The following is a 133,399-nucleotide window of genomic DNA, read 5'->3' as shown; positions in this document are numbered from 1 at the left end:
TCAGCTATTTTTTTCCTGGAAAAGCAAAAAGCTGGATTTGCCTAACGTTTTGTTTGCTGGAGCCTAGTAGATAGAACTTACAACCTAACACTTCTATGTAAGGATAGCATATAATAGGCCAGAGGTTGCTGATCATATCATTCATTATAGGGGATATTCAACTGTATTTTATTGTGATGCTCTTCCAACCCTTTTTCCCCCTCTTCCCCCCAAAAAAATAAAGAGGGCCCTAGGCCAGAACAGCTTTTAAGCACAGCTGTAAGGCACCATCCCTTGGGCTGCAGTCTGAAGCTACTGTTCCACTTTAACTTTGAGCAGCTGCTGCAAGAAGGGACAGATTTGCCTTCATCCAAGCTGTGCACAGGTGTCAACCCCCCTGCCCCCAAACTGAAAATCAGCCTGAAAAGAAACCCAGCACTAGTGGTTAGTGAGGAAAGGCAGCTGAGCGTGAGGAGGAAGTTGGTAAGACCTCCCTTTTCAGCAGCAACCTGTGCTTATGCCCACCCAATTACTAACAGATGGTAAGCTCCAGTGCTGATAAATACAAGCATGTTGAAAATTCTGCAATTAATAAAAACCATACAACTGCATTAATTTCATCAGATTAATTAGCAACAAAGATCTAACTACAGTCTTTAAACTGGTGCTACAGTGGTAGCCTATGCACAGTGAACTATATCTTATCCAGTCTTTCATCTAGGAAAGATCATCCCATGACATGTGAAAAATAAAAATATGGGAACAGGAGGATGTAATGAGATAATTTCTTTCACTTCCTCACAGTGTTCACTCCCAAGAGATAAAACTGTAATTAAAAAAAAATAAAATAATAATAATAAAAAAACTCCAGTGGTGCAGCCACACAACATCTCTAGGTAACCTACTCCAACATCTTATGGTAAGAAAAAAAATTATATATTTTTTAAGAAAAATATCCTAAAATACAGGTTAAATCATGCACTCCTTCAAAACAATAAAAACTTTTTCTTCTGTGGACACAAAAATCACCAACCCTTCTTTAAGTTTTCAAATATGCTAAAAGTTGTTATAATGCTCCTTTTTCAGCTCTCACCTCTCACTCCAGAGCCTTTTCAGTCTGAACAAACCCAGTTCTTCCAATGTTCCAAAAGAGTTTTGCTCTTAGACACTGAATTCGTGTTCATTCTTTGCAGCTTGTTATATCACTTTCACAGCATCAAATCAGTAAAGTAAAACAGTGGTTAAGGAAGCCAAGCATGTTCAAAATTTAATTAATTTGTATTGAAAACCAGTGGTTTTATTCAAGGTCTTTTTAATTTTTATCCTGTTCTCCACACCATCTTTTGTTCTTTGTTGAGAAAGTTAACAATCAAAAAGTAAAACAAATTTATAGCAATTTTAAATGATAACAAACAACTACTAACCTTAAAAGGAACATTTGATCTTTAAACTGGCTTCCATTTGTATATTACCATATGGCTTTTGCTATTTTGTCAAAATATGTGAATTGATACAAAGCAAATTACAGAAGACCGTGCACTAATAACTCTACCATAGAAAGGCTAAACAAAAAAAAAGGAAAATCTGAATTCAAATTGAATGGATAAACATTTACTTTATTTATTTACATCAAATCAATAAGACAGTAGTTATTTTACAAATTTCTTACCCCGAAAAGTTTGCAGGCTAAAGCCTCATCTAACTGCATACATACGTAAATACATGAATACCTAGTTAATTGTGATATGTTATGGTAAAAAAAATGAGAAACAAGAGTCTAAAAAGAATGATGAGTCTGTAATATAATAAGTACACTAATGACTACTAAAATGGAATAATTTGGGAGGAGCTATGCATCTTACTCAAACCACTACATTGATTTCTGTAACTTGTTTTAACCCCAAATGCTCCAAACATTGTCATAGTTCGGCCTGAGGTTCTTAAAGGACCAATTATTTCCGCACCTTGAAACTAAACAGAATTTTTAAAGAAATATCCAGTTGAATAGAGAACTGCAGATTTAAAAACTGAATAACAGTTAACTGTTCCAAAATGTCCATAATAAATTTGTCAAAAATAAAATGATAGAATCGGTAAGGTTTGAAGGGACTTCTGGAGATCATCTAATCCAACCGTCAAACAAGTGGCCCATATGGGGATCGAACCCACAACCTTGGCATTATTAGCACCATGCGCTAACCAACTGAGCTAAACCTAACCCCTAAAATATGGACACTTTTCCAGTTTTGGAATTACTGAATTCCCTCCTGATGTTGTATGGGAAAAAAAAACAGAAAAAAGAAACCCTAAGAAATCCTAAATTCTGAATGGAAATGAAGGCTTTTGACACTGTCTCCCATAACATCCTCATAGGTAAGCTCAGGAAGTGCAGGATAGATTAGTGGACAGTGAGATATATCAAAAACTGGCTGAAAGGCAGAGCTCAGAGGGTGTCATCAGAGGTGCAGAGTCTAGTTGGAGGCCTGTAGCTAGCAGTGCCCCCAGGGGTCAGTACTGTGTCCAGTCTTGCTCAGCTTAGTCATCAGTGACCTGGATGAGGGGACAGAGTGCCTCCTCAGCAAGTTTGCCAATGATACCAAGCTGGGAGGAGTGGCTGACACAGCAGAGGGCTGTGCTGCCCTTCAGAGAGACCTGGACAGGCTGGGGAGTTGGATGGAGAGGAACCTCATGAGGTTCAGCAAGGGCAAGTGCAGAGTCCTGCACCTAGGGAGGAATAACCCTGGGTACCAGTACAAACTGGGGGCTGACCTGCTGGAGAGCAGCTCTGTGGAGAAGGACCTAGGCGTCCTTGTAGACAACAAGTTGACCATGAGCCAGCAACGTGCCCTTGTGGCAAAGAAGGTATCCTGGGGTGCATTAAGAAGAGTTTCATCAGCAGGTCGAGGGAGGCGATCCTGCCCCTCCACTCAGCCCTGGGGAGACCTCATCTTGAGTACTGTGTCCAGTTCTGGGCTCCCCAGTACAAGAGAGACATGGAGCTACTGGAGAGAGTCCAGTGTAGGGCTACGAAGATGATCAGAGGGCTGGAGCACCTGCCCTGTGAGGAACGGCTGCGAGAGCTGGGCCTGTTCAGCCTGGGGAAGAGCAGACTGAGGGGGGATCTTATCAATGTGTACAAGTACCTGAAGGGAGGGTGTCAAGGGGACGGGGCCAGACTCTTTTTAGTGGTACCAAGGGATAGGAGACGAGGCAGCGGGCACACCTGAAACACAGGAAGATCTGCCTGAATAAAACCTTTTTTACTGTGATGGTGACAAAGCACTGGAACAGGTTGCCCAGAGAGTGTTGTGGATTCTCCTTCTGTGGAGATACTCAAAACCTTCCTGGACATGATCCTGAGCAACGTGCTGTAGGTGATCCTGCTTGAGCAGGGGGGTTGGACTAGATGATCTCCAGAGGTCCCTTCCTACCTCAACCATTCTGTGATTTCAAATTATTTAAATTTTGTAAACAATCAGAAACCAGATTGGAAAAGCTAAGGCCTAAAACCAAAAAAAAAAAAACCCCACAAACCTTTAATCAAATTTATGCTACTTACTGTGCTTCCTGTGATCAAGCTGTATTACTCACAGCATTTGCTTTGATAGTAGGAAGGATATGCAAAAGTACCTAAGCAACTTAGGAACACAAGTTCAATTAAAAATTTTAAAACGCTTTCTAACTAGTTTAGCACAATTTAATTTTTTTAAATTTGAAAAGAGATTAGTGATCTTCTCATTCTAACTGATCTCTCACTGTTATCTTCTGCAGTTGCACTGACAAGAATTCTTAGTTTTCTAAGTTGGATTGTACCTTAATAGCAGTTTTCCAGTGCCTTTATCTGCATACCTGCATTCTAGCAATTAATAACAAATGACCCTGAAGTCAGATGGGCTATTGATTTTTATAAACACTTGGACACTTGCTGTGTTTTTTTATGCCATTTCTAATTTTAGTTATTTTTTATGACATATTCAGCTTAGGCACTGCCAGGTGCAATGTTCATAAGGAGATCGTATTTTATAGATGTCTGTCGTTAATATAAATGCTCTGTGACATTCAAGGTGTTTTAAGGAAACACAACAGGATTCCTGTACATGTTTCTATTGATTATTATGGGGTAGAGACAACAGCTCTTAGTTAACTGTTACAGAAGTTTCAGTGTAAAATCTAAAAAAGTACAGTGCAGTATCAGGACATTCTTTAAAAAAAGAATCGTAACACCCAAACATAACTCCAGCTACATAACCAACCTGTAGCTGCAATGTATGGCACAGAGGAAGAAGGCAGAGAATGAGTGGGTGAGCTGGGGGACATACAGGTGTTAAATGTGATCATTTATACAAGATACATCAGCAGTGGCATCATCAAAGTTGCGTGTGATAGTGCCACAGTATCTGTAGAAACTGACTTTCCAGCAGAGGGTCTAAAGTGCCACTTTGAAACCTGGATCATCTTTTTTTTTTTTCAGAATACTATGCATCTAATACCAGGGGACCTCATAACAGGCTCCCAGGCTACATCATAGTTCAAGTTTTTATTAGATACACATAAAACTAAGGGGAAAAGCCACCTTTATTAGAAGGGATACACAAAGCTGAAAGATAATGAACTATATACTGAGCATGTAATAACCTTATCTGCTCCAATAAAAGTGTTTAATACACTGGTTGAGAGTGAATCTACAGTAAGAGTTTTTTCTAAAAATTATTGTGGAAATCCTACTATCGGCAAAGTCCTAATGGCATCCAGTATTTTCATCCTCGAGTTATTTAAGCATGATATTTCATTTTTCTTCTTGTTTTAACAGGCACTCTGGTAGAAATACTGGAAGCTGCTTAATCTTCTACCCTTGCACTTGGTAAGTAATCCAAGGAAAACTTTCTCTCAGTGTAGACTGGCCCTACATCTATTCATTCATATCCTTCTCAAATGCAGTACTGTGGATTGCAGTTTTACACTTGCATAATTTTATCTGCCTCAGTCCAGAGAAGAGAGAATCAATATTCCTGAAAGCATTATGTAATACAACCTGAAGAGAGCCAGACTTAGCCATCTTGATCTGTTTTCTTAAACAGGCTGGAGACCTAAGGGAATCATTTGTACTCCTATAAAAATCTGGTGAAATGGTATTATAATAACAATTTCCATATGGGAAAATAAATCTTACATATTTCAGAAAACTTAATTAGCAGTTATATTTGTATTGCTTGCAATTCAGGCTTATATTCTCAAAACAGACACTCTTGCTGGTCCTTTCTAAACTGCATACCTGAACTGTGGATCATTACATCAGCCAAACAAGTAGCAAAAGATACAGTGTATTCATAGCAATCATGTTTTGCTGTCTACACAGTCCAGATACACTGACCTCTGATATCCAGCATAGCTCCATGAAACATGGATTTCTAGAAAAATAGTGTATACCTTTCTACAGAAAACACAAAGTAGAAGGCAAAACACAAACTCTTGTAGTATCTCAAGAATATCCTTTTGGTCACACATAGTCAGTGGTATTTCCTACTTTTCTACTTAAAAAAAAAAAAAAAAAAAAAACAGCCATCAGGTAGGATAAACCAATGGAGAACAAAAATTTAGCAGGAGGTGCCAGCTGTTACTTAAAACGTTACTACAGTCCAAGGCTTGACATGTGCAGCAAAACAAGCTGCCACTACTTGTTAGTACATCATTCTTTATACTTTCTTTCACATGCAAATGAAGTTTGTAACACCACTACCTTTGGCTCTTTCAAATCCATCAAGATTACTCCTACACTGACTCTATGCGATACTGCCAACTATTAAATAGATGAGTAGTACAAAGTTTTGGTAATCTTACCTGGTTTGTTCCCTTTAACATATTACTGATATTTCCCTTATTCTCCCCTCCTTGTTTTTCTAATATTGTTTAAATACACTGAACCTTTATTAAATAACAAACTGTTTGGGAAAAATTTATTTCATTCAGGATTAGGCACACAACACAGTAACACAGCAAAAACATCTTTTTTTATTCTAGCATATGTTAAAAGATAATTCAAGGAAACAAGTATTTGGTATTATATACTGCTAGGAAAAATAAATCTTTCACAGTACATTCCTTTTATACTGTTGCTTCACAGAAGGAAAAGAAGAGGAAGAAATATGAGTAAGGACAAACACCATTAACTCCAAGCACTGGTTAATTCTTAGCTTCTGAAGCATTTCCCATACAACAGCAACGGACACCTTGATAGGTAAGAATAAAGCATAAGTTTAGCACACAAATCACTAAATGCATGAGATGAAAGCACTGATTTTGCTTTTATGCTCTGCTCTCCCTTTTTTAAGGTGCATGCACCAGCTGAAATCAAGATAATTAAAACTACATTTCTTCAGGAAGTCTAGTACGTAAGTATCAATTAGGTGAGAGCTGTTTTTCACTAAATAATCCTGTAGAAAGTAGTTTAAGTAACTGTATGAAAAAATAAGATCAGAGTAAAAGCATACTAGCTTATTAGAACAATGCTTTTTTCTGTTGTGCTATGGGAAGCAACTAGACCTAAAACTAGAATTTGTAAAGATACAGCCATTTCAGACACATACACAGAATCTTCACTGAGAATATTAAATACCAGTATTTTAATTCAAAGACATACTGCTAGCTGTTACCAAAATTTCCTTTGAACAGGATGTGGAAAAATACAAGTAGTTAAACGATAACTTTCTGAAGTGATCCATTGACCTAAGTTGTCTGGTTAAGCTAGAGCATGAGGTTAAGCCAGATGAGTCAGGCTTTTCCCTTGGTGTGCCACAGTAACAGCTGTACACAGAACTCTCTTTATTTTCCATAAATAAAGGCTACAGTTTACCAGACATTTAGCTTACCTGGACAGAAATAAAATAATGAGATTGGAAAGGTGATCATGAAAACCTTGTCCTGTCAAGAACAAGAAAGTACCTGACAAATTTCTCATTTTTCTTTCAAAACAAACAAAAAATTGTCATATGCTGTTAGTGGAGCTCACTGCTACAGAAATTTACTGAAACAAAGATGAATCTGCCAATATTCAAAGTTAGAAGAGGTAGTTTTGTACATAGTTACAGGATTCAGAATTCTAATTATCATTTTTTCCAAAATGTATTAAGCTTTATGCTTTAGAACTTCAACAAATCTTTAGAAGATCAAGAATAGGCTTCTTGCCAAAAGACAATGCAGATTATGGTGTCTGCCCCAAACTGAGTTCCCTTGGAGCCTTTGCCACTAGTCATTTGTCAGAATCAAAGTACTGAACAGAACAGACATCAGTTCTTGGATCAGCTAACCTACAGTGCAGCAGACTGCTGTAATAATCTTGTTTCAAAATACTGTTTTTAATAGAGTGCCAAGTCCTAACATTCTCAGCTTCATTCAACATATCAGCCACCACTACTCCACAACACAGCGCAAGTCTCCAATTTCTGCAAAGGTTTCAAAAGAGTAAGATTTCATCAGCTCGCAGCGGGTATTTAAACATAGATATGTGTTTACAATTGCTCAAGTTCTTTGACTTTTCAAAGAAATAGTAACTTATTCTTGGACAATGGAGAAAATCATGTTGCAGACTGCTTTTGTACAAGCTGAAGCTCATGATTAGGTTACTCTGCTAAATAAACTCTGAAAGAATTCTGTCCGAAGAAGTAGCTTTTGAAGCCTGTAACAGAAACGTAGCACTTCAAAAGAAAAAAAAATCTAGAATCTCAGTTGGAAGATAATAACAATTCAGTCAGCTAATTTTTTACTACTGTTGTATTTCAGTAACAAATTAGAGAACAAAAATTAATTTCTGCACTGTTTACTGATTTCTGCCTTAATAAAACATTAATATCAGAATTCATAAATATTAAAGTGCCCAGTTTGAGACTGATGGCCTAATTTTCCAAAGCTGTAGAAAAACCATGACTTCCATGATCTTCCACTAAAACATAGAGGAAAATTCAAGAATGTGTCACATGTAACACTGCAACCACTACCATTCTGAAATAACTAATAAATCCTATCTTGTCCACTCTAAGTCTCCCACTCAGCATCCAGCACACTGAGCTGTGTTTAATATAAAAGAAACATAGTACTCTACTGATGATACCTACATGTTTTCCAGTAAAGCAATGAGTAGACTCCAAACAGTATAATTTATCTGAAATTACCTGGATTCCAGGCATGCTTTTTCTGATTTGTTTATGAAGACAAAGGGCATAGTTTTCTTATGAAACATTCATACTGGAGGCAATTATAAATCTTCACATTAAAGCACAAGCTTCCAGGCTGAACATTGCCAAAAGGGTTCATGGTCATTCCATTTTATACAACACACTTCATACATCCATAAATTTTCTGAAGAAGCATAAATTAATTCTACCTGTTTCAAGAGATGTAAAAAACCACATATTTTAAACTGTGTAAAGTGACATTCCCAAGCTATGGAACTGACAAGATGCTCCTTCGAAAACCCAAAAGAGCATAAAATTGTGACCATGAGATAAAAAGACTAAATATGTGATCTGTAGTATTTTAGATGTGCCAGAAATTCATAGATAAGATGAATACAGCATTTAAAAAAAGGCACGAGTAGCTACTTAGTGTTTTAAGAAATTATTTTGTTCTTAATAAAAAGTCTTTGCTTTGAGCTCACCACTCACTAGTAAATGTAGTCATTGCCCCTCACTGGGAGGTAATGATAATGAATTCAGGAGCCCACAGCCTAAGAGCCTGATCTTAAGTAACGAATCCCCAGAGTCTGTTCTAAAAAAGATGATTTCAAGAGGCCTCAAATCTACGTGGAGCAACCTCAGAAGCCATATGGGTTAGAAGTTTGGTTAACTCAGGCAGTGAAAGCAGATTCCCTTTTCTATTTCTACTAAAGCCTTTTCAGCAATTCTGTTAAAAGACAAAAGCAATTTCTTCACCTTCTTTGTCTGCAGCCTCTCTTCATTCCTTAATTCTCTTCCTCCCTGTTGCAAGCCATTGTTCATTCTTGTAGTGACTCCCTCCTGTTCAACCAACCTTTCCCCTCCAACCTATACTTTTTGGATGCAAGTTTTAAAAAATGCTTAAGCTCCAAAATTCAAAAATTATCAGGCATGCAAAAAGAAGCTTCACACTGTATAAATACCAATAATTTGAACTTCTAATTTTTCTGTTTCGGGAGAGGCCAAGAAGAGGAAAGCAGGCCTGAGTCATACTTTCTGAATGCTCCAGTTCAATTACATTGCTGTCCTCTATGGCCTAAGTTTAGAAACAAAATTAAAACTATAATTAATCCTGTATTTCCTTAACTGTACTTTTCCTTATACATCTATTTCCTTATATATACTTTCTACAGCAAATGAAGGACCAGTCTCATAAGTAACATCTACTTTAGCGCACACTGTGTAATCCAGGAGCACCTGGATACTGAATGTGACAGAGAACCTACAGGAAAAAAAAAAAAAAAAAAAAGAGAGAGAGAGAGAGAAAGAAAGACTTCCATACAGTTAAAAGCACATTCTAAGGCTAGGTATTCTTAAGCTAGACAACTTTAAGATTGCATGGGAAAAATCTTACTACACGCATTTGCTAACTTTAGGTGCTTGACTTAGTGCATCTATGCTCTTTTAACGTAACCTTTTGAAAATGTAATTGGAACAGTAGCCCTGTGAATAACAAACTAAAAGAGGCAAGCTCATAATGCAGTCCTCTTCCGAAGTGTATTGACAGGGAATCTTTCTTTCTTTCAGATGCTTACCTTCACAAGGCTCGTTAACAGCGTGGTATTCCCAAGAGCAATATTACTCTATTAAAATTTTCAGTGGCTTTATCAGTTAATAGTGGACAGACCTATGCAATCATAACGCTACATGTATGCTCAAATTTTGCATCCTTAGAAAAACAAACTTTTTTTTTAAAAAAAAAAAAAAAAAAAAAAAGCTGCAGACAGTTAGCTCAGAGAGCACCAACAAAGCCAAACTTCCTGCAAGTTTTCTTATTTTGTCTAAAAAGTGCAAACTCTTGTTGGAGATTTTTCTGTGGTTATGGTAAGTGCACTCTCTTCCATAAATTCTCTGGTGTCTGTCATAAAGATGCAAGGTCATGTTGCAGCTTTTTCCTTACTTGCAGAAGCACCTTACAGGGAGTCAGCTACCTTCACAAAGCTTGTAGGAACTTAGTTATCTTTCAGGTCTCTACCTCTTTGTTACATTTGGTGAAACAAGTAAACAAATTAAAAGATTTCTGGGATGAGAAGGGAATCACACAAGCATACAAGGTGAGATCACAAATCTTCCACAAGAAACTAGTCTTAAAGAAAAAAGATCACATCTTGAATCATCAGCAAAATTCAATCCTTAAACCCACAGTACAGGCCTTTCTTAAGTTAGTTTTTCCCCTTGGTAATAACTGGCTCTTCCACATAATGAAAAATACCTAAAGAGTGACGAGGCAAATGTTTTTTCCCCATGTTTGTGTTTCTGCAGCCTCTTCTCCATATTCTTTACCTGCACAGTTCTGCAGGGGCTTCCTGCGTGGCCTTACTACTCCTTCCTGCCCACTCTTCCGGAGAGAGGGCAGCAAGCGTACAAGAGTCGGTGCTTGTGTTCTCTCATTTTGATGCTCAGCTCCTAAAAGCAGTCAGAAAACAGTTCTTTGAAGATGAGAATATTCTTAGTGCAGAAAGAATGGGGAAGATACTTTTTTTTTGCCATATTCTAACAATCACATGTAACCTAGAGTTTTTCCAAATTTTAGAAATTGATTATATTGACAAGTGTCAGAAGACAGTTCCCTGCAAATGTGACAATCCACGTCCGATTTCAGCCCTGCCATGAAGCACTAGGGACACTTAAGTAGTCATTCTTCTTTAATCTGTCAGAAGACAGCTGTACCCTTCTAGCTAAAATTGTTAATAAACAAAAGAAAGACATCTCAAACTGGGGCAGATAGCCACCAGGACAAGTTCAGTAAGAATAGCTGTACTGTGACGAAGTCAAGTCAACTAGGTTTTGTCAGATACTTAGAACACGACACTTAACTACAACACATACACAGCAATACTAGCTTTAATAGCTATCTTTATGCTTTCTTCCCCCCACTTCAGGAAACCAGTCATCTATCATCACAAATACCTCTCAGCCTCTCTTTAAAGCACAACATCACTGCATGCATCGGTGCAGTAACAAAACCAGGCTACCGCATTTCCAGGTGACATGAGTATCACCGCGGCAGTAGCTCAACCTCTTATCTGGGGCCTACCTCAGCATTTCATCGCGAAACGTGGGTATTTTGACAGGAAACGGGTGGGTACACCTGAGCGCACAGGAATACAAACGAGTTAGTTTTTATATATATATTTTTTTTATATATATATATATATATTCATATATGCATGTATGTACGTAGTTTCAAACAGCAGAAGCAGCAGCAGCAATTCACACACGACTCCAGCCTCTCCAACCGGCCGCAGAGCCGCCACCGCCGCCACCAGCCAGTCTGTGCCGCCGGGGCCACCCCACCCCCGCCCCCTGCCGGGATCCCTGCGCGGGGGGGGGGGGGGGGGGAAGGGAAATAGTCCCCGCGCGCCTCGGGACCGCCCGCCGCGATTCGCCCTCCCGCGCGCGGGCGGGCGGGATCCTCCCGCCGGCGGCATCCCCGCCTCCTCGGGTAGATCCGGCCGGGCCGGCGCGGAGGGATCCCCGTGGGCCGCACCGCGCCGTGCCGGGGTGGGGGGAGGGGGGGAGCGGGGGGCGGGTGCGAAGGGGGAGGAGGGAGGAGGTGCTGGCGGCCGGAGGGGGGGGCGGGGAGGGGGCAACATGGCGGCTCCATATTAACTCCCCCCCCCCCCCCCCCCGGGCAGCCCGCGCCGCCGGCGCGCTCCCCCTGCCCCCACCCCCGCCATGCCGGGCATGATGGAGAAGGGAGCGGAGTTCCTGGGGGGCAAGGGCCGGGCAGCGCCCGGCGGCGCCAAGAGCAGCAGCCCCTCCAACGGGCACTACTCGGAGCCGGAGAGCGGCGGCGGCGACAGTGGCGACGAGCACGGTGCGAGCCTGGGGCCGGCCCCGGGCAGCCCCGCCAGCGGCGGGGGCGGACAGCGGAGCGGAGCGGAGGGGAGGGGGCAGCCGGCTCCCCTCCCCCGCCGGCGGGGAGGGGGCGCCGCCGCCGCCGCCGCCGCCGCGCGTGTGTGTGTACTGCGGCGGCCGGGCCGCGGCGCGGCGCGGGGGGTGGGGAGGGGGCGGGGAGCGCGCGGCGCGGCCCCGCGGCTGCCGGCGGCCCGCGGTGCCCGGCGATGGGGAGTGTCTGCCGGGAGCCGCCGCCGCTGCCGCCGCCCGCATTGTTCTGCCCGAGCGGGCCGCCCCCTGCCCCCCCGCGCCGCCGCCGCCGCCCGCCGCCGGCTTAGTCCGCGGCGGCGGGGAGGCGGCGGCGCGCTCGGCGGCGGCGGCGGCGGGGCTGGCGCGGGGCGCGGCGGAGCCGGGGCCGCGGGGCCGCGCCGCAGCGCGCCGGGGCCGCTAATCGCCGCCTGCCTTCTCCCCCCTCGGCGGCGTGTGCTGCAGATGTAGGAATGAGGGTCGGGGCGGAATACCAAGCGCGCATTCCTGACTTCGAGCCCGGTAAGTCGCTCCTCGGCCGCGACCCGACGCCCGGTCGCCGCCGGGCGCGAGGCGGGGTGCGCGGGATGCTCCTTTGTGGGGGGCGGCGGGGCTGAGCGCTGCCGGAGCCTGGCGCTCGCCGCGGCTGAAGCGGATTTTTTCTTTTTCCCTCTTATTTCCTTCCGATTTCCTTTTATTTCTATTTTTTTAATTTCTTTTTTTCCTCCCCTTCTCATTCCCTTTCCTCCCCCCACCTCCCCCGGAGCCTTTGTGTTCGCGGTTTGATGCCGGTCGCTGGAGGCTTGCAGGGGCAGCATCTGCTCTGTGTGAACTCACGGGGGGGCAGGGGCAGGCGGGAGCATCGCATCGCAGTGGGGAATCTCAATTACCAGCCCTGGTGTGCGTGACCGGCGGGAGGCGGCGAGGCAGAGAGGTTGGATCCTTTGGGTTAACGTTGCTGTGTCTCTTTCCTTTTTCTTTTCTTTTTTTTTTTTTTTCCCTCCCTTTTCTTCTCCCCCCTGTTTTCCCGTAACGCATGTCAAAGGTAGCAAGGTGATTTACAAATATTTTTGTATGGGGTGATGGCTGTTCTCAGGAAAGGGTGTGAAGTGATGCGTCCCTCCAGGAGCAGCGCAGACCTGACTGCATGCTAGAGGTGCTCCGTGAAAAACGTGCCTGGTTGGAAACTCGAGCACCTCATTTTGTCTGGTGTAGTAGCCTCGGCAGCCCGACTGTTGCAGAGGGAGCTGCTCTCCTCCTCCTCCTTCCTCCCCCCCTGCTGCCCCGAGGAATACTGGGTATACTTGCATAGCCTCAGTTCTAGTAAGTTAATTGCTAGGATGCTATTTGGTGTTACTACACCGAGCAGTAAGATTTTTTTTTTTTTTTTTTGGATCACTTATCCGTATCATTATAGTGGTCAGATGAAGCCTATCTACTTCCCTGTTCTCCAAACAGGCTCCATTGGTGTCAGATGATTTCCTACCGGAAGAGGATTGGGCCAGACAGAGCTCCTCACATAGTGCCTCCTAAAGCTGGAGTCCCTGTTGATGGGCGCAAGTCCCCACAAGCCAAATAAAAGGCCAAGGGAAAAGAAAGGGGGAGGGTGGGATTAAATGGGCGCATAGCCTTGCAGTTTTAGCATAAGGGAATGCCTCTACCCTAGAAAGAAGTATGTAGTTCAGGTAATAATACAAACCATTTCCATATCTTATTTTTTACATTGCATAGATAAAAATAAATAAAAATGATAACTTCCAGGATGCAACCTGGGCTTGATTTTCCTAAAGGCCAGTTAGATTAGAAAAATGCTTAGAATTTATTTTTTCTTTTGATTAAAAGAACACTTTTCAGCCCTTGTAGGCCAACAGAGCTTTCACAGTCTCAAATTTTTAAGCTAGGTATGCATCAATGTCATTGTACTTGTAACTACAGAGAATTTTATGGACTTGTATTTAGAGAGACTTTCAGAGCTTGTAAGGTACTCTGGGGAGGAGAAAAAACTGTTGATGCTCCCCTCTTTCTCTAGTTACTGAGATTAACACATACTCCTATGCCATATCAGAACAGTTCCTTAATAATGGAAGTCTTACTACATTGTATTGTCCTTTACTACTGTGCATATTTTTGCTTACTAAGAGACAGCAATATTTGCTTTTATAACAGTTAAATCTTAAAATATGGGTTGTAAAGTATAAAAGTACGTACTTATGTTATTGGTTTGGTTATCTAAGAAGATCTTGGCAAGTAAATGCCAGGATCCATTTTCTTTCTGATGAACCTTGAGGCATCATCTCTTAGGTACAATGTTGGATGTAAAGTGGTTCTCCTGTGGTCTTACCACAGACACACTTGAGTGTGTTTTTTTTTTTTTTTTTTTTGTAATAAATTATGTAATGGACATTCCATCATGCTTCTGAGTTTACATACATGCTATCTGTAATGCATGAACTCTAATGTTGCATGTTGCTTCTTGGAATTGTTCTAGTGCCCCTTTTTAAGGGCTTACCAGGTATATTAGAATGGGTGTTTAATTACAGTACTACAAATACTTGCAATGAATACTTCTAAAGCCCCCTTAAAACAAGCAGGCGGGAGAAGAGAATTGGTAATGGATGAAACTAGATAGAAGTCTATGATACTGAATCTTTTCTCTGGTACACATGGAATAATAAAATGAGTAGAATAAATACTTGTAGGACAAGCCTTTGGTCTCACTTGGCCAGCGCTTATTGCGGTGAGCAAGGCTCTGCAGTGATACATTGACGAATAAAATGCTCATAATTTAAGTTGTTACAGGAGTAAACTTTTTTTTTGAACTTGTCTATAAAATAAATTGTTTAAAGAAAAGCCAATTGACTTTGTGTCTATTGGGGGAGGGGGAAATGAATTTGGGGCAACTAAGCAGTTGGGGGAACTAAGCAGCAATAAAGCAGCAACTAGGGGAAGTAAGTTTAAACATTTTTCTCCCCACCATATCTTCCACCTTGAACTCCTTAACAGACAGCTCTTAAGGTAGAGCTTAGTGGAGATAGAATTCTAACTTCATCTTATAACTATGAAGTAAATGTTTACTGTGAAAATGTTTTTAATAAAATTGAAGTCCTAAATCTTCTTAAGTAATTTACCAAGTTAATAGACTCTCTCCTGTCTTTTATCTTCTGCTTTCTGGCTGTTTGAGCTACTTACAGATGTAGCAAGATACTACCAAATCTGCACCATATTTCTGTGATGCATACAAGATTACTGCTAGAGAAGTTTTACTGTACTTGGAGTAAAGGAAGAATACTCTGGCAGGTTATGTTATATTTGGAGCTTCCGAAGGCTTTAATGTGAATTAGGCCTGCTTAAATGCTTGTTTTCCATCCGCTCACCCCTTGGAATGAGTGGTCAAGAAGAACGTGTTACACTGTTTAAGGTCACTTACGGATTCCATTTCTTTGTGTCCCTTTATTTTTTTTCTTCTCCCTTTAACCTTTCTATATAAAAATAGGCTTTCATATACTGAAGTTATTAAATGGTAAAGAGTTTATAATTTTCCTTTTTCTTTCCCACCATGCCATCTGTCCTCATACTCCCTGATTATTTTTTCCCCCCCTTCTCCTTCCATTATCCTAAAGACTTCCAATCCTATATTTTCAAAGTTCAGTCCTTTTCCTGTTATTTTCTGTGTTTCTATACCTATTCTGACAGATCTGGACAGTACTTTGACTTTGCAGAGGACAGTACTTTGTATGTGGGCAACCAACATATTCTTAAATTGCTGTTTTCCCCTTTTAAATCTTGTATGCTTGCTGGTTTTCATTTTATTCTCAGTACTTTTTATATTTGTGTACAGAACAGTGTCTGCCTGGCCTGCTGAACTTCTAATATGGAGCCAAAATTTAAAAAGTGTCAATTTGTCTCTGCAATTATTCCAGTATGGAAGCAGTTGAGAATGCTTCTAGATTATGGGTCATCTTAAGTTAGTCCCATTTTCTGAGAAATATTGGTAGAGGAGTGAGTGCTGCACCTGAAGTATGGAAACCCTTTCCTAAATAGTTTGAAGGTGTACAGTGGGGTGGTGGAGGGAGTCTTGTTACATTTGAGATTCAATTAATGGTCTTCCTCTTCTCTCCCAGCTTACTGGTCTGCTCTTTTCACATACTTCAGTTAACATATTGCCTAATATTTCCAACCACTGGCTCCTATCTGCTGTTCATACTGAGAATGGATCTTGCAGATAAAGATCACGTTGACTTTGACGGATGGGAGTTTTGTTTGTTTGGGAGGGGGGATGGAGTAGGCTGGCTGCCTCCTTGAATACTTGGGGCAGGGAGGACAAAAAACAGTTCTCATAAGGATATATCACAACCCTACATATGGAGATGAAGGGATCCCTGTAGCTATGGATGCTCTGTGTTGAGGATAGGATGTCTTGCAAGCACACCCTTGCCTGTCTGCATCCCATCCTTCCTTTGTCACCCTTACTTTCCTTTTAGCCATATGGAGATCCAACGTGAAACGTAATAGCTGTCTGATTCCCGCTGGAAAAAAAGCACTGCCTTCTAAAGGGCTCTTCTGATGAGAGTTGCTTGCATTAGTAACGCAAACATGGCACACCATAGAAGAGCCTCACCACATATGTGGCCTTAGCCATCAGTTAATGTTTACAGAATGTGGAGGATTTGGATGTTTGTTTCATCATCTGTTACCCATGCACCACTTTTTACCCTAATTTCTATTTGCTTTGCTGGGGACCGCTTTGAAGAAGCATCGTGAACAGGGCACAATGGAATTAACAGCCACTCGGCGTTCCCCTCAGAGGCTGATACCCAGCCTGTACAGCCATCAGTGTTACCTCTGTAGAGGTCTGGAAGATGCTGACTTGTGGTAGAACGTGGAAAGCTGTTGACAGGAAGGATGTCTCATTTTCACTCTCAGAGTTTTCTTGTTCTTCATTGTCTCCCCACTACCCCATCACATTAGGTCCTTGGGAGGGAACTTGAAAGCTAGGTTGAGGGGACTTAGGCTCCTTCTTGCCCAGAATTGTCTCTGTCTTTGTCCTCTTCAGTGAGGATAGAACAAAGTGTGAATATGTGCTGTGCGGTGTCAAAAATGTGCTGTGTATGTATATGCACACAGTACTCACAGCTTGCAAATTTAGACAGCTGACAGAAGTTGACTGTCAGCAACCTATAGCTTCTCCTTTAAGCAAATAAAGAAAATTAAATGGCCCTATTGTTAGGGTTGAAAGATCTAGGTTACGATTCTGACTGATTTACAATGAGAAGTTACTTAGTATTCTTATATCTAAAACCTTTATGTAGCATTATAAAAATCTCGTTACTGATATCTCATGAGACTGTGATTCTTGACCAGAATTTGAACAAAAGATCTTTCTTTGTGCAGAATAAATTATTTAAATGCTCCTTTCTTACATGTTCAGGAAATGATCATTTGGTAGACTTTGCACTGTTTACTATATGTAATTGAACAACTCGGTCTTTATATTTTTTCCTTAAATGACTGGTCTTTATGTCTGAAATTACCAGTATTTAAGTCTGAAATTTTTTAAGTTCTTCATTCTGAAGATGGGGGGCAGCAGCGCTAGAGGGTTGATATGATCTTAAAATCTTAAAATAAAAAGATTTCCTCAATGAGTTTAAAAATTTCACTGGATGAGCCACTTTCCTGACTTAGGTGTACTTTTTGTTTGTGTGTGCACTTTTAAGTGAGATTCAAGCCTAAGGTAAGTAATTTCCCCATGGAGCAGAATCCATGTGAAGTTGAGCATTCTTTTAAAGTAAGTCATTTTTCAGATAAGAAGAAAAAGTTGGTTTTCCTTGGGTTTTTAATCTTATAAAATATCCCTAGCTCTAAACTGTAACATTGCACTCTTCACGTGGTGATCTGAAAGCTTTGTGAAATACTCTTTTAAGTGCTAGTAATATGCCTCTGAAACTAAGTTCTTTAGTACTTGAACTTTTCATAGTTAATATTACCCACAATGTAAACTGTATAAATTACAGGGTGTAAAAATGAAGATATAATTATGTTAGATTTGGACATTTCTTACTTACAACTTGAAATTTTGATGTATTCTCCAGTGATCATCCTGTTTTTTTCCTTGTCTCTTAGCTAATCAGTGAAACACAGGATAGCTGTCATGTACTTCAGTTAAAAACTGGGCAGCAGAGAATTGATCTGCTTATTAACATGTTTGCATCACTCTACAAGAAAATCCTGCATTCCTAATAATTAAAATGGCACTCTCTCTGTTTCTAAAATAGAAAGTTGTATTTAGGATTTTGCTCTTGTACTAAGCACTGAAAGATTTTTGTTGTATCTTTTTTTTTTTGTGCTGCTTATGTTTTGTAACTAGTGCTTTATGGCCTGTATGCACCTTCTAAAACTCGTTACAGAGCTTATGATGCGTTTATACCAGTTACATCTTGTAAATCTTACTTCAGAAGAAACATGAGTTCTTTAAATTTTTCTAATTAACTGGTTTGCAAGTTGGCAATCACAATGCATCTACAGACTGCAGAGATGATAGTAAGTACAAAACAATGCTAACCTGAAGAGTGAAGAGCAACAAACCATAGTGCATAATTAGAAAGTGATAAGTATTCCTTTTCTCCAAAGTGCTATTTTTTTGTTTTGTTTCCTTCAACAAGTTCTGTAACCTCAGTATACAGGGTGGAAACTTAAAATGACATGAAAACAAGTTATTTATTTCAGTGAAATAAATAGCTCTAGCAGTTAGTAAGGGGAGGGAGGAAAGCCCTACTTTATTCCAGAAAGCTAGGTTTCTCTGAGGGAACAGCCTCCAAGAACTTATACTGACACAAGTGTATGTGCTCTAATTGTTGAGCAGTGTCTTAGCAAGATAGGTGGTTGTAAACGAATACCCTGTAAGAGGTTTAATGTACTAGCATATATTTGTAAAATATTCATGAAAAGTAGCTATTCACACTTTTTAAGTGTTAGAGAGTTTCCTTTTCTTTTGCAATGCTTTTTCAGCGATTAGAATCTCCGCGGTCTGCAGTACGTTATACAAAGTTGCCTCAGTTCTGCGAGAATTGTTCTCTGTCTTCCTGCTAGGTCAGGTAATTCGGATCGTTTCCCTCTGCTACATCGAGGGGAGTGGAAAACAAAAATGGGATGACTTCTACATCCAAATACTTTCCATGGCTGCACAATTTGGTTTGCTATGAATATGGGTGCAGATACATATGTGAGAGATGCATAATGAACAAAACAGTTCCTGGAATAGTTGTTAATGTAGTTTCCTTGTTGCTGAAAGGATCAGAGATTAGTCACCTGTATTCTACCCTCTATCTCGTAATTTTGTTATGCTAAGGAAGCCTAACTAAACATAGTAGATCCAGATACACCTACAATAGTCATAATAGTGTTAGAGTACTAATAGACTCTCGTAACTGTCTAAGAACTGTTCTAACTCAAATACACAAATACCTGTAATTTGGTGTCCATGCCAACTTTAGAAATAAACTTTAATGCTCAAATTACAGTAGCTAGGATCCTATTTAAGATCAGGTTGTGGTTGTCCCTCATGAGACATTGAATGACTAAACATGAACACTGCTCTTCCAGAACTATGTATTTATTTATTTATTTATTTTTCCCCTCCCTCACCCTACTGATTGGGCTGATCTTCTCAGTGTGACTGACCTTTACTTACTGTCCTGTGAATAGCTGTTCTTTAGGTCATCTTATATAAATACTAAGACTTAACTTTTCTTATAGGTGCTACAAAATACACTGATAAAGATAATGGAGGGATGCTTGTATGGTCACCGTATCATAGTATTCCAGATGCCAAGTGTAAGTCTGCTTAAGAATTTGAATGCTTAAATATAACTATGAATAATTGCTTCTGATATCTTTTAACTGTTTATTTTACATACAGAGAAGTTGCAAATTAGTAAATTAAACAACAAAGCTTTTCTTGCATTTATTTTTCATTTAGAGACTCTTATTTTGTAGTTGAAATGTTTGTTTCAAATCACATAGGCCATGTTGTAGATTACCAGTATCTATGAAATCTTTTGGTATTAATAGGAGAACAAAACATTTAAAACGCGAACACTGTTTAAACACTATTTTTTTTTTGTTTTTTTGTTTTTAATAATTGAACCTCTGTGGCTTTGATGTAATAAAAATTTGGAAGAAAACATTTTTCACTGAGAATTAACTTGTGTATAAAGTTCATAGGTTTGAACATTGTGTTTAAGTAATTTGGCTTATTTACTATGAATATAGCTATGAATATGTTGAATGTTTGGGGGTCCTAGACCTATGCAATATATTAAGAGATTGGAAAGACCATGTCTTCCCAATGTTAAATGGCTAATTCTGTGTGACCTTACAGCAGAGCTAAGAGTACTAAACAATAATTCTGACATTGCTGTGTTACAGTGGATGAATATATTGCAATAGCAAAGGAAAAACATGGATACAATGTGGAGCAGGTAAGTGCTGTGAAACAAGAGTGCTGATTTAAAGGATTTTCTTTAATGTAAAAGTATAACAACTCTTATTTTTTTTCTCCCTTGGTTACCATTAATTAACGCTGTTTCTCTTCAGGCACGGCAGCAAACACTGCAATTAAGTGGATCTGCATACAGTTGTGGTCTGGATTCTCTGCAAAAGATTGAGCTCTTTGTTTTCATGACATGCTCAGCTTGTAATGTGCACTTTTGAAAGGTTTGGTATGTTTCTTGGTACACTGGGCATGTCATGCAATTGTGTGTGTATACTTAGCTAAACAATTTCTCAGGCAAGAAGCTTACAAATTTAATATTTAGTACTGGAATTCAAATATGGAACAACATTGAACCATTAAGTGCAATAAGGGACGGCATTGGAAAGGTCTCTTGCATATTAAAAAAAAATCGAAAAACTTTAATTGACTTTTTCCCAAAGACAGGAAAACATCATCAGGAGTCTAGGTTTGAAAGTGATAAAAAATCAGAAGTTAACAATTTGTTTTGTAACCTTAGTCACTATTCCATAAAGAGCAAAGAGTAAAACTGTACTGGTCTACACTGACTTAGTTCTGTTGCAATCATCTTCATAATTTAACCAATTTATGTAAAAGTGAGGTTACCTATTCCAAACAAATATTTAGTGTATTAGTAGAAATACGTTGTATGATCTTATTTGGGAGGATGAAAGCTCGTATCAAAGACTTACTAGTCAGGTTCTGTCAGAGGTAGAAGCTGCCAACATTGACATCTGGAATGCCTGCAGTTTGGTGAGGTTTGTTAGTGGCTTGGCTTCTGTTATGGGAGAGAGGGAAATGAGAGATCTCCCACTAAAAAGTCTACAAAGTAAAGACTTAAATTTCAAAGCAACTTGTAGTAGAAAATTGTTCACAGTTCACAGTGGAATAGAAAATATCTTTGCAAGAAGTGCTGCTTGTTTCTTGCCTTTCTAACAAGAGAATAGGTTTGCTGTGTCCAGATTATTAGAAGATTTGTAATCAGTGGTCTGGAGAGCTGATGAACAACTGGTGATCATGTCTGCACTGCATGGTTGAAACTGAGTGGATTACATTTCCCAATTCCCATGCCAGACTTGGCATCAAATCTGTCATTGATTCTCTGGCAGTAAGTCTAATTAGTCTAAAATTTTTTAAGAATATTGAGAAATGAAATGATGTAAGAAAATATACTTAAATTTCCATTCCTTATTAGGTACACATGACATGGAAGTGACCGTGATGTTATTTGTGGATTGGAGAGTTGTAGAAAGACCACTCTCACTTTGAACTTTCAAACTTGCATTTTGGATGACCCCCTGGCTGCTGAAAAGTATTTTGTTTTCTCTTTTTTTGAGTGGGCTGATAGTATAGGCATGAAGGCCTGTAAGGAACTGTATAGACAATGTATATTTGTAAAGGAAGAAAACAGGTCAGATTTGTACCTACCAACCTAGTTTATGCTAGTTCAGAAATGCTGCTGCCATGCCAACCTTACTGCCTAGATATCATAGTTCTAATAGAGTACAAATGTGCCCGCTCTTCATACAGTCTCCAAAGAGAATTTTGTATCCTATAGTACATAGAGACAATGGAAGAAGTCTAAAATTGTAAATACTTTTTGAGAAGGGGTTCTGATAGTCAATCATAAAAAAAAAAACTCTTAAGAATGGAACTTGTTTCAGCATTTTAGAAAACTGACTAAAAACAAAAAGGGATTATTTCTTTTTAAAGGCTCTCGGCATGTTGTTCTGGCATAAACACAATATTGAGAAGTCCCTTGCGGATCTCCCTAACTTCACTCCTTTCCCTGATGAGTGGACAGTTGAAGACAAGGTCCTATTTGAACAAGCATTTAGCTTCCATGGAAAGAGCTTTCACAGGATCCAGCAAATGGTAAAGTAATACTTTGTTTCAAAGCATTAAGCAGTTCAGATGTATGTGGGCCAAAGGTTCCTGTTGGGCTAAAGTTTCAGTGTTGATTTCTGTGTAAAAGCTTCATGAAAAACCTAGAATGTAAGACTTAAGTTCATTTCTTCGTTTCCTGCAGCTATAGCTTTTTCCCTCTAATGAAAAAGCTTCTCCTGCCCGTTTTTTTCCCCTTTTAAATGTGTGTGTAATGCATGCTTTTCTCCTTTCTCAGTTATCCACACATTTAAGATATTTGGGTAAGAGTGACTGTAAATAGAGCAGAATTATCATATTGGATAGATTTTTTTAAAAAAAGTTAAATTAATATGTTAATGAATTGTTCTAGCTTCCAGACAAGACTATTGCAAGCCTTGTTAAGTATTACTATTCTTGGAAAAAAACTCGCTCTAGGACAAGTTTGATGGATCGTCAGGCTCGAAAACTAGCTAATAGAAATAATCAAGGTGACAGGTAAGGTTTATGTTCTTAAGCAGCTATCTCTACCAGAGACTGAAGTCTTTCTACGTAGAAATGTTTGAGTAATTTCCAGCCCTTATGCTTCAGCATGAGCTATGCTTTTAGATTTGCGCATCTGTGATGTTGTCTTTGCCTTCAGCAGGTCATGTCTAATACATCTGCTTTAGGAAGTATGTTACTCTGGTCAGTATCAGCTATAATAACGCACCAGGCTTTAGTGGATAATTCCAAAAACAAGGGTTTTAAAAAACTGCTGTTTGGGGATGTGACTTAGAAATAATGTTTTATTTAGGAAGTGTAATCCTATATGATTGTGATGAGTTAGAATGGAGTGTTACATATTCTCCTAAGAGAAACTAATGGGTAGGGTGTGGGGAGGAGCATGTTTTTGTTATTAGAATAGAACTAAATAAATAGATAAAATAAATAGAACTAACTAAAAGGTCAACCAATATGAAAAGCCATAGCAATTAAAATGCCAAAATACTGCTTTTTAGAGAAACTTTAAGGCATATCTTTTATGTAAATTTTATTTTGAGCATATTTAGAACTAATATCTATCAAAGAGAATTAGAGCTTACAGTAGTGCTAAATTGTCCTGGATAGAAGGAAATGAAGCTTTCCCCTAATTACTGTGAAACTAAAATTATACTGCAGTTAGTATACTAGAATATTACCTTAAGTGGTTGAATGTTTTGAATGAATAAGAAGCATATTCTTGATTATATGAGCAGATGTGATCTATTTCACATCTACAGAAAACTTCCTAGCCGGAGGAAAAGGATCTATTTAATTATATGCTACTAAAAAGACAAACTCCAGTAGTTTAAAATTTATGTGCTTATTTAGTGACTCTATAACTGAAAAACTATGGAAGAAAGTCACTTTGCTTCTAATACAGCTTGTTGTTTTTTTGTAATAACTAGAACTTCTTGCCTTCTTTTTTAACTTTACTGTTAGTCAGAAATTACATTGTATGAATGATTAGATTAGACTAGGCTAAATTAGTTCTTCTCTCTTTCATCTTTTCATCTGACTTAGTTCAGCAGATGATTTCCCTTCGTGCTCCCCCCTTCCCAAGGCTGTAGTTCTTCAGCACCCTAAACTGTTAAAAAAAAAAAAAAAAAAAAAAAAAAAAAAAAAAGCAGTCCTGAATTTTCCCATCTCATGTCTCCTTCTGCTTACTGCAGACTGACACAAGGGGTTATTCATACACCTGGTGCAGTAGCTGAGAATTAGTCTGTTAAAAAAACTAACCTGGCAAATGAAAGCTTAATTCTGGTCCTGATCTAGTTGACCGTGTAAATACTCATGCTGCTACAAGTGGCTGAATTAAAAAAAGGCGAAAATTTTTTCCAATAACAGTACCAGCTATACTGGATTCAAGTGTTTTTAAGGTTTAGCTTAGGACTGTTGACTTATCATAGTAATTTTAAGAATTTAATAAAGGAAACAAGCTTTTTGCAGCTTTCAAGACAGAGCTGCTATAAAAATAGGAGATGTCATATAGTATAACCATAAAACTTAACTACTTAGAATAGCTACTTTAGATAAATATCTGTGTCCTGTCTAGATACATTTATATTTGGTATTTAAAAAAATAGAATGACAAAGTAAAATGACCAGCTTATTGTCTTTTGTCCTTAGTGATGATGATGTAGAAGAAGCTCATCCGATGGATGGAAATGATAGTGATTATGATCCCAAAAAAGAAGCCAAAAAGGAGGTAACAGATACTTTAATGGTGAATGTCAGTTTGTTTGTTTTCCATGAGTAATACAATTTGTAGTAGAAGAGACTTAAAATGCACCTATTTGCAACCTGCTGAAATCATTCTTAGTTGATCAAGATTTTGACAACTTTTGAATTAAACTAAATTTTACCCTTTATTTTTGCCATTTGGTGTGCATAAATGCATCTCTCATTAGTTCTGCTATCTCATGAAAGATCTTAATGCTTTCTAAGAGATATATGCTATCTCTGCCTGGTATAAATAACATTCCCCCCACCCCTGTTTTGCTAATAACCTGTTTTCAGTTTTAGTGATTGGGAGTTATTAGAAACTGTATTCTTTATACATTTAAAAATTAAGTGTCATTTTTTCTAAGTATAACTTATTTTATTCTTTCAAAGCTATATTGAGGTTTTTAACTCATTTGTGGCTTTATTCAGATGCTTTCTAGTAATAACAGTGTGCAGAAAAACACTTTGCTGTCCTTAGTAGAGTATTTACTGTTAGTTTTACAGATAAGTGCTATGTTTCAGGTACATTCAGAGTTTGAGATTGTTCTTTTGTTTTCTGTTTGTCTTTTGGTGAACATTAAGTTATTTATGATCAACACTAGAAGGACACAGTTTAATGTCCAAATGTTTCATTATTTTCTTAATCGACTTGATACATTTGGATTTTTCCTGAAATGGAATAGTTAATGCTCCTTGAAAATGTGAGCAATGGTGTAGTTTCAGTATCTCTTTAGAATCATGAAGTGGTATCTGAGATTATTAATACAACTTTGGACCTCTGCCAAAAATGATGCTGAGTAAGAGATTGAAAGTATTAGATTCCATTTGCAATTTTGCAATGACTTTCAGCATATCACATTAACTGCCTTAGGAGAGAAAAAAGGACCCCTATTTTACAAAGTCTGAGATTTTTATTGTTGGGATATGTTATTTAGAAGTTGAAATGGCACAAACCCTAATATGAACCCTTTACCCCGCCTCCCAGTTCCACAACTACAACAGTCTTCTTGCAATCTGTTGGTTTGATTTGGTGCCTAAACCATTTCTAAGTCATGGCTATCTTTTTCAACTTACTTTCATTAGTTACTGTGTGATTCATATACACACAATCCAGAATTAAAGTAGCATGTTCGTAGACTTCTAGGAACAGGACAAATAGGTTTGCAGTTCCTGACAAGCTATTTGGATCCACGTAATACTGTTTTGCGGTCTGTTATTTCTGGTAGGTTTTGCATACTTTCACTTCCTAAGCAAAATATAAACGGACTAGGTTACTTGAATGTGTAGCACAATGGGAACTTTCTCTTATCAGAGGAGACTAAAACAAGCCAAACACTAGCCTGGCAAGCTCAAAGCTTGAGAGGGTGAATTCTCTTTAAATCCAGATTGAACAGACAGGAACTGCAGTTTCACATTAGAGAATGATGCTGGCCCAAAATACAAATGGTGTACATTAGAGAATAATGCTGGCCCAAAATACAAATGGTGTACATGGGCCAGAAGTAAACTTAACCTTGGGATTTTTGGATGTCAGAGATGTAAAGCTCTATACCAACTTCCCACACAGGAGCAGTAGGTGCAAGTGCCCTAAATGGTTTCAAGATAGCCTCCATTACGTCTATGAACTGGATTAAGTTGTAACATTAGCTGAGAAGAGGATGTGGCAAAAGGTCAAGTTTAGTAGATGAAAGTACAGTTTGCTAATCTGTACTAATACTACAAAACATTATAGTAATAGATGCTGCAATTTGTTTCTCTTCACTATGATCAGTTGACCACCTCCTCTTAACCTGCGCGGGTGCCAGGCAGGGAGGAGCAGTAGGGGGAGGCTGCTTGAATAGCAGAGCGCCTGAATCTCATCTCTGTTCTGGTACTTAGCAGTGCATTGAACTGAAAAATCCTATAGGGAAAATCTTCTGCTTCTCTACTGTTAGTCTGTAGGTAACCTTCCCAGTTGCTCTACCAGAATCGTGTGCGTGCACTGTAACTGTTGCGCAGTAATGCCCGCTGAAGACAAAGCTGAAACTTTGAGCAAAGATCTGTTAGGTGTCTAAGTATATCAAAAGAGCGGTTATAATGATTTTCTCTCCTCTTTGCTATCCTTTTCCATTTCAAAAAAGCAAACAACAAAGACTTGACCTGGCTAAATTAAATTAATTTTTATAGGGACTGCAAAAGTAAATCTGCAATTTTTTCTAAATCTCCAGTCCCCTCCCAAAGCAAATGGCAGTTAGCTTTTCAAGGTAGAATGCTTGCAGCAGGGGAAGGTGTAATTTTGTGCTCTTCTCAGTCATAGTTGACTTTCTCTGCTTTTTCTCTCTCTCTTTTTTTTCCCTTCCTCTGACCTTTGCCTGCCCTCTTCATATTTGACCTGAAGTAAATGTGTTAGTTCAAAGTACCTTAAAATGTTATTAGTGGTAACACTGCCAAATCAAGTTATTACTTGATTTAAAGATGCTGTGTATGTATATTCTTTACCCTCTCAATACCTCAGAGGTTACTAGTTTTCTGCCATCTTTCATAGTATTCAGACTGTGATTTCTGTACCATTTATTGTATATTCAGCTATGTTCAAGAAAAAAATATTTTGAAGTTTGGCAAATTTACCTTCCTAAGACTAATGCAGGCCTACCCAAAGTTGTGTGCTACATCACATCTTGGTTTGGATTCTGCATGGAGAGAAGGGTATTAGCTTAGGTTTTCTTGGTTGTAAAAATGACATTACAATACAATGTGGTACTTTAATAAAGTTGTATGTAAGATAGTGTTATTCTTTAACGATTTATTTCTTGTGAATTAAAGGGCAGTAATGAGCAGCCTGTTCAGACCAGCAAAATAGGGCTGGGTAGAAGAGATTATCAGAGCTTACAGCATCGCCACCATTCTCAGCGTTCCAAATGCCGTCCACCAAAAGGCATGTACCTGACCCAGGAAGATGTGATAGCAGTTTCCTGTAGTCCCAATGCAGCCAACACAATTCTTAGACAGCTGGATATGGAACTAATCTCATTAAAGCGACAGGTACCATGGGTTATTGGTCTTGTTTTGTTTTCATCTCAGATTGCTCTTGTAAAGTTTTTGAAGCTTTTCTGTGAAGATTCGGAAAATTCTTTGATGTGAGTCCTGCTAATTTTGTTCCACAGTGATCACCAAAAATGCTGGACATTAGCTATTCTTCAGTTTTATTGTTACATTTGCTTTCACCTCTTCATCACTCAAGATGAATTCCTTTAAAAAAAATGTTGAAGAGAGTGTATGACATGGAAACAATGTTGACTTGGGGACAGGGGAAAACTGAGGTCATTTGATTTAGTAGTGGTTTTTTGGGTTTTTTTGGTTTTTTTTTTTAAACTTTGTGAAAGCATTTGTGTGAAAAGTGAGAGTGAGACCAATCAAGCAGTGGAAGTTTATATATATACACATATATATTTATATATGTTTCATATACATATATATATATATATATATGTATATGAAACATATTTTTTAATGCTTACAAGTATAGCTGCTTTTAGAATGGGACATCCTATACTGTGGGATAGGACATCCAGGAAAGCCTGGGGACTGGGGGAAATATGGACCGAGTTATTTCTCTATTTAAAATGCTGAGTGTTCTTACTACATTTAGGAAAACTGCTTTGTAGTCCTCACCATTAAGAGGACTGCTTAACCTGTTTCTTTTGCATAAAGAAGTTAACTTGCAGCACTTAAAGTTGGAGCATAAAATCTGTTCAGCTTTTCAGGACATGGCAGTATGTGTATGTTTGCTTTCTAGGAGAGATGTGGCAACAAATTCAAGGCTCATCTGCTGGAATTTCTGCCTCATTATAGACTAAGAGCTGCTGTGTTGCAAAATCATGGAGTGCCCAAAAAGTTTCGTGGGGTTTTTGCTCCCTTATATTCTTTTGCAGGAGAAATACACTTCTTTCTATCACAGCAGGACTTTGGGGCTAAATAGCATAGGTGGTTTTTCACTCTTTAGCCTAAGTGTAGGTGAGTTACATCCTTGAGGGTGTGGGAGTGGGCTTTTGTTTTTCCTCCCCTCTCTCTCTTTTCAGTGATCTCAAGAGATGCAGCCTGTGGAATCTCCCATTGAATTGTCTGCTTTTATGCCCATACTTAAAGAACATTTGTAATAGCTGTGCACAACAGTACGCCAAATTATTTTTTTTACCTATATAAAATATACATTACATATTAAAATATACATTATATACATTACTCAGCTTTAAATGCTTAATAACTATGTTTATGTGTGAGTTAAAAGTTCTCTCCTTGTAGATTAAAAGATTTTATCTATGTATTTTAAACTATTTCAAGGAAAACCTTCACAGAAATTGTGATGATCTAAGGTGAATAAAAAGTGGTCTGTCAGAAGAAGCTAACTGGAAATAGCTCATAAATCTTCTTCCCCCTCCTCCCCCCCCCCAAGTACTTTTTGGAGAAAGAATAATTTTATTTATACAGTACATATCACTTGGAAATCTAAGAACCAAGCGTTTGCCTAGAATATTCTGCAGTCTTCTTCCAGAATATAGGTAACATTGTCAAAACTTGCTTTGTATGTTCTTTTAATATTCCTGCAGACAAACTGTTCTTTTGAAAGGCTGACTTAAATACTTTTTTTCTCTCTATAGTAAACTGTGTCTCATTTAAAATTTTTTTAAAACAGTTGAAAGTAGAGAAGCCTTAAACCATAATGTTTCTCTTTCTAACTTAGGAGGTACACTTGTGGCAATCCTAGTGAAGATATATGTGTAAAGTGACCAACTTTCTTTGTGGAGCTGATTAACTTTGTTGTTTTTGACCAAGGTTCAAAATGCTAAGCAAGTAAACAGTGCACTTAAACAGAAAATGGAAGGCGGGATTGAAGAATTCAAACCTCCTGAGGTAAATCAGAATAAATATTAGAACTTGTGGCCTTGCACTTACATTAGTGGGAACTACAGAAATGTCTTTTGCTGCTGCATAGTGCTTGCATTTCAGCAGCAACTTAAACAGGATTCTTTGAAATGTATACAGTGGCGAGTCTGGCCTCTTTATAAGAAATTAGTAGTAGGTTTTTGTTTTGTCTAATGTTAACTGGCTGAATAAATAAATGAAGGAAACTATTTGTTTTAAAGGATTGGATATGAAACAACAAAAATGCAAAGCATTCTAAATATCTAGTTCTAACAGTTTAGATAAATTTAACTATAAATTCTGTCTGTATAAAGATCATTAGCTTGTGCATAAGTTAGGATATAGGTGAAACTGAAGAACTGTAATAAAGTAGAGGGAAAAATATCACTTCATTTCTAAACTGAAATGCTCTAATACTACTTCTTCCTCATGAAAGTGGCTTTAAACTTTATGAATTTATGGTTTATTGAGCAAAAGGTTTTTATCTATGTTACAAACTGTAGTGCAACTAAAACACATTCTGATGCTCAGATATTACAATTTTTGAAACATTTTAATGATCTTTGTGCCATTTTTCTGATTTTAATAGTCTAATCAGAAAATCAATGCCCGTTGGACCACAGAAGAGCAGCTTCTTGCAGTACAAGGTATGTTAATAGTAGTAGTGACTTGAAACCTGGTGCAAAGGATTTTGAGAGGTGTTCAGGACACTTTCCTATAAAACAAAAGTTAAACTTCATCTGGTCTTACAAGAAAGTCACTGGGAAGGCAACAACAAAAAAAGTGGTGAGAATATGTAGCATATAATTTCAAGCAAAATGATATTAGTCTTTCAATTACTCCTATTAAATCTTAAATAGCGAAGTTAAGCTGGGTTTAACAGCTCTATATAGTACCAAGAAGTCCCTTTATTCATCTTCTAAATGACATTACAAGAATTTCTCTGAAGTGGAATTCAGAAGTAATTGTCAAAATAATAAAAATTTCAGCACTTGTTAAGACATCTCTGTGTATCCTTAAAGTAGGAAAAAGCAGAAGTACCTGTTTTACAGTTATTTTCTCTGTTCATGAGGGAATGATAGAGCAGATATCTAACCAGTGGAGGCTTTTGAGTCTGAAGCCAGATATGGATACTGTACTAATGATATTATTGGATAAAAATAAAAATTTCCAGGTTATTGATACAGCAAACTTGCAGTTATTCATTTATTTGAAGGAAAACTGACTTTGGTCTTGCTTTAACATGTGCTAGCTAATCGAGGAAAGAGTAAGCGAAATATTTATGAGCCCGTTATTATCTTGAAGTCACTGTATGTTGATTTGTTTTTATGGATTAGCTTCTCCAAGATAATATAAATTGCCTCTAATACTATTCATTCATATCTTTATTTTCTTCTATTCTTCACCTACTTTAAAATTGAAAACTGAATTTTAGTACAAAACCTTCGGTTGGATCAGAGTATCAGTGCAAAACTGTCAAGTATCATACCTGGTAATTATTAACCAAGTGACGTATACTGAACCTAAAGTTAGGTTTATTTTGAAGTTTGAATGGAGATGCTGAAAGAACGTTTCTCCAAAATCATGCCTCTTGAACTTGCATGCCTCTTGAGACTGAAATTCACATCTCCAAACTGTTTGCAGTCTTTCTCTCAGTATGACTAATTCTTTTTCAAATGCATCTGAAAGAGATCTCTACCTTTAGTATCTAGTCTAGTGGATAGACTGCTTGCTGGAGAAGTGGGAAAACCCAGGATCATTGTGGCTGCCTTAGGATCGAAGGATTCAGACTCTCTTGCGTTTCCCTAGTTTGATTATCAGAGCTCTAACCAAGGATCAGGTTGGGAGGTGATAAGAATGCATTGAGCTCTCGTTAAACTTGTTGAGCTTGTTATGTACTTGTTAAACTTGTTGTATAATCAACAAGGTAAATAACAAAACTGGAGAATGGGCAGAAGAGAATGAGGACTGGTAACAACTCTGGCAGGGAGTTCCAGGCTCCTGGTCCCTCCTCTAGGGAATGCGTTCCAGTTTGTGTAGGTAGTCAGCTTCAGCTTTTAAGGGGGAGATGGGAAGTGAAAGACTACTGTTTTCACTGAATTACGTGCAATTCTTATATGGGTCTTTTGGCTTTTTTTGTTTTTTTGTTTTTCAGTCCCTTTCCTTTGCCACTATATAAAAGGAGAAAAGCCTTAATACAAGGGACAAAGTATTCTTATTATTCCTCTCTTACCTGTTGCCTGGTGATGGAGTCGTGGTGAAGTCTCTCTCCTGGAATGTGAGAATTACAGATTTAAGCCTCTTGTGCCTCTGGCTAAGGAACACCCTGGGCTTGGATCTCTCGCTTCCAAATATTGCTTGAGCTACTAGGATAATATATGAAAAGTCCATAGTGCTTTTTCCTTTTTTTTTTCCTTTTCTTTTTTGCCCTGACTGCTTTTAAAGTAGCCATGGTTGCTATACTAAAGGTTACATAGTTTTTGTTGGGCTTGAACATCTCAATTAACTTACTCATGGGGACATTTAGTTTGTACATTTAAAGTAGGTTTAGTACATCAAAAATACTGATAAAACCTGGCACGTACTTTTAGATACTTGACAATTTTACTGAAATCATAAGCATTAAGCAGGTAGGTTGCGCTGCCATGATTTGTTCGCTTAAATACAAGCATTATATCTTGCTGGGGAATCACAAAAATAGTCTGCAGTAAAATGATTTTGGTATTCTTTTTTCTAAAATGAAATAATTCTTGTAGTTTCTACTTGGGTTAATGTGGTCTCAGGAGTTTAGTAACTAAAGAGGAGATAATGAACAAAAATATTAAAATGAAGATGAGCATGTCAGAATTAGTGTGGCTGCCTGCAACAGGGTTATGGATTCAGACTTGATAAAAATCACTAGGCCAATCTTCTGCAGTATATTTCACCAGGTTACTGTTAAACTGTATGCCTGAATAGTTACAGAATGTAATGGGCCAGTGTGTCATGTGAGGTGTTTTAGTTGTGTGTAGAAATGTGTATGCATGATCATCTTTTCAAACTAAGATCTAAGCCACATCAAAATTGCAATTGCAAAAGTGTTTTAAGGCTTGTTCAAAACAGCCAAATTCAAATTGAAAAGCAGTGTATTGCTTTCAGTTAATTCATTGCAGTGGAAAACAGTTGTGAAATCCAGAGTCTAACACTGTGTGAGCTAGTTGCCAGGAGCACTGTAATAACATCACAGTGGAGCTGCAGTCTTAATCCAGAGGTTGGGTTAACTAACTGTTTCTGTGTCATTGTGGTGCTGCATTATATTGCTTTGTGAACCAGGCTGAAGTTTTGTGTGTGTGTGTGTCTGTGTGTCTGTCACTGTTAGCTGTGCTGCACAGCATTAGACAGAGTACGCAGTACCAAACTTGCATTTATGATTTTCAGCATTAGACATCTAAGATGAAAGACTGTAATATTGAGCAGGCCTGTGTTCAAGTGCACCTCTTACCTGGGCAGTGTTTTGAAGAGCTTGAAGAATCCCTATGATCAGAGGGATCTTCTTCAAACAAGTTGGGGGAAGCCTTCATATGTATGAAGTGAAGTTGTGCAGTCGTCTTTTGAACTTCTCTGTCAACAACCTAGTAAAATTATTCTTACCAGTTAGCAGATTAAACACTTTAGAAATAATTTGGGTAATAATTAGCACAAGATTTATGTCAGGTTGTGTAATGTGCACCAATTTGAGTTAAGGGAATGATGTGTCCTCTTGCAGATGTGGCAGCACGTTATGTGTAAAACTTTCATAGACATGTATTGAAATATTTCTGTGTTTTCAGTGCAGGTTAAAAGTGTTTTGCTACAGTATTGTGTGGAAGTTATTGCGATGATGCTATAGCCACACTAACTCCTCTGAAGAGAGTCCAAAATGAGGAGTGCTGTGTGTAGCTGAACTAATGAAGTTTGGTTTTGTCTAGGTGTTTCTCATGGTTGCGTTCTCAGTGAAGGCCTGATATTCTCTGTGTTCAACCTTTCTGCCTGGAAATAGGCTTAAGACCTTGTCTCTATCAACTTTAGGTGGATTTAGCCTACAGCTTCAGTTGTTTTGCAGGTTATGGGGAAGAGAGGGGTATAGGCAGAATAATAACAGAAAAGATTGAAATCACTAAAAATCTGAACTAAATTTTATGTTTTAAAACTGCTTTGTTTTGTTGGGCATTTTGTTCATTTTATGAATTCTGCAAGATGGTAGATATGTTGAAGTGGACATTTAATGATCATTATAAATTAGTGAGGGTGGTAATGATGTGACAATCGAAGGATATTAAAATACTGGGGGGAGTATTCTCTGGGTGCATGCTTTTAAAGAGTACAGCTAACACTTTGCATGACTGATGATGCATAGCGCTAAACCCCTGTCTCTGTTCTCCTTAGGTGTGCTCCCTCCCTCGTAGCACTGTTAGGTCCCTCTGTTCTCTTTCCAAGGTTTTTGCAGTCAGAATAGTTGAATGCCTTTATAGGTGCTAGGAAAAGAGCTGAAGTAATGTTGCCAGCCATATTTAAGCTCTTGATGGTTGTAATACTAACTTCAGCTACAAAAAGTGTTATCCTAGAGCTGAACTTTTTTTTTTTTCTTAAATTGCATTTGTACATACCACATCATAAGTACTTATTAATGAAGAAAGTAAAAAAGGGCAGAACAAGATGAAGGCCATACTCTTTACAATTCAGTTGAAAAGAAACATACCTTTCAGATTTGGAACAGCTTTCACCTTCTGAATCCTTTGCTTCACTTTCTTGAAATGAGGGATGAAATCAGATATAAATTCCTGCTCCTGTAATGAAATGGAATGCTTGTCCTCTAAGCACTGTAATATGTCCTGAATTGGTTTAGTTGTCAGGAGCTTCATGTAAGAAGTCAAATTTTAGTTCGCCCAAGCATAGTTCAGAGCAAAAATGAGCCTTCTGTTTAGGGAATCTGGAGCGTGTCTTATAGTGCTGTAAAATAAATTCATTTAATAATCTATTTCTTTCAAGCTCCAAACTTTTGGACTTTTGTGGTGAAAAATGTCTTTAGCATAGCTAAAAGCTGTGTTGTAGGATGCTGGAGAAGAGAATATGAGAATTATTTTCCTCTAAACAGGAGAGGAAGAACTAGACATATACCCTAAATAAAGCTGAGAGAGAACTGTTAAATCTAAGGTTGGACTTACAAACTAAAGTTTAATATTACAGAATTCTATTCTCATTTTTTTCAGTGTTATTATACACAGAGTTCATTTTGGAATTCCACAAAGCCCACATTGAGATTTTTGTAAAGGGCCAGCAGCATTTCCTTGTGAAGTGCTTGTAAACAACTGACCTACTGATATCAACATGAAAGTGGACAAAGAGAATCATGTGAAGATCCTCTGTCATGCAATTTCTTGCTGGAGAATTTAATTCCTGGAGGCTTGTGCTGGGAACTGTGTTGTAAACAGACACCAGTAGCTTATGTTTATTTTCCCCAGGCAGTTGTCCCCAAAACCGAGTTTCATCTGCCAAATTTGAATGGTGAATGAAAGCTTTAAAAAGACTTTGTCCCGTGAATGTCTGGTAGTTATCCTTTGTAGCCTCAGTCTTGCATGTCATAAACAGAGGAAGGAGCAGTACACAGTGACACATGAACCGTCCCCCTTGTTCTGCGCTTGCTTAGTCCAGTAGCTACTGAACCCTACTGGTCCCACTGACCAGCTGTCGTACAGGCTGTTGGCAAAGAAACTGTCTCAGCTGCACACAGCTGGCACAGCGGGAACCTGTAGAAAGCTGTCAACATCTGTCACTTGACACTTCTAGCATTAGACCCCGCTACACCTATACACACGTGCTCACTGACTTTCCCACTCCCTTCTTGAACTTGTCTCAGGCTTCTGCCCTTTTTCCAAACACACTGAAGGATTTTATTTTATGCATTATAGGCCAAATCTGTGTGGTTTTTGGTTGGGAGGCTTGGCGAGTAAGCCAAAATCTTTAAGAAGAGTGGGTAATGACCTTTTAATAAAGTTCTTAATTTATATGTTGATGGCTATGCAATAAAAAATTATTTTACTTTAAGGGTTTTTGAGGCCTTCTCCTAATTGAGAAGTCCTCCTAATTAGCGAGTCCTTGGTTTACAGGTCCCGTAGGTTCTCTCTATAAATACATCACACGTAGCTGTGTCTGACTGATTCTTCACAGCTATGTTATTTACTTTGCCTTCCAGGTGTCCGCAAATATGGTAAAGATTTTCAAGCTATTGCAGATGTAATTGGCAACAAGACTGTTGGCCAAGTGAAGAACTTCTTTGTAAACTACAGGCGTCGGTTTAACTTAGAGGAGGTATTGCAGGAATGGGAAGCGGAACAAGGAACCCTGGCTTCTAATGGTGATGCTTCTGCTTTAGGGGAGGACACAAAAAATACTTCTAATGTGCCATCAGGAAAGAGCACTGATGAAGAAGATGAGGTGTGTTTTTGTGTACCAGATATAAGTAAGCATGGATTGAGGAATAGCATTGTATTTAGTGATTATAATGTAAGGTTAACAACTGGTGTGGAGTGGCAAAGCACATTCTAAAGAATGATGATGAGCTTGCATAGAGCTTCAGCCAATGTCATTAATCAAGTGGAAACAGGACTGCACCTTTCATAGTGAATATCTTGTTACTGTTTTATTGTTAAAATACAGTTCTTACTCTAGAAAGAAGACTCTTGCTTCATAAATATTTTTAGTTCTGCTGTCTATAATATTTTGGTTGGTGATTTTCTTTTCAGTAACTTTTCAGGGGTTTTTTGTTTTTTTGTTTTTGTTTTTAAATACTGTTTCCTGCATAGTGGACAATGGCAACCCAACTGCATTGCGTTCTGGCTAGGACCGCTGTTCATGCAATCTTGTCTTTGTCCTTTGCGCAGGCACAAAGCACTCCGGCCACTCAGTGTTTAGGCCCTTCACCTCCAGCACAGGCATCTGCTCCAGCACCTACCGCTCCCATGGCAACTTTAAACCAGCCGCCCCCGTTACTTCGTCCAGCGCTTCCTGCTGCTCCTGCTCTCCATCGTCAGCCCCCACCACTGCAACAGCAGGCTCGGTTTATCCAACCAAGGCCAACTCTAAACCAACCCCCCCCACCTCTCATCCGCCCAGCTAATTCCATGCCTCCTCGTCTAAATCCAAGGCCAGTGTTAACCACAGTTAGCGGCCAGCAGCCACCCTCACTTATTGGAATTCAGACAGAATCACAGTCCACTCTGCACTGAAGAAAGAAAGCAGAATTATGCTAACTCCTGCATTTTAAAAATTGTATCAATGTCTACTTTTTTTTTTTTCCAAATAATGAAGGGGAGAAAAGAGCAAGCCTTCACAGGTATCAGACCAGTCTTACAGAGGAGCAAGCTAATAACTAGAAATGGAACCACATCAATGACCATCTGTATAAAAATATTTTTGTGTAGAAGACTTGTACAGCACAACAATGCCTACAATACAGCCCTCCTCTATATGAGTAACTGTTGAAGGAAGCTAACTTCTTAAGCGAATAAATGTTCAACACACCAAGATTTTGTTTAACTGATTTTTACTCTATTTATTTTACTACAGTTCTTCGTAGTCAAGTATCTAACTACAGGAAAGTAGTTTGGCAAATCTAGGATTAGATAGTACTGTAGGAGACCTAAATGTAGGGTTGTTTTTTGTTTGGTTGTTTTTTTTGTTGTTTTACTTTCTAGTGCAAAAAACCTAATGGCCTTAGGTTCAGAATTTTGGCCCTGTTTAGATAACAGTAGAAGCATTTCATGCACTTGTAAAATGTAGGTGTTTTTTTCATGTGTTTTCCCAGGACACTTCTTCTTTTTTAGAAAGGTACTTTCTTATTAAATACTCCTCTGAAAGAGTATTCTGAAGACATGATGAGCTATTGTACCAAACGTTAAATATCTCACATGTGTTCTAATCATGTAAGTTAATTGAAAACAGGAGTCCAGTTTCCTACCACAAAATCTCTTACAGGCTGAGGTGGAGAGAGGGGCAGCAACTTGTGGCTCCTAGGGGATGACAGGAGAGGAACAGTAGCGAGAACCATTATTAAGTACACTAGAATTTTATTTCTCTGCGAATGGCTGTCTACAGTTCATATAGATATTGACAGATCATTGATATCTTGCCTAAGAAGTCATGATAAAAACATAGAGGCTGGTGGTGGTAGTAGAATATTGTGGCAATAGGAGCTATCTGCTGCCAACCTAATTTTAGTGTGTTAAATGAGTGTCTGATTTCTGCTATTTCTAGGTGAGTTGATTAGCTGGGTTGAGGTTTTCTGGGCTTTTACTTTTTTTTAATTTACTAAGTTAAATCTACATTTGGGTATTAATCATTGCTTCCAATTTTAGGAAATTAAAAGGTATTTTCACTGTGTTCATTAAACTGTTCTTATCTGAAACCTTAATTATAAAAAAAGTGTGATCTGGATCAAAGTATTGAAAAATGCTGCATTTTCAACTGTGTAATAACATTTGGGTTAACTGCCATGCTATTCTTAAAAGTTACATTATTTATACCTGAAAGTGTTTGAAAATCATTTTAAATACATTCTGTTGTTAACTGGATTTGCCCTTGACTAAAACGAGTCCTTATTTGAAGAAAATGTGCTATTTCTAGTTATTTTTCACAGATAAATTGACCAGTCTAATGTTCAGTTTAACAGTTGGTTAACATACTTCATCTGTGCAAAGGGAAGATTTTGTACCTTCAGATGTTATTTCGTTTGTAAATCTGAAGTTTGATACTCATGGCCTAAATTGCAATTAAGGTTTTGATACTGTAGTTTAGTTTTCATTTGGACACATCTTCAGAATCATAAACCTGAGATATTTTCTTTCTAAACAGCTGGCTTTATCAATGTGCTGAAGTTTCATACAAAATGGTCCTCCTTAAGAGTCTTCTGTTGCATTAAAGTAGATCCTTAGCTGCTATGTAAGCATCAGATGACCTGTCATCTAAGAAAAGCAGCATTGTAAAACTCAAACTGAGGAATTTGTGATCACTGAAACTTGTGTTCTGGGAGTCATGAGTGTCCCCTCAACAAGATGTACAAATCTGGCTGCTCTCCAGACTTTAAAACTGCTGTGAAACCCTTCTGGTACACTTTGACATCCTGTCTGAGTATCTCATTTTAATTGTCGACAGTGATAGGATACATCTCCAGGATTTTTTTTTTTCTAGCATTGAGTCTCCCAGGTGTGTGTATTGTACCTTTGCTAATTTTTGTCTTGTCTCTTGTCAATAGACTTCAGTATGCACAATGTTGGGTGTTGCAGTAGAGTTGGCCACCACCAACTGCTATAAAACTGTTCAGTACATTGTAATTCAGTTGAATCTTGTTTAAATATTCTATAATTGGGCAAAGGTGCTGTATTTGAAGGGGGGAGGGAGGGTCAAAGATGGGTAGTATTTCTTAATTTACATACACTGTAGCACACAGTAGGGAACTCCTAGCATTTGTAGTACTAAATAAGTATGTACATAGCAAAATGTCTTTATTGTGTGCTTTGCAGAATATGTGCATACAGTTTGCACGTCCTGTTTTTGGAGGTAGGATTTGTTTTAAGCAGTGTTTGCCTGGAGAGTGATATGCTTGCTGCTTAATCAAAGGATTAAAGTTTTAAAGGAATCTGTGTCTTCTATTTTTATGTACCTTGTAATGGTCTAAAATGTTAGGGCCCTTATACTGTGATTCTCTTCTAAATTCATTTATTTTTTTAAGAATTAGAAATAAAATTATACAATGGTGTTAATTTCAGTGGGGAATTTCTTTTGACTTACCTAGTCTCCGTTTTTTGTAATGTAGTAATGAACTCTGACTTCAAAGTTGGCTTAATTTTGTCACTTTAAGAAATGTAAAATGTTTGCACACTAAAGTTTGGCAGAGAAAGTATATCCTACATTGTTAAAAGCTAATGTAACTTTACAGCTTTTTGTACAGTTTATTTTAGTTAATAAAGCAAAACATACAAAAAAATGGCAGATTTTACAAATGCAAGGCATAACTTGAACTACATGTCTTCTAGGAACAATACTGCAAAATATGGATGTACAAAAGGAAAGTATCAGACTTAATTGTTGCACTTTAAACCAGAATGGGTATGAATTTAAGCAGATACTTCTGCATTAATAAAACAATCACTAAACATTGCACGCCATAGTAAAGCAGTTTAATTTGTTTTACAGTTGATCATGAGCAAAAGGAACTATAGTTCTCTGTGTCTGTAATCTGTTTGTTTTTATTCTGTTGGGATTTTTTAAAATTACATGGTTTGTATTCAAGAAACTTTGCAGTCCATGGAGAACAAAATACAAACCAGCAACTTACATATGGGAGAATTCATGTACGACTAGATCAGAACTGCAAAGTTTAGGGAAGAGTTTAGGATGAAGGTTGCTAGAACAATGTCATGCCTCTTGCTAGGAAAAGATGAGAATAGACAAAGTTACAAATGGCAGTAAAAGAAATACAGTTGTTGGAGGCAGAGGAGGCAAAAAAAAAGTCAAGGCAGAGAGAGATGTCTTGAAATTCATAGATTGCTAGATCTGGATTTCAAAGTGGAAAATGCCATTCGAAAAGGAAAACTGTAGAGGAGTTGGCAGTTGTCCCTGCTGCAGTACAACAGGGCTATCTAAATAAAACCTCCTAGTCATAGCAGGAGTGGTAAACCTCCAGCTTCTCCTGAGGCCGAAATAGCTACGCTTCAGCATTTACCTTTCTCGGAGTGAGTTAAAAGCAGGCATTGCCATGGCAGATACCTGCTTTAAGATCACAGGAAATTTTATGTGAATTAAAGAGGAAAAAATCTATAAACTCTTTCATGCCACTTGAGGCCTGCTGTAGACTTATGCTGATGGACACAAGATTTTTGATCCCAGATTCAAGTAGAGAGGAGAGAAAGCCCAGATGCTGTCTAGTATCAATTTTAAATTGATAGTAAAGTAAAACTCCTAAATTCTTCATTTTCATATTCACTGTTAGTGAAGGCTGCTGTTTTTAGTTGCCTAAATTCTTTAATCTTAAAGCTTTTTTTTCTTCTGTACACTGAGATAATCATAGCAGCAAAACCAGTCCACATCTCTTGCTCCCTTTAGTTTTTCTCTGGGCCTACCACAGAAATAACCATGGGGACTTCGGTATGGTGATTGCTGCCGCTTCACGTGTGTGACTTCATCTTAATACAGATCATCTTTTGTTACGTGCGCTGAATCTTGAGAGTCCAACGCAGGTCTCAGCCCTGATACCTGGTGATCTTTTTGAGCAATCCTCTCCCTCGCGGAGCTGTGTTCCAGCAGAATTACGACGTTCCTCCACAAAAGCAGGTTCATGAGCACAGAAAATCTCTTGGGAACTGGACCCCAACTCCAAATAAAATACTTAAAATACTCACTGAAGAGTGAACACAGGTAAGTATTTCTAGGCCTCGGGCCCGTTGTTCGGGCTGCCGCCCCCCCGTCTCCTCACACCAGCGCAACCCAGGCTTACCGGGGTGCTCCCGAGCGCTCCGACACCGCGAGGGCCCCTCTCCGCGAGAGCCAGCGTGCAGGCCGCCCGCGCCCGCCCGCGCTCCCGCCGGCCGCCCAGGCTCCTGGCGCAGCACGAGCTGATGCGGGCGCCAGCCCGTTTATACAGAAGGCCGCATCTCCCTGAAACCGGCGTTTCCTTTCGTCCTTTCCCTTCCTCCAGAGGCCGTCTCCAAGCGGCTCGCGTGACGCCGCCTCTGGGTTTCTCCGCGGCCGCTGCTCCCGCCGGCGAGCCGTCACGGGGCGCGGGTCCGCGGGGCAGCCCCGAGATGGCCGCCGCCGCCGCCGCCGCCGGAGGCCTCCGGGCCTGCCAGGCCCTGCGGGGCCCGCGCGGCTTTTGCCGCTCCCGCGGCGGCGGCGCCGGGCGCCCTGCGCGCCCCCCCCGCCACCTTCTGCCCCGCGTCGCTCCCCCCGCGCCGCCGCCGCCGCCGGGGACTCCCCGGCGCGGCCCCGCCGGCCGCCGCGAAACCGAAAGCGGCTCCCGGCGGCGGCGCTGCCGCCTCCCCCCGCCCCCCGCCGCCGCGCACGCAGCCGCGCCCCGCGCAGCCGGCGGCGCCCGCAGACCTCCCGCGCCCGGCGGCGGCGGCCAGCGCGGCCCGGCGCGGCCCCGGAGGCAGCGAGCGCCGGCGCAGGTGCGGCGGGGGCGGCGCGGCCGGGGCCGGGGCCGGTAGGGCGGGGGGCGCTGCGCTGCGGCACGCTCCTCTCGCTGGAAAAATGAGGCCGGGGGGGGAGAAACACCACCGCCAAAAACAAAAAAAGCCACAAAAGACCCCCGCCCCCCCCCGAGCTGCGTGCGCCGCGGAGTCCCCTGCTTTCGGTGATCGCCGCTGCCGCGGCGCTGCCGAGGGTTAGTTTTGCGGGCGGAGCGGGGCGCGGGCGGTGCCGTGGGGAAGCGCGGGCCGGCAGCGCGCCCCGAGGGCTCGCGGACCCCAAGTCCTGGAAGGTGGGAGGCGACAGCGCAGCGAAACGGCAGAGGCGGCTGTCGGGAGCGTCTTCGCGGCGGCGCCGCTGTTCCTCGGTTGCAGGGAAGCCGCCGGGAGCATCGCGGCTGGCGGCAGCCGGGTGCTGCCGCGGGGGAGGAAGCCCCCGGTCCGCGTGAGTGCGGTGAGGCGCCGGCGGTTCGCCGGCCTCTCCCGCGTTAACAGCGGGCCGGGCCGGGCCGGGCCGAGACAGCAGGTTCCGACCAAATACTTCCACCGCTCTAAGACGCAGAGGAGAAAAAACGGAGAGCTTGTACTGTTGCACTTCTCAAATTGCTTCGGTTGGTGTTAATTTGGCTGCTCATTTCCTGATGTCAGCCCAGAGCAACTTTCCTCACCATTTCCGTTTTATAAATATGAGATGGCTGAAAGATTGCAATGATGCACTAAAAATAACTCTCTCAGTGCATTTAGGTCAGGCACACCTCTAGAATAGCAGCAGCTTGTATTTTTTCAACCCATTCAAGCTAACTCTACACAGTGCACCCAGATTTAGTGATGAGCAAAAAACGTGGCTGTCCATCACTGTTATGCTGGAGTGCTGACCTGGATGGTATGTTGCCTGTGTGTTTCTTCTGGTAGACCAGGTTGCACTACTGCTTTTTATTTTAGGGTGAGTAACAGTGTTGATGTGTTACAGTGAACCCGAACCCATGCAAAGTACTTTCCTTTGCTGCTAGCCTTAATTACGGTGGTAGAGATGTCACGTGGAGGAGTCTGTCATGGGTCAGAGCCCCCCGTGTGCTAAGGGCTGTGCAAAGGCAGAGCAAGCCGCTGTCCTTGGCCGAAGGAGCGGGTAGCTCCTGTCAGGAGGGGGAAGGGTGGATGGACGGAAGGGCGATAGGAAGCAACTGGACCTCTAGACCAGTGTGGCAGTCGGTGGTCATAGCTTAGAGGAAGCCTGTTATTTCCAGAGCTTGGCAAAAGAGACCTTATAGAAGAGATTCAAGTAGAATAGCTTGTTAATATCCCTCTAAAATATCTGTCCTCCTGGTATGCATATGCTTGACAACATAGCAAGTAGACAGCAGAGCCTGGTCTGGCTGGCTGGAGGTGAAACGGGCCCCTTTTAAACAGTTGAAGATGGCAGTGGCCAAGTAAAGGTGGAGGCTAGGACAGGCTTTGGAACAAGGAGTTTCTGGTGCAGCAGAGAAGGGGGAGATGGTGAAGGGATGGACAGAGAGTGGTGAGGTGGTTAAACATGTGGCCTAGAAAAATGATCCCTGCAGCAGCATTCTGGATGGATAAATAAGTAAAGATTGTATTTCTGGAGCACTGAGTTTTCAAAAGCACAAGGAGGATAGCTGGGAGAAGAATTGTACTTGCATAAACAGAGAAGAAATACTGTATCATATGGGGCTATTATGCAGAAAGAGTTGTTTGTGAACATCTGGTGCTTTAAGTCCCAGGCAGAGCCAAAGGTTATGAACCCAAGTGTAATATGGGCTGGTATGTGGATTTTAGCTCCTGGGAGAGGGATTGTGCAGAAGGCTGGTTGGAGAGGCTTAAGGGCAGTAGGTTAAGTCTGAGCTGACAGACATCCGCAGCAGAGATACTGGCAGAGAGGCTGAGAGTTTAGCTTGTGCAGAAAGATAATCTGCAGTAACACGGCAGATTTGTGTGTATTTGACAGAGAAATTTTGGCTAGATAGGTGTTAACTGCTGAAGAGTAAGATTCAGAGTAAAATTGGGAAGAAAGAAAAGCTTGTGACAGTCACAGAAACTGCAGAGGGCATGAGGAAGATATACCAAAGGAATAGTTACGGAGTTTAGAGAGGTTGAGGAAAGGCATCCAAGAGGAGACAAGATTTTAGAAGTTGTTGCTGGAGACTTTGAGAAAAGGAATTTCAAATGAGAGCAAAGAGCAGAAGACAGAGAGGTCTTTATTTTACCCCACATGCTTGATATGTGGTGTCCTTAAAAGAGGAGCGCAGTGGTTAGCTGGCGGACACGGCAGAGAGCTGTGAGTGAGGTTGGGTGCTGCTATTTGTGCTGCGTACTGGTGGGGAAGCTCTGCCTGATCGCTTCGGTGTGCCGCTGCAGACTTACAGGGCGCCTGATTGCCCAGCTTTTATGCTGTTCTTTGCAGTCCTTCTCTAAGCTGATCTGTATAAGCTGATCTGTAACCCCTTATCTTCTTCAATTCTTCATCTAGCCCTTTGATTATAAATAAATAGTCAATATTTGTTGCCAATGAATAGTTGACTGTGGTTGCCTCTCTGTGGCCCTCCAGTGGGTCTGTATGCGTTGCAGCGTTTCTCGGGCTCCCGACCTTCTTGAGGCGATAGCAGCAGTGATATCGGCAGCTTTTCACAGGCGACGCCTTGTAGGCACCCCAGTCTCAGCAATGCTTACTGGCCTGCCCAGAGCATCGTGCTTACGTGAGGATGCTGCTTTGGGAGCCAAACCAGCTTGGTAGGGTATCGCGTGCCCAAGTCGTCCTTGAGCTGTACCCTGAGGAGCAGTGACAGCTTCACCTCACCTGTTCTGGTCTTTCTCTTTCCAAGTTTCTCCGCTAATGACCATGAAGAGTTAACGTTCCCGTGATTAGCTGTGTGCTGTCTGCACCGGTGCAGGTGGCAGCGTGCCGCTGTTGTGTGTTCGCCTTCCCTCTGTCCACGGCAGAGGCGAGCCTCTTACGCTAGAGGTGCTCAGGGAGGTGGGGAAGCTGAGTCACGCATATTGTTAATAAAAATGGTACAAAAATTTCCATCGTCGCCACAGCTCGGTCTTGCAACAAGTAAATAAGTGTGTGAGAAACTGTCTGTACCCTAAGCCACGGTGTATGGGACTGCCCAGAGTGCTTTCAAGTGTGTTTGTCTGTGTGTGGGGGACTCATTAACCTCATTTATATAGGTAATAAAATGACATTTACTTGCAGGGGTTTTGTAAGGGTAAATACGTTGCTCTGTGCTTACTTAGTGAAACATAATATTGAAAAGAAAAAGTTATTTATTATTGGCGTTATACAAATCCCTCTAGTGCCTAAACAAACTCCAAAGAGAGGAACAATCTGCAAACCAGTTTTGCCCAGCGTGGTCACTGCGGGGCACGCACACACAGAGGCCTTCATTGAAAAGTCATACATGGTTTTCAGTCATCTCTATTTTGAGAGGATATACTTGGGTTTCAGAAATAAAGTTTCTGCCCAAGACCATAAATGGATCCCTGCACTTGAAACTGAAATATTGGCCTTACTAAGTATGAAAGTAACAAAAATCACAGGTTTCGTTTCTTAACGTTGTCTTCGAGACAGCAGACACAAATGGTTATGGGACCACATGTTCAGTGGAAGATGGTATGCAGGGGTATTAGGCACTATCTGTAAAGAAAAAAATTATCCTCTTGTCTGCCTCACTGTCACCGGCATTAAACCTTGTGTCTTGGCAGCTTTCCACTGAGGAGATACAAACATGGGAACTTGAAGCCTTGATGTGCCTTGAGGTCATTAAAACTGTAGCGGCGTTGTTCACTGCCAGGAGAAATAAAGCGAACTGGTGCCAACCAGGAGAGCAGAGCTGGACTCGACCTGCAGTGTGCTAGCAGCCTTTTCACGTTGCATCTCGTCCAAGGTCACGGCAAGCCGCTGCCCAAGGGTGGCCATGCTCCTTAGTCCCAGCGCTGGTTGGGTCCCCCTGGAGCAGCGCCAGGAGCCCAATTCGAATGATTAGGAATGCAGAAAATTGAAACCAAGATCTCTTAGGCCTTGAATAGGTATTAGCGGCGAGCCAGCTGAAGTCCTGGGTGGCATGTCTGTCCCCTTGGACAGGGAGGAGAGGTAAAGTTAAAAGGTGACTTTTGGGTGTCCGTTACGAAGAACCAGTCCTGCAAAGTGTGCAATAGCCTACTTATTTGTTAGCAGAGGTGAGGACTTTCCTTTGGCTCTGATACGCTTCAAGTCAAGCGAGTATATTTAAAAACAGTAGTCGTCTTACTCTCTGTTTGTTGTCGTTACTTCTTTTCAGTATCTTTTCGCTACGTTGTTCTCGTGTCTTCATTTCTTTTCCTTCATTCTGTCTCCTAAATGCTGTTCCTGCTTATTTCCTCATTTACCTTCATCCCCGTGAGCGTGCTTTAAATAAACTTTCTAGTGCTCCTTGCTGGTTCCTGCCTCCACGTGCGAGGTCTTTGGCACTGCGTTAGCAGTGGAGGCTGCTGAAGGATGTGCGTGAACAGTAATGCCAGACTATTGCTTTCTACTCATCTGCAGAGTGAAATTGTTTAAAATTAAGATCCTGCTCCTACTCAACTTCTCCATTTGGGGTTTTCCCCAAAGCTTCCCAGAAGCAGCTGGTGCTTTCTGGAGCTGCGCTGGCGAGCGCTGCACTGGCAGCGAGGTGGCCTCCTCCACGCCAAGCTGCCCGGGATCCTTCCTTGCAAGCACCCAGTCTCATGGAAAGTCCTTGCAAAGCTGGTTTGCTCTTCTGATGTCAGCTAGCGCTGTTGTTGTATACAGGCAACAGCTTGGCCAAGATGCATCCTGAGCACGTGTATTAGTTGCAGAGACATGTGGATGTCTTCTGCTTTAAAAAACTTAACCACAGAAGTGGGCTTAGGTTGCATCTAGAAATACAACTGGGATCAATTTAATTGATCGGGAAGCAACATGCCTTCAAATGATGGCCTTTTCTCTTCAGTGGCATTGCACTGACAGTGACTCAGCCGCTACAGAGCTTCGGCGAAGGCGTGGGGAAAACCTGGTAGGTGGCAATGCCCTCTGCGAGAGGAGATTGAACCAGGTTAGAAATGCCCTGGGAGCAAGTTCAGTTAAAGGGCAAAAACTAATGAGCTGCGTTTTCTACAAGATAGAAACTTTCTTTAGAATACTGGCATCTTAAATATCAGGAATCCTCTAAAATACTACTTTTGTAGATACCTTACCTTAGGGAAAAAAAAAAAAAAAGTTGTAACCACTGTTTTTGGTTAGGGGCATATCTAACTGGCCAAGCGAAGTAAGGCCTAGTACTCACAAATTAAAAGATAAAAATAGAAAGCCAGGGGAGGCAGCAAAGGCGAATAAAGAATGGGTGAGGTTATAAGCTGAGCCTGTGGCACTGCAGGAAGGGAAATACCTTTTTGCGTGGGGAAAGGAGGCAGCCATACAGAGAATTTGTGGAAATGAGGGCTGCCAGGAATCCTGCATGCACAGTGGAGTTCAAGCTGTGAAATCAACACGGAGTGCAACCACTTTAATTATTACAACCCGCAATATAAACATCTATTTTCATAAGATCTATTGTATCTCAGTTGGAAAGTTGTTTTAGATGTAAAACGTCCATGAGCCTTTAGTGAAAGTGAGCACAGCGTAACTTTGCTGTGCTACCTTCAGGTTGAACCGGTGCGGTCTCCTTGCCTGAGCAGTCCCTAATTGTCCCGAAATGAGTTGATCCTCCTGTGTTCTTAAGGGCTGCTTGTGGAGGGGTTTTCAGGACTGGCCCTTGGTTTTCCTTACATCCTCAGGTGTTTCCTGCTGACCGATTATTTTTAATTTGGTCGCACCGCTTGCTCGTTTTTTTGGAAGTGACGCTGTTAGCGTGAAAACAAGAACTGCGAGAAAAGTTACCAGTAACCTTATATTGCTCCAAGAAATGAATTCTGCAGTCACTGCAGCACCTTAAGGGAAGCTGCTTTTCAATGGCTTGTCGGTTGTCCTGACACTCTGAAACATTTTTAGACGTGATCTTTTCAAAGCTACGCTGGGGGATTTCCACTCCCTTGCTGTTTTAAAATGCTCGTACTGTTTAACCACAAAGCATACACCCGTACGCTCTTGCACACGCGCGCGCTCATTTTCTCCCCGTTAAGGATCAGCTACAGTTTTCAGGTATGGGTCTATCAAAAAGTATCTTGTTAATTGTTGGCAAGAGTTTAATGTTGTAATTATTTGTCATTTTTAAATGGTTCTTCGGGTATTAGGTGTTGCAAATTGATGTTTGAAAGTGATGCAGGTTTGTTAGTACAAGGCTTGGGCATCTGAAGTAGCTTAGGCAGAGTTCATCGGAAGAGACGCAAAGCTCCAGGAGTTTATATGGGCGTTTAATGTCAGCGATGCGGCCTGGGAAACTTTCTAATGTACAGTGGTGGTGTTGGTAAGGAAGGCAGTGAAACAGCCAGGTATTGATAAAGGAGTTTAAAGTGAATGCCAAATTAAAGAATTACTCAGTTTTCTGATAGGTTAGTCTGATCAAGGAAGATCTGTATAAGTGTCTTCTTCAGGAGCATCAGTGTTTATCAGCTTGAAATGTAGATATCAAAAAGATGGGGGGTTGGGGTTTTTTTTTGTTTGTTTGTTTGTTTTTTTAGAAGTAGCTAGGTTATTAAGTAGCAAGTGTTTCACTGATTTTTTTTTTCAATATCTCTTGAATGTAACCTTTCTGTAGAGTGACTGCCTGGATTTTAGGAAGAAAATTATTCTGTAACTGTGAAATGAGATTATTCTAAGACATATTACGTGTATTGTTTTAAGATAATATTTTGTTGATTAGGTATAGAGAGATTTCTTGATAATACAATAGAAAATCATTAATTAATGATTAGGAGATCCACGGAAAGTAGCAAATGTAGCAAATAAGCAAGAAGGCCACAAAATCAAACTTCCTTCAGCACCAGATACACCTTATTAGTTGTGTGGACTTTATTTTTAAAGTATTGTCTGTATTATAGTGTACTTATGCCTGTAAAAATGATGAAATCTAGTCTTGTGGGAATTTACGGTAATACTTGCTGTAAATCTATGCAGAGAAAACTCTACAGTCATATTATCTGTAATGAAAATTTGCTTATGGAGATTAGCGGATTGATGCTTGTTTTGCTGTGCTTTTAGAAGAAGGTGATACGGGAATTTGAACAAGATAAAAGTTGCCTATATACAGAAGAAATCAAATTTGGTTCTGCTGCCCTCTGCAGCAACAGCCCTGCTGCAGAGATCCTGTAGGAAGTCGCTGCTGTTAGAAATACTCTCTCCTGGAGACCAGCTGGTCGCTGAACTGTGGTTTTAAGGGATTGGGCCGGTAGCAGAGGTTGCCTTGCTGCCAGGAGTGAGCCCCGCATGCAAATGGGAAGCCTGCGTCAGGGCAGCGGGGGCTCTTCTTCCTCATGTAAGAGGCCACAAATGTGCACCCAGAAGCCTTCCCCCCTGTGGGGACCCACAAGTACGCTTTGGTGTCACCGCTCAAAATATTGTCACTCTTCCTGTGTTCGAAGGGACAAGGATGATACCATGGTGACATCAGATGGCATCCTCTGTTGTTTTCAGATGACTCAATATTATCTGCTGTATCTTAAATCTGTACATGTTTTAAAGCATATAGATATTTATAGTAGTTCTCTTGCAGACTTTACTACCTTTACAGTTCTAAGTGTTGGGGCTTGTTTTCCCCCAAATGCAGTGTTTATGAGGAGGAGCCTTATATTATTGGTAAATCATATAACTGAATTCTTTTAGTTCAAAAATACTGGAGACAGCTAATTACCCATGTCATAAGGCAGTTTGGAGAGAGTAATTTTAATGCAAGTTGTATTCCCCTTCATCACCTTTCTGTTTATCATCTCCCGGTGGAGTGAGTTGATCTCCAGCCTCTGAAGTATGTTGAATTTACAAACATTTCCCCCATTTTGACTAAGACAGGCTTCCAGTTCTGAGATGCCATAAAGGATAGATAATTTTTGAGGGAGGGACAGAATCTTCTAAGCCTTGACCCTACCGAGCACCTTGGAGCAAAGGACTATTGCTGAGCCAGAAGCAGGAGAGCATGGGTAGAAATCTCCTTCAATGCTCTATTATATGCCTTTCTTGGAAGCATTATATGCATGGGAGCCATTACAGTGCTTTCTGTGAGCAATACTCCAGTTTGGGAAGGTAACCAGGCACGAGCCTCCCGGTACACGGAGAACGGGGCAGGGACTGTGCAAGTACCACCCACCGATTTGCTAGCCAGCAGGACCAGGGGTCCTGTTTTATTGTCCGGGTGTAATGACCAAATCACTGATAACAATTCACGTATTTGCCCTCCTCGGTCTAAAAGACACGGTGGTTTTCGGTGCTTATGCTTGGGTCTGCCATCCTGGATCTTTTGGTCTATTTTCAGCACAGCCTCAGGGCTCGCCTGAGTGCCGTTGCCCCTGCAGCTCGTGTGGTAACTTGATAACTCTTCTTGGGAGCTTGGTTTCACATGACAGAAAACAGGAAAACATACACTCTTAAAAAAAAATTACCGCATTTTAGAGATGTTTTTCTCTGGGTGCAGTAAGTACGTTTTTGTTGCCAAAACCGTTTCTCTGTCCAGTGTAGCTCAGTGTGATGTTGGTGTTGCACACTGTTTCTCCTCCCTTGCACTGCTGGTGGCATCGCCGCTGGGGTGGGGTGGGGGGACTGCTTTAACACGGTTGTGAAAAGTGTTCATATAATGGCTAAATTTTAATAAATGATACCATGCTGATTTTTCTCCTTATTAACATGATCTGCCTGTGTCTTACTCAGAATGATAAGATAAAACAAAATTGGCCAACCTGGATTTTTTCTGGTGAGGTTAAAGGCAGCTGCACCCCATATGCGTATAGAAGGAGACGTTTCAGGAGTATCCTGCTGTCGGTACAGCTGGGGCTGGGGTACCGAAGCAGTGTGGGGGTGTAACTCTGAGCTGGTTGCACTGTGTGGCAGCTGAGGTCCAGCTGTGCGGGACTTATTTTTGAGACCTGGGCTGAGCTTCCAGTGACCCAGGCTACTTTCCTAATACGAAGTCAGGATCAATTCTGTTTATTTCAGTATACAGACACCCCACTTTCCTGACGTGTGGATTTGCTGCGTCCGCAGGGTTTTTTTCCATTTATTACGTGCTTTTCCAGTGGTGTTGCAGTGCAAATCTACTTGCAACGTTGCCGTGTGCGTCGTGCTTTTGCTGCGGGCATCCTTACACGGATGGGGTTCACCATCCTTGCCCCTTACACGGTAGGGGTCCACCACCACCTTAAGACATTTCGGGCAGTCTTGAGGGAAGAGGAGCGTCTGCCCGCTGTCAGATGGGAAGCACGGCAGGGCCCTCCAGCCCTCCGTGACGTTATCCCGAGCGGCTCCAAATGCCGCCACCGCTCACAGCCTGCTCGTGCGGGAACTGCTGATAACACCTGACAGCTTAGGCTAGAAACCAGAGTGAAGCCCAGGGATAAGGTGCTTCTGCTGCCGCTGCCGCCGGGCTCACTACCAACCTGTTTCCTTGCGGATGGCCACGGCAGGCGCCACAGCGATAACCAAAAGGCCGGCACTTTTGGGGCAAACATCCCGAGCGCTCTGCGTGTCTGGATGTTTCCTGGCTTCAACCCTAGCAGCCAGACCGACGTGGCACTGGCAGCGCTCTGCCCCCTACCCTGCTTCGACCGCAGCTGCTTGCTCCGTCTGCTAGCTGGGCTGGAGCAGGAGCTTTCCCTGGGAAAAATCCATGGGAACTAGGTGCTCAGAGGCTCATTTTTAGGAGCAGTTTATTTTTTCATTTTAGTGGGGTTTTTTTTGGTGAGGGGGGGGAACATATGTGCACCTTCAAGGTGCTTAGGGAAAGCAAGCATCTCATTTCACCCGAGTGTTTGGAGGATATGTAATAAAGAAATGCTTTGTTCAGAAAGAGGTAGAGATGAATGTAATTGATTTAATCAGCAAATAAATATATTATATAAGTGAGTTTCTGGATGGTATTTTGGTCTGGGAACTGTATTTCTTCCTAACTTGTTCCATTTGTTGACTGAAATATTTATAACATTGTTTACTCATACTGCTAGAAGTATGTTACACAGTCAGGTAGACCCTAAAAGACAAAAGCTGGTAAAAGTGGATTTTTGATGGGGTTTTACATGGTGCAGCATTAACTTGCTAAGTCCTTACCATCTGTGTCCTTGAGCACAGTAGCATTCAGGAGAGTAGGTGCTATGTAAATGAGAAAAAGCATTAATAAGAAACAGAGAAGAAGTGTGATTTAGGACTATAACTGGCCATCAACAGGAAGAGGGAGTAGGAAGCGGGTCCTGTAGGTGGTCGGGTGCTCCGTGGTAATTACTGATCAGTCTTGGAGGCAGCGGCACCAAGTGCTGTCGGTGTGCGTTGCGGCGCTGGCCGAGGCAGCAGGCTGGTAGCTCCTCCAGGACCGCATATCTGTCCCCATCCCCGGTGGATGTGAGGAACATGAACCATTCCTAGTCAAGCATCAGAGCAATGGGAGACCCGTTTTCAGAGGGAAAGGGTCAGCCGTTTCGAAGTCGAAGGAGAGAAATGGGCAGTTGTCTCTCGTTGGAAGCAGCAGGCTGCTTTGGTGGGTTACGTGTTTTGGTTCGTTTTTTCAGTCACGTCCTTTTATTTGTCTGCAAGCTTTCCTTGTCCAATATGGGATTTTGAAATAGCAAGGAAGAGCGTAGTTTGCTGTGCGACCTGCCGGTGGTCTGTGGTCTCTATTACACACCACTTGTGGGGGTCAGGGATGCAGAGCAGGAGGGAGCTGGGCCAGGGCTGGCCTCCGGCTGGGCGCCGGCCGCACGGTCGGGGTGGCGGCGTGGTGGTCCCACTGCTCTGGTCAGGCAGGAGATGCCTTCAGAGCAGGTTGCTGTGGCAGGTGCATCCAGCTTCTGTACACGTCCGGTCGGTAAAAAGTGTCTTCTGGGGGGGAAGGTGTAAGGAATCTGTGGCCAATCTCAAGATTTGCAGCTAGGAGGGCTGGAAACACAGGTCATCGTTTTTTTCGTGTTACAAAGCCAGCATCACATGCCTGTGCTGTGTATGCACCATCATGAGCCTTGCTAGGTCGAGAGAAAAACTTAAGTCACAATTCTGATTGCAATCTTGCTTCCCCCCCCCCACTACATCTTTCAGACAGGATTAATATAGCCAACAACACACACATTTTTGAAAAACAGGATTATAGTTTAGTGCTATAAATGAGTGAGCATCTGGAGAAAGAAAGATGTCAAGGTTAAGAGGCTTTGGCTTCTGTTACACCTAATTTGAAGGTAAAACCTTTTCATAGAATCACAGAATCAGTAAGGTTGGAAGGGACCTCTGGAGATCATCTAGTCCAACCCCCCTGCTCAAGCAGGGTCACCTAGAGCACGTTAGACAGGGTTGCAGCCAGGCAGGCCTGGAAGATCTCCAGAGAAGGAGACTCCTCAACCTCTCTGGGCAACCTGGTCCAGTGCTCCGTCACTCTCACGGGGAAGAAATTCCCCCTCACGGTCAGGCAGAACTTCCTGTGCTTCAATTTCTGCCAATTGCCTCTTGTCCTGTCACATGGGACAACTGAAAAGAGTTTGTCCCCATCCCCTTGACACCCTCCCTTCAGGTACTTGTACACACTGATAAGATCCCCCCTCAGTCTTTTCTTCCCCAGACTAAACAGGCCCAACTCTCGCAGCCGTTCCTCACAGGGCAGATGCTCCAGCCCTCTGATCATCCTCGTAGCCCTACGCGGGACTCTCTCCAGTAGCTCCATGTCTCTCTTGTATTGGGGAAAACAGAACTGGACACAGTATTTGGGATGAGGCCTCCCCAGGGCTGAGTAGAGGGGCAGGATCACCTCCCTCAACCTGCTGGCAACACTCTTCCTAATGCACCCCAGGAGACCATTGGCTTTCTTGGCCACAAGGGCACATTGCTGGCTCATAGTCAACTTGTCATTCACCAGTACTCCCAGGTCCTTCTCTGCAGAGCTGCTCTCCAGCAGGTCAGCCCCCAGCTTGTACTGGTGCATGGAGTTATTCCTCCCTAGGTGCAGGACTCTGCACTTGCCCTTGTTGAACCTCATGAGGTTCCTCTCCGCCCAGCTCTCCAGCCTGTCCAGGTCTCTCTGAAGGGCAGCACAGCCCTCAGGTGGATCAGCCACTCCTCCCAGCTTGGTATCATTGGCAAACTTGCTGAGGAGGCACTCTGTCCCCTCATCCAGGTCACTGATGAACAAGTTGAACAGGATGGGATCCAGTACTGACCCCTGGGGGATGCCACTAGCCACAGGCCTCCAACTGGACTCCATGGTACCGATGATGACCCGCTGAGCTCTGCCTTTCAGCTAGTTCTTTTTGCTCCCTTTTTCCTATGTTTTTTGCTGTTAACTGCAGAGCTGTGTTCTTTCTGAACCAGTGCAAAGAATTAATAAGACCATGTGGGTGGGCTTTATGTTGAGTGTAGGTTTGCTGGTAGGCACTGGGGCTGGGACTTGACCTCTGCTGTCCTCAGCTAAGTCTGTGATAGCTTTAACTCTTTGAGACTATTGCGAGAAAATGAGGAAAAAGTTCTCTTTTCTACTGAATAATTTTATTTCCAAAATGTGTTTTCCTACCAGTCTTGTAATGACATGTACATCATTTTTAGTTCTCTGAGTTTTTTATTGCTCTCCCATATCTGATGCCACATTTCCATCTGAAATCTGTTAAAACCTTCTGTAAATGAAAATCCTCAAATAATAATAAGTCTGCTGCAAGCTGCAGCTGGTGACTTGACCAACTGTAAATATTTAAAATAATTCTTTTTGCATTTACTTTTTCAGTATAGCTTCCATGGCCTGCGACGAATTTACTGGTCTCTCAGATATCTTCACACGTCAAAACTCAGCCAGTGGTGTTTCTCTAGACTTTGAACCTGACGCTGACTACAAGTTTGTTGAAAGCCTAGAAGAACGGTACAAGTGTGCCTACTGCCACCTAGTCCTGCACAATCCTCACCAGACAGGATGTGGTCACAGATTTTGCCAGCAATGCATTCTTTCTCTGAGGTTAGTACAAATTCCTTCTCTGTTTAGAAATTCACCTTCCTCCCTCAATTAAAAAGAAGCTGGCATCTTCTACAAATCAACTGCAAATGCCATAACAATACAAATCAACTGCAAATGCCCTAACAATAGTAATGATCTGGTAAAAAGTGCAGGAGTCAATGGAAAGACTCTGTTGAACTCAGTCACTGCATACTCAGTGCTTTAAAGATGTCTTTGAAGACCTCACCTGGGGGGGCAAGGAATATGGGATCACTTTGGTAAGTCCATGGAAGTCAGTGTAAGGAAATTTTTGGTGTAAACTTAAAGCATGATTGAATGAGATGCTGTCCAGCACCTCAAGGCTCTCTGCCTGTTGTTGTACTGTTCAGGTGACTTTGTTGCATTAAACTCTAATGGTTTTGTTACTGGTGGTTAGATTAAAGCTGTTTGCCTAAGCATAACTTCTTTAATTTTAGTGGAGTTATTAAACTCATGTTTATGTTACCTGATACTACAGTGAGATCACAAGGTTGCTGTCTTTCCACCTGCTTGGGATTTATCTACCCATTAAATATGTTCAGTTTATAAGCCCAGTAAATAGGCCCACAGGCCTGTCTGGAAATACATTATGTGCTGTTTGGTGTGTCTGCAGTCGAGTTTGTCCCAGGAGGGCTACGGAGAAGCTTAATTATGTGGATGGATTTTTCACAGTTTGCCTTTTATATATTTTAGATGCTTCGTGTTAGCCACTCACTCTTTCAGGGTTGCTTCACCATGCACACTGCCTCAGTAAGCATTTTCTCATACTTACTGTAGGACTTCTGGGAGCTTTTTAAGACAGGAACCAGTTGAACTTACTTTGCTGTCATAATAAGGCACATATTGCTTGCACTAGACAGAGGCTGGTGTTAATGCAGACTATGGGATTTTTCCACATACGACATTTGGCAACAGATGGCCAGAGAATAACAAAGTCCTTTCAATTAAAAAAAAAAATCTTATTAACACTTGTAGCACAAACTCTGCTTTCTGTTACACTGTTGCAGCTTAATCAATGCAGTTTGATACTTAGGGTATCCTACATGAGTAGGATATAGACAAGTCACACTCTTTCTAAGTTTTATTTTTACGTAAGTTCATGGTATGATCTTTTGTTGATTCATAAAGGAAAGTATCACTTTGACATGAGCACAGCATATAAGATTTATTTTAGTATAGCATTGCTGACATGAAGTAACTTGTTATAAAAGTGACTAAAATGTAGGAAACTGAAGATTTTTCTACAAAAATCAAGAACTAGTGGCATATTTCCTTTTTTTTTCTTTTTTTTTTTTTTGTACCTACAGGTTCTTATACTTGCTATGAATAGGCTGCATAAAGATTATCTGAAAAAGGAACATTGTATATGGAAAATACTCAGATTATCTAGGGACTTTGCACAGAACTGTTGCTCAAGAGTGTAAAAGTAGGATTTTAATATATTTTCTCATATTGCATCCCTTAAACATTAATGATACATGCTTTTTTCCTCATTATCCCCTGTATTCAGCACTGATTTTTCACATAGCAAGACTGTTCCTACTTGTATTCTACCTGTCTGGTACTTATGCAAATGCCCAAATATATGTCTTAGGAACATTGAAGGTATGCCTGATTTAGCATTCTGTTCTGTAACTTTTGAGTTCACAGGATGTTTTTTAACCAGGTATATATTTCTTGAATAATTTAACAAACAAGAATATGCATGATTTCTCAAGCTAAGTATCACTGTGGTATAAAGCATCTGTTGACTTTAAGAAGAAACATGTGTCAACAGATCCTAAAATAAGACATACTTAACTTAAGATACTTAATACTTCCAGATATTACTGACCATTTGAAAGGCTTCTTAAAGAAAATCCTCCCCCTTCCTCTTTGCAGTGCTGAAGCTGAGCCAAGTGCATTATGAGAATTTTCTCACTTGACACTGAAGCATCTGCTAATGATTCCTACCAGAGTCAGGTTCTAGCGTGGCCCAATTTCCTAAAATAAATCACGTGTTCTATGAGCTAACATGACTCTTCTTTTGATCTAGAGAACTGAATGCAGTACCCACCTGTCCTGTCGACAAAGAAACAATAAAAATGCATGAGGTAAGTGGCTGTAGTTGCAGTTGCTTCAGCGATCAACATCCACTTGAAAAAAGCAAGACAGCTAAGAAAAATTGGCTCTTAGTCTCGTAATCCTCAGGGGCAGAGCAGCTTTTGTCTTCTCAAACAATGTTAAGGGAAATAGTGTGTTCAGTGATGTTCTGCAAGAAAGAAAGTATGAATGTATAGCTAAAGCTTAATTTTATCTCCTGTGTTCTGAAGTTAAATCATTTTAGTCCTCTCTATTTCCCTTAGAGTGTCCAAGAGTTTCATGGAGTTTTAAATCTCTAGTGTTCAATATTTCTTCTATTGAAGAGTTTATATACTTACTACTTAATCCCCCATCTTGCTGTAGGATCCTGTTTATTTGCCTTTGATTTTGACTGGGCTTTAATTTGCTGCCTTGTCTTTCCAATATACCTCATTAGCCCTGCAGACTTAATTTACTTTTTTTGGTAACTTTTTGGAGCAAAAGACAAGGTCATGCTTCTCATTTTGTAAGCTGCAGATTTTTTTTTGAATGGATTAATTGTCCTTATTTATATGCCAAAGCTTGTAAGTATACTAGAATATATTTTCCTGTGAAATCATATACTTCTCTTCCTTCTCTCCCCTACTGCTGATAGGAAATTGTAGTCTAAATCTCCATGAAGTTGTTGTTCTTCACTCACTCTCTCCTACTCTGTGTAAATTTTGAATAATGCAATAGTGAACAGCTTTATAATGCTCCTCATAGGCAGAGCTCTAAAGAAGACTGAAAGGTTGCTCTGAGAGCTCAGTTTGCTCCTGCTTACACAACGGGCAACAGTGCTGTTTCTTGGAGGTGATGAAAGGGGTGTCTCAGCATCGCCTCTCCATCTCGAACGCGCGCTGCTCGAACATCGGGGCTGTTCATACAAAGCTGGTCTGGTCTGGCAGGGGCTGTTAGCTCGGTAGCGCCTGGAAGCACCATGGCAGCTCCTGAGCTAATAATCCTGCTGGATCAGTGTCTGTGGAATAACTCTGTAGGGGAAAAAAGGAGGGGAAAAATGACCTGTACCTTGCAGAAAATTGACAGTAAACATTTTCACTTACATTTTTAGTGTACATTTTTCATGTGAATGATCAAGAACCATACCTGTGGTTATGGAGTCTACACTTCAGTGTTTAAAGGGTTTCTTGTGATGTTTTGCTGTCTTTTTATATTTTTTATAACGTCTTGTATAACCTCACATGAAGACTAGCTTACCTTCTTTACAGGTATTCAAAGACAACTGCTGTAAAAGAGAAGTTCTTAACTTGCAAGTGTTTTGCAAAAATATTCCTGATTGCAACTCAAAAGTAATACTGGGACGATATCAGGTTAGTTTGCTTGATCAAATTTTGAAGCCTTTGATTTTCATACAAGCTCTGATGTGTTTTATAAGGTCAAATTCAGTGATTGTCTTCAGCGTTATTGTAGCAATGTGGTTTAAGTGTGTAGATCATTACTTACCTTGTATGTAAGTAACAAATGTCAACTGAAAACATTATAGCGGAAAGGCTGTTGTTTTGCCTTAGGTTATTTAACAAGAACTATTTGCCTTTATCTCAGTGTTAACGCACCTGTCTTTTTGCAAGTTCAGGAGGGTGTTAATAGGTGAAATTCTAAAGGTTTTCTTTGCAATAGTGAAAAAAATACTAAATGGGAATTTATAAACAGCAAGGATAATTCAGTCATTTCAGAATGTCTGCACAGTGTGATACAATGCTAGGGAGGGAGACCCAAGATAGTTCAGCAGATTGACACTCAGCCTGGTGTCATGGCCACACTTCTCAGTAGGGCCTTGGTTTGGAGAAAGCTTCCTCGCCCAGCACTGTCGCAGCTGTGCTGCACCAGTGTCCGAGGGGTGAGCTCAGGGATAGCTTTAGTGTCACCACAGTGTCCACACATACCTTGTATGCAGTTGGACACCATGTGATGGTGCTTCATGAAAACTCACAGTTGCTTGCCCAGAGGTACCAGACATTTTGTCTTTTTCTCGTGTATTGTTTGAGTGAAAAGTAGAAATTAAATAAAGAGCTCTCCAAATTTGCAGGTTCTTCTGCTTACTCTATTTTTGAGACAGTACTAGGAAAGAGTATATGGAGTTTGTTACCAAACTGCCAAATGTTTCTGTGTGTGTACCAGGCAAGTAAAGATGCAGTGAACCACATTCCTAGCTGTGGTTGGTATTCATTCCTGTGCGAGTTTAATTCGCTGTTACGTGTTGCAGGAGCATCTTCAGCAGTGTTTGTTTGAAAGTGTGCAGTGCACGAATGATGGATGTTGCGATCAAATTCTTCGGAAAGATTTGAAAGATCACTTAAGTCAGCACTGTAAATTTCGAGAAGAAATGTGTCAGTACTGCAATCAATATGTGGTCTTAATCAACAGAATGGTAAGGTTGTAAAACATTTCCTGGGAATCTGTAATACGTGTTTGCCTCTTAATGTTGTGGGGTGAAAAGTTTCCAGCATTGTAATGAGGCTTTACAACTCACGGAGTAGAATTTGGCCAAGTACCTGAAGGAGAAAGCATAATAAATGTGTAAAATAAATAATGTCAGTTGCTGTAGCTCTCTTAGGAACAACAGTCTGGTATTGCACCTGCACTTGTATTTTTGTAATTACTTTCTGCATGCCAGAAATTAATAGCTTCCTTTATAGATACTACTTTACAAAAATAGAAAAATGTGTATTATAGCCAAGAATAAATTAATATGTAAATTTTGTATATTTGCCTGTTCTTGCATATAATGTTCTGTGTATCATTTTTACTGTGGTGTTCCTTGAGCCTGATACAAATCATTACCTTGTTTTGTTTGTTTTTTTTTTCCTCAGAATCATGAGAAAAATGATTGTCCTGACTATCCAGTGCCTTGCCTCCAAAACTGTTCACAGATAATTCTGAAAAAGGAGGTACTATAAATTTTTTCACATACCATAATTCAGCAAACTGCACTCTTCTATGAAAATTGAAACTCATTGCATTGGCCCATGCCAATAAAACAGGTCCATTAATTTGCTCTATTTTCTTTGTTTTGTCCTAAAAGTGGTATGTCTCATTTTATGAATGAGATATATCCACATCCATATTCAGTCATTGCAAAACATTGGCATTGCAATGCTAGTGTATCATCTGGCTTGCTCATAGACTCTGACTACTCATATTCTTCTTTATGTGATCAGCGGTCTACTCATATTGGCCTTTATTCATCCTTTATGCAGATATTTAGATTTTATCCCTGCAGTAAGTTACTTAATATTTATTTCATTACCACTTTCTCTGTTAATATATACAGATTGAAAAGCATCAGACTGTGTGTCCCGAGACTGAAGTGGACTGTCCCTATAAACAGTACGGCTGTCTTGTAAAGGTATGTTTTATACATCTTTATTTGTAATGGGATTAAGATTTGTAATGGGATCTACCAAATCAGTCGGAGTATTTACCAAAATAACCATTTCTATTCTTTCACAGCTATTTCTAGTATTGACCAAAATACTGCAGTGAAGAGTCAGGACTGCTATTCTCTAACTTTCAAAGCACAGAGGAGACATTTTAAACTCCTGCATCAATAACATTTTTTCTAAACAATTTCAAAATTTTGTTTACCATATTATTAGATTCTTTTACTTTCTTCTCTGTCTCATTAAGGTTAAAAGAGGGAAACTTGCTGAACATGAAAATGGTGCCCTGAGGGAGCACATGCTGCAGATTTTAGACAAGAACTCCAGACTGGAAGAACAGGCAAGTCATTTAATGAGCATTCTTCAACAGTTATTGGCTGATTGGAGGACAAAATGAGATTTTGCATTTGTTGCATGTTTTAGCTCAACTGCATTTTAAAGACTATTTTTTATCTTCTTTGCACACCTCAAAAGTCAGAATAAGCATTCCAGTGAAGTTAGTCAATTAAATGGAAACCCTCCTGTGCTCAGGCACATATGTTCTCCACTGAACACAGCGGGAGGCTTGCTGCCTCTGCTCACCTCATTTGCTTTCTGCCTTTGCTTACAGTGGACACGAGGTTTGCAGGTAGAGTGTTTTAGGTTTCAGTGTTTGCTGAGATTGCAAGAACACACTGAAGAGGAGTCTCTTAAATGCCGATGTCTTGCCCCCTGCAGAGGCAGCACTAGCTGCTGGCTGTGCCCTTTAGCAGAGTAGGTTGCAAACACTTTTCCCTGCGTGATCACTGCTACTGCTCCCAGCAGGTGACACTGGGCATAGGCCCAATACTGCCAAAGTGAATGCATTCAACTAATGGTTGACTTACTCTTTTGCTTGTTTCTTTTAAATATAAGTGCCCTAAAATGCAACAATTTGGTGATCTACTGAAGCCTTGGAGTCAGTACTCCTCACTTACTCATGTCTTTTACTTGTTAGATTCCAGTACAGAAAAATCTATATGTATATGTTCATATATGCATATACATATACACACCAACACACTTGAACATATATTCATGCAGGTATATATTGTCACAGAGCAGAATGTGTCATCTTGACAGAGAGGAAAGGTATGAATCTCTTAGCACCTATTGCTACACAGAGCTATTAAGAAATATGACTATCTTATGGCTTTCTTGGGAAATCTCATCTTTTTTTCCACCTGGAAATTCTGTCCAGTTAGAGTTCAAGAAATGAACTTCGAATGGGATTACTTGACATCTGTCATCTTGATTATGCTCCAGTGAGCACTAGCTCCAATGAGTGACGTTGATGTCCAGCATTCCTAGACAGCCCTACGGCATGTGAACACGTGCACTACAAGGCTGTTCCTCAGAGATGACAGACCTACTGTGTTTGTGCTGTCGAGCTGAAATCACACATGGGCAGTGAGCCCAGAAAGTCCCAAATACACTGCGAGTCCCATGTCTGCATACTTCCTGCGTGGGACATGCACGGGGCACCTGCGTTCATGGGAGGGCTGCTCCAAGGAGCCCATGCGTCACATGCTACGGGCTTACACATTTTTGTCTGGGAGATCCCCAAAATAAATACAACAAAGGTTCAGGAAACTGTTGCACTCTAAGCTCACCTCCTGCCTAAATCCAAGTTAACATTTTAGTGTAGAAAAGCTCTTAGAAATCTTGCTTTGCAACCTGGGCAATAATAAGATTTAAGATGCAGAGTACTTACTAGTACTTATCCATTAATTTTTAATTAATTAGTAATATATGTAGTTAAGTTAGAGCATTTGCATGCTCTAACTTTTCATTTTTTCCTATGTAGTCACATGCATTTTAATTTGATTGTTGTGTATTTTGGCATACTTTCAGTTTTTATTCTGTTTTTTTTCCATCTGTAGATATCAGACCTCTGTAAGAGTCTGGAATGTAAAGAGATTAAAATTCAACAGCTAGCAGAGGCAGTTAAAAAGTGCGAGAAGGAGTTCAGACAGTTTACACAGCTATTTGGAAAAAATAGCAATTTGATGGTAAGCACACAGGTAAGATATTTATTTTACCTTTCTGGCGATTTGCTTTCTTGCATCCTGGAATGTGTTTATACAGTGATGGTTGTCATTAGTAGCAGGATGGAAACAAATACTGTCTCCCAAACACTTTACAAGCACCTCTTGTTTTTTACAATGCAATATTATCTTTTCCTTTTATCCAATAAAGAAGTTGAGATATTTGGCTTGAGCAAAAAGCACTGAATAAATCCTGCATGGCCAGGTCCCCGTGGCAATTATGCAGGTGTAAATTTGAATAATTGGTTGAATGAAGTAATGCACTGTGAATGGAACTGAATTAGGGATGGATTCTCAGTGAATAAATTCTGAATTACCCATGAGGGTGCATTCAGAGGCATTCCAAAGGCAACCTGCACAGTATTTTCACATCTAGCCTGTAGTGGATATTGCTGACATATGATAAAGAAGTCTCTAATATTTCAAATGAAATGACTGATTTTGTGAATGTCTCTTGTCTCTGCTTTTCACTCTCTTCCACTGGCATTAATTGGGAAGGCTCTTGCCAGTCACCTGGATAAATCTGCACGACTGGAGTCACAAGTAAAACAGTTAATACAAATGGCAAACCAGCAACAAAGTAAATTAGACTTGCGACCCCTGTTTGACACAATTGAAAATGTAAAACAGAAGATTGCTCTTATGGAGACGTATGATCAGCGCTTAGGTATGATGGGACTTCTGTTTCTTTTCTGCATGGTTTAGCATTTTTGTTGACTCAGTAGTGCTGTTAATAGATGGCCTGATGCTGTTGTCAGTTAATTGCAGTTCTTAGCCAGCAATGGCTTTCCTGTTCTTGATTTCTAAGATCAATCGGTGGTAGCGAGTACTCGATCCTCCCACCTTCCCTTATGCCCTAGGCCCCAGCTTCTGGATTTCTGGTGGCACTGCAGGGTCAGAGAGCTGGGCTTGGTTAGGCTGGTGGATTGTGATGGTGGTGGCAGTAGGATATATAGTCAGACGTCTCTCTGATAGTCATTGTTACCAGCTGTTATTACAATGGAAAAATTAACACTGTAGTGTATATTTCTGTCTCCATCTACTTTCTTGCTTCATGTTTGTAATGTGAACCTTGTAAATTAACATCAGCCTTGTAAAGTAAATCAACATGTTTATGAAACATATGTGTACTTAACCAGAATTCCTTGATTGTTTCAGTGATAACAGTAGCCTTGATACTCAGGGTGGAAGACTGCTTTGGCCTTCCCTTCTTCATGACATAATTGCTTGCATTGCAGCTTGTCCTTTTAACTTCTGCTTCCAGAGCTCCTTCTGCAAAAGAGTAGGATGAAAAATAAAGGCTGAGGTTTGGAAGAGAAGTTAATAGAATCAGAGTGGAAACCCATTTGTATTCCAGGGGCTGTAATCCCCTGTCCCTAAGAAGACTCACTGTAAATCAAAGAGTATCTTGTGGGAGGGGGGAAAATCAGTCAGGTAGGATGTGGCTTTCAAGCATCAGTTTTGCCAGAGTAGGCCTCTAACATGAGTCTTTTAAACAGAACAAGCAGCTGTTGTAGGCTAGCCTCTATCCTCTGCTGTTAGAGGTCCAGCAAGGCTAGGTTCTCCTTTCACTTCTGTAGCATTACTTCAGGTTCTCATGTGAGTCACACCCAGATTTGACCCTGGTTCTTGTTTCAGCCTGATAAGGTTAGAGTTTTCCAGGATAACACTGTCATAAAAAACAAGAACATGAATATCTATGTCAAACAGAGTCCAAATAAAGAACTCCTATAACCCTGGAATCTAGATGCAAAACTTGCTTCTCAATGCTATCTCTAGGATGGAGTGTAAAATATATGAATTAGGCTTTTTGGTACAGGCATTCAAGAGTTTGTCTTGCCTCAAGCATAATATTGGCAAGAGGCTGAGTGGAGTGACCTGTGCTACAAAGTTAGTTGTCTCTGAGAAGCTCTTGGATGCAGTTCTGCAGTTTAGTCTTCAGCCTGACACTTGAGTAATTAAATATTGTCTGCGCAAGTCTGGTTGATCTTTATGAATACAGTATTCTGACAGTTTTATTTAACTGAATGTTTCTCTTTTTTCCTAGTTGTTTTGGAAGGTCAGTCCAGCAAGCATGATCTCCAGATCAATATTCACAAAGCACAGCTCAATAAAAATGAAGAACGATTTAAGCTTTTGGAAGGCACATGTTACAATGGAAAATTAATTTGGAAAATCATGGACTACAAGATGAAGAAAAAAGAAGCAGTGGAAGGCCGTGTCCTCTCTATATTTAGCCAGCCTTTTTACACCAGCCGCTGTGGGTACAGGTTATGTGCAAGAGCCTATCTGAATGGGGATGGCTCAGGAAAGGGAACACACGTCTCTCTCTACTTCGTTGTGATGAGAGGGGAGTTTGACTCACTGCTACCATGGCCTTTCAAACAAAAAGTTACACTTATGCTTTTGGACCAAAGTGGGAAAAAAAATCACATTGTGGAAGTCTTCAGAGCTGACCCCAACAGCAGCAGTTTCAGAAGGCCAGATGGAGAAATGAATATTGCTTCTGGATGCCCACGCTTTGTGCCACACACAGTTCTGGAGAACACAAAGAATACCTACATCAAAGATGACACTCTGTTCTTGAAAGTAGTTGTGGATTTAACTGATCTGGAGGAGCTGTGAAAAAATACTTGATAATGTGACTGCTTTAACTATGAAGAAATGCTTTCTTGGTGACTACCAGCCTGCAATAGTGAATTGCCACTACTCAAGCTATTGATAGTGTTTTTGAGGCTTTTGGACTGCATAACAGCTAAAGAATTGCCAAAGCATCAGTCTTTGTTTTTTTTTTTTTTTTAACTTTTTCAAGACTGCGATTTTAAGGCAGCTATAAGTCCAGTTTGATGTTGTGAACATGCATTCAAACCAGTGTTTCAACTCGGCTCAGTACGTGTTGGAGATGCATGTTTGGCTCACATCAGAATACTGGCATTTTGAGATGAATCTCCTCCAGTAAGCCCTTTGGAGCCCAGGCAGGCCTGTGGGTTCCCGTTATTTACACAGAACTGATAGCATGCTCATCATCATAGTGTGCAAGTGCATTTCATTCATCTCAAATGGAAACATTTCAGTGTTACCATGTTTGAATTGGTGTATCATGATCCCTCAATTGCCTGAGTTTTTGAAGCAGGGAGAATGGCTTTGGCCGGGCAGGGAAAACCTTAGCCAGGTATCTTGCATTCCCTTTCCTTCTTTTCCAGAAAGTCCAGAGGAAGATGCCAATGCCTCTTGCTTTTCTAACCTTGACATTTCAGCTGTGTTGAGTACCCCAGCTCACAATAGCTTTGTTAATGTCCTTTCTATTCCTGCCTAGTGCCTTGGGACTGAGTCCAACTGGTGATAAACATCCACAGTCCTCCCCCCGCCACCATTTGAAATCAAAAGAAGTTGCATGTGTTTATCACCTCTCAGGATATGGCCATAAGCAGGGTATTCAGCCAGCCTGTCAGCTCTTGGCTGCGCTGCTGGAAGAAAGGGGACAAAGCTCTAGTATTTTTGCTCCCATACCCATGCAAAAGAAATCTTTTCTGGCCTACCAGCTCTGTAGAAGGCAGTAAGAGCTTTGGATATCTGCTTGTGGAAAGGCCTGCATTGCATGCACTGTTCCCCTCTGATGTTTGAGGGAGGAGGGAGAAAATGGATTAGGAGATGAGGTTGCTATATGAATCCAGTTCTCCCTGGTCATGAAGATCTAGTATTTGTTAAAAGGAGAGATAGCTACTGAGTAACTACTGATAACTGTGAAGTACTTCTGAAGATCTTAATTTTTATTCCAAGTTCCTTCCATATTGCAAGGGAGTGTGTGCACTGTATGTGGTTTACTGGAGACAGAACAAAAATGCCAAGGTCAGGCACTGAGGAACACGTAACAAAGAATACATGTGCCTTTCAAAAGCCTTATAGGTACCTGTAAGAGGGATCTAATTTTGCACGCTCAGTCGTTTTGTTGCTATAAGTGACAGAATTCTGTGTCTCTGTCATCTCTTACAGATCAGGTATTGCAACGTCAAACATAATCCATTGCTCCTGCAGTCCAATGGCAGAGGAACCTTGAATTTTTCAAAAGACATAAGAAATTAAGCTGGATTTACACTAAGAGTATACTAGCCAGGCTAAAAATCAAAGTGGGGCACAGAATGCAAGAAATAAGGTAGAAAATTCAAGAAGAGGGCAAATGAGGCAAAATCTAAAACATCCAGACTTTCTGTGCAGAATGTTAGTATCAACTGAAATAATACAATTTCAAGATTGATATTAAGATGAAATCAAAATACCCTATTTTATATCTGAAATCTCATTACTAGGCATTTACTTTCCCGTAAAGTTTCTAGGACATAATTCAGATATACATATTTTCAAAATCAGGGAGTGTACGGGGAAAGAAGCCTAAGTTATCCATACCTTCTGGTGAGTTAGCACATCTCAACGCTATTTCAGTTTACATGGTACTTGCGTCCTTTTTTGCTGTACGATGTCAGTGTGTACTGGACCACTGTAGGGGTTTTCTGTGTTCCCAGGGACAGTTGGTGAGGGCCAAATTTTATTCTCTTGTGCAGTCCTTATTGACTTTAACAGCCATTGTGTCTGTGCAACAAAGAGAATTAGGCCTTATGTCCATAATACTTTGTTACATAAAGAATAAGCTTGTTGTAAAATGGTGTGGCATTGTAGGACATAAATTATGAGTCATTGATGTGGGCTTCATGTGGATTATTACTTTAATATTTTCCGTGTAACTTTCAAAGTGGCACAACTTGAATAGCAACCACTAATACAGATGGAAATGTAGTATCCATGTTTCCTAGAACTCTTTAATACGTTAAATGTAAAATATAGAAAGTGATAAAAAACGTAGAGAACTGAGGCAAGAAGGAAACAGCACAGTCTGTATTTAAGGAAATTACTAACCCTCTCTGCCTCCACCGCCCCAAATGTAAAATGGGGATAATAATACTTGCAAAAGTGTTGGGAGTCTTTAAATGTTTGTGAAGATTTTTGAGCATGACAGCAGCTAAGTATTATTACAACTCCATTTCTGAGTGTTAGAATAGATGATGGCATTGTGATGTTGGTAAGTGTTCAGTGTGTTCTTGGACAGATGTTGAAAGCATGTTAATTTTAATGAATCCATACTGTAATCTCTCTTCCTCTACTTACCAGCTGGTTTTATTTTTTTATTTTTTTTGGCTGCAAATATTCCTTTTAAAATTTTGAAGCACAAATTCCGGGTGATGGAAACATCCCTTTTGAAGTACTGCCTATTTTATAATGAATTAGTTGTGAAAATTAATTTTTTAAAGATGACTTTATTTAAATCAGTTCATTTTATTAAAATAGTTGAGAGTTTTATGTTTAGTTTTTCAGAGTTTTTTACTACTATAAACTGGATTTTAAATAACATCCCATTCCTAATAAAGTGTTAGATAGCATGAATATTAGGGAAGAAGTTAGATGTTGCATGAAAAACACCAAAAAACTTTTCAATTATGTTGTATTGGGTAAATAACTGAAAGAACATACAGTATTCCTACACAGTATGTTTTTAATGTATTTATTGACAGATTTGTAGTTGTTTGAATATCCCTTACTACAATACAGACATTTTTCTAGCCAAATGTCATAACTGTATACGTAAACGTGTAAGAATAAATGATGATCTTTCTGGAGCGAGCGTGGCATATACTCCTTTAAACTGAAGACCCCGTGCAGGAGTGCGGACGGCTGCGTATTGCACCTGATGCGTGGCGTACAGCCCAAGGAGAAGACACTACTTCAGGTCGAGAACCAGTATGCTTCATAAATTCTTTGTGCTTTAACGCCCTAAAGCAGTGCACGTACGAATTAAGGAAATTCTAAACTAGACCGGACTAGTGATCTGTTAGCGCTGGTAGCCGGTTTCTGGCAGCAGCAGCTAGCACGCTGGATGTCTTAGCAGAAGTTTGAACCACACAGTCAAACCAGTATAGTATTTGTATTATTTTTGTTTGGAACAGATTCGAGTTGAGACTGGATTTGCTCCAGTTCAATAACAGCGTAGTAGTTTCCCCTGGGCGATTCGCGTCTGAGAAGGTGGCACTTAAAAACGCGCGGAGTAGCCGGGGGGTGACGACCAGCGCGGTGGGGCCGCCCGGGAGGAGGGCGCAAGGCCCCGCCGGCGGCCGCAAGGCCCCGCCGGCGGCCGCGGCCTCCGCGGGGCCCAGCGGCGAACCCGGGCCAGCCCGCACAGCCTGCGGCCTCCCTCCGCGCCGCAACGGCACGCCGGAGGCCGAGGAGCCCCCGCCTGAAGAGACGCCTGGGTGTGGGGGTTTTCCCCTCTGCCCCCCAAACGCCGGTGAAGCGCCCGTCCGACCGGCAAGGCGCAGCCGCCGCCGCGCGCCGCTAACGGCTCGGCGGCCCCGCCCCCGGCGCGGCCGTTAACGGCCCTCCCCGCGCCCGAGCCCGTCCGGGTCGCCGCGGCGGAAGCGCCCGCCCTTCCCGCTGCCCGGCGGCGGCGGCGTTGGGTGGCAGCGCCAGCCTCAGCCGCGGGCCTGCACTCAGGTAACAGCCTTGCATGCAACTTCCGTGCCAAAAAACAACCGAGCGACCAACCAAAAAGCTTTGCTAACTTCCCGTTTATCGAAATCCGCACAAATCCAGGGCTTTGGCCTCAGATCCCTGGTTTGTGCGGCGGAGGGCCTGAAGCAGGGCCTCACTGTAGCGTGTAACGTGCTCCGTGAGAAACAGCGATGGCGCCGGTCTTGCAGAGATTCTCTGCTTTCCTCTGTTTCTGCAGCCGTCTTGTCTTTTACCCTCCCTAAAATTTTCAGAAATTAGATTGTTCAATGCACTTGCGTCTCCTACTAGGTATGGATAACAAGAAGGGGGAGAGAAGCAGGTCGCTATGTGCATCATCACAAGAAGAGCTGAAAGTCCGAGGTGGGTGTTTCTCTGTTGCACTGCTGTGGTGTTACTTGTTTTATCCTTTGTATGAGTTAACGTGTTTGAGTGTGACTTTCAGCATTGTCACTTACTGATGGTATTAGACTATGGCACACTGCAAGAGATCAAAAAGCCTCCTCAAAAATAAGGTTTCGTTGTGCTTTAACTTGTGTGAAAAGTCATCTTTGTAGACCATAGTTATCAGCATGCTTGTCACTGCTGCCTTGTGTTATTCTAAGGAAAAGAAAAAAGGAAACGAAAACGTAGTAGAAGCAGATCATCATCGATTTCATCCACATCATCTTCTAGTACTGCCACTACATCCACTTCTTCCTCCTCATCACGCTCGTCATCGAGGTCTTCTTCCAGTAGCAGAGGTAAGCTGCCGCTACTGTACTTCAGTATGTATCAGTGGCGGTTTCCTGTGTTGTGGTTACCTGTGTTGATAGCATTCTTAGAAACATTTACAGCTTATTTTAAATGTGACTAAACTGCTACAAAGTGATTATTATAAATACTGCATGTTCAGAGTGTTGTCATACAGCCTTTGGCAGTGTTAAAGTAACTCCTTACACACTGAATGTCACGTTCCTGTGTTGATTTAAATACCTTCAGAAATAAAATTTTGTTTTGTTCAAAGAAATATTACTTTGTAAGAATATACCATATATATTTAAAACTCTGCGTTTTTAAAATAAAATGAATACAGATCTTTTTCTACTTTGCCTGTCTAGACTAGAGTTAAAAGTTTTTGTTTTGGTCTTACTTTGGTCTTGAAGTTTCAAACGTGAGCATAAGGACTTACGAAAGGTATATTAATACAAATGGCTGAGTTCAGTGGGACTACAAAACTAAGTGTCGTAGGGTTAAGACTTTTCGTATTAAGCTGGTGCTTACTTGGAGGACTTGAAGTAACTTTAGTCTTTTTTAAAAGATGCAATCTGAAAGTAATGCAGGTTTTTTGTAAGGGTCCAACTTGTGACTTCAAGGGAAATGTAATGCTGCATTATTTTGATATTCTATTTTGAAATATTTTATATCATTGCAGATAAACTGAGCAAATTGCCCTTTCTGAACATGATACATTAGGCTAAACACTGAAGCATATTTTTCCTTTCTAGTGTGATTGAGAAGATGGTATGAACCACAGTTCTCCTGACTAAAACTCTTTAGCTTCAAGGTCAGATGAAGCTTCACAGTCCCATACTGAACCTCATATTTGTGATTATAAATTTGCTGCCGAACATAACTAGGATTTTCTAATCTTCCCGTAACGCAAGGTTATAGATTAATTATTTCTTGGACAGTGCTTCTGGAATTACGTAGTCACTAACATTATTAGCCCAGTTAAACCACATTTACTTGTACACAACTCTGTAAAGCTGGAATGCCTATACTAAAGAAGGAAGAAAAGAGAATACTTTTAACACCACAGATTAGCAAAGACTTAGTTCCACTTCTCTTGAAGTGGGTTTAGTGTCTATATGGACATATTACTTGTTCTCATACTTCAGTGACTGATTCAAAGTGTCTAACATTAACATTTACATTTACAATGTTCATATTTGTGAACTTGTACATTACAAGTAGGAACTTTCTGAATTTTTGAATTAGTTTTATGCCATGGGATATACTCTAAAATTTTTGAAAATAATTAAAATGTCATGTCAGGCACTGGCTGTATGAGGATTCTTGGCATGCTTTCTTGTGCATTATGTTCTTAGTTTTTGAGGCTGTATCATTAGAAGTATGCTTTTTAATTCAGCAACATTTCTTTGTTTTTTGTTTTCCAAAGTGTATTTCTGAACGATTATTAGGAAAGTTATCAACCAGTATCCAGAAGGTTAATGGCACACAAAAGCAGAGGGAGAGTTTTCTTAATGTATAAGCATGGCTGTTCGAGTGAGAGTTTTCTTGATGTATAAGCATGGCTGTTGAAGTGCTGCACTGATGATGAGCAATACAGAAGATCATTGTCAAATACTATGATTCTCTTATCCAAACAGTTACTATTTGAGAGTTTGCTTAGTCTTTCCAGCTCTGACAGTTTTCTAGCATGAAAAATGCATTTCCATATTCCATTCCAAAACCTTGTTTCTGATATTGATATGTTGGACATCTTACTAAAATTTTACATTTTGGCCTCCAACTAGACTAAGCTGAAAAAAACTGAAAAAAAAGCTGGAAAAAAAAAACCAAAATAAGTCATTCAGAATTTATCAGTCTTTTAGGAGGATAGCAAGGAATATGTATCTGGGGGAAAAAAATCATTCTGAATCAGGCCCAAGTTATCAGTTTGCATGCTTGAAGATTTGCTCACAGGCAAAAAGTTCCCTAAATTTTTCATTCACAAGGGAGAGCAGAAGATCTAGAAAGAATGTCCTCCAAAGGGCATATTTAAACAATTGAATTTACTCAGTCTAAAGAAGAAAAGACATGAGGCAATCAAGTTAAGACAGATATATATGTGTAGGTAGTGGCTGCTATGAGGAGTAAGAGAAAAATCTGCCTGTGACTTTCAGGACAAGAAAAAATGACCTTATATTGCAACAGGAAAAATCTGAATTACATCTAGGAAAAACACATCCTGGCAGCAGAATGCTGGAATAGGTTGTCTAACCTGCAGTTAAAGACCTTGAATGCTAGAAGTTGTCCACGTCTGATGTATTGGCTGTAATAGAAGTGGAGCTGACCTTCCTTGGGATAGCAGAATGGAGGTTTCTTCTGGTCTTGTTTTTTATATTTTTCTCTTTTCTTATTTAGAGACTGCAATTGCAACTCTGGCTGTAAAATACTGGGAAGTGGCTGGAAAAACTGAAAGGAGAGTGGGGGAAACTTTTCTGCTTTCTGAGTGATATCCCCCATCCACCTTCTCCAAATTTCCTAGTGTTATAGGTTGTATGGAAAATCAAGCTGTCTAATTTGAATGCAGAAAGGACATCTCTGGAAGAAAATACATTGGGATATGGGAACTTGACTGCAGCCTAGTAAAGAGATGGAACAGGGAAGGGTGTTCCCCTTGGACAGGGGACAAGCAGGCAGATCAGATGCCAGAACACGGAGAGGTAGGGTGACTGAGTACAGAAACTGAGACAGTGAGAAGGCAAGATGGGGAGGGATGGTGACTCAGAACGAATGTGCAGGAGGAAAAGTTGGTCTGGCTGGGCCAGGAAATCAACAGTTGGAAGCACGATGGAAACTAACTGCAGCAGAAGTCTAGAGGAGTTCATCTGTGGTGTGTGATCATAAGGACTGTGACTAGGATCACAGCAGATAAAAACTGAGACTAGAGGGGATATGGGTGAAGGAATCAAGTTAGGTGAAGGGGCAGAACTGTTTGTGCTAATCACAGTTTTTCTGAACCTGGAAGGAAACCCAGTGTTCTTGAATGTGCCCCTTTTCCTGATGTTGGTAAATATTTGTAAAAACCCTCTGGTGGTGGTGATGTATATCCTCCCCTTTGGGCACTTAGTCCAGTCTGTTTCTACCAGGAGACTGGACAGGGTGATAGACTATCATTCTTATCATTTCTTTTGACATATGCTGCATTTGTCATTAGGAGGCCAAAAGAAGCCTCCTTGCTTGTGCAGCCTTACCTTAGACTCTTCTAACTGTTGAATCTAGCTGTGCTCCTGTATATTCTATAATGTTTTATCTTTTGCTTGGAATTTGTTGTGAAGAAACTGCAGAGCTTGAGGGTAGTCAGCTGTAAGACTAGACTGACCGTTTGTCAGTCTGTCTGGGCTTACAGTCCCATTCTCAAAGACAGTGCTTCAGAATCAACTTCCTCACATACCAGTGATAGTGTAAGATGTAAAGTGTATGATCAGCTTATAGAATTTGTGGGTTTCTGCTCTACAAGGTTTACACTTTGAGGTTGAAAAATGAGCTAAGTAAGTATGAAAAGGACTTTTGCCTCACTTTAAGCAGTGATAATGTTTTCAGTGGCTTGTCAGCCCCTATGATACGTTTTAGTGACTCCTCTCTGAGTTTAGATTCCTGGTTGTAAAACACTAATGTAAGATAACATACTGGAGAGATTTGTAATCTGTGAAGCACAGCTGCAAAAAGAGAAATTCTATCTCTAATAGTATAATATATTGATATAAGTAACTTACTGCCACTTACTGGCCTAATATGGACACTGAAAAATACATGATTTGCTCAATGATTAATGTGTTGCATTTCCCAGATTAATTTCAGCCAGTATTTTATATGTTCATTTGAATTAAAGCATTTTCTTATTACACACTTCATGTAAAATCTTTCTTATTTTTTCTGTTCTAGGTGCTTTGTATGTAAAATCAAATCTCTCTTTCAGAATGTTAAAATAACAGGATTTTTTAATTTTAGATTCTCCTAAATCTAAATCGAAGAAAAAGAAAAAAGAAAAACACAACAAAAAGGTAAACATTAGCTGAGAGAAATCAATAGTTAGTTGAATGGGAGATAGATCCTCATAACCTTAAATCTCATGTAAGATTTAATGCTTTTGCCTGTTGCTGTGCACATGTGAAGCAGGCTTCTGGAGCAATAGCTGATCAACTGATAAGTAATTATAATGTACTTGACTATATGTTAGAACAGAAATAATTTAAGGTTCTTTTTGCCAGTCTGTAGATTTGTTTCAACTAGAATTGAAAGTGGTCTTCAAAGAAAAGAGAAACAGGAATCTTGATATTTTAGACAGTTTCTTCTGGCAGAAATTCTATATAGTCAGTGAAGGAGAGCAATAGGCTCTCACTGTTGTAATTTTTTTTTTTCATTTCTATAAGACATTCTGTTGTGGGATTTTATATATTTTGAAGTACATTAGAAGAAGAGAGAGAATCGGAGAACATACTGGTTTTGTTTCTCAAGATTCTGAGGGCTGCTAACCTTGTTGCACTACTTTTTGTGTACTTCTATGTATGCGTTCAGCAGTGGTAAGGGCAGGCAATAGGGGTTGTCTGACTAGCCAAGGCAGTGAAAGGCTAGTTGTGGGTTGTTTTTATTCCCTTTTGCATCTGTAAAGAGTTGGAATATGTACCTTACACCTGCAGAAGAGGAAAAAAGAGAACAAAGTGAAGAAAAAGAAAGAAAAGAAGAAAAAGAGAGAGAAAGCGGGACCTGTCCAGCTTTCCAAGGTATGTTTGTGTGCATCTAACATCCTATTATATTCCTCATCTACACAATCTTTCCAGTCATAAAAATGTCTGAACATTTTTGTCTCAACATTGTCTGAACACTGTTGATGTCTCAACATCAATTTTGTCATGAACAAATGAAAGCATTTTTTTTTACAGACAATTATCTTTATACTTCAATAACTATCGTTAAGATTTGTAACATTTCAAAATAAAGCAACACTTATTTTCATCCAATATGTGATTTCATTTTAGTTCTTTAAAAACAAAAAGAAGAATGAAAACTACAGCATGATAACAGGAAAGAAAATTAAGATGAAAATAAAGAAGACTAAGAAGGATAAAGAGGTAATGGATGAAAATAGTCTGTATGTCCAAAAGGACAGTCATATTTCTCTTTTTTCCCTAATATTTGTCTTTTTCAGAAGAATAGATTTTATAGCTAAGAGTTTTAAGTTGAACATAGCTTTTAACGTGGCTATAGTGCCATCTGAGAAATCTAAATTCATTCCTTTGGGTATATATTTTTGAGATATGTGAGTGGGCTTGGAATACTCAGGCATGACTAGATGACCAAAGAATGCATGTGTAGGTACTCGGAATTCATTTGTCATGCTTAGCTGATTTATGGCTGTTCCCATTGATTAACTTGCCCCGTTTTTAATTGTCCTCCTCTCTTTCCAGTCTCTTGTGATCAGATGTGGTAATTCCTGCTTTCATCTATTTTTGTCTGAGTGTGAGAATAGCCATTATTTAGAGAGGAAGAGAAGAAGATGATAGTATTAGGACCACATGCTCACACATTCTCTCAAAGCAGTCACATTTTTTCCTGAGGCTCTCAAGGAATTCGATGTCATAAATAATAACATCTTGTGGTATTGGTATGGGTGTTTAGACTCAGTGCATAAATAATAGGTTGGCCCTTTTCAGCAGTTTTCACACCTTAGAGTGATCTACAAGAGAATGTCTGACACTCATCAGTATGTGTAAAGTGTTACTTTGGGGAGGTACCCAGTTTGGATTCTGATTCATAATAATTCATTCAATAGTTGCCAAAATACACTCGAGCATGCTGTGTTAAATTTAATCAAAGCTATTTTCAGTTGCGTTAAAGTCTGGGATAAATCATGCTGAATCTGATTTGCTAGCCTTGTCCGAGTAACCTCCTTGTTATAATCCTTCAATGTCAAAGATGTCTCTTCTTTGCTTGGGTTAGGTGGTCATGGTCATGAGTGTGCTGAATTGAACAACATCCGTTATTCACAATATTTTAAGATTCAACTTTTTTTTTGTGACTTTAAAACACTGGAACCAAGTGTTTTGACTGTTCAGGGCAATTTTTATGATGCTTTTTTGCATCTCATATGATGCTTAGTGGAGCATCTTTAGAAAGTGCCTAAATTCATGGTTCCTTTCTATTATCTGACAAGCTGCTGCTCATGCATCAAAAACTTGATGCATCCCAGAACACAAGACCTGCTGTGTCTACAGTGTAAGGAAAGGGATGAAAAAGTTGGCAGACCAGAGAAAGTTGACTTAGACACCAGAGAATTGCATCTGTTCTGCTTGCGAGGTCCCTCCTGAGCAGGCTGTGAGCTACATATTGACAACTCAGTGGAGCCTCTGCAGGCAGCCACTTAGAAATATCATGAAATAGTGACAGTGACAGCTTGTCTCTTACAGCATCTCTCCTGAGTACCTGTTGCCTTACACTTGCTCCAGACATTCACACCTATCAGGTAGCTAGTAATATCTGCCATTTGAATGTGATAGCACTTGCTATACAGCTTGCTGAGTTGTGAAAACCCACACAGAAAGCAGGCTTATGCAGCATTTGGCCCATTGAGTAAAGGTCTGTTGAACGCCTACCTCTACTTTTGTGCTCTACAGAGAGACCGGAACCGTGCAGAGCTCCTTGAATTTCTGAACTCTGCCTTATGATGGAAAGAGTGCTGACCAAGGACTTGCAAATCTACCAAGCCAACAATCATCATGCCTAGCAAAATGCTGAAGGGGAACTCAGGGAAAAGGGCACCAACTTGGACAAGACCAGACTCTCCTGCTCGGAAGACAATCAGGATGTCCTTTTTAATGGCAGAATGAAGAGCAACTGATAACTTGTTAATGAAGATCCATGTCCTCCTTTTGAGATCCTAAGGTAATAGCCAGGCTGTGATGTTTAAAAAGAGCCTAATAGTGTGTCATTGACAGTGATAAGAAATGATACACTGATGGCTAATAACATAATTTGTATCCTAGCTGCATGCAGAATGCACTCTTAATTTCAAATGTCTTAATGTTTTTAGTAGCATAAATGAAACAATATCTGTAAATGTTTATTTGAAAGATGAGGCATTTCTATATGTATATGTTTTTCCAGCAGTGGTTTTACTTGTCCTAAAGAGCAAGCTGACCTTTGTAAATAGAACATACTTTTACATAAATGATTTTTTGAGAGTTCATTCATTAATACATTATTTTCTTTCAGAGTTTGAGATATAATCCTTCTCTGGACAGTTTATTACTGTCTATCACTAGAAATTGTAAGAGTAAAATATTCTGGAGTAATAAAGGTAGCTGAATATTTTTATCCTGAAACAGAAGCAGGAAAGGTGTTTGGTTTTGTTTGCCTATCTGGATCAGCTGTTCAAAGGCAGCATTCACTCCATAGATAGTTTGCCACCAGTTCTGCAGCTGCAGATATCAGGGCTGAAAACCGTGGAGATCTGGCCTGCCTTTCTGATCCTGTGATTCAAACCTTCCCCTGTCTGAGGACCCTCAAAACGTATCACATATCTTAGCCTGAAAGAAAGAAAGAGAGCCATAAGAATGATCCAAAGGCAGGCAGTGTTCCTTCCAGATGTGTTGCTAGTCCACTGTGAGACAAGACTGGTCTGGATATGCAGCTGGACCCCGATGTAATGTGAGTGTGTGCGCTAGCCTCAGTAGTTCACTCACTGCTTGCTCACTCTTGAATTTTGATTACCCAGCAGGCACCTGTGTTGAGTATATGACATAACCCTGAGGTGGGAATTCTGCTTGAATTGCTTCTGTAGCAAGTGCGCTTCAAGAACTACAGCTTAGGTACACATGAAAAAAGAAGTCAAGGATAATTGACAAGAGGTGTATGAGGTGTACAGTGGTCAGAGTGTGGGGAATTTGTTAAAGAGCAAACAAAAAGAAAACTCTTTGTGTCTGTGTCTGAGTGTTTTGGGTGAATCTTAGATGCACACCATTGTTCAAGAGATACTTTTGAAACTACTTGATGTGTGAAACCTTCTGAAGATGCCAGAAACCTGTCTTTTTTTATAGTTTTTGTTGTGAAACATTTTTGTAATTGTTGCAAAGATGTAACTCTTGAAACCATGATTCCAAAGAGCAAGTGCCTATGTCCTTGATTCATGAAAAGACATAGATAAAAACTGGAGTTTCCTTAGCTTCTATAACCTTGTGATAGAAAGATTTTTTGGGGGAGCACTCTTCTGAAATGCCAGTAGGGAAAAACAAAAAAGCCCCAAGCTCCTTCTTTGCTTCATGGGATCGCGCTTTGGTTTGTGCTACTTTGGTATCTTGTATCTGGAGATGCCAAAACATCTTGTGCAGATAAGCAGCTCTTGTCTCTTGACTTGTCTTAACAGACTTAATTCCAAACACACTCTCATAAGATACCAACACTCTTGCCATTTCATAAGTTACATTATATGTAAAACTAGTATTATTTTCTGGACAAAGGAGAAGAAAATGCAGCAAGATCGAAGCCAGTCCAGAAGCAAATAGGAAGTGGAAAATTCAGAAATCTCACTTTATGAAGGACTTCATTGGTTAGAAGGTTCAAACTTAATCTGCTTTTTGCTGTCTTACTCATATTCAGTCTGGCTTGTGAAATCTTGTAAAAACTCCTTCAGTATTGGGCCAGTAGGGAAAAGGCAAAGGACCTTTAGTAACCTTTAGTAACGCGATGTGGTTTGTTCTTCTTTTAGTTTGGTTTTTGGTAATTGCCAGCTCTGACTGTACAAAAATGAGTCAGACCTTTTTTTTTTTTCTTAAGGAGAGAAAAAAAAACTTGTGAGACTTTTACTTGCTGTTTTGAAGCAGAGGAATTTTATCTGTTTGGTTTTAACGTTCTGAATATGCCCTTGTCAGGCTTTGAAATATTTCTATGTTAGGATTTATTTCTAAGCTAGCATTTCTGTTAGAAAACTTTGTAACTTCTGTTGCTCTGATTTGGTTTTATTCTTTCCTGCCCAGTAAGATACGAGTGCTGACTGAAACTTCCCTGTGGTTGTTGCTTTTATAAACCTCCTTTTCTTTCCCACCTTTCTCCATGTGGATTTTGGATGTCTAAAGAGGTGGGAGTTCATGTTGCCTCCTTCCTTCTCCCAGCCTTCACCAGAAACCTGCACGGAGATCATGTGGGGCTCCTGTGCGTGCAGCTTGGTGAGACTATAGTGTCTTTGCTGCTTGGAGCTGGCCAACAGGTTCCTGTGTCAGTAGCAGAGATAGGCCCATACAGTCAGAATAACTGTAGGTGCCTTCAGGTGTGCCTACCTCTCCTCAGGAAAGAGTTTCACTTGGGTTGCTGCTTAAACCAAAGAATAGCTTCTTAATAGTGCTTTAAGTTACTGTTGCAGCTGTTAGAGACTGAAGCAGACATGAAGATGGTTATAAGGTAAGAGATTAGAGGAACCTGATGTAAATTTCTAGAGCTGTATTTCATGAGGGAACCAGGTAGCAGCGCAGAATGTCAACATGATATGCAAACGGGAGATAGACCCCAAAAAAGTAGGTATCATGAGGGAAGATGAGAATACGGAAAAACAAAAAAGTCGTGAGATAGAGATGGATGGCAGTTCTGGTGTGTTAGAAGTTGAGGCAAAGGACAGATGATAAGGGATTGCAAAGGCTTAGCTGGCTGGGAAGTTGAGATTCCTGTTAAAATGGTAAATGCTGGAAGTTTTTCAGATACGAAACTTGCATTTTTTGTGTGTGTGTGATGGAATTTTCCCTATCTCACCCCTCTCTTGACCTGTACCGTTTTCTGTTCTGGGAATCATGCTGAACTCAACTGCTTTTTTTTTTTTTAATATACATATTTGTGTTTATATGCAGATATGTTTATGTGTGTATGCATGTGTATATATATATATTTAAACAACAGAAATTCTAGAAACAGAAATCAGTGTTGAAAAGAAAGATATTCTATGAGTTGCTGCTGTCGTGACCTTTTCCTTGGCTCCTTTCTTTATAAGTGTTCTCTCCCATTATCACCAAGATGTGTAGCAAGCAGCAGAACTGATAAAACTTGGTCCTTTGGGATTTGTGCCCTTTGCTCCTTAAGCCCTTGCTACCACACTGGCCCTGCCTCTCACTTGTGCTGTAGTTAGCAGGCACACGTGCGTAATGGTTGTGTGCTTTTCATCTTTCCTATGGCAAGAGCGCTCATTTGGACTTTGTGGATCTAGCTGCTAATTGTCATGCAATGAGAAAGGAATCTGTTATTTTTTTTAAAGATCTCTCAACCTTAATGTGGTACAAATTTGCAGTGGGCTTAAAAGTTATTGGGAGGGGACAGAATGCAGTTATATAAGTTTCTTTCCTTGGGGAAAACAGACTAAGTCCCAAACATTAAGGAGAGTTGATGTAAGTAATGAAGTGATTCAGCCAGTTCGCGAGGGCAATGCAGTCCTTTGTTAGTCTTCTGCTTCCTTTATGATTTGACTGAACTTAACTCCCTGGCCTGTGCAAAAATGTATAAGAGATCAAAATGACAAAATACTAATAAAATACCATGTTCTGTTGGAGGTACTTGCCTCCATTGAACTAGGAGGCATGATCCCACAGCACTGAGTGAGGCTGCAATTTTGCCACGTGTTCCACACTGAGTACAGTTAAACATGGACAACTTGTGCTATTTTGATGTTCTTGTATGGTTCATATTGCAGGAGTATACGAGCTTCCCTGTCATCTGTCTAATGTCTCCACCTGCAGCAGGGAAAACTGAAAGATTTCTATATCCAGGGAAAACTGAAAGGCAACAGGGCTGACATAACTTGTGTGAGGCCACAGGCTTGCTGAAGCAGCCCTGGGGAGGTGCAGGTGGAGGCCTGGCCACTGGATGGAGCTCTGATACTGTACGTGTTACACATACACCTCCTGCTCTCGCTGGGTGTATTTCCAGAATTCTTGCTCAGCTCTAAAGGTTGGGAGCTCCGCTCCTATTTGGGCAATATATGGTTGAATTTTAAGTAGTAGTGGGTTCCCCTGAAAGTGTATGAGGTCCTGGGCACAGCTGAATATCCTGCCGTCTGATGGCTCGTTTATATTTGAGGCTGTAGGATGATGAGCTTTTGAAGAGCTGCTCCTTAGCTAAAAATAGTGGCAAACACCCAGCTGTATATGGACATATCTGGATGAAATGAGTTATCAAAATTCATTTTCAGGAGAGTTTGTTATTTATTTGGCTGTTGAGAGTAGGGTGTGTTTTCTTTTTTGTTTGTTTGGGGTTTTTTCCTGTTTGATTCTCATCTTCTTAAATTATGATTCATAAGTGTGAAACTTCTAGACTTTTCTGTGGGGGAGGACAGGGCCTGGGGCTGATGGCTCTAAGGAAGCATATTTTCAGCCTTTTTAAGCATGATAAATGTACATTGACTACAGAGGCACAGTGCTTAAGACAACTGTTCTGGTATCATGCCAACTACTGCCTTCCAGTAAGGTATTAAACACTACAGCTAGTATCAGTTGTGGTCATTCTGCTCTTCATTCGTGAGCTGTTCTCTAGGTGACAGTGACGTGGAGCAATGACAGTGTGAGCCAGGCACTGTGCAAGAGGAATCTGCAAGCGTGGGGAAAGGCCAGGTTAGAAAGTAGCTGGCTTTTTCCTGGTTAATCGCTGCTGTAAAATCTACCAGCAGGTGGCATTGCTGTCCAGGTAGACTGTCAGGGAAAACTGTTGGGTTTTTCTTTGCCTTGGACATTGGCTTTGTGCTTTCTTACTTTGGAAATCCTATGAAGGGTTCAAAACCTGAAAAGACCTAATTATATGTTATTTAGAGGGCACACTTGTTACTGCTGTCCTATTAATTTAACCTCATGTGTGTTCATTTTTGGCTGTGCTGGGAACAGACAGTAGCCTCTCATGCCAGGCCTTGCGTATAGAGGCAGAGAACACCTTTAACTTCAAAGCAGCTGAATGAAACAGGAGCAATCAGCTGAGCACCAGTTGGGACCTGGAAGGACCAGCTCTTCTCCTGGGACTGCTGAGTTCTTTAGAAATGGAACTGCGATCTTCTCCATCTGTTAAATAATTTCAGAGCTCTGGTGCCAGAATATAAAAACCTGAGGAGTACTTCACTGTCACTACATCATACCACATCTGGTTATTTAAACTATCTTCAGTCTAAATCAAGTGCAATCTGTTGCATTAGGCAACCTGACACTTCTGAGGATGAGTACTTTGGAAAAGGGTGTGGACCTCAGCCTGCTGGAGGCCTCTAAGAACATGGCATAATAGTCACTAAATAGCTGTAACAGTAATTATGTTTTGAGAATAAATGTTCTGATACAGAAAACATGCATGCTTTTTCCCATGTTTCTGCCATATCTATCATTGGGCCAGGTTAGATTTTATTTGGTTGAGACAAAATGTAATTGACTAAAATACAGAGGTGAGATACTATGTTGAGTGCTATAATCTGGTCCAGCTAAGACCCTAGGGATTCATAATTTTATTAATTGTACTGTACTCTGGTGTTCATGAATCACTGTATAATTCACTGTGTTTCTTGTAGCACTTTCCCGTGCCCTTTGTTATGCTCATTACAATCTGATCAGGGAAAGATTTTTCCCTTACTTTGAGAATATCTTTATGCAGCAACTGCACAGAAAATACATGTCAGGGTCTTTGAGAGACCTGTGTCTGAGGCCCAGCTCTCAGGGTCAGAACAGTATCATTCTTCTGTGAGCCAGCTTGAAAGCCGGCTTGTCTGACCATACAGAGGAACGAGCGTTCCCTTGTGCTGACAGCCCACAGCGCGGACGGCACTGCTGCGGAAGGGCAGGCGCGGCGATTGCGAGGTCTCTGCCTGGCACGTGGGAGTGGGCCTGAGGGGGGCCCAACAGTCTTCCTTCTGGCAGGCACAGCCAACAGTGTTCTCTGACTCTTGCGGTCTGGTGTGCTTCCCAAAATGCTTTCTTGGCAAAATCCTGGTGCAGTGGTGTCCTTTATCAGGGAGGTGAGGCAGAACACAGGAGCTTGAGCATAGCCTTACATTCAAGGCCCAGCCCTCTATAGCTCTCCTCATGAGAGAGGCATGTAGCAATGTTTTGGGGAAAGAGTGTAAGAAACAGCAGAGAGCACGTGCTTGTCCACTGTTATGTTTTCACAGCTTCTGGCAAGGAGCGGCTCAGGGCCTGTGCTGTAGGCTGCATCGTGACCATTGTGGTTAACTTACTTACCCTCTGAACTCGGGTAGTCCCTTTTGGAACCATTCATCTGTCTGATCGCCACAGTGTGCTGAGTGATGTGATCTGTGCTCTGGTGATGCTTTGTGTGGGGGAAGAAATGTTTCTTCTTGTTTATCACATGCATGCTTTGCATATACAATGCTTAGCATGAGAAGTCCTAATCCAGCTGTGGGCCTCTGCAAATAAGAAGGGGTTCTAACCATTTTGTCACTTACAACTTCTCATTTTGTGGTAATACTGATTAACCTAAGATGTGCTTGGAAGCATGTTGATCGAGACTTAGATTAAAAGTTGTACCTGTAAACCACTTAGCTTCAGAGAATTTCAGACCTTTGCAGTTGTTTGATTCTAGCTATTTATCTCCTTAAATCTTAGGAACTGTTTGTTTCCCTGTGTAGAAGTAGCCAGGTAGAATGCAGGCAGCTACATTCATACCATGTGGTGAGAAGATGTTTTCTGTTTAGCTGAAGTCTCTCTACCCATTCTTGCCCTCCTCTGATACACACACAGTTGTGCAGTAGGGCATTGGAACAGCTGTTGTGTTTAGCTAGATGCGGACAGATTATATTTCAAGAGATCTATAATTAAGGGCAACAAATACAGAAATTTAGTTTATATTTTACAGATTTGCTTTAATTCTCCATGATATAATGTATAAACAGTGCAACCACAGCAGACAGGTATTTCCTGCGAAGCTTACTCCAGTGCCCCAGGGCTTGATGCTGTTGCCCAACTATATCTGGATACTGGTGAGGAACTTCACCTCCTGCACATCCTTGCAGGCTACTATGACATCTGGCCTGTCAGCAGAAGCAGGGCTGCATGGTCTCTCTCAGGTAAGCAGTGGTGCTGAGTAGTTTCAGCTCCTTGAAGCTGAGCAGTGTAGCTGAGGGGCTGTAGCGATATTGTCCTTACTTGTCTGAATGGATAGTAAATCACAGGCTGCTACTTCCCTGGAGTAACAGAATGGCCTTTGGACAGTGTTGTAACACCCGCATCGAGGGTAAATCAGCCAATGTGCTGGGTTGACACCAAAACTCTTGCTCAGTTATGAAAGAATGGTTGAGGCTTTAGAATAAGTCTTGTTCAGTCCATTCATTTGTTAATGCAGTTGTGCTATTTGATGTTTTATTCTCCTTTAAGAATTAGGATGCTGGACTAGCTCTCAGGAGAGGCTAAGCCCAGCAGAACAGTGTTGCATCCAGGCTGTGTAGGAATGTTTGTTTATATTTGCAAGTAATGCAGCCCAAGAGGAGCACTGCTCTAGAGGACGAGAGCTGTTGCTGAGGACCTCATGTTTAAACCGTACCAGTTTCAGATCAGCGTTAGTCCAGCATCACGGTCTGTTTGCTTGCATGCCAGCTGCAATGATCTTCTGGGTTAGCTTCATCCAAAAGGAATCCAGTTTGCATGCTCTGAGCCTGCTTAGTACCATGAACCACAGCTCAGTAGGTGGGAACAATCAGGAGGTGCGTTCTCCTGATCTAAATTCCAGTGTTACGATAGCCACACACTGTGCGGCATTAGGCGAAGTGTCAGCGACTGCCTGTCACTGCACGCTTTGGCTAAAGGAACGGTTATGGTTCTGGCTACTGCATTCCTAAGCAAAGCGAGTGCCGCAAGCAAAATGCAGTAGTCATTTATCCCAGCCACCTCTCCTAGTCTGCTTTGGTACCTGCTGGTGTACAGGCAGTACAGAGGGTCACAATCAGCCTCCGCGGAGCTGATTACAGGCAAACATAGTACTCTGGTAGGCGTAAAAGAAGCACCAGATAGCATGTAATAAGCATATATTCCCTATACTTTGGTACCTGAGTATCCTTTATGATCACATGCTACTGTGAGCCAAGTGTAGCCTGCAGAAGAGATACAGTGAGAGTGTGATACTGCTTGAAAGCCTGGATTGAGTTTTGTTGTGGAAATAGAAATAATGGGTAAGTCAAGGCATGAAGGCTGTAGCAGGCACTGCCACAGCCTGGCTTCCATTTGTGGCTTTGACCAAAGGTCAGATTTGTTTCTTCTTGCTGACCATAAAACAAGAACAGTGTCTGTGTGTTTGCTGAACATTAATAATGAAGCACATATACATACTATGGTTACACGGTGCTCTGATAGTGTGAACACCCTTTGGGTAACTCCCTTAGCCTTGTACAGGGGTGTAGGGAAGTTAATTGCTCCCCATTCTCCTCAGGAAAGAGTGAGCACATTACAGATGCTGTACAGTAATAAAGAGCTTTATATCACTGTATCAGAATGACCGTCCTCTCCCAGCAGTCCATCAAATATTGCATCAATACAGTCACTACTGAAGGTGTTAAAACAGAACACAAATGCAAATAAAATGACTAGGGAGCCATAGGATGAAACTCATGACCCTATCTCAGCCTTCAGTACCATACAAGTATCTTACAAATAAATAAAATGATGCTTAACTTTTTTAAAAACAAGAATGCTTTTTTATTTTAAAGCTTCTAAATAGCTAAGACTCTGCTAAATATGACAGACTTTTGTTTTTACTTCATCTACACAGTCACATATTACCGCACAAGGACATGCAGCTGAAAAACACCAAGCTGATTGTCAGAAGGCTTTAAACTCTCTCTCACTGACCTGGAGTTGAAGTAGCCCTAGCCCAAACTGGATGCTGTAAATGGAAGCCCTGAGTTTTTGATGAAGACTGGCCTCTGCTTCATGTCCACAGAAGGGCTGCTGGCAGCAGTGTTTATCAAGGGACTAGAAGCTCCAGCCTGGTGCCAGTGGGAAAGCCACAGGTTCAGGCTTGGCTTGCCCAGAAGAGAAAGAGGAAGAGCAGAACCCCACAGCCTAAGAGAGCTGTTAAGGATTTAATCTTGATTTTTGTTTTATGGTACCCTCCCCCACCACTGGAAGAAACTGTAGATTTATAGTCTAGGATAGATTTCAAGTGCTGGAATTCATCCCAGGGTTGGCACAGCCTCAAAGTGTTTTATCTTGGTTGTAGTACCCACATGCTGCTGCAAAGAAAGAGCCCCAGGGAAAAGAGTCAGAACCAGGCAAAAGAACAACAACGCTAGGGGGTCCTCCAGAAGGTTATATCCCACTGGGATGACTCTTCAAAAGCTAATCATACACGGTGCTCTTCCTTTTCCAGCTCCTGCTGGTCACCACAAAGCATACGAGCTCTTAGCTTCTCTACAGGAACCATGATTTTCAGAGTGCTCTTTCCCTTCCTTTTCTGGTGAGATTTCTCCCTAAGGATGCTGAGTTAAATTATCTTTAGTGGCATTTTCCTGTTTCCTTGAAGTGTCATTTCAGAACTGTGCTGGCCTATTGGCTACTTGGTTTGTATTGAAGAGTGAATCTCCTGTAATAGTATCAGGTCACTGGCCAACAGCCTCTGATACACAGAAAAGCTTCCTTCTGAGCACTCATGAGGGAAGGATTATGGAACAGACCTTCATCCACTAGAGCCCTTCAGTAGCTCAGAGCAGCAGCTTGTTAAAGTGACCTCAATTCTCTGGCCTGTACAAAGAGCCTTGTAGGTGACTGCCGATTCCCTTCACCCTTCTCTTCTGTACAATGACATTGTACTCCACTGCTCTTTCAAGCTTGGTGATAAATACTAATTTTGGCCCACTGGGCTATTACTAGGACATGAGGTGGAGCACTTACTTAATAACAGAACACCAAGGACCGAGCAGTGTGTTTGACACAGCACTGATGTATTTGCTGGTGTGCCTACACAGCAAGTCATTAGATAGAAATCTGCACATGCCAGGTTTGGGGGTGTTTGCCTGCACAAAAAAAGAAAATACCCAAGAAACCTGAGCATGCAGAAACTGGTTGCTGTGAAACAATGTTGGTTCTCTATCTCAAAAAGGTTGGGCCTGTGTCTACTCCAGTTTGATTGCTAAATGATTATCAGAAAAAAAAAAAAAAAAAAAAAAGCGCTGGTCAAAAGCAGTGCTTTGCATTTACATGTGAAAAGTCTCCTGTAGCACTAACAAAGGTTATTAGTTAGGAAAGTTTGGTTCTAACAACTCACAGGCCTGATCCTGCAAGCCTTACTCATGCAAGCAACATCCTCACTTTCAGCAAGACTGCTGCAGCCAGCAGCTCTCCATAGTTTGGGCCAAAACTTTTTGTAGATAACTACATGCAGGCTGGAGGGAGGAGGGTAAGAGAGACATCACAAAACTAATCCATCTCCCACAAGAAAGCCATAATAAAAATGAGATAGTGACCCTTGCCCTTAAGGTTACTGAATCCTACTAAATTAAAGGAAAGGCTACCATGTTTGGTAATAAATTGTGTCACAGACTGCATGTGTTGGCAGCAGTTACTATGGACACAACTTCCAAGAGAGGCAGACAGGAAGAGAGAGCTGGAACAAAGAAGAAATGGCAGAGATAAAAAAGGGTTAACAGGGAGTTAAAAAGATCACTGTCTAAAAACCTTGTTCTGGATAGAGTCAGTAATCCTTGGCATTCCGAAATTCTGGCATGCTCCAAACCCTCCTAGTAGGCTGGGTGCCCCGTTCCACATCCTCAGAGATGGTCTTGATGTCACTGATGAATGGGGAAATCCTGGACCGGGATTTAAACGTTGTTAAGGAGAGGCTGGTTTTGTTCTTTGTGTTCCATTGCCTGGCAAGCTTCTTGGCCTCTTCCTCCTCTTTGATCTTCTCAGCAGCTTCCTGCAGGACGGAGCGGAAGAGTCGTGATATTTCCTGCACTTCTGGTTCATACTCTGCAATGAGTTGCCGGAATCTGAAAGCACAGTCGAGGCACAGCTTTGATTAAAAAGGTCAAATTAGGGATTGCTGCCAAGTCACAGCATTAACCTTGGAACTTGCACTCCCTTGCAAAATTGGCCTCCCTGGATTGAAGGGGACAACAACAACAACAACAACATGGAGAGGCCATGAAGATATGCTCAAGGTCTCTAAAAATCACAAGAAAACCAAGGAATATGAGGAAACAGCAAATCACTGTTTCTCATAAGCACAAGGAATAATAGGCAGCAGCAAACAAAGCGAGAAGGTGGCAGGTTTGAAACAGAAGGAAGTGCTCTTTTCATACAACACTAATTAAATCAGAATCAAGTGCTAGCAATAACTTAAGAGAGAGCATGATTAGACAAGTTTTTGGAAAACGTATCCATCACTGCTGATTAAACATGATCATCCAAATGCAAATTCTGGCTTAAGAAGTCCCTGAATTGCTGCTTGGTAGAAGCTGAGGAAAAAAACAGGGAAGGGCCCTGTTATGCTTTCCCTGTAGCATTGTCCAGTGGCCGCAGGGCAAACTTATCCAGTAAAACTATTCTTTGTTATGCATCTGATCATTAATCAATACTTAAATTTCAGAGAAGTGATATTTCATCTCCCTGTGGATTCCTCTAAGATAATGGTCAGCTGATACACCTTGATTGGCAACAAACTGCTATATCTAATTGCATAGCTCTGAATTTCTTGACTGTCTTCTCAACAAAGAACCTAAAATAATTTATTGTTATTGATTAAGCTAGCTTAATACCAGGGAAGCAAAGAATTATCATCGTTTCTTTTGTAGGTGAGGAAGCTGAGATGCCGAGAAAGGTAATTATTTTCTTGAAGTCATGAACTGGACCAAAAAGAGAACATGCTGTTCCTGACACATTGTTGGGCAATCTAGTCCCCAGCCTGTTTCTGTACTTGCTCCTGGAGAGCACAGGATCCAGTTCCCAGGTGCACACACTGGTTACAAGGATGTTCTAGTTCTTCAGTAGAAAAGTGCATTTGTGACAGATGGTGTAATGGCTACTCTTCTAATAAATACTTCATTCTTAACATTAAGATTATGTCTACAAGCAAACCCAGATCTAAACTGCTGCTTCACTAAAATCCATGAGGCCTGGAAGCATTTTGATATTTTTCCTCTAACAAAATTGAATGAGGAGGGAAACCTGTAGGACAGTATTTCAACAAGCCTAATATGACAGGAGGCAACAGATTGAAATCCTGCTTCTTAACATGTTGCTCAATCCTAGGAATGTTCAGGGAGTATGTGCACTAGGGATGTACATACCCAGATGCTTCCGTGTGCTTCTCTTAACAGCAAGTATTGGCAGCTATCTTTACAGCTGTGCTGTATGCATGATGCTGAGAGCACGGCCCCTTTCAGGACCATGCCAGACAAGTTTGACTCAAAACCTACCAAAGTCACCTCAGATTTTCCCTAACCATTTAAACTGTTTAGAATCAATTCTTAATTCCCCTCTACACCCCCAAAAACCCTCTGAACTTTGACTATTTGGATACAAAAAGCTTCTGAGGCATTGTAATTCAAACTGGCAAAGAGATACTTACACATTGATGCTAACCTGAATTGTGCAGAGCCTGGACAAGCAGAATAGGTCTTGCTGAGGGCTGGTACATACAGAGGTAACAGATTTGTGGTATGTTGCAGATATCCTTTCTGCCTTCTGAGGAGGCTCTGCAGTAGCATTACTGAAGAGCCAAGAATCCAGTCCTCACAGTAGATCTATTTTTCCCTTAGTCCTAATCAGAAGCTTAGGCAGATGAGTCCATCAAAACCCAAGTCTCTTCTACGTTATTATATTGGGGAAAGTGTCTTTAAAGCAACTTTTATTGCAGAGGTAAATTTGATGACTCATTCCATTACTTTATCTCCCTGTGTGTTTTAAAGAGAGATGCTGACATGTTTTGTATATATATGTATCTAAGAGTATGTCCTCTTCTTTTGTATTGGCAACTGTGCACACAAAAGACCTCATCACTGCCTCCAGTTTTAGAGGTTGTTGATGTCCCCAGATCAGATGGCTGTATTGCTAGACCTGTGACTTTGGGAACAAGAGGGAAAATAGGTGTAGTGTCTTCCTTAAGCACAAGGCTCTAAAGCTAATGCTCTGTGTTGCTAATAACACTCCTAACCAGTGTATCTGAAATAAACAGTTTTCTAAAATCAGGATATTTTCCACCTTCACAACCATCTGTCTGCACTCCACTTAGCTACAGCAGCAAGAATCATGTGGTGAACACTGCTATTGCAGATGAGCAGATTTACCTCTGACTTTCCAGGACCAACACAAGAACTACTTCATATGGATTTGAGCAGGTCTGAAAACCAACCTGAAAGCAATCCAAAAGACCATCTGCCAGTCACCCAAAGAAAACCACTGTCTTTTAGATGGAGAAGGGAAAGGGCACCTTTTTCCCCTCCACTCAACAGCATGAACTAACTCTTCTCCTTTTAATGCCCACTCAACTCCAGTACAAGCAGGTTTATGTAAGGACCAGTCATATACATGGTTCAAAAGGTGTGGGTGCAACAAATGTTGCTCAGTAGAAAGATTGGACAGGTTATCAGGGGTTGACACTGTCAGGCTAGCTATCCCAGGCCATGTGTCAGAAGATGGACAGTATTTGCTACAGCCACCTATGCATAACTGAAGCTATTCTCCTCAGCTGTCATTGAAAGCCAGTTGATGCCCTGGCTGACCCAGTGGTCTGCTCTCTGTACAAAACACGCAACATAGAAAAAGAGTAAAATCACTGGAATTAAAGAATATAGGTTTGTACCCTGCATGCTATACAAGGAAACAAATACTGCTTTCAGTTTGGTTTTCAGATCTGCTCAAATCCACACAGTGCTGCTCAGTGGAATCAAACGTACAACATTGCACAAGTCTCACCTAACGTCTAGCATAGGTTAACGTATGAAATAGTAAGTTAATGTTGCACGAAATAATTTCAAATCAGGCAACTGCACAAGCTTATCTAAAAATCTCCTAGTAAGGTTTCCTTACTCATCAGAAAAGTATACCTGTTTTATTTGTGAAACAGGTTAAGATACTACTAGTAACTAACCTCTAACATACTATATAGGTTTAATGTAAATGTCTCAGATGTGACTGTCAACAAATCTTGAGCCAGCATAGCAGCCTGGTGGGTATATACATGTACATATAGGGATGAGTGTGTTCCCTCGACCAGGCTGTGCTCTAATCACAGTTCAAACAAGTTTGTTCTTTAAATTGTGACCCTTCAATTTCCAAACAAGCCATTAGATTTTAAGACTCTGGCTGTGCCTGGCACACATGGGCACATTTTTAAGCACTGTCACCTGTCTACCTTGTTCTCTAGGCCCCCAGTTCAGCAGGTTTCCCCAGTATGGCCTGAACTTTAAACTAAACTAAATCTACTAAATCTAACTAAATTTAAATTAAACTAACTAATGAAATCCAATAGAAGTCAGTGGACTTAATATTCTTAAAGCAAAATGCATTCTTGAATGCCTGCCTGAACTGGGAGCTCTCAGTAGGTTTAGTCATTCAAAGAAAACCTGGGATCCTTAGTGCTAGTAATTAGCTACTGACTCCTGAATCTGTATTTGAGCACGATTTCTGGTTATATTGTACAGCTATGAACAGCTTTGCTAGAGAAGGCTACTTGACTCCCAAAGGACTGCGGTATTCACACTAACCGCAATACTCAAGATGCATCAGCTGAAGCTCAAAATGGTAAACAAATCCATTTCTGATTTTAGTCATTTGTTTTACAATCAATCAATCAGGCACATTATGAAGCCCACTTCCTCTATACATAATCCTTACAAAATTACAGTTCTTAGCCTGTGGTATTAATGGCATCGCAGATCTCCAATATGTGGGTTTGCTTTTCAATAGTAGGTTTTTTCATTTGTTTCTCTGGGCAGAAAAGGACAGAAGCCAACAGTTTTACTTTTGCTGAAACTGAAAGAAACCAAATAGACCACAACAAAAGCTGAACAAAACTAGGTCTCAGAGTCAAGATGGCAAAATCCAGCATTCTGTATTTGCAAGCTAGTAGTCTACTCATTCAGTTTAACCACGGCACTTAGGTAGTAAGTAAATCACTATCATTTCCTTCAGATGGCTCAAGGATTTCATTTTAAATATAATCATCAAGTCTCCAACCCAGTAACCTTTGACTACAGCTAAGCTGCACCTAAACACAACTGCTTTATATGTATGAAGTGAATTAGACTCTGCAGATATTTGATGGAAGAAGTGATGGTATTTGAAGTATATTTGAATCTTTCTAGAATTTCAAGAGACTAAGAAAAATTTCTATTGATCCAAAATATAACTTCCACAAAACGGGCAAACTGGATCTGAAAAACAAACAAACAAACAAACAAACAACTCACCTTTAAAAAGAATTCTTCTCCAGCCTCCTCCACATCCAAACATATAGAAATGCTGCCTATCAGTAGATGTGACTGTAGCCACACAAAAAGACAACTTCGATAATCATTTAGTCTTTTGGAGATGAAAGTGACATTTTTGACAACTTATACAAAATGTTTTGTTCTGGCTCTGACTCGTCACTGAGAATTTCACAAAAAAAAGGAGACTTTGCATGACAAACAGAACAAACTCCGCCCTCTTCCAAGACACAGGCTACTTGTGTCACTTAAGTGTTATACCTTTGCTAAGTAGATCAAAAAGGACATCAGCTCTTCAAAGACGAGAGTGAAGGGGAAGGATCAAGACTGCTATGTCAGAGATGGAACCAAGCACATGCTCTGCACTGGAATTTCCAAATGCAAGATTGTGGTTTTTTTTTTTTTTTTTTTTTTTGTAGAAGACTGGATTAAAAGTTGCTAGATATTAGAAGGCCACAGGGTATTCAAGAGGGAATATCAGAAGTGCAGTAATCTTGTGATTAAATACTTGATTGGAAGTCTAAGATTTTAACTGAATTCCTATCATACTCATCTTGTACAACTTTGGGCAAGTTACTAAAGTGTCTACATAATCTCACTTTGAGATGAGAATTAATATCAACTTTGACTGTCTTTTAGTTAGATTGAGTATTCCTTCCTTATTCAGTACATGTTCAGTTCCAAGCATGGCAGGTCCCATTCTTTTTCATTGTTTCTATGTCAGCAATTGAAGATTTCTGAACCACGGACTTCTCAATTAGAAGGCAGAAAAGGAGAGGAGGGCTCAACTGTTCACTGTCTCTTCCAATAGAAGAAAAAGTAGTTATTGAATAAAACTTGTACATGTTTAAGATAAATAAAACAAAATACAGTTTGCTATAGCAAAACTGTATTTCAGATATGGAACTCTTAGCATTTGGGGCATCCTATGACAAAATTTACACGTGCTCAAAAAAAAAACCCTGAAAAAAATTGATGAAAGAAAAGCCACATAGGGCAATTTTATACAGAGGCACCACTTCTGGCTGGGAAAGTCTCCTAAGTCACAAGTCACAACAGATTGAAGGCTATACTGAAGATACTGTAATCATCCATCCTGTAATACCTGCATACCTCGTTCTTATTCTTTTCTCTACACAGATTCTACTGTCCACTATCTCAGGTGCTAGACTGCACGTTAGATCAAAAAGACCTTTGACCCAAACCAGTTCTGTCATTCTTACGGCTATCACATTCTGTTCTCAACTATTGAATTGAAATCGTAAAAGCAATGCAAGCTTTATTATTTTTAACATGGCTCTGCTCACCACTATGGTATGGAACAACAAAAAACATTCCACTTCTTGAAGGATACTGTAATGTAATTTATAATAGCTTATAATGGCAATTTCTAAGAGTCTTTTTTAAAGGATATTTTTGTCCTTTGCCATAGTTATGCCACATGCAGACTAATACTGCTGAGTGGGTTTATGTACTGTTAACAGTAGTCTGAATCCTGAACAATACTGAACAGCTAGAAGTTGTGGAAAAACACGAGCATTTTTGTGTGTGATTGGCTCAGCAATGCAAAAAAACCCACTTTTCTGAAGTGGAAGATGAACTTTGAGGCCTCCCATCTCCAGTGACAGAAGCCTGCTCTCATGGAAATACCTGCCTGTGAGATGGGCATTGTTTAGTGCCTCTGAGGAAGGTGAAAATAACCCTGAACCCCAAGGGGTTTATAGTGGCTTGTTTACAGAATGACTTGGAGTTACATAAGCAAATATAAGGCAAGTGCTATTCCCAGCAGACTTTCACAGAAGAAATCTTGACCCCTGAATGATCCCAAATCTCTGGTTCTGCCATCGTGGCAACCTTGTGCCTACTCACTTCCAAGGCTCAGCTCTGGACAAGATGAGGACTGGAGAGGGAGCTTTGGCATCCCTGCCAGGCCCCATTGTAAGGCAGAGGAACAACTGTTCCCAGCACTCTTACAGTTGCTGTTCAGAAGCTTTGTTTGTTCACGGGAAGCCAAGTGCCAGCAGATTGCAGTGAGGGACTGTGGGGTGCTCAGCACCCCTGCATTTGTCACAGGACAGGCTGAAAAGGGGAAGTGGACAAGAAAGGCCCATTTCACTACTTCACTTTGGCTAGAGTCATTACTCCTCAACTGCATTGGGCTAAGCAAGAGGAGAAACATGCGTGGTTTAATAATAAATAAATAAATGAGAACAGACACCACTCTCCCTTCCAATTTGCATGCCTACTGCAGGCTTAGATCTATTTCTGGTCACTGTCACAAAAGGTTACTCAGCCAGCATGCAGCAATCACATATCTAGCACGTGACAGGCTCAACAGCAAGTCCATGAAGCTGTGTCAACATCTACACTGCAAAAGGCAGAAGTCCCTCCTTGTTGTTCAATTCAACTTCATGCCCCACCTGCATCCTACTCCATGCCAAGACAGGCCCCAAACATGCACTACCTCTTTTCCCTGAGAAAACCAGGTTCACAGGCTGAAAAGAGTAATAGCATCTTGTTGTTCCACTGGACACTGTGTCCCCACCTGCTGCATAGCTTCAAGGATAGAAGACCCTAGTCAGAGGGGGTCAGGTTGTCTAGAGGCTGTGGAACCTCCACTTTGGAGGTAGGCTACACTGGATAGGACAAGGCCATGAGCAACCTGATCTAACTTCAAAGTTGTCCCCACTTTGTGCAGGATGTTGAAATGGATACATCCAGATGTCTCTTCAACCTGAATTATTCTACGATTCTAAGACTGAAGCAACAGCCTTCATGATACCTAATCAGTAACTCTGCTCATCAGGCAAAATGAAGTTTCTCAGGCTGATTAGAAACATAAAGCACTTGAGTCACTCTGGGGGAAGTGGCGTTTAGCAGCTTTTTGAGGAAAGTGATACCATGTTAAACTGACTTAAAACATTAGATTTCTCTTGTTCTAGAAAGATACTGTTACAATGTGATTTTTGATAAAGGATGCCAAGTCTTGGTCTGTGTTCTAAGAAACTCACAGTCCCTCCTTGCATACCCCAAGGGAGATGGGGGAAGGAAGAGTGTGTATCATCAGATCTTTTACTATACCTTAATATGACAGGCCCACAGTAGGAAGGATGGATTTTGCTACACATATCCTCCAGCTGTAGACGTTCTCCTGGGCTGATATCATAGTTCTGCTTTGGATAGCTGACCAGCCAGCCATAATCCACTCCAGTCTTGATCTTGCGATACTCATTCTCTCGCTCTCGCTGCTGCTTCTCTGCCTGCTTGATTTGCCAACTTAGCTCCATCATTAGCGTCTCAGCCACCATCTCTGTGGGGTTCCTCTGGGAAATCCGGTTTGGGGGCTCATTCCACCTGAACCAGGATGCAAGTGACATAGTGCCCTGTGTTCTTCATTGGGAGTGGGATTGAGGGCAGGGAGAGAGAAAAACGAACAACATTGCCACAATCAACACAGTTCAGACAACAATATTCTCCCCACACACCCCTCAAATCTGTTCACCTAAAAGTGCTACTGGATTAGGCACTTGGAACCAGTTGAGCACCTTGAGAAATCTCACCCATAGCAGCGACTTTGTGCAGAGGAAGGGGCAAAGTGCCCGGGGGCACCGAATCCTTTAACTAAAATAACAGTCATAGTCCCCATATCTGAAGGAAAACCAAAAGGATACTTGCCCCCTCCAGGATAGGCCAGGGAAGCCCACTCTACCCCAGGGAAGAGCTGAGGCTAGGGCTTGCCTGTCTGAACCCCCAGCAGAGAGCATGACCTCTCAGCACCCTGCAACGTACAGAATCAAATGTTCACAGCTATTCCTGGGAGCCATGTTCTAGCCATCAGTGGATCTTCAGCAGGGAGGTCAGGATAGATGACCTCATCTGGTTTGCTGCTAACATAACAGAAATGGTAGAGCTCATCTGCATTTAGCCTGTGCTGGCAGAGACAGTAGTTGCATTAACTACAAGGTCAGGCAGAGCTTTTAAAATTATTTAGCAAAGGAGTTGCACATAGAGGGAGAGGCTACACCATCCTCAGTAAACAGAGCCCAGCTGTTGGTTCTGCTGGAAGAGCACAACTTAGGCACTAGCATCCTTGCCAAGGGAACTGAGGCTGGGCTAGCAGAAAAGTGGCAGCACACCAAGGTTTACATTGTTATTTTTTCTAAGACAGATGTTTCTGCTGCTGGGGATTTATGCAGCACTTAGGAGACACAACAACCTGCACCAATCAGCTCAAAGGACTGAATTAACTTCCCTCCTATTCAGTCCCTTCATGTAGTCATTTTAAGAGGACAAGGCATGGAACAAAGATATTAGCTACTGTATTCGAATTTAAAGACAATGAGTCCAAAGCAGGCACTAGGGACCCGAATAGGAGCAAAACAGCATCTGTTTCTTCACACAGCACACTTACATACCTTGTTCTTCCCACCCGTTAGGCCCCAGGGAGAAAGGGTGGCATGAATTATGGCTGCAGCTGGGATTATGAAAAGGCTGTTCCTAGCAGCAGCCCAATCAGGACATGGTATCAAAAGTTAACATACAGGCAGAGATTAAAAAGCCTGATTTCACATATGGTCTGAGCAAATTCTTACTACTTAGAGACACAACCATGAAGACGCATATAATGGGGAGAAACATACTGCTTTGATTTATGTCATCTCAGGGCCTAGAGTCTTTAGTCACTGTGCAAATCACCATCACCAGAAGTTCATAACTACACAGTATTCTCACTAAAGCTAAGAACTAGTACTGGTCTCCCTAGTGCCAAGAAAACCATTGCCATCTCCACTGGGCAAAAAGACTGTTCCTGTTGCTTCTATGCCTTTGCCATTTTACCTTCGAGTAATGTGGCCTTATTTTCTTTCAGAAATGTTCATATTATGTAAATATGCCAACCCATTAAAGGAAAATGCTCCAAAAGCCTGGATAGTCTGTACAGTGTATCAGGTCTGAAACAATTTCAAGGTTTACTCCTTAGACTGTTCTAGAATCAGTAAGTTTGGCAAACTGCATGAAAGGATGGTTTCAGCAGTCCAACATCCTGCCTCTCACAGCAAGCCATACCTGTTTCTTCAGAAGGAAGACATAAAAGACCAAAAACTTCCACAGGACTTAGATCTAGCTGCCTAGGCTTGTAAGATTGCACACGCGCTTCTTGGACTGTATGAGCAGTAATGCCTTTGCCAGTGTACAGTGCTCATACAGAAGGGATGCCTGTAGCAATTGGTTTGAGACCTTAAATATCAAATACAATTGCTCTTATGATACCAGCCACAGTCAGGAGCTGCTGATTGTCATTCTGCTTGTATCTGTGTTCTGCAGGGGGAGCAACAGCAGGTCCTTTCATTTGCTTTCATCCCCAGGTGACCCCAGCTACCAGCCATCTCTTGCTCTTGCATCATCACAGTGCTTTGGCTGCCTGCTGCTGGCTTACTTGCCCGAGACATACGAGTGAACTCAGGCTGGAATTTATGTGCTGACAGCTTCAATGCTACAATCCTACCCACCTAAACTGTACCAGGATCTTGTTACATGTCAGCCTCTACTCATCATTACAGGTTTTTAAGGGCGAAGATCCTGAAAGCCTGAAAGAAAGAAGCCTTAACCTCTTCCTTTGTCTTATCATCCCTGTGTACGGTATAGCTGAGTCCCCTGCTAGCAAGTGAGCAGCAAAACAGATCACAAACTATTGCAAAAGGGTTTAAAAGCTTTCTGTCTGTTTTCAGCTCATGTGGCAACAGCAATTTATCATAAGCTTTTGCAGGCATGACCAATTTACGTTATCATTGCTATTTTAATCTGTACCTTCACCTGATGAGACTGAGCAGGCCCTACTACTTGTGGTATTTTACTAGCCAAAGGAGATAGCTTACTCTGCTTTTATTCTAGCTGTGACCTGGTCTTACACTGGTTTAACTGACTGCTGACTTCAGTGGAGTTAGCCAGAGGTAAGTCAGCATTAAAAAAAAAAAAAAAATGTGAAGCTGAGACTGTTCTACTTCCTCCCAACTATTCCTAGCTCACCAGCTATTTCATTAAAAGAGGAATGAGGGGGTAATTTAGTGGTTAGAACTGGGAAACAGAGGAAGAAGGAAGCCTGGGCTATGACATGATCCACCCTAGCTTTCACGTGGTCCTGGGCTCTTCTTAACTGCCTTTTTGTTTCATCTCACAGTCTCACCTCAAAGCAAGCTGTTCTGTGCAGGGAGGACTCTTTTGCCTAGCACTTATGCTGGGTATCAAGGCATTTCTGCAGAGGACAGTAAGTTAGAAAAATAATTCAGATATACTGTCAGAGGAAGGCCTGCTGAACCCAAGCTTGGCACTAACAGAGTGCTTTCATAAAACACTGGTGAGAAGCAGATAAGCTTTCGCAAAAGAGTGTGTGATATGGGAACATGGATACCACTGACTCTGAATGGGGCTTGCACTTACCTCTTGTATGTTTTCTGAAAATCCTGCAAATGAAATGGCCTGTTCTCAAATGAAGGAAAATCTTATCAAGCATTTTATGTACAGCAGCAGCCTGTTCTGGCTGTTCCTAAGGGAACTTTGTTTGTATGAGATTGTTTCCTTCCCCATCCCTCATCCATCATCTCCTCCTCCTGAGAGCTGGAAACTGGCCATCTCTATTTAGCAGGATTGACAAGCCACCACTCTTCCCAATACTGGTCCTTGCAGTCTGCAGGACCAGAGCTGCTGTTTTCAATTTAAAGTTCACATGCAGGCTAATCATTAAATGACTCAAAATGGCTTTCCTATTAGGGAAGATTCAAAGGACTGTTAGCAGGATGTGGCCAACTAAGGGGAGCAAAAAGGTTCAGAATTGCTTTCTTACTGAGCAAAAGCACCAAAGTGCACTTTGCAAGCATTCATTTTAAAATTATTGAAAGAAAGAAAGAGACACTGCCCCATCTGATATTTATACTGCACAGTTGGCCAGTTTTCTGGTCCTTTAGAAGAGGTTATCTTGGGAGCTGACTTTAATCAAGCTGAACTAGTCAAATGTTATTCAAGCAAAATTTCAAAATGGTTTATTCCAGAAGCATTCTGAGTTTTAAGAGTTTTGTGTCACTGACTATACTAGAAGTCAAACCTTCCCTTCACACTGTTGACTACAAGTCTGGTCAACTAGCTTATAGGGTTTTAAGCATCCTTTTACCTTAGTTACATTAAAGCCTGGGATTTCTGGCTTCTCTCTCACACACAGCCTCTGAGGATTTCCTTCAAACTTTAGTAATTGTTAGTAAGTACCACTGAGACTTTCTCAAGTAAAAGGTTCCTTTTAGTTTTAGTTATAAAGATTTTTTTTGCTCTTTCCAAATCTCATTTCTCAACATTGCCAGCAATTCCCACATTTCTCTCCTTCCCACCTGCTCTAGAGCTTTCTCTGTTCTGTTCTCACCACATGCTCTGTACTACTACCCTGTGTCTTCCACCTCTGCCCTTTAGCTTTGCCCGTATTTCCCCCTGTGGTTTCCACTTCTTGCTCCAGAGACTGCACAAAGGAGTCAGCAGTAGTATCACTATCTGCTTGGTTTACTCAGTTTCTCACCTTCCCAAAACAGGATTGCAGCCTTTCCTAGCTCTTTTGCTAAGAAAGAGAATATTTTTCTGTAACATGTTCTCTGGCTATTGTTGGTCAACCGGAGGCTGTTCATATAACCAGACAGACATCAATCTCCTTCAGGCTCTTGCAGGTGGGATCACCACTTGCTAAAACATGTTACATCAGGGCTGCTTTTTGGTGAGCCATGATTGAGAAGCAGCACCTGCTTCTCTTACAGAAGCTGAACTTCTGAGAATGAATAATTTCCTTTCCATTGATCCTTCTCATGGTTTCCAGCTTCCAAAGCCCTCCAGGACTGGAAAGGAGTAGGCAGAGCGGGATCTGCATTTGTGAAAAGTGAGAATATAGCTTCACTCCCTAAGAAGGTATGTTCTCAGTTTGACAGGTCTCCTGCGGTTTGCCTTTCTCTTAGCAATCTGTTAATCCAGGAATACTACTGATAATCCTTACTGATTTACACTAGTCCTAGAGGTATGTCAGCTGTGTCAGAGTGGAGGGAGAAAAGTCTTGAGGTCTTGGACAAGTAGGAGTCTAATCCAAAGTCCGGTGACGTCAATGGAAATATTGTCTTTCATTTCAGTTGGCTATAGATAGAGTCCCAGGAAATCCACTGTCAACCAGGCAAAGCATGCCAACAAATTGGGCTGAGGAGCTAAGAAATACCTTCTCTCCCATCCTGTGGGTGGTAGTTTCTTACTACTAGCAGCAGAGAGATAGAATTTGTTCATGCAGGATACCCAGCCAACCTTTTTCCACGCATGTCAGATCAGACAGTAACAAATAAGGAAGCTGATTTCTAAAAGAAGTGGGACAAGCCCCATCCCCAAAATATGCTGATAATCTGAGACACTTTTAAAAGGAGCTGGAGTCACAGGAAAAACAGATAATGTGAAACTGTGGGCCATATGAAAATAATGAATTAATTTTTATTTTCTTTTTTGGTAAAGTTTGTATTGTATCACTCAGAAGAGTCAGAAACCTAGTGTCCTCTGAACAGCAAAGGCTATTAATTATCTCTCTACACTGCTACTAAGAGGTAGATTAAAGCTGGTTTGGCTACACCCATCTCAGAAGTTTGTATATAATAACTGATACAACCAGCTTCTCAGGCAAAAGGTGAGTTGTCAGGGCTGTGCTACTAGCTACACCTGCATGAGGCAGTGTAAGTAATGACAGCATAATAGGTGAATCCCTAATTCTGTTTTTCTTGTTGTAAAGGTATTTTAATTTTGTTCCAAACAAAGAATCTTAGTACAGTTCTAATTAAACTACTGTCAACATCTTCCAAGTTTTATTTATATAACTCACTATAACCTTGTAATAGAATCCCTGCTCTGTTCTCCACCACTTTTCTGCAAGGTTAGTTATTGTTATCCTTTGCATACAGAGGTTTACCTTCCCAGGGCCCAAAGAATGCTTCTTCCCCTCTGGCTGGAATCTCCCTTATTGTTTAGCCATGTGGAGGCTATGGTGTTTACAACTACTTGCCGTGCTATTGTAATTTCAGTGGAAATTATGACCTCAGATTGAGAGCCCACACCTATCCCCCCACCTTGCTGGGCGACAATTAATGCTGAAAAGCATTTGATAGAGCTTTTCAATCAAGATACTTAAAAGCAATGCAAATATCCTGATAGCAACGCAACAGCACTCCTCATTCTGACTGGCCAAATAGAGAGAGAATTCTTGGGGATGCTCAGGGATCTGCTTTTAGACCACGTCAGAGAACGTATCCCACTTTATGAGAGTACCTTTCTCTCGTTTTGAAGGACACAAGCTATTTGTGCACACAGAATTTTCACACTGGTTAATATATATACAAGGACATGACCCTGTTTCAAGAAGCAGGGAGTTCTGAATAACAAAAGCCTAGGAGATCAAGCTGGTACTTCAAATGAAACATTATTTATTGTCAAATCTTCATGGCTGCAGGTGTTAAAGGATGACAGATAGAGCCTGACAGCAATGCCTTAAGAGAAAGCTAATGGGGGCAGGGACGCTGTGGCACCCAGCAGGCGCTCGTGTGCCAAGTAATGCTGGCCCCCCTTGCTCAGGGCTTGACCAGCCTGCTGCAGGCTGATGGCTCCTGCCACTGTGTTAGTTTGCTTCTGAATGACAGGAGCTCTCAGAGGTGTGTGAGGTGCATGCTGCCATTCTGCAAACAGTCTGATTTTCATATTTTATGTGATTTTTTTCTCCACTAGATTCTGCACTCTCAGCATTATAGAAATGGGCTGGCTCTTTCTCTGGTGTAATTGCCACAGAGTTATGAGTCATTTTAGACCATGGTGCACATTCATAAGTGGCTTTAAAAAAACAAACAAAACAAACAAAAAAAAACACCTTTCAGGTAGCATAACAGAAGGGCAGCCAGAGCATATCTTGCCGTAGGAGGTGCTGCAAGATACAAGAAAATAAAAGTAATACCATTTCTACCAAAGGAATATTTGAGTGGCCTATTGAAACTAACACAATGGTTATGGCATACATGGTTATGTCACAGTCTCTACAGTTAGTAGCTCTGAAAAGATTTCTTTGTAATGAAACGCTTTAAAATTGAGAATACAAGTAAAATGTTGCTCTGACTTCCCCTGCATTTGTGTAGTTTCTAATACATTCTTTAATCTTCTAGATTTTAGAAAATAAGTATTTCTGGTGCATTTCACATCTGTATTTAGATTGCCAGAGAGCTGAAGAAACAAGAACTTGGCCTGAACTGGGCTCAGATGTAAATGAAAAAGCTATTTTAAAATGACCAATCAAAACAACATAAGTAGAAAAGGTAGCTGATCAAAACTGGTACAACCTCAGGATCTTCAGTGCAGCTGGACTAAAATAAAACAGATTCTCTTCACTAAAATAAATAAGTAAATAAAAGAACAGTGTTGATTAACTCCAGGTGAAAACCTAGCCTACAGATCTTGAAGGAAAAGTAAAGGAACAGCCCAAGAGCCTAGAGCTCTTGTTATGGCTGGGACTCTCTACAGAAGATAATCTTCATGTTATCTGCAGCAGCAAAAGGGTGGGCGTTTTTCAAATCTGCTTATGGAGAATAGTAGCATTTTGTAGTTTGCCTACTTACCAGAGCAAATAAGTCCCATCTGCTGAGCACCAGGACTATTTCTATGCCAAATTCCCACTCATGATTTAAACAATAAATATTTTCTAATACCAACCATAAAAATATCATGTAAGAGTTACACTAGACTTACTTAACCCACCTGAGCCAGGAAGTTAAAACACACACTCATCTGCTCTAGTTTTTTGCTCAGACAAGGCTACCTTGCTGTGGTGGTACATCAAACACCTTCAGTATTATAGTCTAGTTTGATCTCTGCAGACTGCAAAGTCAACCTTTCAGCAGTATGAAGGGACCTAAAGTATTATTCACCAGTTATGTAAATTAGAGATCACAAGTAATACAGGCACAGAGCTTTCCTGTTATTAAGACTACACAAACCACAAAATGCTACCATAAAGCAACAATAAACAGCCAACGCAGGTCTCCAGCACCAAATGATTTCTAAATTAAAACTCGGACAGATCTCCAGCTTATTCTTTTCTATTCTATTATTATTATAACTATACTGTGTTATCAAAGAAGTAATAATGTCACAATTTTGAGTTTCTAATATTGTCATTCACAGTAAATACATACATCTAGAGTATGATACGAACTTGAAAATGTACATGTTTGAAACTCAGACTCAAAAGAACATTATCATCAGCTGTCAGGTCCACTGAAGTATTTCTTATTTATATACTGTGGCATAGACCAGACTAAGTTCTGTGAAAATGGGTAGGGGAAGTGTGCATTCCTCATCCAGTTCGAGGACTGATTTGTGCTGTGAAAGCAAGAGAATCCATTTTAACAGATGCCTGTTTCTGTTCAGTGCTGAATCTTGGTTACAGTATCTATCAGAAAGAGTGTTTACTGGAGAGCCTCAAAGTGTCACTCAGTCTTAGTTCACAACAGCACTGTTAACCTACGTGGGAGTTCTGCTCATACTGGAGAATACTAGGATCAGCATTGAAGTTTGGTCCTTGTGACAAAAGTTGCTTAAAAATACATCTTGTTTTAAAATTAGGACTCGTAAGAAGAATGCTAGACTTGGGTATGAAAACGTAAGCCTCTCTTCACAGAAGTCACATACAGCATAGAGAGCAACAGGCAGAGCTTTGGGAAACCTTGTGCTTCCCGTCTGCAAGGACTGTGTGACCCACCTGGAGCCCATCCGCAGGCAGCAGCCATCTGGGGAGCAATCAGCACTGCTGCTGCCTCAAGCCAGACCTTAATTAATGTGGCAGCACTAAGAGATGTAGAGGTGCAATCCGCTCCTCACTCACACTGCCATAAATCCAAAGTTACCTGACTGACCTTAGCGGTACCACTCAGAGGGTGACTAAATTCTGGACTTCAGCACTCAAAGACAGCTTAGCAGGGCAGGTGTCAGATCAGAGGCAGGCTGCATAAACCACACTTTCCTCCCAGTTTCCTTCTCCGTATATAGCCAGTAACCCAAGGCGAAGCTGCCAGGAGAGGCTTCCGCGCACCCCAGCCCCCTGCCCCGCGCGCCCGCCCTGCTCACCTGGGTGGCCACACGCCTGCTGCTGGAGCCCCCGGACGGACCCGCGGCGGAGCGAGCGGCCAGGGCACCGCAGAGAGGGCCTGGCTCTGAGTCAAGCCCTTGAAACCCGCCCGGCAAACTTAAACCCACGTCTGGATGTGGATTAGCCCTGGTGACCAGCATTTAAAGGGATAACAGCTGAGCTTAGGGCTGATTTCCCTTTGTGCTATCAGGGCTCGGTCTAGCAGCTCTGAAACGCCGAGCAGCCCCTCGAGAAGGCGATGCCCGCTGACTTGGCCGGGCTTTGGTTCCTGTTCAAAAGTCGCCCCTGGACCTGAGAACATGCCAGGCGGAGCCGATACTCGGGGGAGATGAATTTACAGAATTTGGGCTTTACAGAGCCGTGAAACCGGGCGCGCTCTTCTGCCGCCGCCCGGTGCCCCGCGGCGGCCGTTGGCGCTAACGGCTCTACCCCGCGGCGGCCGTTGGCGCTAACGGCTCTACCCCGCGGCGGCCGTTGGCGCTAACGGCTCTACCCCGCGGCGGCCGTTGGCGCTAACGGCTCTACCCCGGCGGCCGTTGGCGCTAACGGCTCTACCCCGGCGGCGGACGGCGCAGCGCGCGCAACCGCCCGCTCCCCCGCGGGGCAGCGCCGCGGCGGCACCCCCGCAGGGCCCCTCCCGCTCTCCCCTCCCCGCGGGCGAAGCCGCCGGCCTCTTCCCACAAAGGGCCGGGAAACACGGCGGTGCCGCGGGACGCGCCCCCTCCGCCTTACCGCGGCCGCTCGCTCCCGCCGCCGCCGCCGCCGCCGCGGGAGCGGCCGGGCAGCGCCGCCTCTCGCCGCTGCTCCGCCGAAGTTGAGCGGAGCCGCCGCCCTGCGCCGGCGGCTCCGGGCGGGCTGAGGCGCACCGCGCTCCCCCGCCGCCCTCCGCCGTTGCCACGGCGACCGCGCGAAACCGCTGTGGCGGCGGCGAGCGGCGCTGAGGCGGCCGGGCCGGGACCGCCGGTGCCACCGCGCCGCCGGGACCCCGCCGCGGGGCCGGGCCGGGCCGGGTCCCGCTCGCCCGCCCGCCTCTAACGCCCTCCTCTGCGTGTGTTTGCAGCCCACCAAGTGCGGGACTTACCTCCACCGGCTGGCTGTGCAGTGAGAAATAGTGGCACATAGGGGTTTTAGAGTAAATGGATTTTTTTTTTTTTGGTATTTCGTAAGAGGTCAGTAAAGAGAGGAATCAAAAACGACCCGGAGACCTGAGAAACAGGCACTCCGCGGGGTGCGGATGGCGAGGAGCGAGGCGTGGGTGCCACGCTCTTCCTCCCACCCACGGGCCGCTGGAGCTGCGGCCGTGATGCCGAACGCAGGAGAACGCGGCAGGTCCTCACGGCTCGCCTGGGCTGCGGGGAGTGTGCAGAGCCCTCCCCAGGGCCTCCCCCCGCCCAATTCCGGGCAGTCGGGCCCCCTGCACCAAGGGGTCACAGAGCTGCGGCCTTCACCAAGGAAAGCACGGACGCTGTGGCGCTGCTTAAGCACGTGCGTGAAGTCAAGGCCGTTCCGAAACGCTTTGCTAAATGCCAGCCAAAATTCTGGTGTTGTGGTATTTATACAGTAACTACATGGCTGAAGGACAGTGGGGATTCAGTCCGGCTATGTCTGTATGGTACTTGCGTAAATCAACGCAGAGGGAAGGCAGAACCTAAATTTCCAAACGGATCTGCTGAACAATTACAGATTACAAGATGTCCATTGCAGATGAAATCAAAATGTATGAGGAGTGTTTTTTTTAATGACTAGTTTATTATTAGATCAAATAACCAGACTAACAAAGAGATTAGAAGCATTTTCTGCACTAATTATTTATGGAGGATTATACGTCTGTCTTCAGCTTCAATCCAAGCCCAGCAGACTCCCCAGTACACAGAAACTGATAACATTCTGCGTATACTCTATTCAGCACAGGATTGTTGGGCTTTAATTAAAAGTCATCTTAAATAGCTAAGGACCTTTGTGTTTTCCTCCATTAAAACCTTTAATTTCAGAAGTCATCAACTCTGACCAGCGCAGAAAAAAATCAATCTTGGAAACACTTACGTACAAGGTAAATGAGTTGTATTTCAGCACAGTGGATTCCTAGGAAATTCCTGGCATGAATCACAAAAACACAATGACTGGAGAACATATTCAGGAGCTTTTCTTTGGAAATACATATACTTCAGAACAGAAAAATCTTTCATCTCTCCTATACCTAATTTAGCAGTTGAAACCAAGGGTTCTTATATTGTTGTACTGAAATGGCTTAGCTGATCAGTCAAAGTCATGTCATCAGTTCTTAGTAGCACTACTCTGCTAACATAGATGGAGTAAAGCTTTATTTAGCAGTACATTTTTGCAGATATGTCATGACAATCTTGGGCAAGTTTCACCGTTACTTGTGGTACTGCCCATTTGGGATTGTAATTTTCTATCTTTTATCAGATTCTGCCCTGACTCACCCAAGCACCCATGATTTTAGCTGCAGTACCTTCATGCTCCAGTGTCAAACTCATAGACCTCTGGCACTAAAGATGGACTTCTTCAGTCAGTAGTAATTGTCTGACCATTATTTGCTGCATGGGTCCAACATCAATCAAAAAACCTCAATCACTGACAAAAAAAAAAGCACAGAATTTTGTAGTAGGGTTATACTAGGCCTGCTGTTTTTGGTTAATTTACCAAAGTATGTCAATGAGTAATGGGACTCACAGAGGGAGCATTGCTGTTCTCAAAGGCTTACAACCTAGCTTGGAAATGTGCCACTTTCATAGCTATTTGTCGTATTTTTGTAGTGCTTATCTTTCTTCAGGAAAGCAGTTTTTTATTCACTGGGAAGATCTTCCTGCTGTTCACTTCAAATCCAGTCAGCCCACCCACACAAAAGTGCTCTACGAGGAAAAAGAGAAAGTTCATTCAGCCTTTAACAGTAGTCCCCAGCCTTTTCGTAGCTGAGGCTCATTTGAGGGAAATCTGGCAATGGTACCATGTCTCTTATACTGAATTTCTCTTTCTCTCCCCTCATTGTGAGGCTGCCCCTTCTTCCCTCCACATGCTATTTTTGGGTGTGCCATGAGATGCAGGGACATACAAGCTGGGGGCCATGCAGCATGTGTCCATCGAGGCTTTAATGGTTTGATATGTGAGCTGCTGTGGGCTGTCACCTCAGTCAAGAGGCATCCCATCAGGAACCACTGATCCAAAAGGTTAAAAAATTCAGCTCAGCAAGTATTCTGCAGTGTTCTAGGTCACAAAAAGAGGGAGATATTTGAATATTGTGCTCCAGGATGCAGCTGGATGAAGAACAGGTATACACACCTTCTCAGGAAAACCTCTTAGATGAGGAGATAGATTTACTGCAGAGATCCTGATACTCCACAATGGACTCTTGTCTTTTGATAAGCATATTAAAATGTTCTTGCAAGAGCAGCTCTGAAGTGAACAGCCTTTCTCCTCTCACCTTGTATCAGCTCCTGAATTTTTGTGTCTGATCAGGCTCTAACGCTGCTGGTCTTTTGCGCTCCTTCCCTCTTTGAGAAGAAGATGATAGGTGCTATGGTTAACAAAAACCTAGAGATCCTGAAGTCATAGAAAACAGAATGATGAGGCTCTGAAATGCCATGAATGGAAAGAGATCACTTAAAAGGAATATTAACTACAGTAACAGGAAGAAATTCAGGAAAGATAATGTAGGCAGATGCTGTGGCTTCAGGAAAAAATTTCTATTATGGGTGGGTAGTTTTTTGTAGACGATGAGTCCCAAAACTCAAACATTTCAAAGGACTCCGGCAAGCAAAGCACTAGACAACATTTGCTTTGCTGTGAGAGAGGTGGCGTGAGCAAGGAGCATTCACCACTAACTTCCACGTCACTAGGAGGTCAACGCGTACAAGCCCTTCCTTGCTGCATCCACTGCCCACCCAATGCTGAAAGCATTATATACACATTGCTACTGATTAAGTCTAGCTAGCAAAGGCAGGTTGGATTTACACTGACCCTTGTGTGCTTTGGAGCACCTTTACCTGTGGTGCACTGAGTGTAGTTAGCTATGGCCCTCAAAAACATTTATTCTTGTGGAGATTGTCCAGAGCAGAATAACTTCCCAGCCAAGACATACCTCCTTCTCTCTGAGATATCCTGTAAGCCAGGGTTCAAAGTATGGATCGCAGCAGCTGGCAGAACCAGTGATATTTTTACCACTGTGCATCAGAGCTAAGCTGCACCAGAAAATCTGACAGGCGTCTTTTAAAATGCTGTTGCTTCTTTCTTGCCTTTCTGTTCACCATTATAAAGAGTTCTTTGACAGAGGTACAGTTTTCTGTTTAATTGCTGGTTATCTTAACCAAGCAACTTAACTAAGCAAATATTAGTTCCATATTTTTATCACTATCAGTGAAAAGGATGAAGCGTCATGAAATACTCAGCCAAAAAGCAGATGTAGAGAGGCAAGCTGAGCAGCAAAAATTACAACACAGATGGTCATGATAAATTAATTGAAGACACTAGGCTGCAGGGCGTGAGATGCAAAAAAATGCTATGGAGTCTAAAACTAGACAGATGTCTAAAATATCGGTGATTATGCGCTTAATTGCACTCTTTATGATTGCTTGATTCCAAATCTCTTAATGTACACTATTAACAAATAATAATCTCAAAAGGACACTATCAAGGTTGTTGGCTTTTAAAATGACTATGTCTTAAAAGCTGACACAGTCCACAATGTCACCCTTACAGGGAGTAATGATTTTCTAAGCATTGATTTTCTTTAAACAATAAACGATAGTCCTTTAGTACTAAAGACATAAATGCATTCACATCATATTTGCACAGATTTTTCCTCTGTCTTACCCAAATATGCATTATTTCATCTTACACTATTTGATGCAAAGCTAACTGAGAGCAACTGACAGATTTTCACTAGCCCTGGTGGGCTTTGAATTGCTCTGTTTTGGATCTGTTCAGTTCAACAAGAATTTTGCTATTAAATTCAACAGGACCAAGACCATGGCAACACTCTGTTCAAGCTTGTTCTGGAGTCAGTAGAAGGATTTCAGCTTGAGACTTGGAAAGAATTCTACAAAATATATATATATTGATAATGTATACCTTGACTTCAGCAAGGCTTTTGACACTGACTCCCATAACATCCTCCTAGGTAAGCTCAGGAAGTGTGGGTTAGATGAGTGGACAGTGAGGTGGATTGAGAAATGGATGAAAGGCAGAGCTCAGAGGGTCGTCATCAGTGGCATGGAGTCCAGTTGGAGGCCTGTGGCTAGTGGCATCTGACAGGGCTCAGTACTGAGTCCCATCTTGTTCAACTTTTTCATCAATGACCTGGATGAGGGGACAGAGTGCCTCCTCAGCAAGTTTGCTGATGATTCCAAGCTGGGAGGAGTGGCTGACACAGCAGAGGGCTGTGCTGCCATTCAGAGAGACCTGGACAGGCTGCAGAGCTCAGCAGAGAGGAACCTTATGAGGTTCAACAAGGGCAAGTCCTGCACCTAGGGAGGAACAACCCTATGCACCAGTACACGCTGGGGTCTGACCTGCTGGAGAGCAGCTCTGCAGAGAAGGACCTGGGAGTGCTGGTGGACAACAAGTTGACCATGAGCCAGCAATGTGCCCTTGTGCCCAAGAAGGCCAATGGTATCCCGGGGTGCATTAGGAAGAGTGTTGCCAGCAGGTGGAGGGAGGTGATCCTGCCCCTCTACTCAGCCCTGGGGAGGCCTCATCTCCAGTACTGTGTCCAGTTCTGTTTTCCCCAGTACGAGAGAGACATGGAACTACTGGAGAGAGTCCAGTGTAGGGCTACAAAGATGATCAGAGGGCTGGAGCACCTGCCCTGTGAGGAACGGCTGCGAGAGCTGGGCCTCTTCAGCCTGGGGAAGAGAAGACTGAGGGGGGATCTTATCAATGTGTACAAGTACCTGAAGGGAGGGTGTTAAGGGGACAGGGACAAACTCTTTCCAGTTGTCCCATGTGACAGGGCAAGAGGCAATGGGCAGAAATTGAAGCACAGGAAGTTCTGCCTGACCGTGAGGGGGAATTTCTTCCCTGTGAGAGTGACGGAGCACTGGCACAGGTTTCCCGGAGAGGTTGTGGAGTCTCCTTCTCTGGAGATCTTCCAGGCCTGCCTGGCTGCAACCCTGTCTAACATGCTCTAGGTGACTCTGCTTGAGCAGGGGTATTGGACTAGATGATCTCCAGAGGTCCCTTCCAACGTTACTGATTCTATGATTCTATGATTCTTTTTATACCAATACAAAACATATAGGGAATCTAATTGTTGCTGCATACAGTGTATAGCCTAATTACATCACTTCATGGGATGTATTGCGCAAGAAATATTTGTTTTAACAGATACAGCTCTTACAGGAGAGACAGTGAGGTGAAAGAAAACACAGATACTTGTGAGATAGCTTTTGGGACTTGAGACTGGAGGACAAGACAGTGCTGAGATCCTCTGGAGATGAGAACTAAAAACTCAAACAAGCCCCACTGGGGACACACAGTTTACATACAATTACCCCTCATAAAGCAAGTTATGCCAGCTCTTCTCTCTTGGAGGCAGACTGAGCCTCCTGTAGCATGCCTGTACCTTAGTCATCTTACAAATGCTTCTGTTAAATACTTGAGAAAAGATGCAGGGGATAAAATCTCCCCATTTCTACATCATAAGACTTTAAAGCCTTCATCCCACAATTACAGAGGTGAGATCACTGCTTCCCCATTGCCAGCACCTGCTTAAAAATACGGGTTTCTGAAACAGTGGTGCTCTGGAAAGGAGCACTCATCTGGCCTTTGAATCGAGCCCACGTTTCCTGGGTTATCACATATCCACAGCCTCTTTCATGGGCCATCTACGCAGCACCTACAAATTGGAACTGGAATTGCACCAGAGTTATACAGGATTTAACGCTGCATTTGGCCAGCCCTGTGCACTGCTCCTCCAACCTGTCAAGCACTCATATGCTGACTAGGGGCATCAAATACCTTTTGGCATGGTTGGAAGCAAAAGCTGGTGTACTGCATCGCTTACAGCCACTTGGCCCTGCGGAGGCCTCGTCCTTCGGGGTGCTGTTCCCCCCTCTCCTGCTGCGAGAGAAGGTTAGGGATTGCCTTTTGCCCATGGACAGAGGAGACGCCTGCAGCAAGAACAGCTCTCCTCTGGCTCTGCTGTGCTGGTGGAAGAGGGGGGTGCTGGCAGCAATTTACCTGTTCCTGCACACTGGGTCTTGGACAGACCAACTGAGCGTGTTGCATCTGCAGTCTCCTGACTGCATATTTAAGGCTTGGAGAGTCTGAGTAATGGAAGGAGCAGGGAGGTTTGAGCTGCTCCTTGTGGGTCACAGGCAAGCCTTAATGAGATGGGCTCGCAAGGTGAGAGTAGGAACTGGGAAACCTCAGTGTGTGTTGGGCTTTTCAGGTCATATCAAACAATCTCTTTAAAATGTGATTTTTTAAAGACAAATCTTCTGCTTCCTGAACATAATTCCTTCAGTTAAACCCTCATTTCCCACAGGAAATGTAGCATTACACACCCACAGACCTGTATTTCTTTCAGTGTGGGAGGTCAACATTTGAAATTCTAATCCTACAAACTTGGAGATTTATTGTAAATCTAGAGATGGCAATTTTTTTTTATTTCATTTAAATTCAGCTCAACAACTGCTCTCTACTCATGGCCAGCTCCAGGCCACCCCATTCATCCATTACCCAACATTACACTGAGATAATCAGCAACCAAAGACAGCACGCGCCACAGGGGAGCTTCACAAGGGAAGGTGTTAACTGTAGTGATTTAGCAGCAGCACATGCTTTCAGTCTCTTAAGCAGACAGTGATCTATGGAAGCAGATGCATCTAGTAAATTGTATTCATAGCAGGTAGACATTCAGTTCAGTCAATCCCACACCCCTATGCCCAGGAGTGAGCACCCCGCTGCGCTGTGGTGCTATAAATCTCCATACCTGCTGCACAAGGCAGCAAGCGCAGGAGAGCATGCAGACGCCGTTGGTCAGAAGCTCCCAAGATATATCTGAAACAGCTCAGACTCAGTCTAGATGAGATCTTCTAATTTGATACTTATCTGCCACCCTACCCTTCTGTATGACAGAAATCTTTTTGAGCCTGCCAATAAAATGTTCTACATTATAACTCAAAATATTAATTATTTGCCAAGCTAGTGCTTGTTTCGTGGCCATATCATTGCAGCCCTTGGGTTTCTGTTGTGATTCTAAATGATTAAGCAAGCTGTATACTGGGAGGAGTAATCTGCCATAATACGCCATGGTCTGATGCACGTACCTAAATTGGAGAGTTACTTAAGCTTTAATCCCCGAGAAATCAGTGATTACCCGCAGGACACAAATGGAGAGCTGTTTATAGTATAGTTGCTAGACTACAGTGAGCTGTTTAAAGGGTATTTGTCCCAAGATTAACCACACTGCAGTCTTAACAACTTTTACAAGAACCTGCACGTGGGAAAAAAAAGAAGTTCAGAACATCTGTTTGATCAGAAGAGAATGGAGTGTCAAAATTATTACTTGGCGTTTGCAGTGGCATCAAGAAACACTGACCATGTTGCAGAATATAAAGGAATGGGCATTAAGGGCTTCTTGGAGAAGACTTGGAGAAGTGTGGTGGAGGGCTATGGTCCCTTTGACCATACTGTTTTTTCATTTGATGCAGTAAAGAAAATGAAGCAAGGGAGGAATCGGAAGGGCATGTGTATGAAAGGAGCAAAGGGACAGGAAACCCAGCAGAGGCTCAGGAAAAGTGTTTTCCTGGTCTGGCCTTCAATCCTGTTTTCAATGTTTAAGAAGCAAGTGTCTGGATTATATAGTCTTTATAACATATGGCCTCTGTGTTGCTTGGCAACTTTCCGAAATAATCTTGGTTTTAGCAGAGAAGGAGCTGTTGTTCAAAGTGTACATGAGAGCTTCAAAATCCAATCCTCTTATATTATTTTCTCAAAGCTTGGTCAGTGCTCTTTTGTTTCTTCTTAGCATATGTCAAAAAGACTGCAGCTTTCCCTTTTGTTTCTGTAAAGCCCACCTAGGACTCTGCGGGCCCATTGTGGCTGAAATGCCCTCTTACGGCCCCTTTTTCCACAGGGAGAAATTCAGCAGAGAAGTTTGTGCAACTGTCGCATGATGTGTGCAGAATAAAAAGCCTGTCCCTCCAGGCCTTACTCTTGCTGCTCATTGATGTTAGGGTACTATTTGATTGGCAAAAGCAGAGTCCCTCAAATAAGAGGGACTAAGGAGGAGGCTCACCATTTCCATATAAAGGTGGGACCAGCTTTGGGCCAAGGCAAACTAGATGCCACTGAGCTTGCAAAGGCTCCAGGATATGTGGAGCTGTTGGGACCAGGGAGTCACCGCACCTGCCTCCTGCTCTGGGGTGGAGGCCATCCCTGACAGCTTTGTCTATGCTGTCTCTAACCCCCAGTGGCAGGGATCCTGTGGCCTTCCTGGGTAACTTAATTACTTTCACAGCAACAAAAATTTTCTTAGTATCTGGCGTAAGTTCTCCTTCACACAGATTGACCTGATATGTCCTTGTCTCATACCAAGTAGACAGCGAAAACAACTGCTACAGCATCGTACCCGTGAAATGTATTTCTCTTGTGACATACTATGACCCCCAGGTCTTATTTTGCACTGCTTCTGCTACTTTTATGTTTGTGCATTCCTAAATATATCATTTTTTCTTTGCCATTATTAAATTTTACTCTAGGCTGTCTCCCTGGTTAGCCCGGATCATTTTTAACTCAGTCCCTCACTCTAGGTGCTTTCAGTCTCCTGGCAAGCAAGCCACTGAAAAATGTTATAAATATATTCTCCAGTCAATCCCACTGGACACTAATAAAAATATCCAGTAGAGCCAGGCTCACAGCAAATCCCTTTGAAACCTCACTTGAAATTACCTCCTATGCTGAGACAAGGGAACCAGAGATAACTCCGAGAGCAATTTTTCAACCACCTTGCCTTTGTTATGGTGCTTCATCTGTGCCACAGTGTCCCTCGTGCATCATTAAGTTTCAAGCGGCTGCACAGACGTCTGCCCAGCTGAGAGCAGGATTTGGCCTGCACATTACTAAGATTTGCTGTTCTCATCCATGCTGCTTCAACAACCACCAAGATGAAGACAATCTATTCTTAGCCAGAGGAGCAGTGCTAGTGCGCCGCACTGAGAGAAAAGCAGAGGAATACCTCCCTCGAAGCATGGACTTTTTGGGAGACAACGGCAGTCAGAGCCAGCCGTAACTCCCAGGTCAGCCATTGAGATATATATACATAAAGCCTCCAAAGTACAGGACACGCATCCAGAGCTGAAGCTATTACTTGTTTGTAGATTTGGAGAAAGGTTTGACCCCGGATTATCTGCATGAACTTGGAGGGGCAAATGAGAATCAATACCAACTTCGCTGAAGATTTTTTCCCCATAGGTAGGCCAGGCAAATGTAGCCGCTGTACTGGAGAATTTTGTTTCTTTTCTGTGGTTACTGTCTCAGCAACAAAATGCAGACTCTGATTTTGCAAGACACTGAGCTCACTGTGTGTCTTACCTACTGGGAAATCTCAGAAGTTAAGAGGGATTTTGGTGCTGCTCCACTGTGGAAAATACCAGTATAGGAGGTTACTGATGAAACAAAGGCACTAGAGCTGCTGAAGACCTGAGGAATGAGTGATCAGACAGTTCTGAGAGCAAGTGCAGAGGCAATCTGGAGAGAAAATGTAAAAGAAAGAAGTTTCTTTCATATGCAAAAGCTGTCCACCCCCTTATATCTTAAAAAGATACCCATTCCCTTGTGGAAGATAGGAAAAAAAAAAAAAAAAAAAAAGCTGAACATCTCCGTTCAACATTGCATTCAAGTAATTCTCTGTAAAGAGAAAATTGCAGTTCCATGGTTTTCTTCAGTAAACTTTTCCCTGAAAGGCATGTATCAATGCTTAGAATCCCTCTCACTTCCTCACTTCTCCCCTGACCATACATGTTTACAGTAATCAAAACAGAGAAGCACATACAAGAATTTGGCTTGCTAAGTGCCTTTGGGAAATCACTTGGCCTCTTCACAGAATTACAGAGGGAAAAGGACATTGAAAATGCAGCAGCAAGTACAGTCCTCAGTCGTCTCTGTGAAGGTCGCACTTCACGCTCCCTATTTCCAGTACCTCCAGCTGCCTTCCTTGCAGTCAAGAGAGAAAGGCCAGAAGCTGAGCAGGGCATGGAGCCAGAGCCATGCTAGCCACCCTTGGAGGTGAAGGATGCCCTTCGTGGAAGTGGTGTGTACAGGCTTGCCCAGCTTCTCCCACCTCTCTGCCTGTTCAGAGGCAGATGCCACCACCCTGCTAACCCCAGCCTGGAAACCAGGGCAAACACTGCATTCACACCAGCTACTCCCTCCGCTCACGGCTAACCTGGAAAGAGGAGCAGAGAAAAAGCAGGAACGCACTGCCCTGGATGGACTCTGCTAAGCAAAGCCATGGGCCAAACAATGATTTTAAAAATGAAAGGTCCCTTTCTTTCCTGAATACTGATATTACTATGAAACAGTAAGAGCCAGTCTGCTCAGAGCTTGCCTATGTGTAGGAAGAGACTGGCTGGCTAATTTCAGAATAGCTGCTATAAGAACAGTCCTATCCTGCTCTTAGATTACCTTTTCGCAATTCTCGGAAATAGTATATGCCATAATAGTTGTGCTGGCAATTTTTTCACGTATACAAGCCTCAAGTGCTAGCAAAAGATGAAATGGGGGCCTGAGTGACCAGGTTATTCTCTTGAAAAGAGAAGGCTAGAAGCTGCTGCTAGCTGAGGACCCCTGCTTTCACAGCAGGTAGCAGAGCACAGAAATGCCCCTGGAAAATTAGTGATAAAAAGGAAAATGTGAAAGAAATAACTTGTTCCACTTTCAGTTGCTTATTGCTAAAGTAAAATTGCCTGTCAGCAAGGAGGCAATTAACACACAGTGCCATGTCCATGCCCACCAGCTTGTATCGTCTTTGTTCTGCAAGTACAACACAGTTTAGCTTCCTGCTGGCTTGGATCAGCTTCTTTGACAGTCTGAGTGCTTTTCAATAGGAAAGTGCACACATGACTAATGTGGAGGTAAAATGTATCTTCTAGGGTGGGATTTTAGTGGCAAAAAAAGTCACAAGCTACAGTATTCCAGATGGAGGTTCAGCCTTGACTTTCCCTCCTGTTGTTGCCTTCACAGGGCACCAGAAAGCAAAGCCGACCGGCAGCGGTCTCTGCAGAGGCCATGGGAGCTCACAGGGCACTTGGAAGAGAAGCAGGCTGTGGGTCAGCAGCAAGCAGATCAACTCCTTGGGTTGTGCTGCCCACAACTGGCAGCTGGCCTCTTTGGAAAGTCTTCCTGACTGCCTTCATCTGCTGCACAAGGACATAAGAGGCTCCAGCCACTCCCTGTGTCAGCCCAGACAGCTGAACTGGAATGGGGAACAAGTCTTTGCATGGTTTGTCTTGCCCTGGTTTTCTGAAGTGCTTATGAACACATGGCAGTCTTCATATCTTGTACGGAAATGCCAGCCCCAACCTTTTCCAATGCCTTCATGGTGACACTGCTCTTCAGTGCTCTGCCTTTCCCCTTCTTGTTCTTCCATAGCCTACAACTCTCTGCATCTCAGGAAGTTGGGGACAAACGAGGGCGACTTTGAGATCTAAGCTGAGTTAGGGTACAGATGGCTCCTATTCCTCCTTGGAGTCAAACTCTATACCCTTACAAGGAGTGTGGTGCAGGAAGGCTCTGGAGCCAGACTTAGGCACACATGCTGACCAGCTGTCTCGTGGGAATGGTGGGCTCTGTGCAGCTACAAAGCCTCTGCATTTAAAGCAGAGCTGCATTGCCTTTTGCAGAAGGAGCAGGTGGAAAATGGTGACCTAGTATAAAGGAGTGAGTAGGCCAAAATAAACAAGGCAGCAGTAGTTAATACTCTATTGTGAAAGAGTGTGTACGTGTACGAGACAGATTGACACCCACCCGACATGGTAAAACAGTGGCTGTGGCGCCTTAGCATCTGACTCATTTGGGAAGGTACATTTCTGATGGGCAATTCAATAACTTTTACCCTAAAGGACTTGTTATTCAGCTTAAGGTAAATCACCACAGTTGCCTGTTCACATCAGCTGAGGATCTACCACATGCTCATCACAGCAGTCCTTGGCTTGCGATACCTGCCCCTCTCTATGCCCATTTCAGCCCTCCTCTGAGCAAAGTAGCTGTCTCTCTCACAACTTCAAGCTTTACCCTTGAGATGAGCTCAAAGCAGAAGGCCAGATTTTAACCTGTCTCAGTTTACAGGGAGCTTGAGGCATAGGGTGGAATATGAACTTCTTTGTTGAGGTCCCTTTTTGCTGCAAATATTTATCCAGCACATTCCTGATGCTTGGGGAGATAATGACAGAAGATTAGAACAATTATTATCTCTGCAGAGTGGCTTGTCATGATTTATGAAACACAACTCAGCCAGAATGAATGTGGTCCTGTACCAGGAGCTCAGATACAAGGAAGCTGAAAGGGAGAACTATGATGCGCCCTCTGTGATGGAGCACCGAGCCATATGGGGATTAGGTCTGTAATGTCCAGATGCCCAGATGCAAATGCCCAGCATTGCAGAAACTGCCTGTCCTTTGCAGAACAATTCATTAACTCTACTGAAAGGCTTTACTATAGCTTTGGGAAGGGCCACACAGAGCAGCCAAAAATTCGCACTGACTCATGGGCCCAATACTGGACGTTCTTTATATTCTGTAGCGAAAGTTAGTAGGTGGAGGTGGAGAAAATTATGCAAAAAAAAGGTTTTTGTGTTCCTCCTCAGGATAACAGCAAGTCTGGCTTGGTGTGGGACCCCATAGCTGTCCACTGTGCACCTTTGGTAGCTGAATGAAGTGCATACCTAAGGAGGAAGCAGAAGTGACATACAGGTGCATCTCTTCTTTGGAGCAGGAGGGTTTTTCCATCATTTTTCCATCACTTACAGCAAGTACTAGTGCAGGCTCATCTAATTCTTTAACTCAAACAGTACTAGCTCATGCTTATAGCCATGAAAGTCCTGGGTTCAAAGCCCTGGCAGCACATGCAAGGCTGATCACCTTGCGTTAGGTAGCTAATCCACACATGCCACGAATCCTTCAGTGGGACGTGCTGACCACACAGCCTCCTTGCTGGCTGCAGGGAGCTCTTTGCCATCAGAGGTGCTGAGTGCAGCTGGGGAGAAAGGCAGGATGACACTGCTGCTCTGTCAGGTGATGCTATCGAATACGCGGGTGGCACAACTCTGCCAGGACCCACAAGACAAGGACCTGGAGAGAGAGGAAGGCGGAGTGGACATTGGCTCAACCACATATTCCTAGTACCAACACCGCTGCCAGCTGTGCCATACCCATGGGTACTCAAAAAGCATTAAGCAAACATTAAACTGTGGTATGCTGAAGTGTTCACTGAGCTTGTAGAACAGCACTTCCTCTCTTTTTCCTGTAATGTCACTGGTGCCTGTCAGACAAAGACAGAAAAATGCATGATATCAAATTTAATGAAGACACAAGTGAGAAACGTTGTTTTCAGCAGAAACAGGCTGGTCTACTCTCACAGGGGTTCTCAGCATCCTGATTCAGATGACTATGTGACAAGATTTACCTGCACATTTATTCCTGAAGGCATTTTCTGGCTATTGGAGCTATTATTTGGCTCAGTGGGTGGTGAATTATTCTTTATGGAAGCTGTACCTGTCCTGAAGACCAGTCTTCTTTTTAGTGACAGAACAGGTACCATACGGGCAGCTTCTCTCCTGCCATCTGCTCCAGCATGACTTGGCGAGATCAGCAGCAGAGGCAGCAATCATTCAATTTGCACTGACACTTAGTCCTTGAGGTCTCTGCTGATTGCCGATAGCGGTCCAGGAAGTCTTACTTGCAATGTGCACAACTATCCGATAAGAATAGGTTTAAGACCATCTGTCTGGTTAACAGTACAGATTCTTAACTGGTGCTTATGTGCTGCAGATGCAGGTAGCTCCTTGGGGGTCAGCAGAAGTATAGCAGTTTATGTCAGCCGAGGATGTGGTCACTTCTCTGAGCCTACACTCACAGAGGCAATGCTACAGCCTGCTGCTTGGTGGAGGGCACAGGAGCCTTTTATACAGCTGACGGTGGCGTGACTGCTGGGATAATGTTTTGGCAGAGGTCGACCGGCGCGTACCAAGTGACGTGCATCGTGAGAGATGATGCTGTGTGTGCAGCTGGCACCCAGCGTGTCGCTTATGTAGTGGTTTAGAAAAGTGAAGTCCTGGAATCTGTAATGAGCAATTCCTCCGTAGTAACATGAAAATATGGGTGTGCTCTCAGCATGGTTTGGGATGGCTTTACAAACATGCCGAGGAAAGGAGGAAGGCAGCATAAACTTTCCACACAACAATTTTGGGAGCTGATTACGTGCGTTTTGCCATCCTCTCAGTTAGACTTTGGAGCAAGTAATAGGATGCATGTCTCTGGGGTAAACTGTATTTCAGGCACTACAGGGGTCAGAAACTGTGCTGCAGGAACTGAATGGCACTAAGGCTCAGCAGCAGGGAATTAGTCTCTCAGGTCAGTGAGAAAAGAAGGAAATAGAAATGGCAAAGAGGGTGTAATCTCAGTGCTGCAGTTTGCAGTGGTACAACCGTGAAGCACCTTGTGTTAGAGGTACCAGAAGGGATGGAAATAGCAGAAAACCAAGAACCTGCTGTACTCTGTAACCAGGGCTCACTCCCACTTAACCTGCCATGCACAAGCTCACAAACATGCACCTGGGTTTTTTTTAAACACGTACTTAGCAATCATCTTAAAAGGGATGAAATGTAAGGGCCACAGACATTTGTTTCCAGAAAGTGTATAATTAGGAAACTTAGGCAGGAAAAGATGCTCAGCTAGAATATGTTCCAATACCTCTAAAATTCAATAACCACTGCTTGCACCGCCTTACTAGCAGACTCCAGATGAGGCATTTACTCATGCATTGGCCCAAGGGAGGCGTGTGGGACCTGTCAGGAGAACGGTTGTTGAAAGCCAGCCCCTCCGGTTTCCCTGCACCCGGCTGCAGGAGGTTAGGCTGCGCACAGCTGCTGCCAGGAGACCTCGGCTCTGCCACATGTGTCGAAACACCGCCGGGGCAGTGCCACTGCCATCCTGTGTAGTAGGAGATCGGTTTGGTCTAATGAAACCATCCACATCAAAAGCAGCTCCTCTCATGCAGCTACACCTGCTGCCCAGCATGACATGGTCCCCAAACACCTGCTCCAGCTCAGTGAGAAGATCACCACCACAGCCGTGGTCACTGTCCCGCCAGCACAGGCTGCGTTCGACTGCACCAGCAGCTGAGCCAAAGCCTCAGCTCTGGCCCGTGATGCCAGCAGGAGACATCGCTGCCCTGCGCGGTGGAGCTGTCCTGGCAGGTCCGCTGCCATCACTTTGGCCCAGAGCCACCAACCGCAATGTTGCACCGGCTGGTCAGGGACGGGCTCAGCCACCTGCAAGCAACAGAGGCACAAACTCCAGCTCCTCCTGCGCCAAGCCACAATTATTGAAAGAAACTTTCCATCCTTCCTTTAAAATATTTCTGATAGAATGTCTAAAGGATTTCACATAACTCAGAAAAATGGCAATGTCATTACCCGGTAGTGGGAGCTTTCTGAGGTTCTGGTAATGTTGCCTTCATTGAATAAACAACTGTTGTCATCACTGGAGCATAAATCTAAAATAACACTGGCAGATGTGTGGAGGCGTAAAAAGCAAAATGAGGGGGATGAGTCAATGCCCATCCTGAAGGCTTGTGATGGGCTGGCAGGGAAGTCCCCAAAGTGACAGCTCTGAGCTCAGACCAGCTTCAGTGGTAGATGATATGCTTTCGTTCATTCATTCAAATCACTACTTTCGTGTGCTGTGACTTTAGCACAAGTCTCACGACTCCCTGAGAAAGAGTCTAACTTTGTACTTTTTTAAGGAGGGGGGTGTTGTTTTAGACACCAGTGCCTTTCAATTGCAGTCCTTGCAGTCTCTGAAAGAGAAACACTCTCAAACCAGAGAAAAGTCTGAGATGGGATGTACGGGATGATTTCTGAAAACAAAGATGATCTGTGGTGAGCTTTGAAGCTTTGACATCTCTTCCAGGGCAGGAAGCAGGAAAGGCCAGGAGTGAGCAGCCTCAGGTTAGAGGTGACAGTAAGCAAAATGGTCCCAAACTTTGATGATCCCTGCCTATCGGTAACACACATCCTCCACATTGCCTAACTTAATTCACAGTTTCTGCTGAAAGAAGCCCAGTAAATATTACAAAGGTCAAAAACTGAACCACCTAGGGAAGCAACGAGGAAGGGTTTGACCCTGGCCAGTACTCACTATCAGCAGCACTGAAGGTGTACAACTTTCTGAGCAGGAGTATGCACTGCATTATTAGAACCAGGGCAGTTTTTCTATAAGATAACGTATCTCCTGCACAACGGACAGACTTCTGGCTATCTTAAATTTTCCACTGACTGTTTTGAATGCGCAGGTCTAAGTATCAAGACATCCCACCCTCATATAGCCTGCTTCCACCCACTGGTAAAAACCACAGCTCACGGTTACGTCTGAACCTGCAACCACAGGCAGGAGCAGCTATTTAACAGGAACTGCTAGAAACAACTTAAAGCTCAGATTTCATCACCAGGCACCAACTATACCTGAACTTGTCAGTACAGGTAACAGGTTACTAACGTCATGTCCTTGAGCACTGCTCTGATAGGAATTGATGTGATGGCAAATGTGGATTAGCTTTGCTGAGAAGAGGGATGGCCCACCCACGGGAATGGTCACCACTGTTCATGCTGGATGATACCTGCTTAGACCTAGCACGTAGACTCGCACGCACAGCAGCTGCTTGGAGACGGTGCTGTGGGTAAGACCCAGTTCACTTGGCATGTATTTTTTGACCCTAGTGGGGTGAAGTGCAGAAATTTCAACCTGGGGAGGAAAAGCATGGCGAAGCTAGAGCTAGAACTAGGAACTACTGGTGAAATCTTAAAACTAGTATTAAGAAGGATGACTGTATGAAAAATCAGAATGGCAATTTGTGGGCTTAAAATATAAAAATGGAAGTGCTAGAATTTCTATCAGATGAAGTGCTTCAACCGGCTTTGGGGCAGAACCTATATGTTGGCTATGCATCAGGCAATATGAGTGTGCACAGAGTTTTCCAGCTAAGACAGCTAAGCCTAGAAACAAATACGGTTCTAGACTCCCCCTGGGATTTCCATTCTCCATGTAACCCTGATGGCTCGAAGATAAAACCTGAGAAACTTTAGGACAAACAAACTGCCAAAGGAACATAATGGCCAGGGGAGTTTAGTTGAGCGATCAACCAAAGACAGTCATTATTCGAGTGGATGGGAGCAGTATGGGCCTCTCCGTGAATCATTAAGGAAAAGAATTTCTTCCAGGATCAAAATAAGCCAGTAAAATGTGAACAGGATGACTCTGAGCCACCTTAATTCAGATGAAAACACTGTCCGAGTTTGATGTGTGGCCAGACCTTCAAACTGGTAGCAACAACCATGCACTGGGATGAGATTGTTGCATGAGCTGTTTGGTGCCTACAGCTGATGCTCAGAAGAAATAGGATTTACACATGCAAAACCTACTTGCGTACAGAAGATTTCTATGGAGATGAACTCTACTGCAGCCGTACACAGACGGGCTGTGCTGGCATCAGGCAGGATTCGCAGAGTGTGGCCCAGCCCTGTGCCCAGCAAAAGCAGCAGCACAGCGGGATGCAGCTCGGGCGACAGCAGGAACTGGAGCAGGAGGACGCTGCTGAAAGGTGAGCAGTATGCGGCTCACCACACCACCTGGGAGTGCACACATGGGGCACCCTATGGCCCCGATGAGTGACTATATCATTAATAACCCGCAGGTATGGCAAGTTAAGTCTTTGCCTGCTACAAATAGGCCGAGCTACTGCTAGGCAAGGTCTGGTTAGACGTCACTCGTCGCTGCAGAGGGCTCAGCTTCTTATGCTGTTTCCCAGGTGTCAGTGGCATTGCACGATGCTTTGCTGGTCCCCAATGGCTTTGGCTCATTCCTACTTTCCCCTTGCCCTCTGCAACCTCCTAGCAGCTGTGCAGGGCTAACTCCCTCCGTCCACGCAGGGCCTCTATCGCCGTGTCACCGCTGCCGATCCTCCCTTCACCCTCCCTCTTACCTCCTGCAGCCTCACCAGTGCCGCAATGGAGTTAGGTTTGGTGTCAGCAAGGACAGCTTTTTCTTGTGTCCTCTCTTGCCAACTTAATTGGCTAGGTGGGTCACAGAGCTGGAGTTACCACCCAATCCCCCCCCCGCCTCCCATGGGCTCGGAAAGGCCCCCTCGGGCCAGCGGCAGGGCCCATGCAGGGGGAGACGAGGGCTGGACCGGCCTGGGTGCTGATCACTACCGCTCAATTTCCACGCTAGGTATTTTAATGGAAGTTAAAAGCTTTGCAGAAGGACAGCTCAAATCTCAAGTGAACGACACAAAAATGACAGCTTAATTTGATGTTTCATTTTTAGCAGCATTATTCTGATGTGTAGGATAATAGTTAACTGATTTAACTAGGTTCTTGCTTCAGGTAGCAAAGGCAGAACAAAAGAAACTACTCTTCCCCCCCCCCTTCACTTTGTCGTTATAATCAATAAGCAACATTCATCTCTTTAGCTAGATTTCCATACGTAAACTTATAATTGTCAGTGTACTCGATTATAAGAATAGCCGTGGCTAAAAATGATAGCACAATGTGCATTTTGTTAGGTTTGTGTGGCAACAAATAATTTTAAATTCCATGTAATTTCAGTCCCTCTCAGGCTGGCTGGACACACTGTGTTGTGCATGATTCCCAGGGATGCCTAAGATCTTGCAGAAACCAAACCAATCGCAGGCGGCGGTGCCAGCCGTGCCAGAGTGCCCAGAAGGAGCAGATGGCCTTCCTTAGCCAGCACGGGTGCAAGAAAAACCTTGCTTTTACCCCCCACCCCCATCTCTGGGAAAGCCCAAGCACTCACATAGTTCAAAAGTAGTTTGTGGCTTTGGTGGAGGGGACCAGGGTGTCCGGTCCAACTCGAAGCGCCCTCCATGCGCCCAAGCAGGGCTCGCCTGGTGACTTCCCAAGCCCCTAACCCGCGCTCAGCCAACACGCGCAGGTGCTGGGTTCCCCCGAAAGGGCCTCAGATTAGCCAGAAGAGAGCTTGTGCTTCTCTGAACCCTGCTAGAAGCAGCCTCCCCTTCTTCCTAGAAGGCATCAACAGCTCTCCTAATAACATTTTAAAACTTGGAAGTTCAGTGATGAAGAACTCTTGATCTTTTACAGTGGAAAGGTGCTTATGAGCAGATTAGTGAATAATAATTATTATCCTGATTATGAAATGGCTGTATATTTGCATTTATTTTTCTTGATCATCTCGCCCTGTGTGTTAATCCAGACCAGACCTTGATGAGCAACACGAGCATAACAGTGTTACCTAGGTCAGGTTGGATAAGCTTTCAGAGGCAGCAACTTCATTTGCTAAATTACACAAGAAGGGGTATCAGACTCTGACCTCAGCTATGACAAATATAAGCCCTCTAGACTCAAACTCCCCCAGAATTCAGGAAAAGCCTGAGTCTGACACACATCTCTAAAGGTGAGGCATGTGGTGCAGCAAGGGAATGACCCTGTTACCTCTTGCTCCATGTCCCTTAGCCAGTCCTTTCTGTGCAGCCATCTATCGCTTACGTGTGTTCTCGGTGTGGCGTGAGATGTCTTTGGTGGCAAATGAAACCCATCACGCAAGGTTTCAGCGCTACCGCAACAGCAGCATCATTTTTAAGTGTCACCAGAGCACGAGCAGCTGTGGTACACAAGTGGGGAGGGGAAAGCACCGTTCATCTAATACTAGGAGAACAGGCTCCAAGCAGCTCTTTTCCTCTCTTCTTTTCCTGATTTTCGTGTTTAAAGTTTTCCCTTGTGTCTGCACAGACAGTTTTCTGCTATGGGGACAAGATCCCATCACCCCACACTCCTCAGGCGCTCTTGCACCTCAGGAGCTCTGCTGCAGTCAGCCTTATGAGGCAAGACTGTTAGACAGAGCCACCCAGGCAGAGAGAAAACAAAGTGACTACAACAGTGACGAATTTCTTTTTTTTTTTTCTTTTTTTTTGTATGCATTTGATCTCCAAAAACTGTTCTTTTGGGGTGAGGGGCATTACTAGGGTGCACACCTCTACTTCACTTTATAGTGATGGATTGACTCCCCCCCCGTCCCTCCATTGCTGCTCAGCCATGCAGAGCATGGGAAGTAAGAGAGAAACACAATATTCCTTGATCCCCTGATCTCCTGTAATCCAGCTAGCTAGTCTCCTGCAGCAATTTCATCTGTGGCCCGCCGCATGGAGCGTGCCCTCGGTGCCCCGGGCCTGCTTAACCGGCTCTCCCTTAATTTGCACTAGCAGCAGCATTACGTGAGTTGCTTGCTTGTCAGTGATGGCTCTCTTAGGTAAGCAAAGGGGCTGACATCACCCAGCAGCAAAATACCAGCTGCTCAGGGAGGGAAGGGACAAGCCCCCGCCCCGCATGGGTGGGTGTGGGTTCAGCCACAGCTGCACGGCAAAGCCCAGTCCTTCCAGGAACGATGACACAGGATCAGAGGATAACTTGGGCTGGAAGGGATCTCAGGAGGTCTCTAGCCTGGCCTCCACCTCAGAGCAGGGTCAGTGATGAGACCAGATCAGGATAATCAGGGCTTTATCCAGCACAGTCTTGAAAACCTCCAAGGATGGAGGGTGGTGACTGCCTCTCTGGGCAACCTGCTCCAGTGCTTGACTCTCCTCATGGGACTTTCCTCTCCTTCTATCTATCTGAACTTCTTTTCTACAATTTATGGTTACTTGGCCAATTATAAAACTGATTCTAAATAGTTCTATACACAAAAAATCATGTAGATGAACTCAAATCAATCCACATTGTATCCACACCTTTTTTCATAGCAGCCCAAGCTTTCTCCAGCCTTTAAAAAGCTTGTTATACAGTATTTGTTGTATACAGCATCCATTAACTTTTTTGTGGGAGTGCAGAAATTTGTTCATCGCTAAAATACCTTATGTGAGCAAGGCCATATGCATAAGGCATATTGCAGCTAAACTGACTGTGCAGCTTATGTTTTGTCCAGATGCAGTGTTACTCCCTTGACGCTGCAGAGATCTAGCGTTCACGTGCCGCTCACCACCTCCCTCCATCCTGCAGCATAGCCTGCTAACCCTCAGCAGGCAGGGGAGCAGGGTGGCGAAGGCAGGAGCAAGCTGTAGGAGGGCCGAGGGACCAGCTGGGGTGAAGATACATGTAAGACGCTCTCCAGAGACCCTCATGGGCGTTTGCTTGGGAAAAAGGGAGCATGCCTTTGCCTGCTGTGCAGCTCCTGAACCCCCTGGACATGAGGAGCCTGGCTCCGGCAGGGCTCCCGCAGGTCGTTTCTCCCCAGGAAGCCTCTTCCCTTCTGGCAGGACCTGCCACCCAGCTCAGCTATCCCCTCAGAGCTCGGTGCTCAGTGCCTGGGAATGGCCTCCAGCACGAATAAACCATGATCAGGGAGCAGATCCAGGGCCCCCTCTGAGCCACTGCCACGCACTGCAGGCCTTCACCCACCAGGGCCTCCTTTTGCACTTCATGGAAGGGGGGATCAAAGTGGGATCTCTGCTGAAACATCTGCTTGAAAATGAGCCCTGGGTTATTCTTGAGAGTTAGGTTTCCCTTGTGTTTCTCTAAGGAGACATCTGTAGCCATTTAACTGAGGAGAGTGTACTCCCACGACTAACTTACCTGTGGGAACAGGGCCAGCCACGTAGCATCTCCATAACAGGCAGGTTAGGGCTTCAGGAGCCCTGCTGGGCTCCAGGCTGCCTCCGAGAGCTGCTGCAATGCTCCCAGAAGGAAACCGCATCCACCTGCCACATTCAGAAGTCATCTAGCAAACTGACAGCTGGTGAAGAGGAGGGAGTGAGGAAAGGCGGCAGCAAGAACTGAAGCGAGTGGTGCTTGTTAGTACCCACCTGTGAGCAGAGAGCTTTGTGCGAGATGGGCTTGGTAGCATACCCTGCTTTGGGGCCCAGGTACCTTTAAAACTAATTCAGGTGAGGATGACCCTGCCAAGCCTCAGCACTGATCATTTACTGTTGTAGTTTTATACATAGGCCAGTTCCTCACCTGACATGTAGTGGAAGCAAATGCTTCCACCTGCACTGACACAGCTATTTCCAACTCCAAAACCAAAGAGCTAATCAAAATCCACTCATTCCCCACCCCTGCACATAAAATGAGCTTTAAAAAGTGTCAGATTTAAAGTAAATAAAATCAGATGTGGGCTATTTTAATTCTTCTTTGATTTCAAGCCTCTTGGGTGTGTTCAATTTTTATGTTGTGAAACTTCTTTCTAGAAAGATGAGTGCTAGAAGTTTTCTTTCTTTAAAAAAGAAACAAAAGCAAGACTCTTACTGAACTCCATAATTCCAGCAGTGGGAAAAGGCAGAACAAGAAATTCCAAGACCTCGTGCAGAAACCATGATAGCACATCGTGTTCCTGGGGCTCGCAAGCCAGCTGTACTGGGAGGGTAGTCCTTTAAACCGAGTAACCTTCCTGAAAGGCAAAGGGCCAGTGGGTGAAGTAAAGCCACAGGAGCCTTAAGGAAGGGAAGAAGCTGTGGCTCAGCTAGTCCAGCTCTTGCCACTTAAGCTGAGGACTGGATTTCTGTGGGACATCTCAGGCATCATAAGGAAGCAGATGAAATCTTCAGGCTGCAAAAGACTGTGCTTGAACTACTAATACTGACAGAAAGTAAAACGCAGGGGAAAGCGTGTCCCTCCTGGGGGCTGCAGAATTCAGCCTCCCCAAGCCCAGGGAAAAGGCCCCAGCATGTGCAGGGGGCCCAAAAGAGAGTTACCAAAATAGCACTGACTGCTCTGGGATTGCTTTCTGGTAGTGTAAATAGCCCCATCTGCAGCCAGAGAGCTGTGATTTTTTTACCACGTCCGGTGTAAATAACTATCAGCAGGCAACCTGAGGACTGCCAGATGTGCCTTAGCCAAGGGAAACGTTAGAGCTGGGTTTTCCAGTGCCACTAGCATTTGCAAGGCGCAGCAGGGCCCACGGACAGCGGAAGGGTGGTAGCAGCTGCCTGTGTGTTTGTAGAGGCTGGAAAATGGCCAGCCAGAAGCTGCTCTAAAGGCTGCAATAAGACAGAAGTGAAAATCAATAATAATGCTAATATATCAAGCAGTAATCATTTCCACTGAGCCTAGCTTTGCCTCAAGCTTGGATTAGTCACCTCTGGCCGCTCTCCTCGGGCTGCGCAGCAAGTAGAGCTGCTTGGGCCCTTTCACCACGAGCAGCATCTGCAAAAGCTCACGCTGCTCGCCAGTCCCCAGAGGGAGGGAGTTGTCCTGGCTTCGGTCAGGGTTTTTGGTAGCTTTTCCCCCCGGTGGGGGCTGTATGGGAAAGGTCGGCAGGTGCTTGCAGTGTGTTTGGATATTGGAAATACACCTTGGTGCTCTGGCCAGGAAAAGCTCAAAAAAAAAAAAAAAAAAAAAAGGAAAGAAAGAAAGAAAGAAGGGAAAAGAAAAAGAAAAAAAAAAGGAAAAGAAAAATAAAAAACGCCTTTGCAGGAGGGTCCCCCCGGGCCGGCAGTGACACCGCGCGGCGGGCGCCAGCACCCGCCCGCACCGCGCTGCACCGCCCCGCACCGCTGTGCAGCCCGCTCCCCGAGCCGGGCGAGCGGGAGCACTCCCGGGGCCCCTCGCCCCGTCTCCTCCGCTCGGCAGGAGTGCGCTCCGGGCCGGATGAGCGACTGCCCTAGGTTGCATTAGGCTCTCTGGGCGTTAAATACGGAAGAGCGAGAGCATCCCGCAGGCACTGTGGGGCTCCAGCTCCCCCTGCCTTCCGCGGGAGAGCTGAGACCCCTGCACCACCCAGCACTTCAGCCCGTGGCGGGGCCCACCACTCCCCCGGAGCTCAGTATTAGGCTCTCCAGGAGTAACCCCATTTGCTCATCTGGTGAGGGAGGGGGGAGCTGGAGCAGCCTTTTCGTTTAACTTTGTGAGCTGCGGCGTTTCTTGGAGGCTCGCAGCCTGACGGCTCCCAGGAGAGCTGACGCGCTGTGTTGCCTCCTCCTAATTTCCTCGTTAATAAGCGCGTGGTGCCTGATGGCGAGACGCGAGTGATCCCTGGCCGCGCTGTCCCTCCAGACACCCGTTACAGCTACAAGGGAGGACAAGGTGCCTCCTCTCCGTCTCTCAGATTAGCATATGTCGAGTCAAGCCGGTCACCCCTGCTGCGTAGGTCTGTACAGAATATACATCACCGCGTCTCGAACCGCCGTTTTGCAACAGCGGCTCCCTGCGTGCTCCCCGCACGCCTCGCAGGAGAGAGGCACGAGAGCTGCCGGGGGGACACCAGGAGCAGCACAGCGCTCGCAAACACTGCCCGTGTGGGACACTGCCGTGGAATTGCACCGGAGACACAGAACTGCCGACATCAGGATCCCAGGTCTTCCCCAAAGTGATTCTGGAGCTTTGGTTGAAAGGTGGGTCTTCAGCTGTGGAGAGAGGACCGAAAATGTCACTGCTCACTCATGTCCCATAGGCAGATCGCTGTGTGAAGGCCTGGGGGGTGCTGAGACCGTGGCCCACACAAGGGGCGGACAGTCCTTCCTCAGCATGCAACTCCACCACATCAGTGGTCCCTCTCGGAGCTCAGAGGCTGGCAGGGCTGCATATCCCTGCGCTCAAGCCCCCTTAATGTGAGTCATCCCACCCTGGAGGTGAGTCACCGTCACACTTCCAGAGCTAAATCTCAGAAATACGTCCCTTCCTTCTGCTCACTCTGTCCTTTGCATACTAATCATTTCTTCTTATTAAGTCTCTACAGGGACCTCGGATACTCATTTTCAAACCCACTCAAAAACATGGGTTGGAAAATGCAGAACACGTCCACACCTGGCACTGTGCAGATGCCTGTTTGGATGCTGGAGACAGCTACAGAAGAGCCTGTTCTCCAAACATCTCCAAGATCAGAGAGAGCTGGGCCTCTGATCTGCTGAGCAAACAGCAGTTGCATAAATTGAAACTGCCTCAGGCTTGCCAGAGTAAACTCATGCACCCCGTGCATCCTGGAGTTGGGGCATTTTAGAGAAGAAAAGCGTAGAAATATCCTTGTCTGCTAGGGCCAGTTCAGCTGCTCCACCTTTTTCAACTCTTCCCTGGCAGGTTGTCATCACTCCTCCTTGCTTCTTGCACGGTCCTCCCCAGCCATGCACCCTGGGCATGTTTCCAGGCTCCAGCTGGAGAACGCTGACTTGATTAGATTTGATTTGCAAAGGCATTTCACAACACTTGTTCACCTAAATGAAATAAAAGTCCTGGATCTAAGGACCATAATTAATGGCAGAATAGATCCTTTTGAAGCAAACTACTGATAAGTCACCAAATTCTGAATAATAGTTTCCTACCAAAATCCCCTGCTGCAGAAAAGAAAGTTCATATAAGTTTAGCTGCACAACCCATGACTTCCTGAAATAACAGGTGACATCTTTTTGGCTTTTGTATCCCTTAAAGATACAGACTTATTTCAATTTTATTGTAGTAAGCTCTCACATGGTATGCAGGAGGCTTTAGCTACCTCTTCAGGCCTCAGATGAGCATAGCAACATGTTACAAAGGATCCCACCAAGGATGAGGGAAACACGGTTTCTGCTGCTCCTTTGCTGTTGGTTCTTTTTGCTTGGACTCCCAACCGATGTGCCCATCATGCACACTAGGAACAAGAGCAAAAAGCCATCATATATGAGCAATATTCAGTTCTCAGTAACCTCTGCTCTAATCCACCTAGGAGGGGAAGACCTCGTTCATGGCCTAGTCCCATGCTTGTGTATCTTTTATCATGCTGAAAATCAACTTTTTCCCCCTTAGCTTTTTACAAAGTATACAGATTGGTGGAAATGAGCTGGCTCCTTCTTTATGCAAACTAGGAGTCTTTAATGATTAAAAATGAATTAACAGCATGTCTAGGCACACCAGCTTCAATGTCTGGAATCAGATTCAGTCCTACTTTTCATAACATGCTGCTTAAAAAAAACAGAACAAGCTTCACAAGGAGAAAAGCAGTGGTGACTTAATAAAATCCTTCCCGGGCGCTCAGAGTTTGCCATGCTGGAAGGTGAAATCAGGAGCGGTAGTGACAGCTCCCCAAGTGCTGGTTGTCCTGGGACCCAGGTCAGCCTCTGTGGCCAGGGTAAGCTCTGACCCCCTGTGAAATGCTCTCAGACGCTGAGGCCGGGCTGGACTTGGATCAAGCCCTTCTGGCAGCCTTGTACTGAAAGCAAACTATGATGGGGACATGCTCAGTTTCTTTTCCCCACTTAACCCATTCCAGAAAATAAGCTCTACCAAATGTATTTTTTCAGAAAGTGCACATAGCCTGCTCCGTGAATCTGAACAACAATGTGCTCATTAAAAACTTCTTGTTATGCTGCAATGAAAGTGCTGCTGGGGAATGGGGAAGGAAAGGGGGGACAGTGAAGAGCACCGGATGGAGAAAGGGATCCCCAGTCAGCCACACCACCAGAGATGGAGGTGCTTCAGGCTTGCTGGAAAACACTCAAAGGCCAAGAGAGAGCTAACACTGAGCAAAGAAAAAGGTGCAGACCGGTGTTTCATTGGTCTTGGACACTTCTCACATTATGGAAAGACACCTGAGGGGCCCCATCGCGGGTACGGAGGAGAAGCCTATGGTTCAGGTGGACATCTGAGAAGCAGGGGAGACAGGCCTGAAGCTCAGCCCTGCTCACATGAGCTCCCAGCCTTGCCCTGGAGGTGGAGGTGCTCCACGTTGCATCGGCCACAACAGGAAGCCGTGCTCCCATAGTGGCCACAACGCCTGCGCCCAGGCGCTGGGGCTCCCTGGCAGCATCTCTGTTGTTGGGACTCGTTCCCCCGAGTCCCTGCTGCTCCCTTTGCAGGTGAAGGAAAGAGAGAAACTGCTGCCCAAAGTGGAAAACCAGACTATTGCTCTCGGGGCAATCACAGCTGTTGGCGTGCTCGACCTGCACTGCCGTGGCCGGTGGCAGTGAGATTTCCCGTGGCCGCCGGGGAAGCACGGCCCTGTCGGGCTGCTGCTGGCCCCCAGCCTGCCAGCTAGGTCCAGAGCACCATACTGCAACACAGAACGGGAGGAAACGTTCTGGACATATCAAAACCACTATTTTAACTGGAAATTTAAGCCAGGTGGAGACCATTGTGCAAATTGTTTCTACGTTGGTGAATCAGCTTCTTCCAAAGGGGGAAAGACATGTCATTTGAAAACTGTTAGCCCGTTATACATAGCAAGCCCTTCCCCAGAGACCTCGCAATTAAGGCCTGAGACAAGCTGAAGCACGCAGGCAAAATAACCCCCAGGTTTGAAGGTACCAATTAAGCAAGCAGAGCAGAAATCTGAGTTTACCCCTGGCCTGACCAATGCCAGAAGGGAAGAGCTTGTTGGCAAATTTCAAAATTAGACTTAAAAGAAGAACAAGTGGTTAAAAGCAGCTTTTCTGTGCTGAAAAATGATGATAGCCCTTTGCATGTTCCTGCCTTCCCCTTTATGCATATGTCATAAATAATTAACTTGTTCTTTGTCTTCAAGCCTTGATGAATTCTGGGGTTTAATAACAGGAGTTGCCGATTGTATCTTGACTGCTCTTTCTTCAGACAACACCAGGCTGCAGCAGTTAATCCGGCAGTGGTACGGAGCAGGTTCTTGTTATCCTTCAGATCAGGTTTCTATTCTGTTCTCCTCCTCTGCACACAATTATCCTCCCGGGCAATGTTTGTAAAGGCAAGAGGCATATATGCCACTCTGCAGGGCCATATGGACTGCCAGGCCTGCTAAGGATGGGCTGTAATTATATAGTAGATGGCCTGCAGAAGCAATCACCAGTCCTAGGCAATAACAGTAAGCAAGAAACACCCTGCAGGCCAGCTTCCCAATTATGGTTTTTCATTAATTCTGTGGTCATGAGCAACACGGGAGGCACCTAGCA

General features: G+C 42.7%; 4 protein-coding genes across 11 annotated transcripts; 3 read left to right on the top strand and 1 right to left on the bottom strand.

Moving 5' to 3' along the window:
• The first annotated feature begins 11,714 nt into the window (after nt 1-11,714).
• On the top strand, nt 11,715-39,743 carry RCOR3 (REST corepressor 3). 7 transcript variants are annotated; one of them, XM_062571860.1, is made up of 12 exons: nt 11,715-12,006; nt 12,519-12,575; nt 19,806-19,883; nt 20,478-20,530; nt 22,276-22,437; nt 22,799-22,923; nt 24,577-24,655; nt 27,475-27,693; nt 29,485-29,562; nt 30,164-30,221; nt 35,786-36,027; nt 36,474-39,743. In XM_062571860.1, exons 1-12 carry the CDS (start codon nt 11,865-11,867, stop codon nt 36,816-36,818), a joined length of 1,638 nt encoding a protein of 545 aa, XP_062427844.1. In that variant the 5' UTR covers nt 11,715-11,864; the 3' UTR covers nt 36,819-39,743. The 7 variants fall into 7 exon arrangements, with proteins under 7 accessions (XP_062427844.1, XP_062427843.1, XP_062427849.1 ...); XM_062571859.1 differs by having other exon boundaries at nt 24,577-24,673; XM_062571865.1 differs by lacking the exon at nt 35,786-36,027 and having other exon boundaries at nt 36,474-36,794.
• A 1,944-nt stretch (nt 39,744-41,687) lies between these two features.
• Nucleotides 41,688-68,070, top strand: TRAF5 (TNF receptor associated factor 5). Of its 2 annotated transcripts, none has more exons than XM_062573581.1 (11): nt 41,688-41,753; nt 54,617-54,841; nt 56,895-56,952; nt 58,189-58,290; nt 59,184-59,348; nt 59,791-59,868; nt 60,252-60,326; nt 60,608-60,700; nt 62,262-62,390; nt 62,925-63,093; nt 64,474-68,070. In XM_062573581.1, the coding sequence occupies exons 2-11, from the start codon at nt 54,627-54,629 to the stop codon at nt 65,049-65,051; spliced, it is 1,662 nt and encodes a 553-aa protein (XP_062429565.1). In that variant the 5' UTR covers nt 41,688-41,753; nt 54,617-54,626; the 3' UTR covers nt 65,052-68,070. The 2 variants fall into 2 exon arrangements, with proteins under 2 accessions (XP_062429565.1, XP_062429564.1); XM_062573580.1 differs by having other exon boundaries at nt 62,262-62,402.
• An 821-nt stretch (nt 68,071-68,891) lies between these two features.
• Nucleotides 68,892-76,917, top strand: LOC134138343 (ADP-ribosylation factor-like protein 6-interacting protein 4). The gene is made up of 7 exons (XM_062571858.1): nt 68,892-68,966; nt 69,273-69,344; nt 69,587-69,724; nt 73,701-73,753; nt 74,390-74,473; nt 74,729-74,821; nt 76,364-76,917. Exons 2-7 carry the CDS (start codon nt 69,275-69,277, stop codon nt 76,412-76,414), a joined length of 489 nt encoding a protein of 162 aa, XP_062427842.1. The 5' UTR covers nt 68,892-68,966; nt 69,273-69,274; the 3' UTR covers nt 76,415-76,917.
• Nucleotides 76,918-85,372: 8,455 nt separating this feature from the next.
• On the bottom strand, nt 85,373-104,416 carry RD3 (RD3 regulator of GUCY2D). The gene is made up of 3 exons (XM_062571856.1): nt 104,287-104,416; nt 95,209-95,517; nt 85,373-87,687 (listed from the first exon to the last, which is right to left on the bottom strand). The coding sequence occupies exons 2-3, from the start codon at nt 95,502-95,504 to the stop codon at nt 87,390-87,392; spliced, it is 594 nt and encodes a 197-aa protein (XP_062427840.1). The 5' UTR covers nt 95,505-95,517; nt 104,287-104,416; the 3' UTR covers nt 85,373-87,389.
• Nucleotides 104,417-133,399: the final 28,983 nt, after the last annotated feature.

The sequence above is a fragment of the Rhea pennata genome, chromosome 3 (genome assembly GCF_028389875.1).
Source record: "Rhea pennata isolate bPtePen1 chromosome 3, bPtePen1.pri, whole genome shotgun sequence".
Classification (NCBI taxonomy): Eukaryota; Metazoa; Chordata; class Aves; order Rheiformes; family Rheidae; genus Rhea; species Rhea pennata.
This window is presented reverse-complemented; position numbering and strand designations above follow the sequence as displayed.

Coding starts and splice junctions, on each gene's coding strand:
- RCOR3 (XM_062571859.1), top strand. CDS start 11,865: ATGCCGGGCATGATGGAGAAGGGAGCGGAGTTCCTGGGGGGCAAGGGC. Junction 12,007..12,518: donor CGACAGTGGCGACGAGCACG/GTGCGAGCCTGG, acceptor CGTGTGCTGCAG/ATGTAGGAATGAGGGTCGGG. Junction 12,576..19,805: donor CATTCCTGACTTCGAGCCCG/GTAAGTCGCTCC, acceptor CTTTTCTTATAG/GTGCTACAAAATACACTGAT.
- TRAF5 (XM_062573580.1), top strand. CDS start 54,627: ATGGCCTGCGACGAATTTACTGGTCTCTCAGATATCTTCACACGTCAA. Junction 58,291..59,183: donor TAATACTGGGACGATATCAG/GTTAGTTTGCTT, acceptor TACGTGTTGCAG/GAGCATCTTCAGCAGTGTTT. Junction 59,869..60,251: donor AGATAATTCTGAAAAAGGAG/GTACTATAAATT, acceptor TAATATATACAG/ATTGAAAAGCATCAGACTGT.
- LOC134138343 (XM_062571858.1), top strand. CDS start 69,275: ATGGATAACAAGAAGGGGGAGAGAAGCAGGTCGCTATGTGCATCATCA. Junction 69,345..69,586: donor AGAAGAGCTGAAAGTCCGAG/GTGGGTGTTTCT, acceptor TGTTATTCTAAG/GAAAAGAAAAAAGGAAACGA. Junction 74,474..74,728: donor GACCTGTCCAGCTTTCCAAG/GTATGTTTGTGT, acceptor ATTTCATTTTAG/TTCTTTAAAAACAAAAAGAA.
- RD3 (XM_062571856.1), bottom strand. CDS start 95,504: ATGTCACTTGCATCCTGGTTCAGGTGGAATGAGCCCCCAAACCGGATT. Junction 87,688..95,208: donor TGTGGGCCTGTCATATTAAG/GTATAGTAAAAG, acceptor CTGTGCTTTCAG/ATTCCGGCAACTCATTGCAG.